Raw genomic sequence first — 127,811 nt, forward strand, 5'->3', positions numbered from 1 at the left:
CTGGTACATCTAACCCATTACCTCATAGCGGAGCGGTAAAGGAAGTAGGTTTTGATATCACAATTGCATCGCTATAGCAGCCGCTACCACCGCTATTTAGTACTACCTCCCTCTCATAATAACCTTATTTTTCATTTTTTCGTATCCAACGTTTGACCATTCGTCTTATTTGAAATTTTTTTGCGATTAATATTTTTATTGTTACTAGATGATAAAATATAAATAGTACTTTATACGTGACTAATTTTTTAAGTTTTGTACAAATTTTTCAAATAAGACGAATGGTCAAATATTGGATACGGAAAAACGAAAAATAAGATTATTATGGGACGGAGGTAGTACTTTGCATTATCATTTGCACCGATAAGTTTTCCTCTCTTATCCCTCTCCTCTCTCCCTGCCTCCAATCGAGGGGATGAAAAAAGTGTCATAGACTTTGAATTGTGATCTATTGGTTAGGGCTAGGTGACTACATGTTTTCTAATTTTAGTCACATGGTAAACAACAAATGTTCTAATATTAAGTTTAATTTAAGGCTCTAGATTTCAGGTGACTAAAAATATCAAAAACTTCAATCGATTTTCTTAACCCCTAGATGATAGTCTAATGGTTCTCACCACTCTGCATGGTACTTAAAACAAAGTCGTCAACAAATTATTCTAACCTAGAAAAATTTACAAAACTGCATTAAATAAACGTATAACTTGTAAAAAGTGTGAAATTACATGAAAAATATTATAAACTTCATATGACAACAAAATTTCAGTTAAACATGAACTTAAATCACAAGTATTATTGCTTGTTTTGAAATATACAGTTTTAAACAACTGAAACGATGATATTTGCTTTCTTCATTTCATATTATAAGGATAGTAAAAAAACTGGATTACAAGTTGACACGCTCTGGCCGTCAGTTTACTGATCGAACCACCGGTTTATTTATTTATTAATAATATATTTGATTTGTATTAATTTTAATATAATACAATTACAAATTAGTAAAAATTTGTATAAATAAACTAATATATCTATTACATTGTTACAACATAAAGATAATTATTATAATATAATAAATTAACGAAGTATCGTCGTAGGATTAATTAAAGAATTCGAATCAGGAAAACCGGTTGGTTCACCAAAAGCCGACCGATTCACCGGTTTTTGACCGGTTCAATTGCATGGAATGTCTATGAGTAGAACCGGGTCGCCACTTCGCTAGCGTCACCGGTTCTAGTTTTTTTTCGGTCTTACCATCGGTTCGGTCCGATTTTTTTTTACCGTATATGATTAGAGATGTATTTTCATATCTAGAATCATCAATAGATCAATGTATATCTATATCTAAATTTATTATCATGAGAGCTAAAACATATTATAGCGTGGAACAGAAGTAATAAAAAAATTTCAGACTTTTAACCTAAAATTTAAAATCCGAGTATATATCAACCGAAGCTAAAACCAGCGCAGCACATGTACATCACATACAAATATATGGACAGTCGCCCCCATCTTTTTCTTATTAAATTTGAATTTTCAACCTTAAATTTAGAATTGGTTTCAATTTTCTTTCACCAAAGTTTATTTTTCAACCTTGGCTTTTATATCGGTAACCATACATATATAAAATTTCTATTCATAAATTATTTTTTATTTCTAAATATACTATCATTTAACTGTTTTCATAAAACACCTAAGCAATCACCCCAGTGTTTCTCTCTCCTTCGCCTTTTTAAGCAGCCACACGTCGAGTCGTCTCCTCCACACAGCTCGATCACCAGTGGCCACTCTAAGCTACCTAGCTAGCAACCTGCACACGCACCAGTAGCCATCTCGCACGTTCGCTCGCCGTCGCCGGCCGCCATGATGAGCAGCAGGCTGAACACCGGCGCGATGGCGCCAGCGCCCGACGTCGTCGACTTCGGCTACAGCACGACTGCTCCCATGCTGCCCTACGTTGGCTTCGACGCCGCCGGCATGGGCGGCGGCGCCTTGGCCACCGAGCGGCCGCTGTTCCAGCACGGCCATGGTCTCTACGACGGTGGTCTCGACTTCTCCGCGGCGGCGTTCCCGTCGTCGTTCCAGGAAGCGGCTCTTGGCCTGTCGGGCTCGGCGCCCGCCGCCGGCAGCCTGCTGCAGTCCCTGGCGCCGCCGCTCGCCGCGCCGTCGTCTCTGCAGATGCCCATGATGATGACGCTCCCGGGGCTGCCGGCGGCGTCGCCCGACATGTACCCGTTCGGCGCCGGCGGTCTCGTGAAGCGGGAGGACGGCCCCGTGTTGGACGTCGGCGGCGGCGGGAGGATCGGCCTGAACCTCGGCCGCCGGACCTACTTCTCCCCGGCGGACGTCCTCGCCGTCGACCGTCTGCTCCTCCGGTCCCGCCTCGGCGGGATGGGCATGGGCGTGCTCGGCCTGGGCCTCGCCGCCGCGCACCACCACCACCAGCCGCCGCGGTGCCAGGCCGAGGGCTGCAAGGCCGACCTCTCCGCCGCCAAGCACTACCACCGCCGCCACAAGGTGTGCGACTACCACGCCAAGGCCGCCGCCGTCGTCGCCGGCGGCAAGCAGCAGCGCTTCTGCCAGCAGTGCAGCAGGTTAGCCAATCACTCTCGCTGCCATGTGGGACCCACCGTCCGCAGTGACGAAGTTGCATACAAGAAGGGGTTCCCCGAAACTCTCTTCGGAAAAATTTTTAACTAAAGTTTATGAATTTTCACCATATATTCATTTCTCTAATTTAAATTTAGATACCCGTGGCACCCCTCTATTTCGTTCTAGCTTCGCCCTACGTTTGCTAGCACTGCATCTACTGTTGAGATATGTTTGCTTGTCTTTTCCATTGTCTCGTTGCCAACCACGCATCTCAATCACTTTACATGCATAATATCCCAACTGTTTGTGTAGTGACAGTAGTGTGGTCATCATGCTCGACCAGCTGCTTCCCAGCTATATATAGCTTAAATATATATAATTCCATGATGATGATTTTTCCATGCATGAAAAATGCACGCTTAATTCTGATGAAATTCTGGCCCATGCAAGTATGCAACAAAAAATTTAAGAGGAGGAGGCTTTCTTTTTTTACTTCAGTTCTTGCTTTTTTTTCATTTTCTTCTCTCTGTGTGAGAGCCTTTTATCCAAGAGTTTAATCTGAGGTCAGAAGCAACTATCAGATGATGCATGTCAGATCATATCAGAGCAGTGGTCGTCAGGTCTACATGTATATATACACATGCTTTGCACTTTATTACTGTATCTATACCTAGCTGCATATACATACACGTACTGACCAGTGTAGCACATTCATCATTGCAACTCAACTGACGATCCATGGATGCATGGCCCTATATGTATGTGAGTATGTCCCAGTGTATAATACTGCACAAGTAGTATAGTACTGACAGATTGCACACCTAGGTAAATAATCTCTGTGCATGTGTACATTGGCATATATATGTATTACAGTAAACTAATTCACAGTATCCAGTGTGTTTATTAAATATTTTGGTATGAACTTTAGTGAACAAACTTAACTGTGTCTTGGAATGTTATGTATAGGTTTCATGTGCTTGCTGAGTTCGACGAGGCCAAGAGGAGCTGCCGGAAGAGGCTCACCGAGCACAACCGCCGCCGCCGGAAGCCCACCGCCGGCGGCGCGCAGTCCAGGGACTCGCCGCCGCCGCCGCCGCCTTCGAAGAAAGGAACGGACGCCGGCGTCGCTAGCTCCTACACCAGTGACCACAAGGGTACGTACACTCCATCTTGTGAGACGTTACTACTAATGCCTCCGTCCCATAATAACTTTATTTTTTGATTCATGTGCTTTAACATTAACTATTCGTTTTATTTAAAAAAATTATATAATAATTTTAAAAAATTAGTCATTAATAAAGTAGTATTCATATTTTACCATCAGTAAAAATAAAAACATTAATTACAAAAAATTCAAATAACACGAAGAGTCAAAATATTGTATCTAAAACTGGAAAATAAACTTAATATGAGACGGATATAGTACTAGAGATTAATTAAACTCAATTTATTAGTTGGTCCTCGAATGGTAGACCATTAGAGATGTTTCAAAATCTATGCATCAAATGCTATCTGAACGTTAGGCCGGTGTGAAAGCAAAATTCAGATATTGATGTTTTCAAATTTCAAATTAACCATCTACTCCCTCTGTTCCAAAAAGAACCAATTCTCCGGTTTCTGTGTCTAACGTTTGATCATCCGTCTTATTTAAAAAATCTTTAGAAAAATAGAAAAAATTAGTTACACGTAAAGTACTACTCATGATTTATCATCTAATAAAAACAAAAATATCAATCACAAAAAAATTTGAATAAGACGAAGAGTCAAAATTATAGGTAAAAAGTGAAAAATTGGTTTATTTTGGGGTGGAGGGAGTATGTACTTAACCATTCAAGGTAGATCAGAAGATAAAATTGCAAATTGAAGATAAACTGAGAGTTGTTTTTTTCCTCTTTAGCTAAAACAGTCAGTAATTCACCTGGGTTTATAAAAATAATGTAAAAGTACAATTAGCCATCTTTTACTCTTCACTATTTTTGACCCAAAAGCCTTGCTATATATCTAGGTCGTCGTTGTATTCTTTTTTTTTTTTTTGGGGGGGGGGGGAATATACATAATGTATATTCCACCAACTTGAGTGTATAGTGGAGCAGCATAGATACGATCTTTTGTGCAAGAACGTGGCAAATATACATAGTAGTATAAGACACATGACTTGACAGTTGACACGCCTAGCTAGCTAGATGCTACCACGATCGAGTGAGTGACGTACTGCTGCTAGCTAGCTGATGGATCATGCACGCACACTTGGCGCCAAATTATTCTACATGTGATCATCACATCGATCTGTTCTGACGACGACGACGACCTACTTGTCTATGGCGTACGTGCAGCAGCTGCCAGCACCACGACGGCCAGCGGCGTGAGCTGCCTGCAGGAGCTGGCGGACAACGGCCAGACGGTCATGGTGGCGGCGGTGGCGCCGCCGACGCTGTCGCTGGCCGCTCTGCCGCCGCAGGAGGAGGAGGAGGACGACGACGGCGCCGAGGACGGCGGCCTCGGCACCGTTCTGCTGATGCAGCATCACCACCAGCAGGAGCAGCAGCGGCAGCGGCGGCGGCAGCGAGTGCAAGATGCCGACGTCGACGGCGACGGCGACGACCACCACCTGATGACGATGAGCTCGCTGGCGCGGCACCACCAGCAGCATCGCCACAGCAGCGGCAGCAACAACGACGACAACATCCTGTCGTGCTCGTCGGCGTCGGACCAGCACAACAGCGCCGGCAACAACATGCATTTCTTCGAGGTCGACTTCATCTAGCAAGCTCCAGCTCAATTCGATCGTCGCCGAAACAAATTTACTTATTAGGGTACATATCTCCTTTGGAATGGACGGCCATTTTCGCGAAGGATTTCTTTTTTACAAGAATCAAATTAACCTAGCTATTCATGCGAAAATTAATCCCGTAAAATTCATGCGTTCCAAAGAAGCTCTAATCTGAATGACAATGTGCATCCGTATTTCAGATAAAGGGATCGATCGAATCTCAAATGAGAAATGAGAAAAGGGGATCGATCGAGTAGATAGATAGGCTGCTGGTGGTTTGACTGCATTATTATAAGACGATTGAGTTGAAAAGAAAGCAGCTAGGCTGCTGCTGTTGCTAGCTAGGTTCGTTGCATGCAATAGGCTGGCCAGTGAGTTCGTCTGTTCGTGTAGCTAAAGCAAGCAGCAGCTGGCCAGCTAGCCTTTTTTTTTTCTTTTGGGTTTTCTTTTCACTGTGTTAATTTGTACTTGCTTGCTGCTTGCCCTCTTTACCAAAGGGGAATAGTGTGCAGCTACCATGTGTTTTTTTTCTCTCCCCCTTTTTGGTAGCAATGTGTAAATTAGGTTGCTGTGTATGCTGCTGAGGACGAAACAGTACTACCTCTGTGTTAATTTGCGTCTGTTGACTTGTTGTAAGTGGTCTTAATTAGTTGTTAATTGTCGAATAATTAAGTTCATGATTAATTGTCTTGTCTCTTGAGTTATCCTTGATTATGGATGGGATCGATATATAGTGCCAAGCTATAGCTAGCTCAGCTCCCCTGATTTGTCACAACAATGTCTTGTCCAAAATTGAGGTGATCACTTGCAAGTGATTCTACTGTCTCTACATAATACTATTACAAATGAAAAGCTAGTGATAGTGGTAAATGTCCTGTTTCTCAGTTGTTACCATATACAAGTATACCACCAGGGCGGAGCCCCAGTAATCCCGGGGATCCCAGGCATCCGGTTTAGAAATTTTTCAGTTAGAGTAAATGTATTTTTACCATATATGCATCTCCCCCAATTCAATATCAAACATCCGTAGTAGTCTAAACTCAGCTCAAAACACTAAAAAGTAGGTAAGAGTTCTAACGCTGCCCTGTATACAACAGTTGGATATATATTCTATGCATAGATTTGTTTTACCAGCTAGCTAGCTTGAACTACTATATCTTATGTTCGACAATTAATTAGACCGTTAATTCGTTTATGTCTTGTGATAATATTATTTAGTCAATACAATTAGAAATCATATAAAATTTTCAAGGTTAGAAAATTTTGATATACTCCATCCAATCAATTGAAAAATGAAGAAAAATGAACTTTATGCGCCTTGAGCTTTCACTCTCTGCTTGCTTGAGTTGGGACTCGCAGGGCACGATCAATTTAAAATTTTGGAACTTGTAATGTTTCATTTCTCGTTTTCATCACTCCGCCTTTATTATTTTTTGGACCACTAATCTCTCGTCTGTCTTCCTTCCCATCCCATGTCACGCAAAAACCATCGCTTCAGAAAACCTAAAAAAAAAACTCAAGTGGTTTCTTTAAGAAACCGTTTCTTTTTTCTATAGACCTATGCAATACATCATCAGTTGTATGAACCGTTTTTTTTCTATGAGCATGTGTGCAGTACATCAATTGTATGGAACTGTTGTAAGAGTCGTATACTAATTAAGATTTATTATCGATCAAGTATCCAAGAAATGAAATACCTTCCGGGCATTAATACAACTCCAAGTTTCTAGCTAGGGTGAACTATCAGGGCATTAGATCTCATAATGAACGTTGGCCTCATCATCTAGCTAGGTAGCACTGAATAGAAAGGGTGAACATATCTTTCTCAATAACTAGGGTATCTCTTCGTATTGAAAGGGGTAGGACCAGCAGCTTGCACACACACAGTTACTGCTGTACTGCAGTAGGAGTAATTACTAAAGGATTTCAATTAGAAAGAAGAGAGGAAAGTACGATCAATCAAGCAGGGACCGGAACCAAGATCGCATCACATTGTTTATCTACATGCCGCCATCGATATATGCCTGCGTGTGTTTTAAATTTGTGGCAGAGATCAGTGAAATCCAACGCCTCCAAACAACATTAATTCAATACCTAGCTAGCTAGATAGATAGATAGATTTCGATCCATCAGCGAAATCTCCATTGGGCAGATAGTTCAGGGAGAAATCTTGATTGATATGTAGACAAAGGTGATGACCTCAGCATTAGATCTTTTATTCACTCAGGCCGCGTTCGTTTAGTTGTTAGTTATCCGACGCGGAAAACACAGTAATAAGTTAGTATGTGATTAATTAATTATTATATTATAAAAAATTAAAAATATATTAATATAATTTTTAAAGCAACTTTCCTATAGAAGTTTTCATAAAAAAATTAGTAGTTCGGGAAGCATGTACGTGAAAAACGAGTGAATCTAGATAAATATGAGGGAGTGCCGAATGTGGCCTCAATCGAAGATATGTACATGGAAACCATGCAAAATATTTTGGGGACCAATCTATAATTTGTACCAACACTGTTGTTGTAAAATTAACCTCATTTTGTACCAAATTAATGTACACTATAATGGCTTTGTCGTCAGGACTCAGGAGTTGTTAGAACAATTCAATTTCTTGTGTGCAGGCCAGAATCAGGAAGAAATCACGCAGCAGGCAGAAGCTGCCGATCGCCGTCTCTCTCCCCCATTTCATTCCTCTCTTCTCTTTTGCGTACTACAATTGATGGAGCCGGCAGGCTTTTCATTCCCGTTGATCCGGCCCGTCCCATGCATTCATGTGAATCGTTACCTAACGGATCAAGCATATATATATTCAGCGTACATTCTTAATTACAGAATTGGTAATTGTTAGGCAGAAAGAACCGATGCAAATTTTATAGTTTCGTGACGTTTAGATCTGTTCTTGGATTCGTGCAACGTTATATCATGACCTGTTTCTTATGCTACGATAAACTTCAGTAAAGCTCTGATAAATTACCGTTTCTAGGATAGGGGAGGGAGGAATGTGTGTGTGGGTTGGTGTGGTGGGGAGGGGGTGTGGATTCTCTAGGCAAGTGAGGATGGGGTCGGGGTAACATTAGCTCGGCGGTGGGCGGTGAAGACAGGGTTGCCACCACCAAAGCTGCAAGGATGGATGAGAATGGTAACCAGTGGGGGAAGCAGGGGAATCTCAAACGAGTGGTTATTAGGAGGTATCATTCAATGATGGTGAATCTAACGGCTCCTGCCGCTAGTGATGTAGGAGGATGGTAGTGCAGGGGAATCCTGTCAGATTTAGGAAAAAAGAGGCTAGAGAGGAGAGTGATGAGAGACGGAGAAGGGGTAGCATAGGACCCATGGGGTAGTCGTAACATGTTGCCAATGACAGGGGAGGCACATGCATAAGGAGTAGGCGCATATCAATATATGATACCGTCGATATATTGATGAGATAAGTGGAGAGGATATAGTGCTTGGTTTTATATTGGCATGTGGGCTAGATCTCAACCGTTGGATCTTAATGTGATGGTGGAATAATCAACTGATACGGGGAGGTATGTTCTTGCAAAAGTTAGACAAAAAAATTAGAATAATAGAATATGTATAGTAAAATAGCAGAATATTATTTTTTAATAAATAATAGAAACTATTGTTAGATTTGTTGTGGAAAACTTTTTTACTATATCTAGTATATTTTGAATAACTTTGGCAAATATATAGTTTTAGAAATTAATAACAAAGTATGCGTATCAATGTCTAAAAGTTGAATATAGCTAGGTTAGCATTTTAATCCAATTATGGACTTTAGGTTTTTTGCACGCATGTTTTTCAAGTATCAAATAGTATGTTTCATGAAAAATAATTCATATAAAAGTTTCTCATTTGACCTTTTGGAAACAAGATTTTCACTTTATGGTAGTGAATTCAGTCATTTATACCATCAAAGCTTATGACAAGAGTCAGGTAATCTTTTAATCACGGTTATCTCAAAACACGCCAATAGTGATCGATCCATCCAGCTGAGCGTAGGCCATATCAATGAGACTGCCAGCCATGAATTAATGTGAAGAAGCTACATACTAGGATATACCTAGCTTACTGTTGATCCATATTGGACTATAGTTTAGCTTAATCAGCTAGCTAAGGACTGTTTGGATCCAATGATTTTTTTAGTCCCTTGTTACGTCAAATGTTTTGACGTTAATTAGGAGTATTAAATATAGACTAATAACAAAACTAATTTCATAAATAAAGGTTATTTCACTAGACAATTTTTTAAGCCTAGTTAATTCATGATTAGCAAATGTTTACTGTAGCATCACATTCGCTAATCATGGACTAATTAGGCTCAATAGATTTGTCTCGCGAAATAGTCCAAAGTATGGGGTGGATTTTATTAATAGTCTATATTTAATACTTCTAATTGGTATCCAAACATTCGATGTGATAGTGGCTAAAAAAAGTCCTAGGAAATCTAAACATGGTCTAAAAGCCTTGCCTATATATGTTAGATCTGTACATGCTCTAGGTGAAGTTTGGAAAAAAAACATGTACTAGTAACAATATATATACGGTTTAATTATTTGGAAACACGTTAGCAAGGTGGTACGACATGTCCTGAATGCCGTTCTAAAAACTGAAAACGGTATGCCAATGGCATTTTCTCCCCTTAAAATTCTTACAAGGCCTCGTGTTTTAAGAATAATTTTACAGTACTTGAGTAGGTACTAATAGGTATCAAAATTTTAGTATCTTTTAATACCTTCTTAAGGACGGTAAAATTGCTCATGTTTCAATAGGAGGGGAGAAAGCAGTTCTGCCGCCTTTAATTTTATACGTTTTAGCATACACGATATTTCAAGTCAAATACGTTGGCTCTAATATAAATATATAATATATCATATTTTTCCATTCCCTCAATATTCTACTGTTTCACTTTCTTTAACTGGTGCACACTTGAGCTTTTGGTAATGCCATGATCCGGTCTAGTGTCTCTTTCTTTCTTTTAATTAATTACCTGAACACACTCTCTCCATGCACAATTCTTCTCCCAAACTTACAGCAAATTAACTTTGCATGCCTAACATTTAGGTTTTCCATCATCAGATTTGTCCAAGCATACATGTCTCAACTTTACCTATGCATCACAATATATATATATATATATATATATATATATATATATATATATATATATATATATATATATATAGAGCTTTCAATTGGGAGAGAGGGAGAAGTGGAGTGAATGTTGATCACTGTTTTTCCTCTGTTTGGGCATGAGAAAGGCTCTAGGAATTGTGCTAATGGTACTCCTCCATAGACTTGCGCATGGGTTGCAGGAGGGGCAAAAGCTGCTGTTGCAGCCATCACAATCAGAAATATTATAGTATGTTGAGTGCCATAGGACACCCCTCCATAAAGAGGGAAATTACTCAGGTAGAGGGCCTACGGCTATACCAGATCAGAACATTAGCACTTTATGCAAATTGGGCTTAGCTTAGTTGATATAGATGCTCATATTTATATCTAATTATTCTTTTAGTGATATACAAGTGGTAAATGACATATTCATCGATAACAAGATATTTATGATAACTTTATCAATCTCACACCAACCCAGTCTCTTATATGTATATTTAGAGACTGGATGTATGTGTATGTGCATTCAAATTAATGTGAGTGCATTTGCATATGAAAATATGCACTTATACAAAGATAAGAATATTAACAGTTTAGAGCAAATTGTCACCCTCCTTTAATGTTCTGATCTGGTATACAGTGCACATCCGACTCAGCTAGATCCAATGGTGAGAAATGATTTGATATCTCGAGGTACTTTTTATTGAACCGGAGCAAATCTCATGAAGGAAAGTTTAGTTATCTTTGTTTTTGGCTAGTGCTCTAAGTAGTTTTCCTGTTTTTAATCAAATTGTGATTTTATAATTCACATTCTTTCAACATCCAACATTTGCAATAATTGATTGTAACTTCTTTGAAACAACTACCAAAATAAACACCATTATTTTTAAGAAAGAAAACCAACTTATGTTTTGCAATCCTTGCTCAATACATATATCCTTAATGTCAGTGGGTGACACAGCTAATGAAGGATGCCCAAGTTCATGTACTCCTGCAAGAATTAATAGTGGGCATCTATTTATGTTTTCTTGTTTCACAACCCTGGAAACATACAATTAAACATGTACAATCAAATCACTCAAGTTTCACATGGTGGCCAGGGGACAAAATCTTTTCTCAAACAGTGTCTATGTCCATATAATTGCCTTGTCGTTGCAACTGCCCCGGGCGTGCAGCAAGCTGTGTTTTCGTACATCTCCTACTCACTTTTTCTTTAAGAATTCCCTGCTCCTAATTACGAGGACCTCTCTCCTATAATAATTTTTTTTCGATTTCTGTGTCCGTTTGACCATTTATTTTATTTGAAAAAATTATATAAAAAAACTTAAAAAATTAGTCAGGTATAAAGTACTATTTTACCATCTACTAACAATAAAAAAATTAATCATAAAAAAATTTAAATAAAACAAAAAGTCAAAATATTGTATTTAAAAACTAAAAATAAATTTAATATGAGACAGAGATAGTACTACTCCTTGCAATGAAAATGAATGTGAATAACATGACAACACCAGCTTCTGCTTCCCGTTGATGCATGGTGCTCTCAAGGGTCCACCTTCATGCTTAGAGGGAACTTTAGACAGATCTTAATACCATCTGTCAACTACTATAATGGTGATTATGTTTTCTTTCTTTTTAGGGACTAGCTAGTACAATTTGTTAGTTACTACTTACTAGTAATTACTATCCCTTGGGTCATGAAAATATGAAGTTTCTTTTACATCAACATGGTTTTCTAAGGTACAACTTTGGTGGCTATTTTCTATCACTGTATAATGATGACTAACTTGAGAGAACATTTAGTAATTTTTTTCACCTTTTCAGGATTATCTAAACTATGATTTTCTTTCATCCAAACTAAAACATTTATAAACAAATGCTAAAAAGTCTGAAAAGTATCCTTTGAGATGTCTTAAAAATGTTCTTGTTACTAGACACGGTTGTCATAGGTAGAGGCCAAGGAATCGAGGCCCATGGGCCCAACCGGGTGAACGGTACACGTGTGAACAGTGCACACGGTACTGTAGCAGTCGGTTAGTTGATAGGATAGGATTAAGAGATAAAGTTAGATTAGATCAAGTTAGTTGCTTAGGGATTAAGTCTGACCATCTATATAAGGATAGATTGTATCGCCATTCTAATCAAGCAATGAATTAGAGTTAATCTTTCTCAATCTAAGTCCCTCTCTTATCCCTAGCAGCCGTCGCCGCCTGGCTATCCTCGCGGCGGTGTTTACTACCCATGAACCCTAACCCATAACACGGTACAATCCATTGCACCAGTTATTATACATCTTTTAGCATTGTCGGAATAATACTTCTTCCATAGCAAAAAAGAATACAAGTATTCAAAAGACAAATTAGTAGGGAAGGGAAATGACCTAGATCGCTAGGTGGGGAGAATGCTAGGGGATTTTGGGGGTAAACTTAGGGAATAATTTGAACAGGTGATGGTTAGAGGGGAAAATAGTACTTCAGAATTATATTTCTTTTGGGACAAAATATGAGTGCTATAATTGTTTTTACTAATGGAGTATTACCTCCGTCGCAAAATAAATAAAAAAACTAGTACCGGATATATCATAGTATTAGGATATATCTAATTCAATGCTAGTTTTTTTTTCTATTTTGATATGGAGAGATTAGATCATATTATTCCCAAGAGGCAGCAGTAATGAAGCAAACTTCGAGTCTAAAATAAATGAGTAGATGGTGGGAAATGTTTTAAAGCCTCTACATGCCTACTAAAACCACCACCACCACACATATCCAAATCGAAACCTCAGAGCCTGAACTGAGCTGAACAAAGGCAGTTTGCATTCACCCTGCAGTGGCAACAGCACCATCACTGGGCCTGCTAGATGTGAGGGCCTCTGATGGGGCCGGGCTGAATTTATGCAGGAGTAGGAGTACAGGAGATGTGGGGTGCCGGCCTGCTGGGTTAGTTAACTAGCTAGGCAAAGCTTACACGAGGGCTGTTCAGCTTAGGCGCAGCAGGACGCCACAGGTATGAGTATGACTACCTGCCCGGTCCCTCTCCTCTCCCGAGTTTTTCTCATGCACCGGGGCAATTTCAGAAATGGAAATCTAAGCATCGGTCGATATATTTTGGGAGAGAAAATTGCATGAAATTTCTAACTTTGTGATTTGCTCCATGGTTCCTGCTCCAGTGTGTCTCTCAGCGGTTAGGTTTTAGGGTTTAGGGTCTCGGGAGGAGGAGAGAGGCCAAGGCCCGAGGGTTAGGGAAGATGGGAGGTGTTCCTCGACTTGGGGGTGGCAGCCTTGTGACGATGCGATTGTGGTGCCATCTAGATCATGGGAGACGAGGAAGATGGTGGTCGATATTGGCCATAGGGGAAGCTCGTCGTTGGATTGGATAGGAGGCGATGGGATGTAGTGCCGAATTCAACAACAAGAACCACCAGAATCAGAGGACGGCGACACAAGGGCACTCAAAGTGATGATGGATAGACACTCCAATTTAGAAAATATCCCATGTACATCATGACGGGGCAATGCGGTGACAGTAGTGCTGCCACAGTCATAGAAGACGAGGAGGGCAATGTATTGGATCTATAAGGAGGCAACATCAAATCTAGTATATCTTCAAGGGGTTTTCAAGGGTGAGAGGGTAGCTGGTGTGGCCGAAAATCGTTTGATCAAAGGGGAGATACTGTTGAGTGATGCATAGACACTTCAATTCAGAAAATATCCCAGGTATCTCGCAGAGAAGAAAACGTCCATATGAATCCTTACTTTTGCAACGTCTGAAGTGCCTGATATACTGTAGGGAACTCGTATTCCTTGTCAGCATCTCACTCCAAGCATATACACCTAGTATAGTTTCCTACTCCATTCTTGAAGACCAAAAAAAATGTATAGTTTCCTACTCCATTCTTGAAGACCAAAAAAAAAAGAGGTGTACATGGTGCTGCTGCTGGTGGAGGTAGATAAAAACTAACACCGGGTGTTTTGTCGTCAGACGACCTGGCCGTCCGTCCGTCCGTCCATAGGCCGGAAAGGCAAGATCAAGCTAGAAGAGCAAGCCGGCCACTTTTTCCATATAACTTGTTTAGTTTCCAAAAAAAAATTTTCAAAAACATCATATCGAATTTTTGGACATATAAATAAAGTATTAAATATAGATGAACCAAAAAACTAATTACACAGTTATGTAAGAAATCTTGAGATAAATCTTTTGAGCCTATTTAGTCCATGATTAGCCATAAATGCTACAGTAACCAACATGTGCTGATGACGGATTGATTAGGCTCAAAAGATTCGTCTCGCGGTTTCTAGGCTAGCCGTGAAATTCGTTTTTTCATTCGTGTCCAAAAACCCCTTCAGACATCCAGTCAAACATTTGACGTCACACTTCTCTTAAAATTTTCTCAATCTAAACACCACCTTTGCTTGCTGCGATCGATGAGACGACGCGACGCGATGGCGATTGCGATGCGCGGTGCCAGTGATCCGTTAAATCCAGAAGGAAGAAAGCACGCACGCACGCAATGCTAATGCCAGCGGGCACATGGTGGGGAGGAGCAAGAGACCCACTCTACCACTGTTGTTTCCCATGCTTCCAACTTGTTGGCTGCTGCTCCTAGTGGTAGGAGTGCGTGCGTGATTTGTGATCAGGACAGGTGCGTCAGTGCGTGCACGTTGCCACTTCTCCCAATTCCCCACATAGCTCCTCCTCTAGAGTTGGAGCTTGGATGAATGGAAGTAGGACTGTGCGGTGTGACTACTACACATTATTAAATCAAACTTACTATGACTTCTGGTCACCTATCAGAATTATTGAGTTGCATGTATAAACCAGTTCAACAGAAAAAAAAGATTAAACTAAAAAAGATTAAAAAAAAGACAATTCACTTTATATTTCAACACTCCTTCACACAAGGTCCCCTCAAGCCTTGAGTGTGGAATAGAAGTATACTGCAATTTTTATTAGCCAAGATTTAAACTTGAGACCTCTTACTCTAATATCATTAAGTTACATATATAACCATTTAGCTTTTAGGTTAAACTAATCAGTACATGCAACTCAATATTCCAAGAGAAACTAAGGGGGATTAGAGAAGGCACAACGGCAAGAATTTCCACGTGCTCTACATGCAGTATATATCTAGTGAATGGTGCCGCGCTAGGCTGGCCATATAAACAAAAGTTTCAGCTAGGAAGGAAGTGCTAAGGAACTGAAGGTAGATTCAGTATGGTAGTAGAATTGGTTAGTTGGTCTACTGAAGATTGCAATGAAATGATAAAAGGCATCGAGCGGTTTCTCCCTAGATACTACCAATTAGAAATTTACTGGTTTTAACTCGAACCTGTTGTGAGCCTTTTACAGTTGTTATCTTCAAGCGTTCTTCGTTTGTCTGCTGACCCTCCAGTACCTGGCAGTAAGTTTATGGCCTCAAGCTGGCCCTAACTTTATCTTTGGTTTGAACCAAGGACGGAACAGAGAATCCAGAAGCCGAGAGTTACCTCACCTCCGAGACTTCCTTGGCCTTCCAACCGGTTTCTTGGCCTGGACTGGGGCCAAGTCCGGGTCCCGCCCAACCGTTATTCGTTTGCCTTGATGAAATTGCTCACTCTTTGATCGAATTACATTCCCATTGTTTTGGCGACGATATACATAAGCAGGTGAATTTTTCCCAGTGCTCCTTTGCAGGCTGGCTCCTCCTGTGCAATTCCTAGAACTGTTTTCAAGCGGCAAGCCTATTGATGAACTGAATAGTTGAAAGGACATGATTACTTTTGTATGGCAATGATTTCTTTTACAAAGAAAGTATAAAATGTTAAGAGTAGTATATTCTTGTTCCCTGTGGACAGAAAGTTTACATTACTTGACAGAAGAAATACATTTCAGATTTTTCATAACTAGTAAAGCATTATAAGCTGATCACAGGTCATTAAAAAACAGGAGCATGTACAAACTTGAAAAAAAAATAGATACTAAGAGAAATAAATCCTTCCATATTGGTATAACGTCATAGTAAAATCAAAACAAACAACATGAACCAAAATAGCAGATATCACGAGTTCATAACAGGCAAACATTGGTCCATTAGAAGATATAGCCATGGAAAATACCTGGTTACGATCTCCTTGTCCTCTTGAAACATAAGTTTTGAGACAGAGCAAGTGTCATTGCAGATAGTGCCTGCTGCAGAAAAACTAATATCAGAAAATATAATGGTAGAAGCCTGAAAATCACACTCAGAATCAGAAACTTCAAACTAAACGGGGAAACATACTGCTGCGGTTTTTGCGGGAAAGGTCTACTATGTCAGGCTCAAGAGAAACAATATCATCCAAAGGTTTCACCTTAATAGGAAAGGTATCTATCAGATCCTGTGGCAAAATTTGGAGTTACTTTCAGTCACAGGGCACCACAGTTGAATTTGACAAATTCCAAAGAGACACCCAGTAAAGTCACAATATAGTGCAAGTACCTGATTAGAGTATGGATAGAGCATGGTAGCACAATGGTTGTCCCGGTCAGCTTCACAGGAGGTTGAAGCAAAGGTCTGTGAAGTTATAGTAGGAAGTTTATCATGGAAAGCCACTATATGATTATCAGTGTCATCATACGAAACAATGTTGGAAAACGTTAGGTTGTCAGTCCCAAGAAGGGGGATATCTTTGAACCACTTCTTGGTATCTTCTGGAATTCCCCTGAATGCATTAGGTTCCTTGGTGGTTGCCTCCTCAAATGAAGCTATATCTATCACAAATAAAGGGACAGAAGTAGTTGGTAACCAACGTATACTCCCACTAGCATAGGCTTTATGGTTTTGAAATCTAATTGAAGCAGTTCCAACATTTTTTTACCTGAACAATTCTTAAGCACACCATCCTGCTTATTTGAAATGTTCAAATCATTTAGCTTCGGTCTGACACTTCGGGAGTGAGACTCGTCAAGGGTATTATGCCCACTGCCAGAATGACTTCTTTTCAAAGCCTGCATTTATTCAACAACAATGCAAGTTAACCTCCCATAATTCAAACTGTACTGAGTTCTGATAACCCAGTTAGGCATTTTCTTGGTTGATTCAAACAGTCTTGCAATTCTGCAGTTTTTTTCTTCGTTATTTGTAGCTTTGTTTAGTCCTGCTATAATGAGCAGCGGATATTACACTTCAAAAGGAAAAGGAAGAATGTTTGCATCATTACAGAGTTGAACAAAAAATGTTGAATTCTAACAAATGAAATGAAATGTCTGCTCTGATATCGAACAAATATAGCCCACGAAAAACATTATGGCATGATGTTGACCACAAAAGAGACATCATTTGATCTAGAAAATGAATGGTTATTAAATGCTGCTAGAATGACTTGAAACATAGTAGTTGACCAGAATTATCGAATCCATGACATACTACAAACAGAATTTTGTAGCAATCGAAGGAAAATCAGCAAGAAAGTAGTAATTTGCAGAAGGACTAGTAAAATATGATCTATTTTTGCATTTTACAGCATTAGTAGTAGTAAAAAGAACTGGGGTGTAGTCTTACGGTATTGAAAAGGCAAAAGTTGCAATGTAGATATTCTTTAATCTTGAATTCCAACTTTCAAGACATTTAGCCTAAACTACATTACCACATGGCACTGAGAGTCAGAGACTCACATGCTGAAAATGTTCGACATTGTTGTCGAGCTGTTGGCTAACATTTGAGCAAGTGTTTGGACTAAATGAAGAGTATGCAATAGGATCTTGCTGTTGGCTGGCTTTCCAAGCAATTGGAAGGACGATAGAAGGTTCAACTATATCAGGGTCTGAATCCACAACCCGCTCTTGAATTATCTTTATTAGCATATCACATTCTGATCTGGCAAGTGAGTGAGGAATTGAAGTCAAACTTAGCAGTTAATATGTTTAGAAACCAACTCTTAAATAGTAAGCACAAGGACAAGCTTCCATGTCAAAGTCAAGTTTATTTTCCTAAATCATCTTAAGGAGGTAATAACAGAAAGACCATGCCCATGAAATTTGATCTGTAATGGTAGGTACACATACATTTAACCTATGAAAGTACTAAAAATTTAGTGAAAATGAACTTGTGTGATTAAACTAATACAAATCCAAACAGGGAAAAGAATTGGTTACCCATGTCGAGAACTAAAGTTAGAAGAATACAAATATATAAGATAAGGTGTACCTCGAGTAAGTTTCCTGCAAAAGCAGCTGCATTATAGCATCCTTGGGATATATCTCTGATATAAGTCCTAAGGATCCCTCACCACTGTCTTTTAGAATAAACTCCTTTCCACTCTAAAATCACGAAAAGAATCATCACTCTCCTCATCACTCCTAAACCCAGGGTTTACACTCCAATTTAAACTACAGAGATGATTTGTATGGTTACACCTACAAAGATGGAAATACCTGGTTGAACTGATGACACTCAGAAGAAAAGTGGCCAGGGTTACCATGGTCTGTTCATTTAAGAAGATATATATCAGGCAAAAAAAAAGAGAAAACTTTGAGGAGTTCCCACCATCAAGAAGTGTGAAGCACACTAATAACAACCAGCGCATAGAACAAACAGAGTACTGTGCTTAATCCAACCATCTGTTTCTACATTGGCAAGTTAGATTAAGTTTGTTTTTATTATACAAAGTGTTGCATCAAACGATCAGTGTAGGTGCGGGGTTCTTAGATAATGTAGGATGTATGTGTTTTTGGAAGTGCTACAGGACCCAAAAAAAAACTAATTCAATTCCAATGCTCCGTCAGCAGAGCTGAGAGATGAACTGAAACTTCAGGCAGCGGAGAGATTTTTCAAGCATTATAATGGGATTACGCTAACATCCTGACCCATTTTCTCTTTACATCATGCAATCACGCAGAAAGCACAAAGCTCGTGCGATACTGTGGCTCCGTCTGAACCAAAATTAACACCATTAATTCCTGAGCTAGGGGATTATTACGAGCAGATTCAACTAAGCACCAAATTTAACTCGAATATTTCGGGGGCTAACCAACACAACGGCGCCATCATCTCCAGCGGGCGGGATCAATGCAACACTCGATTATAGAACTCTCCGGGGGGGCAGGAGAAGGGAGAAAGGATCACGTACCGCCGAGGGTGCTGCACGGAGGCGGCGGGGACTGGGACGACGACGACGACTCCTGCGAGGAGGAAGCGGAGCCGGCGCTTGAGTCGGGGGAGTCCGGGCCGAGCACGGCGGCGAGGAGGCGGCCGGCGCCGGAGACGAGGCCGGAGAGCCACCCTCCGGGCCTATCCGGCGGCGGGGGGTCGTCTTCGTCGGCGGAGGCCATGGGGAGGTCGGAGAATTGGAGGGAATTCGAGCGATTGAGAGGAATTTTTTTTGGCTTTGGGAATAGGTGCGCTGCTGGTGCATATAAAATTGAGACGAATTTTTCGATCTGGATTTTTCACCACGGTGAAATTAGTTTCTTTTCTTTTTCTTTAATGGAAAATTACGAAGGCCAAGAGAGGTGAGAAATGATTGTGATGGATCAAGATCATAGATTAAGTAGAGAAATTAAATAGAAAATGCGAGAAATAAGATGTAACTGGGTAAGTAGATGAGGTATGTGAAGAATTGGTTATAATTTAAGACAGAGGGAGTAGAGAAGACCAGTGTCGTGGAAGACGCAATACGGGTATCGGACGGGTGACATATTGTCAAACGATTAGTCGGAATACGGATGATTAAACAGAATTATACGAATTTTCTATATTCACTCTAGTGTATATGTTTTTTTATGTTAATGGTTATAGTTGATGGATATTATGCAATTTTAACTAGTTGTAGTTGTACTTGTACTTTTCTATAATTATATTATGAAAATATCATTATTTGTTTAAAGAATACAGATAGCGATAGATAACGATGGATTAATACAATTAGCCTTGTCTATTAAAGCGAGTGCAGTTGTACTGCAAGGCTACAATAGTTTAATAAACATACATTAGATCGATTAGACTAAGTATGACTGATAATCGTGTTATTTGGCTGTTTTCGTATATACAGCCGATTTTCACAACACTGACTGATAATCGTGTTATTTGGCTGTTTTCGTATATACAGCCGACTTTCACAACACTGGAGAAGACAGGTTAACCTGCTATGGATTCTGACAGTTTTTTTTATCCATTAAGATAATATAGGTTTGAAAAGAAATGTTCTGTTCAATTTTTTTCACCTTATCTTTTCACTTCTATTTATATTTATAAGCTAAAATTTAAATTTTTAACACTAAATTTGAAGTTAATATTGAAATTTTTTCACCAAAGTTTATTTTTTATCATTAGCTTTTAAATCGCTAAAAATTCATATATAAAAAGATTTATTCATAAATTATTTTTCGTTTGCAAATACACTTGGTTTTTTTTTACCAAACAATCACCCCATTTGATCTTATCTGAGAGACAAACCAATAGAATCATATTTGGTACAAGGATCACGAGTTCAAATTCTATTTGATCTTATCTAAGGCCGAAGAACAACCCGTACAGAATCAGATCATGTTTTTTTATGTTAATGGTTATAGTTGATGGATATTATGCAATTTTAACTAGTTGTAGTTGTACTTGTACTTTTCTATAATTATATTATGAAAATATCATTATTTGTTTAAAGAATACAGATAGCGATAGATAACGATGGATTAATACAATTAGCCTTGTCTATTAAAGCGAGTGCAGTTGTACTGCAAGGCTACAATAGTTTAATAAACATACATTAGATCGATTAGACTAAGTATGACTGATAATCGTGTTATTTGGCTGTTTTCGTATATACAGCCGATTTTCACAACACTGACTGATAATCGTGTTATTTGGCTGTTTTCGTATATACAGCCGACTTTCACAACACTGGAGAAGACAGGTTAACCTGCTATGGATTCTGACAGTTTTTTTTATCCATTAAGATAATATAGGTTTGAAAAGAAATGTTCTGTTCAATTTTTTTCACCTTATCTTTTCACTTCTATTTATATTTATAAGCTAAAATTTAAATTTTTAACACTAAATTTGAAGTTAATATTGAAATTTTTTCACCAAAGTTTATTTTTTATCATTAGCTTTTAAATCGCTAAAAATTCATATATAAAAAGATTTATTCATAAATTATTTTTCGTTTGCAAATACACTTGGTTTTTTTTTACCAAACAATCACCCCATTTGATCTTATCTGAGAGACAAACCAATAGAATCATATTTGGTACAAGGATCACGAGTTCAAATTCTATTTGATCTTATCTAAGGCCGAAGAACAACCCGTACAGAATCAGATCATGTTTTTTTATGTTAATGGTTATAGTTGATGGATATTATGCAATTTTAACTAGTTGTAGTTGTACTTGTACTTTTCTATAATTATATTATGAAAATATCATTATTTGTTTAAAGAATACAGATAGCGATAGATAACGATGGATTAATACAATTAGCCTTGTCTATTAAAGCGAGTGCAGTTGTACTGCAAGGCTACAATAGTTTAATAAACATACATTAGATCGATTAGACTAAGTATGACTGATAATCGTGTTATTTGGCTGTTTTCGTATATACAGCCGATTTTCACAACACTGACTGATAATCGTGTTATTTGGCTGTTTTCGTATATACAGCCGACTTTCACAACACTGGAGAAGACAGGTTAACCTGCTATGGATTCTGACAGTTTTTTTTATCCATTAAGATAATATAGGTTTGAAAAGAAATGTTCTGTTCAATTTTTTTCACCTTATCTTTTCACTTCTATTTATATTTATAAGCTAAAATTTAAATTTTTAACACTAAATTTGAAGTTAATATTGAAATTTTTTCACCAAAGTTTATTTTTTATCATTAGCTTTTAAATCGCTAAAAATTCATATATAAAAAGATTTATTCATAAATTATTTTTCGTTTGCAAATACACTTGGTTTTTTTTTACCAAACAATCACCCCATTTGATCTTATCTGAGAGACAAACCAATAGAATCATATTTGGTACAAGGATCACGAGTTCAAATTCTATTTGATCTTATCTAAGGCCGAAGAACAACCCGTACAGAATCAGATCATGTTATTAGGTACTTCTACATCATGCATCCCGACAGGCAAATGAGATTTTCTTCCGAATATGCTCTCACATTCACAACAATGACACTGGCAGATGTGGATCAGTTTCAAAGCCTAATATTACCATAGCATGACCATACTTAAGATCCAGGTCAATAATTGAAATTGCATCAATTGTACATGATATTTAAATTGTTCATGTCATCAGCATATTACACCAATCGATCTGGGCATGGTTCAGGCTATCTTATTCTGCATCCTCTATCTCGGTATCCTCTGGAACACCTCTGAGATACAAAACGTTGTTGCATCTGTAGCTCAAACAAAACAAACAAGACCACGTTAGTTAGAGAGAAGAAGGTGCCATGTAAAACAATTTTACCAGCAAAAGATTTATTAAAAGTATTGTACAGTAACATTCTGATTAGCATATTTTTGCCCTTCGAAGTTAAATAAAGGAGCTACTGCTTATCATGGATTCATGTTTTTGTTTACATGTAACTTCTGCATAACCACACTACATTCATCTCTTCATATATGCAACCAACCAACAGGTCATCCTCAGGGCCATACGTAGAGTTACCTTATCAGTATCTCTCCCAGGTTTCCAGAGAATTGACCATCAATGTACTCCTCTGTATTAGCCAGCTGAAAGCAGTAGGGAAATTAGTAGATTAAGGCAAAAAATTATATGTCAATCCATATTAAAGGTAAACTGCAGATTCATGTAACAGTCCAGAAATAAGACACAAAACACAAAATAGTACCTGCAGATTCATATAAGAGTCCACAGAAACAAGATATCCTGAAAAGGCAAAAGATATACAGTCAGCATTATCGACGGCGAGGCAAAATCAGATAGCTAAATGACAACTAGTTGATTATTTAATACAATATTTCCATTGGAAATTCATTGTAAAGCAACCAATGAAAGTGCATGGCCTTGATACATGTCATGAGGTAGTCTATGAACAATTAAAAAAATTTAATGCAAAAACCACGTAAGATAATAAAATATATAAATGACTAAACATGACAGGTAAAAAGTATAGATTACCTTTGTATTCCATACCCCACTTAAGTTTGACGATGACAGGCTTCCCTGTCAGATTGTTCAAGAAAGGTTTCGGGTTAACTGGAACAGTCTGCATTAAGAAACAATTCATTAAGACTAGTGTAGAAAGATGTATTAAAAGAACGAAATAAAGAAATTTTATTTGCTAATAGCAAATTCAATGTGTAAACCGCATGGTGGTTTTCTATGCACAGCACAATATATTATTGCAAGGCGCCATATCAACCTAGGGCTCAATAAACAAGATACAACAATGTATTATCATATAAGCTGTACACGGAGTCACCACTTGGAGCTGGATATCTTGAGTAATCACCATGTAGAAAATCAGAAGAAAACAAATACTAGTCAAGTATATTATGCACTGTTCGAATCAAATCAAGCTTCTTTTGCATCTATCTACAGCAGGTCAGCAGCAGAAAAGTGCACTCAATGAGTGATGACTGTGTTTCACTTGAAGCTCTATTTAGCTATTCTCAAAAAGATGCTGATGTCTAGTCTGGTGCAGACCAGCAGCTACATGGGCCTAACTCAGTAACTGATTGCACCATCTAAAAAGAGATAGGCATAAGCCAAGCCAGGGCAGACCAGCTAGGTGTGAGGGGTGAGATTTAGAACACTGGCTCATTGTCTCTTTTCTTTTCCACTCAAAGTGAGCATGTGATACATTATTTTCCCAGTGCTCTTCCAAAGCTCCAATTTAAGTCAAAAATAGTTCGCTCAGACAACCCTATGTCAAGTTTTCAATATTTGTTGCAAGATTCAGCTCAAGAATGCCCTTTCTTTTCAGCCTATACTGATCTACCACCCAAATCAGGCACTAATCACAAACACACAGGTGCATAAGGTCTCCCTCGGTTTCATTAATAAAAGGTAATTCAACAATCCAAGGTTCAAACGTACACTCCTGTCACATAAAATAAACTTGGAATCAAGAGTTGAAATCTGCGAGCACACTCGAGGAAGAAGAAAGCAAAGACGGAAAGGGATTTGGTGTTGCAGAATTGGCAGCATTTTTATGCATTTCTCAGACTTAAATAGACGGTGCAGATTCTGCATGCGTCCCTATAGGGTCGTGTCATCCAACGACCAAAGGCGTTTCGCACCATGAGCTCTACAACTCCAGGATGGCGTGAACACCTACAACTCCAGCATGGTGTGAACATCTTCGATCGTGGGATGGCACGACCCTGTAGTGAGGCAGGCATAAAATGTACTGTCTATTTAAGTTCACCAAATGCAACCTAAAATGCATCAGAAAACATTACTGCCACACCAAATTCCTTTGGATCTATGCTTTCTTCTGCTTCACGTGTGATCATGGTTTTTGGGTCTTGACCTCCATTCATTGGGCTTTGCTCTGCAGGAGCCTGGCAAGAAGCTCTATAACTCTAAAATGAAATTGCAAACGGTCCCTTAAAATAGCGACCTCAATTCTTGTATTCTTTCCTCAATTCGACATGAAAGCTAAGCAGGGCTCAAACGAACACTCCTGCGCAGTAAGAGAAACCATAACTCGAACCGCATCGTCGAACAAAGCAGGCCTACAACCCAAAATTGGAGGATTCTTCTACATGTCATGGCTTCAATCTTCGCCTCATCACAATTCGCCACAAAAGAAAAAGCGTAGCAGGATACACCAAACCACACATCCCACCTATCCATCCTGGTGGAATTCGACCTAGAAGCCTCCCCGCCCTCCAAATCTACACCCACCCTACCCCCAAACCGAGCAAACGAAGCCAAGGCTACGCGACTATTATAAGAAGTTGGCACCAAATCACGCGACAAAAAACACCAGATCCTCTTCACGAGACAACCGATTCTGCGGAGTAATATCGAGAGAGAAAGAGATATAAGGGCAATACCGCCATTGGAGAGGGAAGGATCGCCGCCGCCGGTGCTGGTGCTGGTGCTGGTGCTGGTGCTGGTCGGGGACGCGTAGGGGAAGGCGACGAGGCGGCGCAGGGGCGCAGCTAGGGTTTTGGGGAGGGGATACCGCCGCCTGGGAAGACTAGTAAGCTGGGCTCGGTGGGCCTCGGCCCATTTGGCCGCAGAGCTACTTCCACTGCTTTTCTCTTTTTGAATATGGAGCAAATTTAAAATTTTCGGGAATAAAATAATTTGAAATTTCTCTGTTTACCACAATTTATATAACATATTTTCCTTATGCAATTAAATATAGTTTAAACAAAGCACAAAAAATCAGCATCTTGTTTTTAGAATAAATACAGTTATCTAGAAGAAGAGGGGAAATGTGATTATTATTATTATTATTATTATTATTATTATTATTATTATTATTATTATTATTATTTCAGTCAAAGTTGGACCTTAAGCAATGACTATATGACCCTGGGAAAATTCTTCTCTAAACCACTCTCAGTGAGCCCACATAGTTCAATAGATTGTTACAAAAGGCACTTTTCAATAATTTGTTTGGTTCTAACACTTCTTTTAAGTCAAGGTTGGTTGCCCTTGAAAAAAAAAGTGTCCATCATGTGTACACACGCATGTATATATAATAACCAATAGTTGTTGGTTGGCTGTAAGACGTCCTAACTCCTAATTAGTCAAGGTTGGTTGTCCTTGGGAAAAAAAAGTAAATACATAAATAGTTGCATAAGTATGTATAATTTTAACCATAATTGCATATATAATATATATAATTCACAAATTACAGAAATGTGACGTCTGGATATCATGCAACTCCATGAACTTTGCATATATAACCAAACGTCTTGCATCAATACGGGCTCATAATTAAAACCTAATTAAGGCCAATATATAGCCAGTAATTGCTGGTGACAGCTGACATTTTCTCCTGATTAATTGTTAAATTTCGTAATGTGGCCGTCGATGACCCAGTCTTTACATGGAAATAATTAACAAAACCGCGACTATGCAGCCATGTAGACGACGATTTGTAGATAGAGATGGGCGATGATTTCAGAGAACTGGTAGTGTTGAAGTGACATGGTAGCTAACATAGGTATGCTATTGTGTACTTCCTGAAAGCAATGTAGTGGTAATGTGATATACGTAGAGTTTTAAAATATTTCTGGATTTTTTTAATACAGTCTCAAAAATATACTCTTTTAAATTATTGTCATAAATGGAACTGTTTGCAGCAGTACCACACGTGATAAAATCCGTTGTGTTGGAAGGATTTTGGCCTAAATAGTTGCGCAGTAATATGTGGGTTATATTAATTTGTCGTACCACAGCGTGGCCAAATGGTTAAAAAGATTCAGAAAATAAAATTGCTGATGTGTACCAAGAATGTATTCGCTCCAAACCCATGTTTGATTTAGATTATTGATTGGACAATTATTATAGGGATAAATTTAATATTTTTTAAAATAAACTATAAACAGTATAGTGGAAGATTTTTTTTCCCTGAGAAAATATATTATTTGAAACATAGAGCAAATAATCCATTTCAAAAATCCAGTGAATAACCTAAAAGGCAGGACCTAAGGGTAGCAAGCGGTTATGTTTCATGTTTTTCTTTTATAGCTGTGCATAACATTTAATCATCAAGTCAACGAGTGGATAGGGAATTTGATACTCCACTTTTATTCTAACTTTTTTTTTTAAAAGAAAACATTCAAATTTGATTGGTGCATAGGCTTGCAAACACTAGTTTTTGTCTCGAGAAGGATACGTTGGTTGCTCGGTTTGCATATTGAGTTATTTCTTTCGAACATACGGATGTGCTGGCTCTTTGAATGCAAAGCTTATCCTTTCTTCTTCATTGCTCACATCACTCAATCTATTCACCGCCACCGCCTGCATGAGGTAGATGATAGCATGGTGCATGTTATGAAAGTAGAGAGAGCCAAGGAAGCGGGTGTCGTGGGCAAGATGCCATGGGGATGACGTGATTATGGAAAACTTCAACAATGTTCACTTTATGGTGAATTCCATGATCGGTGGTACTAAGGTGCTAGATTCTCAGGTTGCCATGTATGTCGAAGCAAAGGACGTCTCGCATGTGTTCGATCGCTACAGTCGAGCCCACTACCAACAAGGACCATAAGGTGTGGTAGCACACACACAAGAGATTATCCATCCTCTTGTTATGATCTTATGTGCTAAGATTATATGATAACTTCTAATGGTATAATACCACTGCGCGGTACTCTTATCCGATCCAGACTCTATGGATATGGATGGCAACATAGTCGTGCTACCATGGCAAGAGGCCAAGATAGGGGATAACGTTGTCAATCTCCGTATACAAACTGAGATGTTACCAACGCAAGAGGTTGACATCAGCAGCGAGTTTGCTACTATAGAGAAGACGACAATCAACTGCACCTGTTTACTCCCCAACATGAGAATCTTCATCTTTTACAAAAACAAAATACCTGATATTCAATTACAAAAGTAGACAGAGTACTATATGAATCAAGTATAGAATTCAAAACTTTGATTCAAAACAAGTAGGTTAAGCTTGATTCAAGAGTTGTTCATTATATATATCTAAGTACATAATGAATTCAGATATTAGCTTCATAAGTTAATGATTTTGCAAGAAATTTCAGAACTTGAGCTTATATTCAATCTTGGAATTCAGAACTACCAGTGTGTATTTACCATGCTCAACAATAATGAAACCAACATGATTAATAGCTCCTCCCTCTTCTTGTTCAATTCCATGGGCTCCTCTCCATCTAGGACTCCCGAGAAAAGGAACACAAATCAGTGGTATTCTAATCGACCGAAAGAAAAAAAAAAGTTATCTGCAATCGAGCAAAAAACCTTTATCTCTATCATCCCACACCAATGGTAGTCAAGATCATGTGTAGGAGCATCTCACTCCCTAATGGCGTTCCAATCGGTCGGTTGGTTTACGTCCAAATCGGGTGGCTCAAGGTTTGGATCAAACATACACGTATTTTCGATTTTGTTTATGCTTATAAGCTACTACCTCCGTCCTATAATAATCTCATTTTTTGTTTTCCGTATCCAACGTTTGACCATTCATCTTATTTGAAATTTTTTTGCGATTAATATTTTTATTGTTACTAAATGATAAAATATGAGGAGTACTTTATACGTGGCTAATTTTTTAAGTTTTTGTACAAATTTTTCAAATAAGACGAATGGTCAAACGTTGGATATGGAAAAACGAAAAATGGGGTTATTATGGGACGGAGGTAGTAAAGTTTATTTTTTTAATCTTTATTTTGGACCAGAATTTGAGTTCTTTTCATCATATTTTATTTTCTAGCATTGGTTTTTAGTCGCTAAAAACACATATATAAAAACTTTATTCGCAAATTATTATTTATTTATAAATATATTATTTGGTTTTTTTTTCTAAACAAGCCAATCAATCACCCCCAAAGTCTTATGCCATCGTGAATGACAGGTGGCGATTTTGCTCTTATTAGTATTGGGGTCCAAATATTATACGTTAATCAAATAGGATGGGAGGGTATATGTTAGGATCGTGCACATTTTAGTTGGCGTGGAGAACGAAAGATGCTCCTATACTCTCTGTTTCATAATATAAGGCTAACCACTTTTTTCTCATAATATAAGACGTACATCTAAGTATGCATTAACTAGCATATTTTTCATCATCAAAATATCCAACCACGTTACATGTATGTATACATGTATCTAGGTAATCTAAACGAGAATGTCGTTATAACTCTTTGTTGGTCTTTGGATCAGTGGTGGTTGCGCCAGGACGGAGGGAGTATCGATGAGGGACTGCATCAAAATCTCAATTTGTCAGTTGTTATTAGTTTGTTACTTCAATTTAAATATAATAATTAAGAAGGTCATAGGATACTCGAGCTTCTCTATGCCGGTATGCATGTGATCCATCTTGATAATTAATGTTGCATAAACAAAAACGAATAAATGCAATTAATGGTTCAGATCAATGAAAGTACTTAATCAGGCTTACATTTTTGTAATTAAAAAAACACGATCGGCATGATTCATCCCTTTATTATTAAGCTCCAACCATTTTATATGTACTTGTCAGTAGTGGAGGCTTACGAGTACGGATTGACATGAACCAGCAATGCAGCCGGTTGATCCATCAGAAACATATAAACACATGTGCGAATGAACTTCTTTTTTCTTGAAATGTTAAGCATTTACTCCCCAGCTAATCCTATGATTAAGTAGTAATGCAACTCCAACGTGTTAGGTCATTCCTTTTTCTTTTTGTTGGGAGTTTGGCGAGAGTGTTAGGTGATTCGTTCGTGCGAATGATACATGCAAATTACTTGCAGTGCGTGCATGTTTGTTTGTTTAATTTGCTCCAGGGACTCCAGGCTAGCCGAAGCCATTTCTGGCTTCTATACAGCAGTGTCTGTCAGGAAAGTAGAGCTGGAGAACCTAACCTGAGCATATAGAGGCCGTTTAGTTCCCAAAATTTTTTTTCTAAAAATATCGTATCGAATCTTTGAACATTTAAATAAAATATTATGTATAGATAAAACAAAAAACTAATTGTACGGTTAGAGGAGAAATCGTGAGACGAATCTTTTGAGCCTAATTAATCCATAATTAATTATAAGTGCTACAATAACCTATATACGCTAGGGACGGATTAATGAGGCTCAAAAGATTCTCTCGCAGTTTCTAGTCGAGCTGTGAAATTTGCTTTTTTTAATTTAAGTCTGAAAACCATTTCTGATATCTAGTCAAACATCCGACGTGACAGCCAAAAACCCATATGAGGTGTTTTTTTATCAGAATTTTAGATTTTCTGGATTATTTGATTGATTATGTGATCTACTGTAAACTTCTAAACTTCTAGATATAATTTTTTTTTGCACGGGCTGTGTTTATATTTTAAGACCTTGAAAAACATGCCAACCGATGTCGTCCAAAATTCAAAATCCATGACCAGAAAAGAAAAGGAACGGAACCGACCGTCTCATGTAGCAATACTGTTTACATGCAAAACTTTACTAGAGCATAGTATAATTGCACGAAAGCGTCAAGCTAATAGTTATAGAACACATAAGTGACTTGCTCATCACTCCCATCTTCTCTCACAAATTCTGTAGAACAGGTTCCAATCGGTGATTAGGTACTTCTGCTTCACAGTACTGAAGTACTAAACAAGTTATGTACATGGGTTGTGTTCTACTGTTGTCTTATCTTAGGGTTTTTTCTCGACTTCTACTCGCACATTTCCAGCGCTACTAAATAGGGTAACTTTCCGTAACATTTTACTGGTACTGGTAGTATTTAATACCAGTACGAAAAAATATTTTTTACTTTGTTAATTATTTGATTAGTAGTATTTTATAATTTTATTTTTTCAATAAAGATCACAACAAAAAAGGCGATATTACCTCTCAAATTTCTACTACACCTAATATTATCGGTAGTATAATTTAATCATAGCCGTCTGATAAAAATAGATCAACGGTATGGATTAAATTTTACTGCCAGTAAAATGCCCCAGAGTCGGCCCCTACTAAATATTATATTGTTTCCAAAAATAATCTATATAAAGGTTTATTGGCTCATATTTATGAAATAGATTTTCAATTAATTTTTATTATTTATAATATTGTCAAAAAAAAACAACACAGTCATGTTTCCATTTTGTTTTTTCCTTCCACGCAGAGGGTAGGTAAATATCGACGCTCTCGTAAGCCAACCCAAAATTTCTAAAGTTGCTTACATAGTATCGATGCGACCGACCGACCGAGTTGCGAGCTTCCAATGTGACGATGACGGCGACGGACCACCGTGTAGCGGCCGGCGTAGGTGCCCACCGGTGATCTCCACGTACGCCGGCCGGCGGCGGGCCCCGGCCAACAACCGCGGCGCGCACGCTCGGCCACGCATTTCCGCTTGGACCACGCCGGCGACGAGATCGACGAGGCGACCCAGCCGTCCAGCACCGAGGAGACACCGGCCGGCCGGCCGGCGCCCCATCCGTCCGGCGCCTTTCCGCCGGCGTGGGGTGGCCTGGCCGTGCCTTTTTCTGGCTTTTCTCGCCGTCGATCGGTGACCCACCCACCCGACGAGGCGAGGAGATGCGATTGCTGCCGGGGGCGTGCGGGCGTCACGGTGACGTCTGCCGGTAGGTTTGTTTTGTCGCCGGCCGGTCCGCAGTAGGTGAGGCCGGTTGGACGTCGGAGCCGGTCCGGTCTAGCTAGCCCGTCTTTCTTGTAGCGGCACTTTCCTTTTGACTCTCTTTCTCTCGTCTATCCTAGCTGATTTTTTTTTTCAATGGCAAACTCTTTTTAACCTATGGAGTGGATATTTACTCGTCTCTTATATATCATTTAAATAATTATAAAAAATAATAAATATAGATTAATAAATGATATATTAGTAGCCCAACATATAAGATCAATTTAATTTCCACATATAGTAAAAAAACAAATATAACTCTAAATGTGCGAGCATGTTTTGTTATAACTTATATATGTCAAACAAGTGTTTATATCATATAGTAATATATTTTGTTAATTTTAAAAAAATAATTTCTTAACTAACTGAATGATATGTAAAAAATGATGAAACATCTTGTGGAGGGATTAGAATACATTTGCATTTTGAAGCTTCTCCCTTGGAGGCTGCACTACGTAAGTTCAAGCAGATGTGGTGTGGTGAGCAGTGCTAAGCAGGCTGGAACTGTATTATATTTTTCGTTGGATGGTTATTGTTGTTTCTAGGTTATAACCAAAATCTATATTGGTAGTCATTTTTCTATATTTACAGAGTTTTAGTATTCCACGAGGGCTATTCACTATTCATATAAAACATTTCTTTAGCTTTGGTAACATTTGGTGTGACACATGTTAACTGCATATATAAATCATATGGATTCTGCATCATGAAAAACCATCGTTTTTCTAATAATAAGAGTCATTCGATTGTACATCAATTCTAACATATCAGTTCGTCACATGTAAACAATAAAACAACATATGATACATCATAGGAAAAAAAACTCTATCTAAAACTCGAGTATTGATTTCGACCCCACCCCTTTGACTTCGACAGAAGTTTTTATGTATAAACATAGCACATCGTACCTATAACTTCCATGCTAAAATAAATTATTTTTTTAGTTTTCAGGTAGAATATCCGTCTCTTTGTTTTATTTAAAAATTTTATAATTCATATTTTTATTGTTATTAGATGACAAGAAATTTAGGTGTGACTAATTTTTATAGTTTTTAAGTGTTTTTTAAATAACGGATATTCAAACACCAGACATAACAATCACGAAATGTTTTTTAGAACGGTGTAGTACAACCGTGCAAACGAAAATGAAAAGGATTACTCCCAAAAACGAGGATACTCCACACGAGAGAAGTCAGTGGCCGAGAACTCAACCACAACCGTGGCAAAAAAAAACCGAGAAAAAAAAAAGCAGGAAAAGGCAATGGTCACCAACCCCAACAAAGCAGGCGACCAATGCGATGGGGATTCCGTAAAATCCCTCTCCTCTCTACCCCCAAACACCATCCGGTAATGGGGTTGGTAAACGACGTTGACGTGGCACCCTTGCCGCAGTCAACGAACCCCTCTCACCAACCCAATGCTCCCCCTCCCTCTCCCGCTTACATGTGGGCCCCACAAGCCATGCTCCGCGGGCCCACCCACCAACTCCTCCCCCGGTCACCCGGTATTTAACCCCTCCACCTTCCGTTCCTCCCGTCTCCAGGAGAGATCATCGATCGCCGAGCAAGCGCAGCAGCTGCCGCCGTCGTCGTCTCCTCCTCCTCGTCGGCGGCGAGAGCGAGTGGTAGTGTCGTAGAAGTAGAGGTAGAGCTAGCTTGGAGGCCATGGGGTCGGTGCCGGAGGAGGTGGTGTTCCGGTCGAAGCTGCCGGACATCGAGATCGACGGCGAGCGGACGCTGCAGGAGTACTGCTTCGAGAAGATGGGGGAGGTCGGGTCGCGGCCGTGCCTGATCGACGGGCAGAGCGGGGAGTCGTACACGTACGCGGAGGTGGAGGCGCTGACGAGGCGGGCGGCAGCGGGGCTGCGGGGGATCGGGGTGGGTAAGGGGGACGTGGTGATGAACCTCCTCCGGAACTGCCCCGAGTTCGCGTTCTGCTTCCTCGGCGCGGCGAGGCTCGGGGCGGCGACGACGACGGCGAACCCGTTCTACACGCCGCACGAGATCCACCGCCAGGCGGAGGCCGCGGGCGCCAAGGTGATCGTCACCGAGGCCTGCGCCGTCGAGAAGGTGCGGGAGTTCGCCGCCGGGAAAGGCCTGCCCGTGGTCACCGTCGACGGCCCCGCCGAAGGCTGCGTGGAGTTCCGCGAGTTGATCGCCGCGGAGGACGAGCTCGAGGCCGACGCCGACGTCCACCCCGACGACGTCGTCGCCCTCCCCTACTCCTCCGGCACCACCGGCCTCCCCAAGGGCGTCATGCTCACCCACCGCAGCCTCATCACCAGCGTCGCGCAGCAGGTGCGTCTCCTCCTCCTCTGCTCTGCTTCCATTTCCGAGTCGGCGAGCTCTGCTCTGCTCTGCTCGCCAACCAAGCCGAGCGACCGGCCGTTCGCGGTGCCTGGCAGGTGGGCCCCACCACGGTCATCTCGTCTGCCGCCGGGGCCCACATGTCAGAGTATCTGAGGGATGTTCTGTTCCTCGCAGTCGCAGGAGTACAAATTTCTTCGATTATTCAGATTGTTTGAATTGGCGTTACGTATTTTGGGCTTGTTTAGTTCCTAATTTTTTTTCCAAAAACATCGTATCAAATTTTTGGATATCTAAATAAAATATTAAATATAGATGAACTAAAAAATTAATTACACAGTTACGGAAGAAATCTTGGAACGAATCTTTTGAGCCAAATTAATACATGATTAGCCATAAGTGCTACAGTAACCAACACGGTTTTCAAGCTAGCCATGAAATTCGCTTTTTCATTCATATCAAAAAACTCTTCAAATATCCAATCAAACATTTAACGTAATATTTCTTCTAAAAATTTTCTGAATCTAAACACCCCCTTGCCTGCGCGTGAAATTTTGTTCACTAGTGTGTCTGCAACCGCGAACCAACCAGTAATAATTAATTAATATATGCTCTGCGTGTGGGGCCCACCTTTAGGCATCCACCTAACTTGGGTGTCTGGTTCTGAACCCCCATGCGCCAAGATTCGTGCGTGGTGATCTACCATTTTTGGCGCCAACGCCCAAGCAATTTCAAACCAGGGCTGTGTGTTTGTTTACTGGTACTCCTGAATCATTGGTAGTAACTGATTTTTTTTTCTCTTTTTGTTCATGAAGGTGGACGGAGAGAACCCTAACCTATACTTCAGCAAGGACGACGTGCTGTTGTGCTTGCTCCCGCTGTTCCACATCTACTCGCTCAACTCCGTGCTCCTCGCTGGCTTGCGTGCCGGGTCGACGATTGTGATCATGCGCAAATTTGATCTGGGCACACTTGTTGACCTGGTGCGCACGCACAACATCACTATCGCCCCGTTCGTTCCCCCTATCGTGGTGGAGATCGCCAAGAGCCCCCGCGTCACCGCCGAGGACCTCGCCTCTATCCGCATGGTCATGTCCGGCGCCGCGCCCATGGGCAAGGACCTCCAGGATGCCTTCATGGCTAAGATCCCCAACGCCGTCCTTGGACAGGTTAGCAATACCACATTACTATTGCATATGAGTAAAATTGAATTCCCCTTCATATGTCACGATGTTACTTACATGTAAATATATTGTTTGTATTCTTTTTAGGGTTATGGTATGACCGAGGCCGGGCCGGTGTTGGCAATGTGCCTGGCGTTCGCCAAGGAGCCCTTCAAGGTGAAGTCCGGGTCGTGCGGCACGGTGGTGCGCAACGCGGAGCTGAAGATCGTCGACCCCGACACCGGCGCCTCCCTCGGCCGGAACCAGTCCGGCGAGATCTGCATCCGCGGGGAGCAGATCATGAAAGGTAAACCACTCACCTACCACTGCCCCCGTTTCGTCCGTTGATACAGCTAGCTGGCTGGCTAGGATGTCCACCCCCATCGATGCCGACGTGGCACAAAACGACAATGCCGTTCGGGCTACCGTTGTGCACGCCTCGCCCCCCTGCCACTGTAGGGTGGGCCCGGTGGTGGGTGGGGACCAGGCGGGTGAAACCACAGCGACGTGGAGAAAGTTGGTGCAGGTTTTTGGTTAATAGGCTGGATTGCTGGAAAACTAACCCGTTTGGTCCCCTGCGATTAGGCCAAGAACATCTTTGGCATGCGACGGCGATGACTCGTCGTGACTCGTGACTTGGATGGTCTAACAAGCCACAAATGTAGCAGCAGCTGCCGGTAGGGTCCCCAAACCAATGCTGACCCGTTCCACTTCCATTCCACCGTATGAATCTGAATTTTGGAGGAATGCATGACTTTTGAGGGATTTTTCACAGGAACTGAATTGTTCCACGTGAATTCCCTGTAAAATTCATGTGTTCCGAAGAAGCCGGGAGTGCTATGATTCTTATTTTATCTTCTGTGTTGCAACGTGGTTTGTGACTGATGTTGAGGTGGCCCGAGCTATCCGTACTGAAAACAGTTGAAGCGTAGCTGATTTGGTGGTTCGTTGGGGGAAGATTCTTAAAGAAAAAGATTGGGATTATGAGTGGTTTGGTCCAACTCCAAGCCCCATGGCTATGATTGCTTGAGCTGATGGAGGAATTCCCGTCCACTCCACGTCTTTTTCTCTCTTGTTTTCGTGGTTGCCAGCAGCCAGAAGCGAGCTCGCGTGGTTGTTGGCACGCAACCAGCTCGATCCATCCACTGATCGCTCCCCCTTCCTACCTCACTGGTTGCAGCGGCGCACGTTGCTAGCTAGTTGCCACTACCAAATCATATCATGCTCTCTCTCTCTCTCTCTCTCTCTGAGCACAGCTCATCATCATGGCCATGGCACGATCCCGGAATCCAAGTTGCGATGCTTCTTCTCCTCATGGAGGAGAGGGGGAAAAAGTGGGATAAAGTGCCTGTCACATGCATGATGAGAGAATTCAGAAAAAGTGCGGCTCCACTACATATCTGACTATCTGTGATGAGCAATGCGTTTTTAGATATGGCATTGTGGGAATTAGGAACTTGGGCAGGTCAAAGCTTTGGTGAGGTGAACATGCCATTGGCAATTTGGGCATGCGAGCGTGTATGTCTGGTTTTTTTTTTGGGTAGTGGCCCATGACATCAAGGAGCAATGGCCAGTGGCAGCCTATCCTGACCATATCTTATCTCTAGCTCTCACCATGCGGAGGTCATGTCCATTGTTCTCAACTTACTTTTATTAAGACTTGCTCTGAACTTGTTCTCTGAAGACTTGTTCTTTAGCCTCTTAGTCAAACCTATAATTACATACACATAAATTATGTCTACCTGATATTCAAGGGGTTGTTGCTATCATGCTACTAGGAGATCACCAGGACAGAGCTGGTACTGGTTAATTAATTAGAACCACATAGTATCTTTCTAAGACTTTCATTTCAAGTACCTATCTGAAGTTGTTAGGTTCTTGCCTACCTATCAACGGATCATTGGTAGGTATCTGCTTAGCGTACAAAGTGGAGATCACATCAGTTTCACTTGCCAGACATGCTTCAATTCTCCTGCATCTTTTCTGTTCATCAACCACTATTACAATGAAACCCAAACCGAACCAAACCAAACCAAACATACAAAGTTAGCTAGTCTTCAATTCCACACCATCATGATTCACGAGGAACAAGTGTCACCATCACATAATGCATGATTAGCATGGACATACAGCTACAAGGCATCCCAAGTACCAAATTGCATAAGGAGGTATCCAAGTAGTAGTTTAGTACTGCTGCGTCTCAGAAAGCATTGCATAGTTCATAGTTAGAACAGGCCAAACGAGTGGTCCATCAACCTAATTGCTATCACTGGCTTGGAAAATGTTTGGTGACCCATCATTTGAACAAGAAAAGTCACAGTTGGGTGACTGCTCCAATTGCCTCAAGTCCAGCCTAAAAATTAATCAAAGATAGATGGATATGTTGTCGCAGTTCAATCCTAACCATTTTCCATTAAGTCTGAAGAGTCCATCTGACCAAACCAAACTCCAGCTGGTAGGTATAAATCAAAGACTCTTCAGTTCATGGATACAATTGTGAAAATTTTTACCTTTTTTTCACTCTGGGACAATAGCTTGAAAAAAATTCGATGTGATGTCTAATGCACCAAACATCATAAGTGAACTGTCACTTCAATGGCGGCACCAAACAAAAATCGCCTGGAAAAAAAATGTTCAGTACCATGCCACGTGCATTTACTCATCTGAAAACCAATAGCTCTCCTCGACATGAACTGCACTTGATCAATGTTGGTTGTGCCGTGGAGTGCATCACGGCTGTTAGCTTAGCTCTACCATGTGCATGCAATGCAATGATACAAAGCTGGATCGAATCTTTCCTTTGGATTATTTGATCCGGCAGCACAGGATTTTGTCGCCACTGAAACCGTCTTCTCCTTCAGAGACTTCATGGAAATGATTCTTCCGTACTGACGAGCTGTGGGAATTTTTGCAGGGTATCTGAATGACCCGGAGGCAACCAAGAACACCATCGATCAGGACGGGTGGCTGCACACCGGTGACATCGGCTTCGTCGACGACGACGACGAGATCTTCATCGTGGACAGGCTCAAGGAGATCATCAAGTACAAGGGGTTCCAGGTGCCACCGGCCGAGCTGGAGGCGCTGCTCATCACTCACCCGGAGATCAAGGACGCCGCCGTCGTCTCGTAAGCCCACCTCCTCTTCTTCCTCCTCCACCATTCTCCGATGAAATCGCCATTGATTAGTTCGTAGAGATTGCAGAATTTTGTCACTGATTCAGTCCTGGCTAAACTTTGTTTCAGGATGAAGGATGATCTTGCCGGTGAAGTGCCGGTCGCCTTCATTGTCCGGACAGAAGGCTCAGAAATCACCGAGGATGAGATCAAGAAATTCGTTGCAAAAGAGGTACATGCCAATGACAGCGACAAAAATATTCTGATTTAAATTTTGTAAATAAAGAAGTAGAGATCAGTGCTAAAATTTCTTTGACGCTTAGGTGGTGTTCTACAAGAGGATCAACAAGGTGTTCTTCACCGACTCGATCCCCAAGAACCCTTCCGGCAAGATCCTCAGGAAGGACTTGAGAGCCAGGCTCGCCGCCGGCATCCCCGACGCCGCCACCGCCACCGCCGGCGACGCCGCTGCACCCAAGAGCAGCTAAAGAAGCCGCCGTTTTTCTCTATTTTCTCGATGAAAAAAAAATATGCAGAGATATGATATTGCTGTGCATGTAAAATGGCGACAGAAATGGAGCAGCAAGCACGCAGTGAATTTGATCCGGAAGTTTATAGTTTGTTTTCTTGGTTGGTTGATGCTGCAGCAGCTTGTACAATGTTCATAAAAACGGTATCAATATTATTATACATAGATGATGTATTGTTTTTTGACCATAAGAACAAGGCTGATTACAAATAATATACAGTGTATTAATTACACTCTGTTTCTCTACTTTGGAGATTTGAAATCAGATGCTTCATTTTCAATTTTTTTTCCGAGTTTCAGACAAAAAAAAGGGGTGACAATTGATTGCATCGGTCACTATGTCGGGATGAAATTATTTTTCAGGACATGCTTTTGAAAGAGGCTCAAATATTTGAGTATTCCAACCTCAAAATGGAGTGGGCCCACCCTATTCCAATTGAAGCCCAAGAGATAACTAGGCCCATGTAAGGCACAGTAAATGGGCCATTTTGAAGTGAATGCATCGTGGTCGTGGGCTAAGCATTTTGGAAACCAATTTCGGTTTTCAAGAACAAATACCTGCAAAATTCCATCTCATTTCATTTTTCATATATTTTCATAGACCTAAGATATACGACACAGTGATAGGTGGAGTAGGATTCGTTTATAGGCTTAGAGTTACACTTCGATTGCTAGCTAGTCCGAGGGGCTCAGGGGTTTGTTCCTTCATCTTTTTTTTTCATTTTTATTTCTTTGATTTATGACCTACAATTTAGAGAAATCAAAATTCATATGGGACTAGCTATAGAATTTTCGATAGAAATATCCCCCAAGTATTCAAAAATAACTAAATTACAATTATAGTATAATTACTTTATAAGTTCAGTGTAACACTACATCGCATACTTGCAACCTTGACATCCCAAGTTCTATCATATTCGATGTTCAGTTGATGTGGTAGCATGAATCTCAAAGCATATTCGACGTGCGAAAAATCAAAAAATTCCATCACCATATTTTCTAGCGGTGTTCTTTTTAGCATTTTCGATCCGTAATTTTTTTTTCGCTCACCCATCATTATCTGAAAACTTACATAGACTGCAATGTCAGACGACGTGGCTAAAAGCAGCCGTGCCTCGAGTCAAGTTGCAATGTTACATGCATAAAAACATGGCGGGCCGTCTAGCTAGTACTGCTGCGGCGGGCGGCCGCCGGCGAGTAGAGGCGGAAGAGGCGGCGGGCGGAGAAGGCGGAGAGGACGGCCATGCCGCCGGCGGCGAGGAGGCTGCAGAGCATGCCGGCGGCGGCCTGCTCGCAGAAGCGCGTGTAGATGTTGCAGAGCTTGCTCCACTGCACGGCGTCGACGCCGGCGAGGCCCACCATGCACGCCTGCAGCGCCGCCGCCGTGCTCGCGAACACCACGTACGCGCAACCCTGCATATATGCGTCAATGCGTGCATCGCGATCGGTCGAATTAAAACGAGAAAGAAACGAAGCAAATTAATGATTAATTATTCTAGTTAGTATTACTACTAATTAATTAAGTTGTTTCCTGCTATAGCTAGCAACCACATTGACCAAAATTAATGTTGCATTGCATCAAGATTAGATGCTCAGGGCATCCACAATGTTGCAAAAACAGGTAGTAAGCAATTAAAAAATCATTGCTACTTAGTACTCTCTCCGTCCCAAAATAAGACAAATTTTTTGACCATATGTGTCGAGCGTTTGAACAACCGTCTTATTTGAAAGTTTTACAAAAAATTGAAAAAAAATTAGTCACGCGTCTAAAAACAAAAATATTAATTATAAAGTTTTCTTAATAAGAAGAAGTGTCAAACTTTGTACGTAAAAGTGAAAGATTAGTTTATTTTGGGACGGAGGGAGTATCATACACTGTGAGAGTTGTAAGTTAGTACTACCCAGTTGTAGTGATACTACTCGCATCGAGCAAGAAAAATATAATTTCTATATAATGGTACTGACACAAGTGAGATGACTTGTTGTTTCTCACCGCATATAGCAAATAAACTACTCTTTCTTTTGAGTGGACCCGTCTTATTTCTCCTCCTCCCATAGCAACATTTGTGTGGTGCCGTTTAAAATCTAATGAGGTCTAGCCATGGGGCCCACTCTAATACCAAGTTGGGCATGATACAATGAGCATGCCCTTATTGTTTATCTGGTGAAAAAGTTTTCCACCATAAATTTCCTTAAAATTAATGGTCCAATGTACCTTGAAGTTCAAGCTCTTGTGGAGATGATTCCTGATGTTTCCAAAATATAAACACTTCTAATTTATCTAATATAAACTAAGGATATGTTAAAATATTTCCTTTTAGTCATCTCAAAAGTCAAGTTTTAAAATGATTAGACTAAGCATTTGATTTGTTGTTAAATCATATGAAAATGATTGAAATCATGTGAATCAGTGTAAAAACATTTATATTATGATATAAAATTTAAATTATATAAATATTTGTATTTTGAGATGGAGGGAGTATTTCAACTTTACATTTTTTTTTCCTTTTGTGCATCATTTATTCAATGAAAATGACACCCCCAGTGCCATTTCGTTAAAAAAAAAAGTACTTTGAAGAGATGTAGGTCTTTTCTTTTGGAGCTAGAGCTGAAGATTTATAAAAACATGGTAAGTATCTAGCCAGCGAGAATACAAAGAAACTCGGGCTATCTAGATATCCTAGATAGTTAATTTATAAATCCTACAACAATTACTCTGAGCCATCCAGAAGTTCTTGGAACATGTTACAAACTTAATTACAACTACTAGAAGCCTCTATCGATCGAGCAACAAGCTTCTTTTTTGCATTGAATCAATCAATTGATTAATTAATTAATCGATTACTAAGGATTTTGAGATCGGAAAGTGATGACGGAGACGACGGCAGGGAACTCTTTCAAACACTTGGTAGCCGTCCATCCGTATATTTATATGTCATCTAAATAACTATAAAAAATATAAAATTTTTTATACGAGTTATATCACTCTATAAATATATTAAGTTTTTATAAGTTGTAGGAAAAAATAAAAATAAACTGAAACTAGTATACGGCTATACGCACATTTATAATTATTTTTGTTATTTTTATTATCACATATAGGAATCAAATTTAACATTGTATGTTTATGTAGTGATATAACTTATATTAATTCGTGGTATGAAATATATTTTTTATATTTTAATAAACATGTAAGTAACGGTGGACGCGCTGGAAAAAACTGCGTCCGGGCGACGGCAGGTAGAGAGCGCTATCGCGAGGGAAAAATTCCAGCCGATATGATATGACGCTCATTAATGGAAACAGTTGGGAGCAAGCAGGCAAACTCGCCATGGTGTTCCTACTTTTCAGGAGATGCTGATCATGTTCCATGCATGCATGTGTTCATCGATCGATCGATCGAGCTAGGCATGAGCTGAGCTGAGCTCACCTTGTCGAGCAGGAAGGAGGTCCACGCCGCCGCCATGGCGCCGCCGCCGGAGCAGTACAGGCACCTGATCAGCTGCGCGAAGTGGTACCCCGCCGCCGCCGCCGCCGCCACGGTCAGCACCCTGCAGTGCACCGCCGCCGCCTTTATATATCGATCCGCCATGAATGAAAGAAACTGCTAGCTAGGGTAGGTAGGTTGAAGACGAAGCTACGGACGTACCAGAGGGCTTGGACGTCCTTGGCGACGGCCGTCTTGCGGACGAAGAGCACCGTCTCGGTCTCCTCGCTGAACCCGAGGAGCAGCGCCGCCGTCGCCGCCATCACCACGCACGCGCCGCGCAGGAGCCTCTCCGCCCTGACCGCCCCCGGCGCAGCCGCCGCCATGGCTATCTCGATCCCGCAGTGTTTCCTAGCTAGCTGTAGCTAGGATCGGAGAGCGAGCGACGTCGAGTGCTGGGTGCTGCTCGATCGGAGGTTGGTGGCGCTGGCCATGGCGCGCGTCGCCGGCTCCCCCTATATAGGCAACGGCGCAGGCCGGTCGCGCCGGCCGCATACGTGGCAAGATCTGGGCCGCTCGCGGGGAAGATGATGGCTGCGCTAGCGGATGCAGTTTTTTTTTTTTGACAACCCTCGTTTAACTCGTCGCTGGTACGTTATCTAAATAGGTATAAAATATATATCTTTTTATAATATAAATTAATATGATTGAAAAGAGTTTTCCCTGCGCTAGCTTGTTGCAGCTGTGGTTGTGGTGGGGCCGCATGCAAGTCAGCATTTCATTCATAAATATTTAGATATTGGTTTGCTACGTATATCTTGTAAGCTCCGGGAAAGGATCAAACTCATGTGGGTACGAACACAATACATATATGATCTATATTATGAGTTTATGAAACACACGCGACGAACCAGCCGAGTACTATTTTCTTCGTATTTTAATAAATAATATGGTGTATTACTATTATTTCGATTATTTGTTTTATTTTAGAATTTATTGTAAATATGTAAAAATATATGTTACAAATAAAATATATTTATTAATAAATTTGATTATAATAAAATAAATAATAATTATGCCAATGATCGAACATGTAATAAAATATCAATAGCATCACGTATTAAAATATAAAGGAAGTACATGCTTGTAAACCAAATAGCACTGTCATGCCATGAGCAATTAGCATGACAATATTCTTCTGTCACGCCAATCCTCGGTGCTGTAGCAAAATAACGATGGCGTAATCAAATAACGCTATCCCGCAGGCCATACCAAGTAGGATGGGATGATCATAAGGTTTAGATTTAAAAATACGTATGGAGCTAGTTTAGTTTTTAAATTAAAAAATTGAAAAGGTTTAAACAATAAAAAAATCATGACTAGCTAACGAACCCACACACAGAAGCCACCACGTGAACCAGCTACGCATGCAAGTACGTCAATATATTACTGGATCAATCTAAGCTAAAACACCGTAGAATCCTATACAACAAGATTAAGTATTTTATGGCTAAATTATGGCTTAAAAATAATGCGTTACTAGTTAATTATAGTGTGTGAGAGGACGATATGACGTGACATATTCAAATTCTATGGGATTATAAGTACTTCAATATCCTGAAGAACACGCAAAAGAATTTGAATGGTAATCAACCAAGAAACATGGAGTATTTTGGAATGGAATTAATTAATTTGGATATATGTTTGGTGGTGACTTGAGAATGTGAATGTGACCATGTTGAGCAAGGCAATGTAGCCATCTGGACTATGCACAATGACCAGCTGGGCAGCCTACCTCCCCATGCATTGCTGCAGCTTGGGAATTCAATGGTGATCACTCATAAAAGCTTCAACCTCCTGGAATGCGATGGGTTGCTGGCAGGTTCAACCACAATTAGCCATTTTGCAAAAAAAAAAAAAAAAAATTGGTATCACGTCGGATATTGAAAGAGGTTTTTGGACACGAATGAAAAATGAATTTCATAGTTCGTCTAGAAACCATGAGACGAATCTTTTAAACCTAATTAATCCACCATTAGCACATTGGTTATTGTAACACTTACGGCTATTTATGGACTAGGTAAGCATAAAAGATTCGTCTAATGATTTCTCTCTAACTATACAATTAGCTTTTTATCTATGTTTTTAGGAAGAAAATTAAGAACTAAACGGGCCTTAGTACGTCGTGATATGAAATTGAAAAGAGAAGTATAGCTGTTACTCGTTGGTTAGTTGAAAGGGAGGGGGGATTAATAATATTCTACTATTAATAACCACTCATAGCACTGTGCGGACTACAGTAGGTCAGTTCATTGATAACATTAGTATAATTGTTTTACATTTTTCAGCTCATGAATACAACAGTTTAACGTTTAAGTTGTACAGTAACAGTAAATGTTTTCAGACGCTTATCTCTGTTTCTTCTTTCCCTTTGGTAAGCAAAAAGTATCACCCTGATTTTCCGCTTTTGCTTATATTTATGTGTCAAAATTTAAATTTTTAGCCTTAAATTCGGAGTTGATTTTAAAGTTTTTTATCACGGTTTATTTTTTAAACTTGTTTTTTAATCGATAAGAACCATATATAAGAGTTTTACTTGTAAATTAGTTTTTATTTGTAAACATGTTGTTACAATCACCTGTGTACCCTACTGTTTACGATGTCCACTGATCCCTATGCATGACCTGTCAGGCTGCCATTTATTTCCGTCACCATTACTCATCGAGGTTGGAGTTTTGTTTATTGCGCTCAATAAATAGCGAATAGTTATAGCGGATTTAGTTACACTGTCTCGTTCCAAATTAAACTCAAATTAATTGAAATACAAGCACGATGTTTCACTTATACAACTAAATAAATAAGTTATACAATAGATTATATATTTGACTATCTATATCATATTTAATATATTACTTTTTATTTTTTATATTTGTTGCATGGAACCAATACATGAAATATTTCTTTAAAAAATGTTACATGCAGCTTGGGAGTACGTGTCTAAACAGTAGACCGAACGAAGAGATAACAACCAAATTTTCTTTAAGTTAATGATGGTTAATCTCGCGTGAATTAATTATTGCATATCTGTATTCTGATGGTAACGTTGTACCAGGAACTTTCCAACTCCAAGGATCCCAACTGCCCATCTTTTGCATGATGGCATAGTTTGTTTAGGCCTCACTAGCTACTTCCTCTAACCTGTACTCTTCTCCATCTAGTGTCTGGCTGACACAAAACAGCTGGGTTCAAAGGATTTTCCGAATTTTTTTCATGCATCAAATGATCCGTTGTATTCTCTCTATATTTTTTGTGCTTCCCTCACAACAGCGCGGAAGAATGAAGACGAGAGGCAGAGTAGGATGAGGCGGCACTGCAGCACGGAGTGGTGCGACAACATGACGGCTTCATGGGGGAGAGGAGCTGAGCTGCTGAGGTCTAAGGAGTGGGGATTGGGGAAAGGTTAGGGTTAGTGAATTAATAGGTTGATGGGTCGATTGGGAGGTTTTTTTGGGCTTTTGGAATTTTTCAAGTCAACTTGGGTTGGCCGATAGTTTTGTGAGTTTTTGAAAATTTTCTGAAAATCTGTAGTCTAACACGGAATTTCGACAAAACAATAAAAAAAATACATTACTATTTCCGAACAAATTTACTGTTTCTGTTACTATTTCCAAACAAATTTACTGTTTTCGTTACCAGTTAAAACAATCAGAAGAAACTGGATATAACCGCCGATACTGTTGGGATTTTCCACACTATTTTCAAACCTACCTAGAACGCATGAATTTTGTCAAAACCTATCTAGAACGCATGAATTTTGTCGGTTTCCATGTGTCTCACTATAATTTCAGCGAAATTCCTTTCAAAAAATAAAAAAGAAATCCTCCATCAAATATAAGACCTCGCTGTAAGAACCGATTACCAACAACCAGATCAGCATCGTAGCTGAGATATCCGTTTACATACACAAACGATCCGCGTTAATCCACATTGTTTTATTTATAATCTGCACAATCTATAACAAAAAGAAAAGTCAAAATAAAATGTTGCCACAAACATTTCGGATGTTTTTACAACAAAGCAGAACTACCCCGCTGTACATAATTGGATGGTTGTTTCAATGGTTATCAGGGCGGCGTAAGAGCCAAACACCTAGTTTTGGGATTGAGCATATAATGGTATCGACATTTCGACATTAATTAACATTATCTAAGGGTGGCAGGCACAAGCTTAACATGTTAATCATCCAGCTCAACAAGCTGCGCCCTTCTTTCGGCAGCTTTCTTCCTGACAAAAATCCCCCATCTCATGGCGGCCTTTATCTTAAGCCACCCAACAACAGCTTTGCCAGATGAACGGGTGCGCTCACCTTCGTACGGTAATGGAGATGGCATGTAGGATGGAAATCCAAAGGCGTCTTCCTGCAAACTGGTAGACGCTCCACCCATGCTGAAGACCCTGAGCAGCTGCTGCATGTCTTCGCTCTCAAGCATCTGGTGGCTTTTCATGCGAATATCTTCTGTGAAGTCATCAGCAAACTGACCGTTTTGGCTCCGAGTCCAATCATCGTATCCAACGTTCGCTGGCTGAATCGAATGACTTTGTGAAATTGCTTGTTGCAATTCGCCTAGTTCCAGACCCATGGCATCATTTCCGGTTTCTTGGTTATCAGACCCCATCAACATACTGGGGGGTAAAAATGAAAACGTGTCATCATATGGCACTGGGACATTGGCAGCTGCTTGATTGCCATCATAACCTATAGAATCAGTTCCACCTGAAACGAATGAAACTAACATAGAATTTAGAGACTCTTCTATAGTGACGAATCGTGCACCCTATAGTTCATCTTTTTATTTTAAATGTGTGAAACAACGATTCAGGATTTACACCATATTAATTACTATATTTGTAACTGTCAACTAAAATAACAAAGCAGTAACATATAAATGGTATCTAATAAGTCGTATGCTTCTAACCTGCTGGAGATGGTCCTGTCATGCCTGCTGATGAGATACGTTGCTCATATGAAGCAGGTTGACTCAGAGTAGGCTGTGTCTCAGCTTGTCCAGTGGGTGCAGCCTTTTTCTTTGGTTTAGAGTTTAAGAGAGCTTTACCATCATACTCAATGGCATACATCCAATTATCATAAGCCTTCTTAACCAATGCATCAGCAAAGAGCTGTAATGAATAGTATCATCCCAATCAGTCAATATGGTATTAAAACAAATAGCTTAAATTGCTCAAAAGTTCATGCCGAGAATAAATAAAGCATAGCTCTTAATTCTTAAACTTGCAAGTATAGTACTACATGCTTAGATTTTAAACAGAAGAATACAGCAAATATAAGGTTGAGTGTTACTTTGTTAAATACACTGGCTATTCTTTACTAAACGATTTAACAATGTCTTCTATACTGAATGTTTGGAGAGTTATACAGTGCACATATCCTAAAAGAATGGCAGTATTTCAGGGGCACTGTCTATTCGCTCAGGACTAAAGGAAGTTTACTGCCACAACCGATTGCCAGCCAGGAGGTCAGAAACTCAACATGGTCTATACTTTAGGATAAAAAACAGGTGACACGTCATGAGGAACCATGCAACTAACCCTAGTACTCGAGTCATCATGGCACCAGACACCTGATACACCTTATTTAGGTTCATAGCATGCGCTAGAATAAATATAAGGGGTGTTTGAAGTGACCTACACCAATGTACTAACATAACACCCTCCCTAACTTATTTCCAAAAAAATAACCCTTTAGGCTGATCGGCCATGCTGTATGCCACCAGTAATGGTTTGGCAAATGAGCATATCCCAACAGTTCTTACTTTTTGAAGACGAATGAAACCTTTCAAACACACACAGCAAAACAACACTGCCACTACGTTGATAGCCATGAGGGTTCACTTTCCAGGATACAATATGATAAAAGGAAAGCTATGCAGCCGAGCATTTTTAATTGCATTTGTGTTACATAAGTGCATCTTTAAGTGAATGGAGATACCATTCCAGTTTGATCTTATGAGAGACAACTTAAGGACAAAAGCATATACGCAAAGCAACACTTATTAGTCTTTGGGTATGAAGTGCAATATGTGATTTTACTAAAGAAGCATGCATGCATCACAGCATCACTACATGCACTATCGAAATCCCAATGATATCTCATGGCATTGCAAATGAATGTTTCAAAGCTTTATGGTTTCCTGATTTGTTTATGTGACCATGGTTCATTCATTTTGCTGTCCACATGCATTCAATGGTATGGTTAACTACTTGAAGAATTACCAGTCTAGAAGCCTTACAGCGTCGAACATATTAACTGCAACTAATGTATCTTATAACTATGCATATGAATGGAGCACGAAGGGCAGAATCACGCCATGACCATGTAGGGCACAATTGTCATTTTATTGGTGGCACGTGTAGTATTGGTTCTGTGGGTTCACACTTGGACATAGCCACGTACACAGGCTTGTTAAGAGAAGTTTCCATAAGAAAAATTTGGTGTCAATCCATCTTCCAAAAAAACAACAGCCAGCATAATCTATGGATTGCTATAACCAACCTTTTGGCTGTCATCAAGACTTTCAGATGAATAGAACTGCTCTCCAGAAATTAACCCACAGAATGCATAGATGTTGTTGAAAATAGCACCAACAGATCTATTCTCATCTGAATAAAATATGTAATATTTTCCACTTAAGACACAAGTCTTTGCATGTTCGACAAGTATATCCCACATCTTATTAGACATACCACTTCCAAGGATCTGGAACAGAATAGCACAAATGTTAGAACTCAAAATGAAAGAAAAAAAAAGGGGAAAATGCTAAATAGGAAATCATCTTACACTGCGCAACTTCTGTGGGTCTCGAACCACAAGCCTAAGGAAGTCTTCAACTGTTGAAATTCCAGCTTTGTTCAGTCTCTTGTGGAAAGACCCATCCTTCCCTATCTTTTCTAATCTCCAGACCTCATCTTTCAACGCAGGTGGATAGTGCTTCTTATACACTAATCAAATGAAATTCAAATAGTTAATAGAAATATCAACTATCAAGGAAGTATCATATCATGATTACTTCAGAGGACTTACATTCTCCTCTGTGGTCCTTAACCATGAAAGCTTCAGTTTTTGCCTCACGGATGCGAATACCCTCACAAAATCCTGAGGCAATCTTCAAACCAAGTCGGAACTTCCGACTCCTTATCCAGCTAGAGTTATCTGTGAATGTAAGCTCCCCTACAGTGCCAACACCTTCTTTTAGTGTGACTTGTACATCACCAGTTAAAAGAGGGCGCTTTCCCTCACGTTCTTTCACCACATGACTGTCAAACTCTTCTCCTGACCAACCCTCCTCATCTTCATTGTTGAAATCACCTTCTAGAACAACAATATCAAGTTTGGCGCATGACTCAGGTCCGGAAGATACAACACAACCAGTTCCAACATCAAGCAAAACAACATGAATTGCAGCTCCCTGCTCCCCTTCAACTTTTCCTCCAGTAAAGAGAGGCAGAGACAGCCTTGTCCTGAACTGGAGTTGCAGAGTTCTTCCATCAGGACCCTCAATTCGCTTTGGGGAAGACCTGAATTATTCCAAACAGCAGCAAAAAAAAATCGACATGAGTTCAACAAAAAGTTGTATGTTCACCGAGTTCATTTTAACAGATATAATATAGCCAAGAAAACCTAAAACAAGAAATAGGCTACTTTTGAAAAGAACTAGCATCAAGCGTCATGAACATGCACAGCTAAGAAAAGTTTATTTTGTGTCATATACAACTTGATGGTAGAGCTGCAGCAATATGTAGACCTCATTGATGTACTGCTGGATTATACTATATAAGGAAGTGCGCAAAACAATAAACTCATAGTCAACTAAGAGATATAGAACAGAGTACCTTCCAGTTATTGTTGCAGGACCCAGTCTGCCCAACGCTCGCTCCACTTCTTCACTAACCTAGCAAGTCATAATCAACAGTGAAGGAACATATAAATGTAGACAGTAGAATACTAGAATAAACATTTTGCAAAAATGAGACATGATAATCTAATTTCTGCTTAAAAGAGAATGGCTTTATTCTTACCACTCTACGAAGAATTGGTTCCAGCGATGAGCAAAGCCTCTGCAGACTATCCACCTTTAATGCTTCAACAATAACACTGCAGAGTTTAAAGAGGCAAAGCGGCAAACTATCATGAGAAAAGAACAAGACGCAATTCATCTCCTCACATGTTGAAGGAAGGTGCCAAGCTTATAGTAATGAATCCACAACGGAAACATGTTTGAAAAAAAAATATAATTAAAACTACAAGAAATAAGAAATTTGACCATTATCAAATGATGTCCTGAATTAAAAGAGAAACACTAGAAGTACTACATCCGTTTCACAATGTAAGACTTTCTAGCATTGTTTATACATTGATTAATAGATGAATCTAGGCATAGCTAAAAAGTCTCACAATATGAAATGGAGGGCGTATTCATTAAAACAATGGTAGTCAAATTCAGCAACTAACAGGCCATAAATCAGCATCAAAAGTTCAGTATATTTATGATCTTGTGCTAGCATTTGCAAACAGATCCATGATTACAAACAAACACAAATAAATCACAGATGCTGGTTGTTACTAATTCCACAAGTGTTCCTAAAGGATGCAGATAAATCAAAGATGCTGGGACACTAATCCCACAAGTGTTCCTACAGTATGCATGAAGACGAGCGCAATCGATGCTACATGTTTGCAGTGACCATGGATGGAAAAGAAAAGGAGATGCTTCACACCTGCAGTCAGCAGACCTCTGTACAAGCACATTAGCACAGCAAAGAAATAGTTTCTTTTGACTACGCACCATTAAGATCAGCTTCTTGGCTGAGCTTTTAAGTGGCACACAAAACGAGGCAAGTCATTAGTGCATTAATTGAGTCAACTATTACAAACTTGAAATTTTGGACTTATTTCAGTTTTGAGAAATTTCTATATATAAGGTATTTGCACAAAAAAACAATCCATTAACAGCTTGGAAAGCATGCTCACACAAACCGAGGTAGTAACTCACCCTAATAAGCTGAATCAAACAAGCCACCATTTGATTCAGGTAGTTGGCTTAGCCACTTCCTCGTTTTTCGTGAGCACGCTCCCCGAGTTGCTAACCACAATGTTTTTTGTAAACACTTTCTATATGAGCAACGCTATACGTACTACGTGCGTCGTACGAGCCGTCTACGACTGACGGTTGGCAGCGCGGACGGCGCTGCTTCCGTCCATGGCCGCGCGCGTGCTCCATCCGCGTCGTACGCGGATCGTACGACGCGCGTCGTACGTGAAGTATTTCCGTTTCTATATACTCCTTCCCAGAAAAAACGAATTTCTGGCTACGAATTTGGACCTAGCCTATGTCCAGATTCGTAGCCAGAAATTCATTAATTTTGGGACATAGGGAGTAAAACTTTGTTAAAAGTTTGCAATGGTTAATGCTTAATTAATCACGCACTAATGAGCTTCCTCATTTCGCATGCCACCAATAACGGTGATCTGAACAGTGAAGGGAGAAGTTATCTCTAAAAGGTAAAAATCCCAACCTTAAAACATTGTCATTTGTATCCACCTTAAAACATGAAGATATAGATTGGTCAATAGTGTCACTATTAGTAATACTGCCAAGTGCTTACCTAAGACAATAGTTAGTCACGGAAGAAAAAACATTCAACTAAACGGGCCACCCTACAAATTTACTACTAAGACTTCTAGTATTTCCTTGACATTTCACATACCACCTTTTCTGTAAAAAAAATGGCAGCTCATGTCTAGAGATGCTCAAATCAACTAACTACTGGAGAGTTAAGAGTGATCAACTGAACATGGATGAAAAAAGGGGAAATGTCTCACACCTGCAGACCTATGTACAAGCACATTAGCACAGAAAAGAAAGAGTTGCTTTTGACTAGGCACCATTCGAATCAGGTTATTGGCTGAGCTTTTAAGTGGCATGCAAAACGAGGCTGGCCATTAGCGCTTAATTGAGTAGTAACTATTACAAACTTGAAAAATGGATTTATTTGGTTAGAAGGTATTTGCAAAAAAGTACTCCAGTTAACAGCTCAGGAAACATGCTCACAACAACCGAGGTAGTAGCTCACCTGAAACATCTGAATCAAACGGATCATCTACTTCCTCGCTTTTGCAAGCTCACTTCCCCAAGGTGCTAGGCAATGCGTTTTTTGCAAATGCTTTAAGAGCATCCCCAACAGCTCATCTAAATTTGGTCATCCATATTTTTATTTGGATGATCATCTAAACTAGTTTCATTCTTTATATCTCTTTGTACTCCACTAGTCATCTATATATGACATCTTCTATATCTCTTTGGAGGATGGAGAGAGATCATCTAAATATGAAGGTTCTCTCTCCTAACATGGATGACATCTAAAAATAGATGATAGGATGGCCGTTCTGTTGGAGCACAATTTGTAGTCTTCATCCTCTATTTTCAAGATAGAGGATGGGATAGATGAGCTGTTGGGATGCTCTTATAGTATTTACTACTAGAGCTTAGTTTGCAATAGCTAACGCTCAACAAATCTTGCACTGATGACCTTCATCGTTTCGCGTGCCACCAATAAGCCCAGCCAGAACTTTGATCCAAACGGCAAAGCAAAGAAGGGAAAGCTTCTCTCTAAAAGGTGAAACCACAAACTTGAAACACTGTCATTTGTATCCACCTTAAAACATGAAGATGTAGATTGGTCAACAGTGTCACTAGTTGTAAGACTGCCGAGTACTGACCTAAGACAAAAATTAATCACAGAAGGTAAAACATTCAACCGATGGGTCAGCGTACAACTTACTAAGACTTCTAGCATTTCCTCTACAATTCACATACCACCTTTTCTATTAAAAAAATGGCAGGTATGTCTACAGATGCTCAAATTACACATCGCAACCAACTACTAGTTGTGAATTTGAGCAAACCATTGCCCAAGTATCGCTTGAACAGTAAAATCTGAGAAACCCTAACCCTACTATGGCTAGCAATAGCATCCGGATGCCTACATCCACACCTACCCAAACAAGCACATCTCGAGGTCAAAAACACAAAACGACAAATAAAACCAGCGAGAAACTCCTAACCTGGCAAGCGCCGGCGGCCGCGCCCGCTTGGCCTCAGGGCGGCCGTCCCCGGCCGCCGCGGCTTCTAGTCCGCGCTTCTCCTTCATCGTGGCGCCCAAATCTGCACCGAAATGGAGCGGAGCTCGCGTCAGATTTCCCCCCACCTCACCGGATTTCCGCGGTCCACTACCGCGATTCGGCACGCCGGAAGGGCCAATTGGGAGCGAGAGGGAGAGCGCGGGAGGGATTCGTCACCTCGCCTCGGCTGGGGACGCCGGATTCGGCGGCGGCGGCGGCGAAGGGATCGCGGGGCGGGGAGAGAGGCGGAGGCAGATTCTCTGCGAGGAGGAGATAGAGATACCGTACCAGCCACTAAAAAGTGTTGCGTTTTTTGCCAAATGACCCTTCATATTTGTCGATTTTCTTCTGCGGCCCCGGAAAATTTGTCGTTACACAAGCTATACTTTAGTTTGTTTTGGGTTTTTTTTTCGTCTTTGAACTAGACGAATTGGTTAAAATAAGTCATGTAAACGATCACTGGACTGTAGTTAATGGCTTTGTGGTGTTGGTGTGTAGGGGGTGATTGCTTAATTTGTTTATTGAAGAAACAAACAATATGTTTGTAAACAAAAAATAATTTATGAATAAACTTTTATATAGGTTTTCTTAATTAACGATTTAAAAGTTAATGCTAAAAAAAATAAGCTTTAGTAAAAAACCTTAAAATTAACTTTAAATTTAAGGTTAAAATTTTGAATTTTAGCTTATAAGTATAAGAAAAATAAAAAGATCATGTGATAGTATGTTCATGTCAACGTCATATCATACAAAGATATCATTTTTTTCGTCTTCTCTTTGGTATATAGGTGGATCAAAAATTGGAACTTATACGTACACCTCTACATCATATTGCTCCCCTCATTGGTTTAAAGCTTGAACATGGAAAACATCTTATTGTTATATCTTTAGTCGTAAGAGAATATATTTTATGCCTGGACCATTTCAGTACTTGTACAAAAGACCACATTTGAATGGAGTTCTTTTCTTATTTTTAATAGAAAAGGTAAAGTCACTTACTTAGAGTTTAATAATTACACGGAGAATCAATCCCCACCTCCCCTCCAACATTTAATTATACTAAGGTTCTTAAGCTCGTGTTCACTCACTTTGAACAATACTAAAATCCATGTGTCACATATTCAATTTCGGAACAAAATCATGTCGTATTGCTAACAAAATTTCTATCCAATGGCTTGCCATAAGTTACCTGAGCTTAAGCATACAAAGATTAGACACCAAATGTGTTCTTTCTTTTTAGCAATTAGCAGTAAGGATCATGTCTTTCACATTTCCACTAAAGAAATGGTATATTGTTAATTATACAGCTAGAAAAAGATTAATAGCAGCATTTCCACCGAATGCTTCAGTATGGCATTAAGTACGGCAATAGTACTAGCCATTTATGACCTAAAAGGAAGACGCCATCCCGTTTGTCTAAAACACCGAAAATCAACTGATACGTAGTACTAATACCCTTAAAATTCATCAAAACTAGTACTAGGGGTAAAAAATAACACATTTTTATCGCTTCTATTTTATATTTATAAGCCAAAATTTAAATTTTTATCTTAAATTTAGATTTAGTTTTAAGATTCTTTTTATCATAATTTATTTTTCTATCGTTGTTTTAACACGTACGTAGAATTTTTATTCACAATATTTTTATTTATAAATATACTGCTGGTAATCACCGCGGATACTCTAATGGATCAGATTTCCAAATAGTCCATCCTGGAGGTACCGAACAGCAAATCACCACTCGCACTGCAGAAAAGCCACCCGACCACGCGAGCCTGCGCACGCATCCCCCCACCCCGTGCTACCACACGCCACCGACACCGCGGGCCCACCCCACGTCCGGCCCCACCGCGCATAGGCACGCAGGGATGGGTGCAGCGCCGCGCGCACGTGCCCGTCAGCGAGAGGAGAGATGCCCCCCTGGTGGGCCCACGGCTACAGTGACGTCGCCGCCCGGGGTCGGGGGGGTGACGTGGCCTCTTTCGCTGACGTCGCCCGAGGAGGAGGACAACGCGACACGGCTCCCGCCGCAGTGGCGTGGTGGTGGGTCGGCGGCGATCGGCGTGATCTTTCTTTTTTTTTTTTGAGCTTTTTTTTGGCTTTTTTGCAGGGTTTGGGATAAGATAATGATTCACACCATGTGATTAGTACAGCTCGAGAGAGGGGAATAATCAAACTCCTGTGGCCCATTAGCCCAACTTGCACATTAAAATATTGTTTTGGTTTCAGCTTTGCTGTTTGCCTTCGTTGATCAACAGTTTTTTTTTTCTGCCAAGGAGTTTTAGTTATTTCAACAATGTATTGATGGATAAACAAATAGAGTATGTTTTACTTACACCAAACTATCATAAAACTATATATTTCAATCATGTATCATAGAACTATAGATTAGCTCCAAAATTATCACAAAATTACATATTTAACATGAGATATCACAAAAGTTACACATTTAATAACAAAATTATCCTGGAACAACATATTAGGGGTTTAAACTCTAAAATCGGTAGTTTTGAGACAACTTAAATATTAAATTTGTAGTTTTGTGATGCTAACCTTAGATCTGTAGCTTTTGAATAATTTTTGTGCTAGATATGTAGTTTGTAGTATAATTGCTTAGATGTACAATATTATGATAGTTTGATCAGTCAGTTTGTAGTTTTGTGAAATTTACTCAAAAATTGTTTTCTCTATTCCACGGTGCAAACATTTACGTGATTCGAATGTTATTCCATAATGTAAAAAAATAGTATTTACAATATTACTTATCTTATCAATCATTTTGTATAGGCCATGTTTGATTCGTAGGAAAAGCATTTGATTTTTGTAGGATTTGAATCCTGCAGGAAAATCTCCCATTTGGTCCTTTGAAACAGACGATTGAGACTTCAAATAATCCATTGAGATTCATATGGAATAACTAAACAGAACGGGATCTTGAGGAAAGTTTGCATGAGGTTTACTACGAAAACATATCTCTTTCTTGTGTTTCACATGTCAATCCAAAAGGAAATTCTTTTTTCCCTATGTTATTCATTTATCTATTTTAAGCTTGCATTTCTATTTCTATGAAAATACTGCAATTTCCCTAGCTACTCATGCGCTTTTCCAATATACATTTCAAGGAAATCCTAACTTTTTTCCCTATCTTACTCTACCTACTCTTTCCACCTAGGCGCCTACATTAATATCATGGGAATGATCGTTTGGATTTTTGGAGAAAGGTCAAACGACATATTTACAAATGAAAAATAATTTATTAATAAAAATTTTATATATGTGTTTTTATCAATTTAAAAGTCAACGCAAAGAAATAAACTTTGACAGAAAAATACCAAAATCACCTTAAATTTTGGCTTATAAGCATAAGCAGAAGTGAAAAGATGAGAGTATGCATTTGATTCTCTTTGTAAGTACCTTGTTTGCTCTGAAAATCATCAGAATGATTGAACTCGTGGGATTCGGTGCATAAATGTTAATGTTTATGTTGTGACATATATTCGAATAATAGAAAGGGTATGTAGCCTAGTGGTTATTTAAGGTATTAGTAGCAGCGGCTTTGTGTTTTTGTGGAAGAGTTAATGGGCGGCTTCGGTTTGCGCGCATGCGCTGTGGGATAGACGGAGTAGTATTAAACTGGAACGGTTGAGAGAGTAACAATTTCAGGCCTCTTGTATAGGAAGATGCATTTCGTAGGATGGACCACAGGAAAAGCATAGAAATTTGAGGAGAGATATAGACTCAAAGGATTTTTTCTATAAGGTTCAACCTCTTGCTAAATTTCGTAGGATTCATTCCTTTGATTCAAAGAGCTTCGTAGAAAAAATTTCTATAGAAATAAAATCCTCTAAAATTCCTATAATATTTATTTGAATCAAAGTAGCCCTTCGAAAATAGATAGGACAAACATCCCATCATATAATGACATAGACAATGGAGCCCCACCAAAGCACTGGTGGCATGCATCTGTATATGCCTTTCCCATATGGCCCACGTCACCTCATCCAACCGAACTGTGTTGCATGCATACTTTGCATACCATCCTGCACGGCGTATCATTCAACGGACTGGAATGCATGCGCTCTGTATCAAGTTGTTGCTTGCAATGCATTTTCTTGACACATATCCTTAGCCCACAGAGTTGGTGTCCGTACATCCTGTCTCCGTTTTGCGTCGTAAGACTTTCTAACTTTGTCTAAATTTATCGAATATATATAATTTATATATATATATATATCTATATTCATTGATATCCATATGAATCCACGTAAGACTAGAAAGTCTTATATTATAAAATAGAGGGACTATGCAATATATATTTTTGCTATAATACAAGATTCCTAGGTATCAAGATGATAGATTTAATACATACAGTTTTCATGCCCAAAACACTAGGCTATGAAAATATGTTTGAAGCTATCATACTTAATAAGCGGTGCAGTCGTATCCATCCAGCTACTTGCTAATACATGCAAATTCGAGTGGACTGTTTTGAAGATAAAAATATTTAAGAGTTCAGTACAATTGTGAAAGGACCAAAGTGCCATAGTCCCTTGTCACCGCTATAGGTACCCGGTATTTGCACCAATTACATAAAAATCTATAATAATTAATTTATATTATTATCTATTTATTAGTAATTTAATATATCTATAATAATTAATTATATTATTATCTATCTGTTAGTAATTTAATATGCTTATCCATCCACCCTCATTTATACAATTAAACAAAAAATTAGATCATCATATCTATCCAATCAAATATAAAACCGGACTAACATATTCGCTCTATCCCATGGCTTAGGGCATGTTTGGATTCTCTAAACTTTTTTTAGTCACTGTCATATCGAATATTTTAACACTAATTAGAAGTATTAAATATAGACTATTAATAAAATTCATTTCATACTTTAGACTATTTTACGAGACGAATCTATTGAGCCTAATTAAGTCATTAAATATAGACTATTAATAGAATGCTACAGTAAACATTTGCTAATCGTGGATTAATTAGGCTTAAAAATTTGTCTAATGAAATAATATTTATTTATACAATTAATTTTATAATCAATTTATCTTTAATACTTCTAATTAACGCTAAACATTCGTTATGACAGATGAGTACAGACAAATCCTAGCCCTTGGTCGACTCGGCCCGCGTTGGTTTGCCTGGGGTAAGTATCCCGTCGCTAGCAGCCTAGCATAACCCCAACAAGGCAACAATTTACCTGGCCGGTGGGCCCGGGCATACGGATCAGATCAAAACCAAAGCTAACGCTCCGCCGAGCGAAGCCCGAGACGCACACGTGGACACACACGCGCCTCCTCCCTGCTCCCGAGCACCGCCCGCTCCGCCGCCACCTCCGCCGACCATGCCCCCCGCCGGCGGCGGCGCGGTCTTCCTCGGCGTCGACGTCGGCACCGGCAGCGCGCGCGCAGGCCCGTCATCCTATACCCCCCCCCCCAACCCCCACGAACTGTTTCTGGACTTTCTGTGGTAGTGGTGATGTTTTGACCTTCCCGATTGGTTTAACCGTCGCTGTTGAGTGCGGAAATCGGAGCGGGGGATGAGTGCTAAGTGCGCGGTGATGAGTAAAATGGTGGTTTCGTGGGGGGAAAACGGTAGAAATCATGCGGGAATTTTGCTTTAGGGGATACGTGTTTAGAGGATTTGTTTTTTCTGCTCGAGGAATGTTGATGTGTTGATTGATTCAGGTCTCTTTGATGAGAAGGGCAAGCTGCTGGGGACGGCGAGCAGTCCTATACAGATATGGAAGGAGAAGGACTGCATTGAGGTTGAAAATTAATGCCATAGTCCATCCAATGTATTGCATGGTAGTGAGCTGTAGTGTGCTGCCTGCTACTACAGCCTGCTAAATTCTTAGGCTGTTTTTGTAACCAGCAATCGTCGACCGATATATGGCATGCCGTGTGCGCTGCGGTGAAAAATGCATGCTCTGTGGCAAATGCCGCACCTGAAAGCGTCATCGGGCTTGGCTTCGCCGCTACTTGCTCTCTTGGTTTGTACTTGTCTCCATGGTAGTAGCTGCTTGCATGAGGTGTTTAGGAGTTCACAGAATTGATCAAATAGGATGCTGCTTGCAGTTGCTGTTGATGCCGATGGCGCCCCTGTTTCTATTTCTTGGAGTGGTGATGCGAGGAGGAACATCATTGTTTGGATGGACCATAGGGCTGTAGACCAGGCTGAGAGGATCAATGCTCGCAATTCGCCAGTATTGCAATACTGTGGAGGCGGTGTCTCCCCAGAAATGCAAGCTCCAAAGGTAATTGGTGCCCTTTCATGGCTCATGCGTTTGATTCCCTTCAATTTTTATACTAATTTTAAGCTTCCTGTTTGACCCATTAGTAGAAATTGCTGATCATGCTCTTGTGCACCATTATGCCCATTGCCTGGTTGTGCTGTGTTGTCAATCGTCAGACTGCATATTGGAAAACTGAACAGTCCAATCAGGGAACAGGTGCAAGGACAAAAAACTGCTAGAGAAAACCAAACATTAAAATGCTAAAAACCTCCATGCGTGGTGGCAATTTAGCAAATGCATAGTTTCTATGTGGAACATATCAACCTTTGAGGTTTTGATGAAATGTGGTGTCACGCCCACTTCTCTTGCTGGCTTTAGTAAAGCTTCCTAGCGATCACACTGCTCACTTGTTTATGTAATTTAAGTCCAATAATTTTTGCTTCTGCACCAGATTTGCTCTATGAGAATGGAGATGCTAATTACATGGCGGCCATGGATACTGTTTTAGATTCAGTCACTTCTTTTATGATGGGATTAGTCATTAAATTTGCATATACTAATATACAATATACATAGTTTTGGTCTGTTCACAATTTTGTACTGAGAAATGGGGAGGCACTTAATGATGTGCATTATCTGATTGTACAGCTCTTATGGGTAAAGGAAAATCTGCAAGAGTCGTGGTCTATGGTATGTAGGTGGATGGACCTCAGTGACTGGCTAGCATATAGGTGAGCTCTGGCTATAGTTGTGCCTTTTCTTCATAAGAGAGATGTATTGACTGGTAGCATGTGCTGTTTTGATGATCCTTTTTTAGAGCGACTGGCGATGACACACGCAGCTTATGCACAACCGTTTGCAAATGGACATACCTTGGGCATGCACACATGGAACAGTGGAAGGAATCAGATTCACGTGATATGGAAGCATGTGGATGGGATGAAGTCTTTTGGGAAGAAATAGGCTTGGGAGACCTTGTTGAAGGCAATCGTGCAAAAATAGGTTGAGTACTTGCACTTTCTTCTTGTGGTGCTAAATCGGCATACCATGTAATGGCTTCAGATACAGACTAATTTTCTACACAAATAAAACAGGACGAAGTGTTGCATTTCCTGGCCATCCTCTGGGTTCTGGGTTGACAGCTGCTGCTGCCAAGGCAAGCAACTTAGTTTGCTCTTTATAAAAAATGTTTTTGTTCAAGTTGATCTATGTAAAATGCATTGTTTTACTATCTAGGCCACCGAGTGCTTTGTCTATTGCTTTTATGTCAGAAGAAATGTCTGGAGTTATTTGTCAGTATTTATCTTTAATGTTTGTTTCCTCCGATTCTCAGGAGTTAGGATTGCTTCCTGGGATTCCTGTTGGAACTTCACTAATTGATGCTCATGCTGGTGGTGTTGGAGTCATGGAAAGTGTTCCAGATGCAGAATCTAAAACTGGCAGTCAGTATTGGTTAATCTGTATCTCTAAAGAAATTACTTCTAGAACATTATATTCATGTTTTGTGAAACATTCCTGTTTCAGTGTCTAATGAATCTGATGAACAAGCTATATGCCACCGCATGGTCTTGGTTTGTGGGACATCTACATGCCATATGGCTGTCTCAAAGAGCAGACTATTTATCCCTGGTGTCTGGGGACCATTTTGGTCTGGTATAGTTCCCTTCTTGTATCACATATGTAATTTCACTCCATATAGTTCTTGCCAGGATCTCTGTTATTTTGTTTTGGCACTTGGTTATCTGCTAATGTCGGTGAGCATGGTTGTTAATTGCTATCATGATTCCATGTTCAGCAATGGTACCTGAATTTTGGCTCACGGAGGGTGGCCAAAGTGCAACTGGTGCTCTACTTGATTACATTGTTGAAAACCATGTTGCCGCTCCTCTTCTTGCTAATCATGCTGCTTCTCAAAGTAAGTATCATGCCTTTTCATGTTTACTGGAGCACACAATCATGTAGTTTTAGACTTTTAGTTATTATCACCTGTAAAAGCTGCATAATTTTCTACTCGAATTATATCAGGTAAATCCATATATGAGCTACTGAACAAGATATTACTTTCTATGGCAAATGAGCAAAATATGTCTTTTGTTTCTGCCCTGACTCAAGACACCCATGTCCTCCCAGATTTTCATGGAAATAGGTAAGAAATTCATATCACATTCAGTGAGTAAGAAATAATGCTTGCTATCTGGGTCGCTTTTTTGCAGTTGTGCTGTGTGACACACAAATATTTCAGACAAGGCCAGTCATAGTTTCTTTTTTTTTTTCTGTTCTGAGTCTCAACCAACTGTAATGGATGATGAAACTTTGCTCCTGGCATGTAGAACAATTTGCATTCAGGTGGTGAAAATCAGCTAATATTAACATTTATATGACTTAAACATGTTGTTACAAAAGTTGCTAGAAAGTGTATCTGTTGTTGTCACCCTGAATATGTGTACTTAGCCAATAATATGGCATTAGTACACGGACTGTGAAGCAGCAAGTAAATTCAGCCATTTCTAGGAAAAGTTAAAATGTTGTTCGAGAATTGTGGCATGCTGCATGTGTACTTTTTATGAGATGCATGCTGTTTGCTCTTTCTTTCCCCTCAAATTTTGACTGCAATTGGAATTGTGTGACGGATAGTTTTGCAAAATTCACCATGGTCTCTCCTTTTTTGCTTTACACCATAAGGCATTCTTCCAATCCAGTTGACTTGAAGCTCTGGTTCTAATGGTTAGGTCTCCTTTGGCTGATCCAAAATCTAAAGGAGTGATATGTGGCTTGACACTTGATACAAATGAGAAGCACTTAGCGCTTCTTTATCTAGCAACAATTCAGGGCATTGCTTATGGTACTCGTCATATTGTAGAGCATTGTAATGCTCATGGGCACAAGGTATTTGTTTGTTATGAAGAATTCTAAAATGAATTTGATTGGATGCCATATAGCTGAATGTGTAGAATATAATATATTTTCTGCATGTGCTACAGATCGACACTCTTCTAGCCTGCGGTGGACTTGCGAAAAACTCCTTGTATATCCAAGAACATGCAGATATCACCGGCAAGTTTTGTTATCATACAGTCATTTATCTCAATTTCCTTTCTTACCTAACATGTGAATTTGGATATATACTTAACAGGATGTCCAATAGTACTTCCCAGAGAGAATGAATCTGTGCTTTTAGGTGCTGCTGTTCTGGGTGCTGTTGCTGCAAAGAAGTTTCCTGGCGTTCGTGATGCAATGAAAGTACTGAATGCAGCAGGAAAGGTATTCCCAGTATTTATTGCTCTCAACCTTTTTAGTTAATGCGATTATCTTTTAAAAACCTAACATTTTCTACTGTTTACTTGAATACTGCTTTCACTATTTCACCTGTTGTTTTAAATTAGATATTCCTTTTGTAGGTTGTATATCCATCTTCAGATCCTAGGGTGAAGAAATACCATGATGCAAAGTATCAGATATTCCGATCCCTTTATGAGCAACAACTCTCCAATCGTGCAGCTATGGCACAGGCATTGCAGTAGGGGTCTATGGCCAGTGATTTTACCAATTTATTCTTGTTAAACCCCGAATTATGTCGCCATTTTCTTTTGAATTATTGACATCCCATATACTTAGTTCCATGTTACGTGATCAAAGCAATGATATGTATAAATAGTATAAAAGTTGGCAAGATTAAGACAATCCTTCAGGGTGAACTGTGATCTTGATAACAAAAATCTCAAGAATGAAAATTTAGAGGTTGTCATGGAAAAGGTTGGCAGGTTCCCTTTCTATGCACCAATTTTTGTTTGTCATACAGTGCAAAGTACAAATAACAGCATCACCAGCATTGACTGCATAAGGGCAAGAATGTTGACTTTGGTCCTGCACATATTTATCACCTTTTTCCAGGTCACCAGTTGCCCGTTAGACACTCTCATTTCTTCCTGACCTTCATGCGTTTGTGATATTACAGGTTCATTGATTGATCTACTCATAGAAGATAACTTGCTTAATCAAGTTCCATATCAGATGTGCTTGCAGAGTGCTGCTCACCATTGAGCAAGCTTGATAGGCTTCTGCAGAACTGCAAGTGGACATCATGCATTTCATTTCCATTCAGTAAACCGTGCATTCTACTAACTGATTTAAAACAGAAATATGACACTAACAAACCTCTTTATATGATCTCAGATCCCCAGTGGACTTGGAAACTTCGACGACACAGTGTGCTGGCGTTACCTTGATCACCTGCATTTCTCATCCTTTTAGGTAAGCTCAATCTCCAAGCAACAGATAAGGAGACGCTACACATAAGAGAGAGGCTTTTGGAAAAGATATCTCACCTCGGCTGAAACAGTAAGATCAAGATTGCTTCTTGCTAATAATTTGCTGTCCTGAAGCTCCACCTATGCCATAATGAGAATTGGACTAAAAATTTCACTTGGAGTTTGGAATTACATTCAAGAAACTGAAACCATATGTTGGTGAGATAAATTACCACAGAGCTGTTCATTCTCCTCACTGCCATGCTCACATCCTTGGCCGCAACCTTGATCTTGTCCAAGGTTTCCTGCACTGGATGTGGTGAGGCAAGCTTTATTTTCTGTGACACATCAGTTAATCGGTCAATTATTTCAGTTTACAGCTATGTATTGGTATAAGTAGCTTATGAAACTATATTCTACTAAAGCTTGGCGAACCTGCTCCTGGAAGAGTCCTGACAAGTCAAGTTCACTGCATGTCGCTATCAATTGGAAGGCATTAATGAACCGGTCAGGTTCCTCAGGTTCCCTTACCTAGATACAAGGGAAACCTTAGCAACTACCGACAGGAAAGTACTGGTTCAGAGTTAACGGATATATGCAATGGAGTAAGTTCCAAACCATATCAAATTACCTCGGTGTTGTGCCTGCTGTCACTGTCTATGCCGGCCTCTTCAATAACAACACAGTCATCATCACTCTCAATCCCTACTGATGGATTACAGTGATCTTGGAGCCACTTATTATCAAAAATATCGCTTATCTTTGCTCTCTGAACAACATTTAAGGTATGGTGCTATTAGCAAAATAATTTCTTTTGCAACCATTCAATGCTTACATAGAGCTACGTAAGTAGTCATTTATAATAGCTTACTGTTATAGGAGATGGGTCCAGTATCCTGATTATAATCTTCTTCTGAGGGACTGTGAGCCATTGTGGAAAAGCAAACTGAGCTCGAGATATCTTTTGAGAGAAATATTTTCAGTTAGAAAAATCTCAAATCAGTAACGCACAGCAGAGTAAAAGGTGGTATTGGATTCAGATGTTTACCCTCCTGTACAAGTTTGTTAAGTTGCAGTCTTGAAATGGTAGATGACCAGCGAGAAGTTCAAACAGGATCACACCACAAGACCAGACGTCTGCTGCTGCCCCATCATAACTCTTGTGCTGAACCACCTGTCAAACAATCTGAATCATATGTTGCCAATGCAAATGACTGGAACTTCTGCAACAAACTTGACCTACCTCAGGAGCTACATAGCATGGTGAGCCACAAGATGTGGATAGAAACTGTCCTGGCTGGGTCAAAGAAGTTGAAACACAAATTTTCAGGATTGAATATGAATCATTTGATGTACAAGTTAGGGCATATATTAAGTCAGTAGTGATGATTCTTTTACCTTTCTGAGCACACTCAGCCCAAAATCAGATACCTTCAGATCACCTTTATTATCTAGCAACAAGTTCTCAGGCTGTTGACACAGAAGAAAGTGCCATAAATCAGCAACATTAGCTTATGATGAAGGTTGATAATTGAACAGGGAATCTCTTGAGTTTTTTTTTAATACCTTGAGATCTCTGTGGTAGACATCTCTCCGATGGCAGTAGTCTACAGCATCAATCAGTTGGTAGAAATACTTCTTCGCTTCCATCTCATCCAATCTATTGAGGTAACTCTTGAACCCAGAAAAAAGACCAGGAATTGCAAGAAAAATGACTGACTGAATCAGACTAGAATCAAATGCTGGTTAGTCGATCAATCTTACTAGCTTGCCAGATAGCTGCCCTCCTGAGATGTACTCCATCACCAGGCATATCTTCGTCTTCGTCGCGATCACCTGCACAAGAACAAAAAGGAAAAGGTGCAATCCTCCTAAAATCCTGATGCTGATACGGGTAATTACCACCAACAACAGGAAGCCAAATCTGATCGTCACCTCGTATATCTTGACAATGTTGGGGTGGTTGAGGAGCTTCATGGCAGTGATCTCTCTTTTGACCTTCATCAATTCATTCAGACCATGCAAACCAAATGAAATGAATCAACCAACCAGCCCAGGAAATAGTAGACGAAGTACAAGTCCAGAGATCAACTGTTCATCGTCGATCAACTCATCACCTGGTACATGAGGTTGTTCCTGAGCACCATCCTCTTGTCGATGACCTTGACGGCGACGGTGGCGCCGGTGTCGCCGTCGACGGCCAGCCTGACCTTGGCGAACGTGCCGGCGCCGATCGTCCGGCCGACCCTGTACCTCCCGATGCTCTCCACAAACCCCATCTCTCTCTCTCTCTCTCTCTCTCCCAGCTATTGCTAAGCTAGCTTGATTGTCAAATCAACAGCACGAGGCAAACAAACTGATGCTGCTGCTGCTGCTGCATGGAATGGCCGTGATCTGCAGCACCAAAAGATGCAAATTGGGGTGGCCTTTCCGAGGCTTTGCGACGCGTGATCGATGAAGCCATGAGTTGCATTTTGGTGTCATTTTGGTAAGATGGAAAAGGGGATGGGTGGTTGGGTTGCGTTGGGGGTGGGTTTGGAGACGAAATACGCCCGTGAGTCCGTGATCCTAGGCAGTGACACTCTTCCCCTGTTGCTTCTGCTTATACTTGTATGCTTATATTTGTAAGTTAATTTTTATTTTTTAATCTTAAATTTAGAGCTGATTTTAAGATTTTTTATAGTAACTAATTTTTCAGCCTTAATATTAGATTGCTAAGTATAAGTGTGTGTCTATATATATATATTCATTTGCAAATATGTTGTTTTTTTATTTATAATGAAAAGCCGAAAGGATTGACCCCTAAGAGCAAGTATTATAGCAGGCTATAAGTTGGCTATATGCTTATGTGAAGGAGAGAGTGAATGAGAGAGAGTGTAAGTAGGTTGGTAGCTTGTAGTTAGCTTTGACAAAGCAACCAAAAAACTCTGTGAGAGTGACATATAAGTTCTGTATTAATGATGAAGAGTTAACTAATATATGGGTATGCTAAGAGAATGCTATAAAAAATTTTATAGCTAACTTGTTAGTTTGGCTATAATATTGACCTTGCTCTAACGTACTTATCGTACCTGCCGGTCGCATGGGATGGCGCGTGCGGGTCGTCTCGTCTGCCCTCGCGCCGCGGCCATGCAAACGGGACGGACAGCCAGCGTGCGTGGTCGATGAAGCCGGGCTGGGCCTCGGTTTCGCACGAAAGAAGCAGCCCAAAACGAAGGCCCCCTTTGTAGAGTTGCATCACCACACCCATCTAGAGCCTAGAGGCCTGTGGGCAGTAGAAGGAAGGAAGCGTCTGGAATGGTCGGCCGGAACTGAGAGTGAGGTGGCATCCACGGTACGCCAGGGTACAGCCGACCTTGCTGGAGTGTTTTATAGGAAATATTTACAATGTAAAATAATTTTTGAATAAAAGGTTTATGCACGTATTTTTCGTGATTTAAAAGTAAGAGATGAAAAATAAGTTTTGATGAAAAAATCCACAATACTAACTTTAAATGTAAATTAAAAATTTTAATTTTGACTACTAAATACTGCGAATAGACGAGGATCCAGATCCAGGGAATACTTTTCATCGTCTCTCCTACTCCATCTGATGATAAGATCAATAGGCTCTCATCGTTTTGTTTTTATAATTTGCAGCTAAAACTTTTATATACGTGTCCATAGCGATTTAAAAACAAAATATGTAAAATAAACCATGATGAAAAAATCATAAAATTAAGTTCTAAAATTTAAATTTTAGCTTATAAGCAGCTGTAACTGCGAAACGTTGGCCCATAATTCCCTTGATTTTGCATGCTTTCCTTGCGCCCAAACCAATCCTGGCCGTTTGACTCTCCCTATCGGACGCACGCGCGTGAAGCAAAGGCAAGCGTCGATTCACGAAGGAACGGAGAGCTATCTCGATCGATTCACGCAATCACGCCCATAACTTGTTCCACGCAGCTCGATGTACGTCTGTCATATCCAGCTATCCGGTCGGCGACTTGATGCCTCTTTAGAGCGAGTACAAGGTTTCAAAAATCGTTCCCTTATATTTAAGTTTGTACGAAGGACAAATGTAAGATTTACAGTGAGTTATAACATAACCTCTAAGGCTTTATATGTATATAAAAGGTGGATCATATATTACATTGATGATATAACGTATGTTTGTGTGTAGTTATTGTATAAGTTGACTTCGTATTAGCTCTTAGACCGTGTTCGTTGCCCCCCTCTAAGTTAACTTATCCTTCTCGTTTTCCACGTGTGCGCTTTCCGAACTGTTAAACAGTGTATTTTTTACAAAAAAATTCTATAGAAAAGTTGTTTTTAAAAATCATATTAATTTATTTTATATTTTTATTAATAATTAATAATTAATTAATCATGTACTAATCTATTACTACGTTTTACGTGCTGGGTAGTTAACTTACCCTCTCTTAAACGAACACGTCCTTAGTGACATGGAAAGTTTTTGAGCTAGTAGCTAGCTCTTCTATTGACCTTCCTCTTGCCTCCCACAAGATGGCTCATCAATCGTTCTCCACTCCGTTTTAAAATCTAACTATTTTGGAATTTCAATCTTATGCTATAAAAATATAATATATTTTGTCGTTACCATCTGTTCTATCAATTGCCTTTTGTTTATTTTTTGTCTATTTTATCCTATGATTATAAAAATACAATAGGTTTTACATTTTAACCTTAAATTCCGATAAACAACCTATATATACTTATAGTTTGAGACGGAGACAGTACATTCGTTGGGTGCAACCTTGTCTTACCATCAAGGCCGCGTTCGTATATGGGGTATTTAAGTTAACTTACCTAACACGGAAAATGTAGTAATAGATTAGTATATAATTTATTAATTATTAAAAAATATAAAATAGATTAATATGATTTTTTAAAACAACTTTCCTATAGAAAATTTTTGCAAAAAATACACCGTTTAGCAGTTCGGGAAACGTGCGCGTGGAAAACGAGAGGGTTAAGTTACCTTAGCCTTGTTGCCGAACGCGGCCAAGTAGGAGTACAACACGGAAAAGAAATTTCCGCATGTTATTTACTTCCTCTGTCCCAAAATAAACCAATTTTTCACTTTTTACCTTCAATTTTTGACTCTTTGTCTTATTTAAATTTTTTACGATTAATATTTTTGTTTTTATTAGATGATAAATCATGAATAGTACTTTACGTGTGACTAATTTTTTTTTCTAATTTTCTGAAAATTTTACAAATAAGACGGATGGTCAAACGTTGGACACGGAAACCGGACGATTCGTTTTTTTACCACTACAAGTACAAATTGCGCATAAACAATGCAATTAAAGCTACTCCTGTTACTCCAACCATTATAAAATAGTACTAATTCCATTTGAAAATATAAATATTTTTAGGTTACTTAGTCTAAGTAAGAAAATAAAAAATTATATATTTACTCATTTTGATGGTCAGTATTTAAAATTGGAATTAATTAAAATTTATTTCTAAGCATATGATTCTCTAAAATCATGGAAAGATTAAAATCATTCAAAAATATTTATATTGTGCTACAAATTTCGAATGGTAAAAAGCACATATTTTGAAACAAAAGGTGTATAATCCTTTCTATATTGTTTATTAAATATCAAGGTTAGATAAAAAAATATGTTTTTAGTCACTTCAACCTTTAATTTTGAGTTTTAAATAGTTTAGACCCTCTTTCTAAACTTCTAATTGGTCGAAGAATTATTGATGCGATGAGGATCATGATAATCAGCACAAAGATATTTATATTTTAACATAAAATGGAAATTTATAACCGTGCGATTATGATTTTACAAAGTTAGAAACATGTCACTGGTATCTCAATAACATATAGGGACCACACGAACCAACGGCATATGGGCCAGGATGGCATATCTACGATTTTGTAAAAAAATTGTAATAGTATATTTGTAACTTTTTATAAAATTAAACACAATATTCTAAGCACGAACTGAGTACTAACCTACCAGCAGTACGAGACATAAACAGTGCACGCAGGCACAGCAACACGCAGGCACGAACAAACAACGGTTTGGGCAGGCATGAGTGGCGCGAAATGACGGCATCCGGTTCGTCACCCCTCGGCGCGGCGGATTGCCTCGGCGGCGGGGCGCCCCACTTCCCTTCCCACTAGGCTCGCGTCGCGTCGCGTCGCGTCACTCTCATCTCTCTCCCCCTCGTCAACGCGCGGCGATCCGCGATCCGCCGGGCCGTGTCCACCGCCGTCAAATCGCCCCCAATTTGACACCCTGGAGCGGTATGTTTATAAATAAAATATATTTTATAGTTATATATATATCGATCCAAAAGTAAAAAGTTGAAAATAAAAAAGGAAAATAAATTATGATTAAAAAACAAAAAATAGCTTTAAATTTAAGGGTATAAGTTAACTTATCCGACACGAAAAACGTAGTAATAGATTAGTACATGATTAATTAATTCTTAATTATTAAAATATAAAATAGATTAATATGATTTTTTGAAACTACTTTCCTATAGAATTTTTTTTCAAAAAATATATTATTTAGCAGTTCGGAATGCGTGCGCGTGAAAAATAAGAAGGTTAGTTTAACTTAGAGAAGGCCGAAACTGAGAAGGACAGATGAGCTAGGCTGGAAGAGAGAACAGAGTGCATATATTGCTGCTTGTGGCCGTGTGCAAATAGAGTTTTTTTTTAATATTATTAAAAAAGTATCTTGAGCTATTATATTTTTTAATATAAAAGTTAAGACCTAAGTTATCATGCATTTTAACGTATTAGAATTTTACACTAAAAATTTTGGTATTTTCTGAGAAAAAACAGTGCAAAATAACATGTAAGGGCTTTTCAATCCAGTTGGTGTTGGAGACTTGGAGGGCTCGTTCAACTGCTACGGACCGGCAGCACGTCCGCAGTAGTACTCTCTCCATCCCAAATTGATCATCATATAAAAGCAGGCATAATAGCAGGCTATAAGCCAGCTACAAATATATTTTAAAGAGATAAGAGAGGAGAGAGAAGAGTAGTGAGTTACTAATTTGTAGCCAACTACAACACAGACTTCAAGACACAATATATGTATGACAAGTGAGACATAGTAGTATATGTTTTATAGATAGTTATTGTATAAATTGACCATTAGATTGACTATAGATGAATTAGAGCCACTAGTTAGCTGTATTATTGAACTTGCTCTAAGGCTTGGGTACAAAGACCAACAATCTATTTAATTAGCATTAAAAAAGCTAGAGTCACACATCCCAAGCTACATGCATACATGCAAAATTGAAATTAGCAAATCACACCAAAGCTGATTAGATAGTTGCATGTAAGTATTTAATGTGCATGTGAACCAAAGGGGTTTTTACACTACAATTAATGCAGAGTAGGTTCTCTTCTCTTATATGATGATCAATTTGAGATTTCTTTTTTCTCTTATATGATTATCAATTTGGGATATAAGATGATCAATTTGGGATTTTTTTTTCTCTTATATGATGATCAATTTAGGATGGAGAGAATACATACATGCGCGTCCAACGCTCCCATGCGACGTGTTTCTAGCACAAACCGCACACAAAGTCCAACTTTGAAACTTCTTTAAAACAAGGTACACACGGCATACAAGTCCTACTCAATTTAAACCCAAAAGCTGCGTGGAAAATATGGGTGCAATGGTCTCTTCAACATGTGTGGAATAGTACATGCTCGCAAACTACAAGAATTATCGTTGGCAAGGAAAAACCGCGGTGTGTTTAATAAATGATGATTGTATTGGGATGGAAGGTATGTGTGCGTAACACTTTGTTTGGTTTAGGTGACTAATCCATTAGTCTCTCTATTTTAGTCTTCTTTAGTCCCTAAAAACCTAAATATGAGGGATTAAATGAGACTAAAATTGTATTAGTATATTAGTCCCTTCTATAGGTACTTATTAGGACTAAAACTTCCTTTCATATCAACCCCTAAACAAAAATTTCTATATATGATATATTTTTAGTCTCTTTTAGTCCCTCTAACTAAACAGTAGGGACTAAAGATTTTAGTCCAGAGACTAATTTTTAGTGTTAGGACTAAAGAACCAAACATCACCTAAGATAGGAAAAAAATTTAAAAGGGTAACTTGAGAGTTGAGAAGTGATTTATGAGATAAAGTAGCACTGGAAATGCTTAAACGAAGTAATTCTAGTGTAAATTGCAGTTTGGACTCACTTTTATTATTAAAGTTTTATTTTGAGTCGTTATTAAACCAACCTGTTTATTTTGGACAGGGCAATTCTACAGTTATATAGTTAGGATTATCCAACGACCTTTTCACAAATTTTCAATTTTCTACTTTAAATTTGGTTCACGGTATTTTATTTTTTAATATTGGCTTTTAGATCGCTAATAATATGTATATAAAATATTTATTTATAAAACGTTGGTAATAAGTACCTAATTTTATAAAAAATATGGTACACCTTTATACGATAAAATTGCTTTCCAAATTTAATTCACTCGTAATTACATGGGAGTGGTAACGTCTACCGAGACGTGAGAAGAAAACTCCACCAAGATGGACATCGACTGGCAAGCGCGAATAATCACAAGTGGTAATGCTGAAGCCGACGAGATTGATGGAAGGTTGTTCTGGTCAGCGACACCCCATATTTTCTTCCTTATATTTATAATAAAATTTATTTTTTTAACTTTAAATTTAAAATTAAATTTAAGGTTTTTAAAGTATCGTTAAAAATACGTATATAAAACCTTTATTTAAAAATTATTTTCCTTTTATAAATATCCCGCTACAAACAATCATCGGTTTACTATGGAATAATTAACTTTTTATCACTTTTTGTGTTTGGTCATAATAGATTTATCGCTGGACCTCACATATCATACACATAAGGATCCACGTGTCACATACAAATCCATTATCGTTAATTTTTTTAAATGGCAAAAAATTAAATGTCCTGTTTATCAGTAGCGCTGATCTTTTTCTTTCATGACACTAGCTGCTGCTCTTCTACTTGACCAGGTCAAACCGCCCGCCCTTCCTCGGTTCCTCCCCCGTAAAGCTAATCTTTGTCTCTTGCAAAAACACTCGATTCTGCACCATGGAATTTAAATGCTTCGACGTCGATTGAAATCCTCCCCTCCCCCGGCCGTCGACTATCGTGATATCTCCATAGATCTTGCTCATCCACTAGTATTTTTGATTTGCGACTAGTCAGTAATCTTCACTAAGCAAAAGATAGTGGTATTACTTTTCACTCGTTGCTGTTTTTTTCAACTTTTTTTATAAATAATTTTGCATCTCAAAGTTGATTTGTCGTGTATGTAATATTGTCATGTGGGGTACGGAATACAGTGCAAACATATGCGTTAGTATGGGAGCACTAGTTTAAAGCTTGGATTATCATAAGCCAGGCTGCTTATGGCACACCTTTTGGATGTGATTACCGGCGCCTTTCGGTCTAATCATGGACGCTAATCAGAATCAGGAGATGATTTGCTTTTTTGTTAATTTTTATTATTTTTATCATCACAAGTCCCATATCCATGGAGGAGCAAGCGAGCGATGGATGGATGGCGTCTTGGTTTGGTTGGGTTGGCGCCCCCACTTGGTGGGCCCCACCGTTCGCATGGCCCAGAATAGACAGGCGGGCCCACCACCTCCACCCCCACGAGCTGGGTTTTTTTTCCCACAATTTTCGCTTGGCCCACGGAAGCCCACGTGTCCCGCGCCCCGCCACGTCACCGTCCTTCCCCCACCTAGTCACCTACCCATCCCATTCCTCTCCTTCCCAAACGGATGGTTTTGGAAAAAATAAACCCCGGCAAATTCAACCCACCTCGACCCGACCCGACCCGACCCGACGAAATTTTTTATTAAATAAAATTTTTTAACAAATAATTTTATTACTCAGTCGTGAGTAAATTTTTTTCTGAAACTGAATCTTTTGGTCACGTAAGTGTTGGTGACGTGGCAAAATAACGTTATCACGTAATCTGGTCAGCGTAGCATGATTTAACAGTTTTGCCACGTCATTGTCGATAGCAAGACAATGACTTTGACAAGCTGTTCTGCTATGCTAATGTTGGTGACGTAATCAAAAGGCTCATACGTTGTAAATATTTTCTTCGAAGTTTAGAAATAAATTTATTTGTTAAAAAGGTTTAAAAAAATAAAAGCTACGCGGGATCGAGGCGCTTCCCTTCCCGCGCTATAAAGCGACCACTGCTCTCGGCTCGCCGGCGCCGCGAGCTCCTCCTCGTCGTCGTGGAACGTGGTAGCTTCGCTTCGTGCCGTGGGTGACATCGCAGCGCGCGGGCGAGGTGCGTTGCTTGGTAATGGAGCTAGGGCTGGGGAGGTACTGGGGGGTTGGCGGGAGGCGGTGCGGCGCGTGCGCGGCGGCGCCGGCGGCGGTGCACTGCCGGACGTGTGGCGGCTGCGGCGGCGGAGGAGGAGGGTATCTGTGCGCCGGGTGCGACGCGGAGCATGCGAGGGCGGGGCACGAGAGGGTTTGGGTGTGCGAGGTGTGCGAGCTCGCGCCGGCCGCGGTGACCTGCAAGGCCGACGCGGCGGCGCTGTGCGCCTCCTGCGACTCCGACATCCACGACGCGAACCCGCTGGCCCGGCGCCACGAGCGCGTCCCCGTGCAGCCGATCGGATCCGCCGCCTCGCATGCCGACGCGGCGGACGCGCTGCTGTTCGGCGGGGAGAAGGACGCCGCCGTCGACCTTCCCGGCGCGGTCGGCGCCGCCAAGGAGACGACGAGGCTGGACTTCCTGTTCGGCGACTTCATGGACCCCTACCTCGGCGGCTCCCCCGAGCTCGCGCGCTTCCCTCACGCCGACAGCGTGGTGCCCAACCACAACGGATCGACCGGTGCCCCGGTGGAGCTGGGCTTCGCCGGCGGCTCCACCGCCGGCGCCAAACCGTCCTACAGCTCCTACACGGCGGCGGCGTCGCTCGGCAACAGCGTAAGCCCTTGCTTGCTCTTCCTCGCATCCCTACTCTTCGCGTGCATCTCAAATTCTAATCTTTCTTGCTTGGCTTCCCGATCGAACAGGGCTCGTCGTCGGAGGTTGGGCTGGTGCCGGACGCCATCTGCGGCGGCGGCGGCGGTGGCATCATCGAGTTCGACTTCGCGCAGTCCAAGGCGGCCTACCTGCCATACGCCTCCACACCCAGCCATAGTGTAAGCGCACGAACGCCATGGACGAACAAGCTACATCAATTTTTTGTGTCACCGATCCATGCACCTAACTCTGATTTCTTTTCTTCCCCCCTGTAATTAACTAGGTGTCGTCGATGGACGTCGGCGTGGCGCCGCCGGAGTTCAGCGGCGTCGACGGCGCCGCCGCCGGGAGGGCATACCCGGCGGCGGCGGGAGAGGACCGAGCGGCGCGGCTGATGCGCTACCGCGAGAAGCGCAAGAACCGCAGATTCGAGAAGACGATCCGCTACGCGTCGCGCAAGGCCTACGCCGAGACGCGGCCGCGCGTCAAGGGCCGCTTCGCCAAGCGCGCCGACGACGCCGACGCCGCCGCGCCGCCGCCGCCGCCCGTCATGCTCGACTTCGCCGGCTACGGCGTCGTGCCAACCTTCTAGGATATGGTCGTGTGCACGTGCTGTTCTTGCACGTTTTTTTTTCGCCGGCAAATCGATCGATCACGAATTCTAAGCTGGCGTTGCATACGAACGACGTACTACGTACTTCACCATGCACGCGTGTTTGCTAGGACAAGCCAAGCTCTAGGTGATCACAACTCACAAACCTTTAAATTTTTTTTGAGCTAGCCTGCACTGATCAAGGCCAAGCTAGTGTGTGTAATCGTGTTTGCTAGAACGGCTACTAGTTCATCGGATCTGTGTGTATGGTGTTTTGCAGCAACTGATGATGAAGACAAATATTTGGGCGAATTTATAGCATGCTTGGTTTTTTGAATCAAGATTACTCATACTTGAACTTGATTGTTTGATGGTTCATTTCTGTTCATACGGCCATGACATGCTTGACTTGCGTAGCACCAAAATCGTTGAATTGGCCAACGTCAAACATTTGTTTGTGGATAGAGAGTAATAGTTACCGTCCTATTATATCATGTGGCAACACATTATGCAAACTAAACTAGCAAAAGGCTCACATAAATACAAACAGCAATAACACTCACTAAATACAAATGGTTTGTAAGTAATTAAATGGCTTAATAATAAAATACGTGCAACCTTTTCCTTGAATTAAGAAGCACGTGCGTTTTAATGTAACTGAGAAAAATAAACCACCGAGATCCAGGTTCCAAGTTCTAATGACCTGGGCTTGCAGGTGCAGATGGTTTCAAATTCAAGAATTTCGTACAAAGCATCATGTAGTAGGAATGCAAACACAGTTCTTCAACCAAAAAAAAAACTAATGAAAATGAAACAAACAATTTTAAAAAAAATCACAGGACTTTTAAATGGAGCCCAATTCTGGAAGGAAAAGTATTGGGCCGCTTCGCAAATTCGGCCCAGAAATGGAGTAAACCTCTCACGGGACCTAATTGACAATATAGGGTAAAAACAAAGGACCTGTAACGTAAAATGCAACAAGAGGGAAGGCCTAAATGTAAAATTGAATCGCCGTGTTGCGTGCGTCCCCAGCCAAAGCCCTCCTCCACCACCGGCGCCGCCACGGCCGCCGTCGCCGTCGCCGGTGCCATGCTGCAGCTGCTCGCGCCACTCTGCCGTCAGCCTGGACGAAGCGAGGGCCGAGGAGATGCGGGGGCACGGGCTGGACCAGGAGGGGTTTACCCCGCTCAGGGTGGATTTGGCATAGGGATGGCGGGATTCAAGCCCCCGCTATCTCCGTTAAAGTTATTAAAGCCTCACAAATACCCCCTAAAATTTATAGTAAAGATCAAGAGTGTTGAAATTTTATCTAACTTGTTCAGACTCTCCTAGTATCTTTGGTTAGATCCGTCATTGACCGTGCTCATGGACATGGCGCTCACGTTAATTCCTCCTCCGGTCTCCACCTCCGCCTTCTCCCTCTCCGGCTCGGTAACACCATCATCAAGGTGCAGCGGTAGTGTTCATAACAAATTTACAGCATGTTTGTTTGGCAATTGATGAGAATGTATTAATCTATTCTAGAACGATACTGCATTATGTATATATTCATAGCCTTTGGAAGAAATAGCTGTGTATTTGGCATGATCAATGAGAATGATTCATTACGTTTGGAACATCATTTTAGAACTGACCAACGTTTTAACAACTAAAATGAAATTAGCATATTATTTGGTAATATGGGGGCCAATAATATACCTATGTACTGTTTCCATGTAGCCTGACGTGATATGCTTGAGTAGACTTTCACAAATATTCATTTTAGTTTGTTAAAAAAAACGATATTGACTATATGAGTAAAAAAATGCATCATCACAGAATATTTCCAGTACCTTTAGGACAAGTGCGTACTACTGACTACTACTGCCTCAGTCCCGAAATAAGGTTATTTTTTAGTTCTTAGATACAATATTTTGACTCTTCGTTTTATTTGAAAGTTTTTTTGTGATTAATATTTTTATTGTTACTAGATGATAAAATATAAATATATATAGTACTCTATACGTACTAAATTTTTTAAAGTTTTTATATAAAATTTTCAAACAAGACGAATGGTCAAAACATTGGATATAGAAATCAAAAAATGACTTTATTATAAGACGGAGGTAGTATAACTTAGGTACTTGTCTTTGATGTTTGATCACATCAGTTTTATGACTTCACGTCAATACCTGCGGCTATTTCCTTCCCATATCCTATAGGTCAACTGCAAGCTTTACTTTCAGGATTTTTTTTTTTGGAATGTTTAGCTTGGTTGAAATTTTGAAATGATTGTTTGTCATTGGAAATTACAGTTTGTGATGTCTATTCAGATGAGTTTCTTAAGCAATGATCATGCCATCTTATGAGTTAATTATATCAAGGACTAGTGTTATCATCAAGGACATACACATATTAGACTAAATGAGAAATTGCCCACACACTTCTTATTTATCTCCTGGTGGTGGCATACCTTCCTGACGACCATATACCGTTTTGTATTACCTCTGCTGAACTATGCACCATTATTGATTTGCAGTCTTCTGGAGAAGATGGTGATTGTGATGAAATTTGGAAGATACTCTGAATGGGCCAAAGTCATGGAGCTAAAGTCTGCTAAATGGACTAGAGGTACAATTTGGAGCTTCGGAGGCTCGGAGCTGGAAATCAAAAATAATTTATAGGTAAAACTTTTATATAAATGTTTATAGCGATTTATTTTTTAAAAAATAAACTATAATAAAAAACACAAAATCTACTTTAAATTAAGTCTTAAAATTTAAATTTGTGTTTATAAGCAAGTGCAAAAGTAGAAGGATGGGTGCATATGAGAGACTGAGACCAACAGAAATTTTCTTCTCTCTCGCTGCAGAAATTCAGAATGGAGTTTGGTTTTTTTTTTTTTTGCTATACGTTTTTCGACAGATTTTTCTTCTGAAAAACACTCAATCTTTTGGACCGTTCGATTCTGCTTCAGCCTTCAATTTATTTCGTCGCTTCGTTATTAGAAGCCCAGGTCGTGTCATTTATTTCCTGCTTTTGTGTGATCCCAGCGATTGTCTGGTTTTACTTTCATATTTGTTCTTTCTAGTTTCCACTGTCCCAAGGAAGTAATTGGCCGGCTTCCTCGATTGGATGACTACTGTGTGAGAGTGTTCATGACAAGAAAAAAGAACATTTTTAGATTGTATATTAGAGATCAAGGTTAAGAAATGGTTATAATGCACTTTAATAAATAAAAAATGAATTATGGATGGGGGTTGATTGGTAGGTGAGGATAAAATTGAAAATTTTTTGAATAAGAAGTGATTGATGAAATAAGTAGTACTGTGAATAGCAAATGTTTATATTTTGGTATAAGATTTAAAACCTAGAAATACTTATATTTTAGAGCGGATGGAGTGGGTTCATACAAATATTTATATAAAGTTACAACGCAATTTACATAAAGTTATCATGTAACCTTTCCAAATCTTTATGTAACTTTCTTATTATTTTTCTTAACAAATATTGTAATTTTTCAAATCCCCATATGATAGACATCCCATAAAAATGCTGAGGCCAAAAGCAAAATTCGACAAATAAATGCAAATTTTGATTGGCTCATTAAGGAATTGATGTGAGTTATATATTATAATTGTACGTGTAAGCTGCGGGCGTGCTAAGGGCTGGAACAACTCGGCAGCAACCTACTATAAAGGTTCAGAGGAAAAAGGAGAAGAAACTCAGAATTGGGATTCAGCAATGAACTGAAGCCAGGGTGTAAGTTAATTTATCCCTGGGGCAAAAAACATAGTAATAGAAACATAGTAATAGATTAGTACATGATTAATTAATTATTAATTATTGAAAAATATAAAATAGATTAATATGATTTTTTAACAACTTTTCTATAGAATTTTTTTGCAAAAATACACCGTTTAGCAAGTCGGGAAGCGTGCGCGTGAAAAACGGGGGATAAGTTAACTTAGAGGGGGCAACTTAACGTGGCCTCACTCTTCACAAGAGCTGATATTACTAGCAATAGTTTAAAGGCTTTAAAGTGATGCCAATAAGGTAAGAAATGGACAGCCTGAGCTGACCATATGGATGAAAAGAAACCACTGCATTTTCATTTGGAGATCACTGTTCCAAATCAACAGGATCAGTAGCATCTACACCTGCCGGAATCGGCTGCGTTCAGTGAACTCAAAGGTTCAGAGGAAGCAAAAGGGGTCAAGTTGATCATCGCATATTCTGCATTTCCTGTGTGGCTGCTTTTCCAGCTTCCAGTTTCGACCCATCACCCATGGTTTGGTAGGTGAAAGCCTGAAATTATGGAGTAAGCTGGAGAGGGGTATAAAAGTGCAGCAGCATCATATTCAGATAGCCAATGAGGAACAATAGCAGCGGCAGACGGTGAACACAGCAGGTACATGTTCTGTCCTCGCCCGTGGGTTCGGATCCTCTGCAGTGGCAGTCACTAAGGACACTCGTAGTACATAGAGCTTTATATGAGTGGTCTCAAATATCACGTAGACTAAATTTTGACCCTCAACACCTTCATGCAGAAAAGTGATATAAGATATCACTAAAACCGCTTCTCTCTTTCTCCTAAACATTATCACCGAACGACGCCATGTCTAGGCAAGGCTTGGGCAATGTGGAGCTCGAGCGGTGCTGCATGGAGCTTGGGCGGTATAGTTGGCAATAAGGCCCGAGGCCCGACGGCCTGGCCCAAGGCACGACGTCATGGCCCGGCCCAAACACGACATGGCCCGATTGGTGTTGGGCCCGACGATTGGGCCATGCCTATGTTGTATCCTCGGCACGCTGGGCTGGCTTGTCACAGCCCGGTTCAACTAAAAAAATATTTTAAGGACCTAAAATAGACTTAATTTATTCATATAAGGTCTAGCAAAAAGAAAAGTATGCAAAATAGATTTACTCTAACTATATATATGACAACCCAAAGAAGAGGGGAAAATAGGCTTATTTCAACGGCCCAGAGAAGTGAGGGATGAGATATAGACTTATTTATTGAAGAAGCACTGTGGGTCATCGTGCCTTCGGGCCGACCCGACACGGCCCGAGTAGGTATTGGGCCGTGCCTGGGCCGCCGGTGTTGCTCGTGGGCCAGCACGGCATAGCCCGATAGGTTTATCAGGCCGTGCCAACCTGACGCATTCTGACATGGGCCCGATCATGCCTTGGCCGTGCCGGGCGGCCCATTTGGCCAACTATATTAGGCCGTGCAACACGTATCTCGGGATTAAGGCGGGCAACGACAAGCATGGAGCTCGACAAGATAATCGGGTTCACCCTTCTCGGTTGCTGCACTCTCTCTCCCTTCTTGGTTATCAACCACCACTCTCTCTTCTCCAGTCATGTACAATGATGGGGCCTACGCCAAGGCACGAGGCAACAAAGGTATGACCTAATAGCACAAACCCCTGCCGTGCCCTAGCGCTATCCTTTGCCGAAACCACTACGTCTTGCAAATATGTAAGTAGCTTGATGAGGCTACTTGCCCTGCCCTCTCTCTTCTCCGCGGTAACCAACAGAGGACGCGGTGTGGTGAGACCACTCGCCACATCTCCGCAGCGTGAATGCTCTAGCATGTAGTCATGATCCCACATGTTAGCTGCTATCACTGCAGGAACAATACTACAACGAATCCCTAAAGATTTCTCGATCCGATATGCAGCAACAGTGTCCCCACTCCCCAAGCACCTGGGCTACAGTCCCCTACTGAATATATGCAGGCGCAAATGCAGCGGCAGCATAGGCGGCCATTGCCAACCTGCAACCAAAAGCCCCGATTCGATTTCGGTGGGCAGAGAGGCCGAAAGCAAATTCCAGAGATCAGGCATGGCACTATGGCGGGGGCATTGCATGATTTGATCATCCGATGGGGACTTGCACTGACCCAGTTCGTCATCAGTTGCGTCGCGAATTCGCAAGCTTTTCTTTTTCTCTCTCTCTCTCTTTTTTTTTTTGGGTTGATGACGATAATGTTGTTTCTTTTCTCCCGCCAAAAAGATGGCGCCTTTTTCTTTTACCATTTGTCTCCTTCTCTTTCGTGTGGCATCTTCAGGTTGGGCGGGTCTGAGCTTATCCCGGCGAGCGGCGGCGGCGACCGGCGTAGGGCACACCGGCGTCGGCTCGCGGCGGGTGGCCGGCAAGCTCATGGAGCTGGGGCCATGGCCTCCTCATGGATGCTATTCGCTCTTTGTCCCCAGCTTCAGTGTGCTGTCACTCTGTCAGCCCAGCTAATCTGCCCACTTTTTATATGATTGATTCGATCTGCTCCTAGTCCGGAATAGGTTTAATCTCTTGCAGATAAAGTGATAAACTTCCTTTAAAGTATTGTGGGAAATGTTTTATTTTTTTAAACACAGTTAGGATTCTGTTTAAACTTTGTTCTCCCTACAAACAGATTGATGAGAATTTTGGTTGAGTTAACTCTTCAGACTGAAGTCAATTTAGAATATCCGGCTTTATAAAGTTCTTTATACTTTATGAGTTAAATATATCAACCACAATATATACTTTATAGTTACTGTATGTTTGTATGTGTTTTTTTTTTCTTAGACAAGTGCAGCTTTGATTGGTTAAACTAGGTTGTTATATATTGGTTTTTAAAATTAAGCTAGAGTTGAAAAATAAACTTTGATGAAGAAAATTCTAAAATTATGTTTTAAAATTTGAATTTTAGTTGGAGCTGACAAGTCAATCAGCAGACGATGAGAATACAGAACTTAAAGGTTAAATATTTTGAATGGGTTCTATTTAGTGTCAAAGTTGGTTTTAACGGTAACCAGACCAGATTATGACGCCTATTTGTGCAACTAAAAAAACAAAAGAAGTTCAAAGCCACGCAATCACCCAAACAATTACATCTTGCATGCAGTATGCATATAAGCCCAAAGCACGCAAAAACCAAAAGGGGATAGATACCATGATTAATTCCATGTCAACGAACTAACTCAATTAAGCATAGAGAGAATCATTTGCATTTTTTTTCACTTTTGCAGTGTTCTAATAATTATATAAATCCATCAAGGAAAGGACATAATCGATGGGCCGACTTGATGGTGATAGCCCAACCAATTGGATCATCTGGCAGTGGACTCCAATCAGATACTCGAATTAATTCAACCGTGTCCATGTATCAAGCAATAGCTATTGATTTATTGAACAAAGTTTGTTTTTTCTGGTATAAGGATGAATCTTGCATCAAGCTTCCTAATCAGTAAAAAGAAAATCAGTTTAGGTAGATTTTTCCTTGGCTTTTTTGCGTGTGTGTTTCCCGAGCTGTTAAAAAGTACTTTTAAAAAAATATTTCTATATAAAAGTTCATCATCTTATATTTCTAAAATAGATTTTTAACTTTATCACAGTTAATTTCTTCGTTTATAGCATTAAATAGGTATCACAAAAGTCAGAAGATATTTCATCATCATCCTCATCTATCTAAAAGAACACAACATGTTTTTTGACGAGAAATCTTTCTCTGTAAAAGGAATCATCTCTAATACTTAAAAGTTGAGTCATCCGTTCTTCTTTCTATCCCAAGTCATGTAAAAAACATTACTTTAAAAACAAAAAAAACATGTGGTTTTTTAAAAGAAAATTTTTCTTTTCTCCATGGGCATACGTAGTTCATCATCAATTGTACGAATAATTTCTTTTCTCTAAAGACATGCCCAGTCTATCATTAATTATATGGACCTGTTGCAACGTAGGAGTATATTACTAGCCATGTTAAAATTCAGAGTTTAGTACCTTTAATTTCGGACATAAAAGTTGATAACATTTGTGCTTGTATCGAGATTATAAATAAAACGCTGATGTTGTTGTTTCACGTTGATAAAAAAATGTCAAGATTTTTAGGTGCGATCTGTTAATGGAACAAAATTCTTCCATTCTGTAATCATTTTTCTTTAGTAAAGGTTGCGTTTTGATCACAACCTAGTGAGCATCTGTATATTCTATGTATCTTGCAAACAACGTGCATCGAAAAAAAGGAGAAATTAAGGAGTGAAAGGAGGAACCGACTTGCATAGTTGATGCACTGTTCAATTTGTCATCGTCAACTGTGCCCAAACACATTTCGAATTGCAATAATTTCGTTTTTTTAGTTGGCTAAATCTCATGGTGCATCCAAAAGCTTTCAAACTTTTTTTATAAAAAGGATTGCTATTGCCTTTCTCCCAAAAATGATAGCTCACTGCCTTTTGAATAAAAGGACTGGAGACTATTGAAGTAGTAGGAGAGGTGAAGCAACACACTAGAGCATTATGACATTATCCTTTACTTTTAGAAACACTAAAGCCTTATCTGTCACATTAGATTCTACAACTTTTACATATTTGATTAATGTATAATTTTAACCAAAACACTTTGGTGCATGTATAATTTCAAATCAAAAACACTTTGGTGTAGTTTTCACCTTTAGACGTGATTGCTAAAAAGATTTACGCAGAAAACCGAAACTCTGTTGATGTAAGAAGGCGAATCTCGCCAATATCTCAATTATTGCAACAAAAGTGTACCATTGCTTTTTTTTTCTTCTGTCTAAATTTATCATGTGCTGAAGTTAAAACTATAAATATCACACAAAAGCAGTTCCTTTAAGAGTAACCCTCTGTAAGGTAAGAGTTTGAGAGTTCAGAGATTAATTACTCTCCCCAACAAGCAACATCAATAGTGAACGAGAAGGTATAATATTTTCTTTTGTTTTTTTTTGTGAAAAGGTTATATGATATGATTGAAAAGTTTAAAATATTCCCTCTTGCAGAGAGCGCCAAAGTGTTGTAGGAAAAAAAAATTGCATGAATCTTACAGGAAACAGTTTCTGTTTTGCCATCTATAAATTTTACAAAGCCTTTCCATTAAAAAAAAGAAGGCAACACTGGTCTTCCCCCAACATATGCGATCCATGTAATGCTCAGTCCACTTCAGATTAATTGAACATATGCACAAAGATGATTCCAGATAAGAACATGGTTTTGCTACCAGTTGCTAATAGCTTGCAATATCTTGCAACTGTATATTTTCCCCCATTGCCTTCTAGGCCAAACTTGGAGCAGAAAAGAAAACCAAATTTACCAACTCAATAAGAACAAACTCAAGAAAGAAAAAAGTTTGTTTCAGAAGTGATGCAAGATCCAGCTACCAATGCTGGAAAAAGGGTTTCAGTTATAACAGAACATGGAGAAGAAACATGTATCCCTTCACTGCTACTCCTCTGCTCCTGATTTGTCTGATCAGATCAACAGCAGATAAGCATGCATGATTCTTTTCAACTTGAGATCTAATCCCAGATTGTCCAAAAGCGAGTTTAGTGTTAGATATGCAACTAACCAGTGTCATGCAGTGCCAACTAAAGCTTCAAAAGAGAGCTGCTTTTGCAGCTGTTATACTTAACAACCATGCTTGCACTGAGAATATCAGGTTAGCAGGCCAATCAAGCAAACCAGGGTGCTTTTGGAATATGCTTACCGTCAGACCAGTGGCAAATCAGATGCAGATTATTTTCAGACCCTTGTAATCTAGGAAAAGAATTAACCGATTTATTAGTTGATTGGTAGCTTTCTAGCTAGCATGATAGGTTTATTTTGGTAATTAAGCTTCTGATATAGGATTTACAAATCTTGTCATATCATGACACACCTTGATCTTGCACTGTCCTAAGTACTAGCTAGCTACTACATATGTAGGATTAATTTCTTGACATAATCATGCATTGTGCCTAACAAATTGACCTTTGAAGAAATAACTTCTGTGAATCTGTCCACAAACAATTTATAATTTTATATCATCATTTAGACTTCAATTTAATTTACTTACCGCACTAATATCGTTTTCTCATTGCTGGCATTTTCTTCTCACGTTAGTACTTGTAGCTTCAATTACTTAGTTACTTAATTAGTCACTTTAGTAGTGACCTAACAAACTGGCCTCTGAATAAATAACTTGTCAACCACTCCATAAGCAGTTTATTTTCATAACATCTAGTGTTGTTTTATTCAGGATTGATGTCAAACTTTTAAGAAGTTGAACTATATAAATAATTTTTAAATATATTTGCATCAAAAATATACAGACCATATGTATAGACTAATTTTAAAATTGTTTCAATAAAATGATAATTTGCTGATATGTATATATAGTAATGAAAAATAGTGGTTAAAGTTATTTTTTAAGATATCTTGTCTTTATCCAAAACGATGAGTATTGATATATACTATCATCATTTAGGCTTCAATTTGCTTAGAGCAAGTTTAATAGTATATCCAACTACTAGCTCCAATTTATTTATAGTCAATCTAATAACTAATTCATAATCTATAGTCAATCTAATAGCTAATTCATATAATAGTTATCTATAAAACATTAATACATGGTCCCACATGTCATACAGACACAGTGTCTTGGAGCCCGTACTACAGCGACTACAAATTAGTAGTCCACTTCTCCTTTCTCTCCCCTCTTATCTTTGGCTTATAGCCTGCTATTGTTAGTGCAGTAATTAACATCTTTTTCTCATCGATTTGTCATTTTCGTGTCATGTTTGAACTTGTGGTAGCTTCACTTATTTCATGGACCTCTATAAATAGGGACCATGCCAAGTATACACATTGCCACATCTCTCTGTCTGAAGCAACAGAGAGAAGCTGTCAAGCTGACACTGGCATGCTGCAGCTATGAGGCCGGGAGCCGAGTACACCATGGTCCACGGCCCGGCGGCGTCGGCGGCGGGGCCGAGCTCGAGCGCCGTCGAGCCGGCGCCGCGGTCGCCGTGGCAGTCGCCGGTGCCGTACCTGTTCGGCGGGCTCGCGGCGATGCTGGGGCTCATAGCGCTGTCGCTCCTCGCGCTGGCGTGCTCCTACTGGAAGCTCGCCGGCAGCAGCTCGGACGGCGGCGGCGGCGGACGGGAGAGCCGGGACGACGGCGGGGAGAAGGGCTCGGCCGCCGGGGGCGCCGGGCAGGCCGGGCGGTGGCGGGACCACGTGGTGGTCATCATGGCCGGCGACGAGCGGCCGACGTTCCTCGCCACCCCGTCGTCGACGCGTGCCGCGGACGCCGCGGCGGTCGGCATGGCAGTCTGCTGCAGCTGCGGCGCCTCCGGCTCGTCGTCGACGGAGGCGAAGACGACGGCGGAGTGCGAGGCCAGCACGCGGCCAGCCGGCGACGGCGAGCCGCAGGCGCAGAGCCCAAGCGAGCAAAATAGCAGTAGTCACAGCGCTGTAATTACTAGCTCTAACTCAACGCAAAATTAAGGTCATAATTAATACCTCTGTTTCATATGTTGTGTATCCTAAATTCATATAGATATCAATGAATCTAGACATATATATATAAACAATATATAAACAATATACATTAGTTAATAGATAAATCTAAGCATAGCTAAAACGTCTTACGTTATAAAACGGAGGGAGTATCATAATTAAGATAATAGAACTGTTAATTACTCTCTTTTCTTTGAATATGATTATTTTTTTGCGCCTTCTTCATGTGTCATTTTTACTGCACCGAAAGTTAAATTAAGGGGCTGTAAATACACTGAGATGAGTAAATTAATTATTGTAGCGAGCTGTAGATTACTTCTGATGAATTACAACCTGCGTATTTAAATACATTTTATTATTGACTTTATTCGTTGTTTGATAAATAACTGTAACTACTATTTTCTATTAGTAATATAATAATAAATCTAACAAAATTACTCCCTCCACTTTTATTTATACGATGTTGGTAAAAAGAATAGAGGGAGTACAATGCTGTAAAAGTACTCGTAAAGAAAATATGTTTCTTTTCAAATTAAATATTTTAGGAATCGTTGATGGGCAAAGTTTTGGAAGTATAAATGAACAAAGTCAATATTTTTATATTTTCAAATACGGAGGGACTATAGTTCAATCTAGAAAATTGCTATTATAGCATCATCAAAATGTGCATTCGCTGGTATACCATTCTACAATGTGTATTCGCTAAAATACCACTCTCAAACAAATCAAGCTTGATAAAATATCATTTGTCCTCTTTGCTGCAAATTAAAAATGTTTAAACCACATTTCAATAACTACGCGGACCAAAATACCCTTGTATAAAATAATTGAGCTAGCTATCATTGTTTTTTTCTATTAGAAATGATTGATTTTTTTGCATCGTGTTGTAGACTAGTTTTTTTTCACCGTGTTGTAGCCTAGTTGAATAAGCTATGCATTTTGTTCAGGTTAATGAGATGTTATTTTTGTTGACGGTAAATTATGTAAAGTATTTAAATGCTATGATTGGTTTCTTTAATAATTCTATAGCGTGTCTGTTAATTTTTTTGCAACATTTTATAACGAATATATAACGAATATTTTAAATCATGTTCTAATGGAGATAAGTATCTAATATAGATAACTAGTACTTAAGTTTAAATCAGACCGACGTTACAATTCAATCGTTTCAGCTAGGGGTATTTTAGTCGTTATAAAAATATGGATTAAACTTTTTTTATTTGTACCAAAAGGGATAAATGTTATTTTGACAAGCTTAGCTTGTTTGAGAGTGGTGTTTTAACGAATGCAAATTATAGAATGGTATACCAGCGAATGCACACTTTGATGCTGCTATAATAGCAATTTTCTCAGTTCAATGCGCACAAATACATGTACAGTACGTTAAAAATAAGTAGTACGAAACAAGCATACAAACGCTGGAGCAGATTACGGGCTCCTTTGGAACACATGGCGGTTGTTTGGTTTTTTTAGGCATACTTACGTATGAAAATAATTTATGAATAAAATTTATATATAAATATATATTCTGAGTGACCTAAAAGCCAAGGCTAAAAAATAAACTTCCGTAAAAAAACCCTTCTAAAATTAACTCTAAATTTGAGGTTAAAAATTTGAATTTTGACTTAGGCATGCACTATGCAAGCTATTCGATGGAGTGGTTCCAGTTAAAAAAGCAAGTGTCACGTAGGATGAACTGATCTCACAGTGAAGCACTGCTTAACGTAGGTCCCATAAAAACTTACTTTATTTTTTTATCTCTCACCTCTCAGCTCTCTTCACTCTCACTCTCACCTCTCATTCTCTCTCCTTCTCATCGATGACGAGTGGTCGGCGGCGGGGTGCTCGGCGTGTGCGGCCGGCAGAATCCTCCCGGCGGAGCTTAGTCCCGGCAACGGTGTCCTCCTGGCAGAGTGCTCAGCGCGTGCGGCCGGCGGCATCCTCCCGGTGAGTGCTCAGTGCGCGTAGCCGGTAGCGTCTTCCCGGCAGAGCTTGGTCCTGGTGGCGGCATCCTCCAGGTGTAGCTTGCGGCGGCGGCGCTCTCTCCTCGGATTTGGAGTCCCGGCGGTGGCGCTCTCTCCTCGGCAGCAGCGGCAAGTTCTCGGCGCTCTCCCAACGTGTCTGTTCTGCTCTCCCTCGCCGGTTCTACCTCTCGTTGGCAAAAGAACTATGGTACTGACGAGGCGAGCGTGCCCTGCAGAGGTGACGAGAAGCTCTGCAGGGACACGGGTTGAGTTGAGCTGGAGGGAATCTTTGATGTTTTTATCTGAAACCATACGATACCTTGCCGCACTGTGCATGCCGTTATAAGCATTAGCAGAAATGAAAAGATGATGGTGAGAAATTTTACATGTCTCCCCATAAAGCAGTTCAATCTGCAAAAATTTCTGCAAATTTCTTCCAACCAAATAGGCCTTTGTCATGGACAAAAAAGGCATGCAATGCAATGCAAGAACATTATAATCCGGAGGGCCAGAGCCGGCAAGAAGCATCATCATGGGCGTGCAGACTTGCTGAAGGGACGCCCGTTTTGCATGGAAAGTGTGTCTGACCCTGACCTCGGACAGGTTCATGTTCTTTGCCCATGAGCTGTCAGCTGCCCTACAATGTTTCTTGTCTGCATGGACCGATTTCGGCTAGGTTGTTTTGTGAAGAGATAACCAAAACTATCCCTAGTTAATTTTGTTTAGAATGAATAGCTTTTGACATACTTTGGCATATCAACTACTAAAGCAAGGAATAATATGATTAGCTGATATCGAGCACTCTCATCTTTGGGTTTTTTGCTTATGGTTATAAGCGAAAATATAAATTTTTAACCTTAAATTTATGATTGATTTTAGAGTTTTTTTTATCGCAGTTTATTTTATTGGTCTTGGCTTCTAGATCGAACACATATATAAAATATTATTTATAAATTATTTTTTATAACTATATCGTTCGATGTTTTTGCTTTTAAAAGCAAAAGGACGAGGACCAAGTACTCCTATGTGGAAATGATGATCCCACGTGAAAGAAGGACACATGGTCAGATTCTCTCCCTTAACTGCAAGTGTAGTTGACTGTTGCACCTGAAATGTTGAGAATTCTTGAATTCCTGAGCAAACCGACAACTCGGACTAGATGCTTAATTCCTTTTTCCATGCCCTATCCAACTTGTAGTACATGTCTACAAGATAATATTCTCCAGACGCTTTTGACTTGTACAGTAAATTATAAGTAACACTTTGATTGATGCCTGAGATGATAGTCTTACCTTACCGATTTCTGTTTTAGAGCTTATTCGTTTTTTTTAAAAAAAATATTACGTCCGTTCTATAATAACTTTATTTTTTTGTTTTTCCATGCCTAACGTTTAACCATTTGTTTTATTTGAAAAATTCGTACAAAAACTTAAAAAAATAGTTACGCATAAAGTACTATTTGCGTTTTATCATCCAGTAAGAATAAAAATATTAATCGCAAATATATTCCAAATAAGACGAAGAGTCAAAACATTATACCAAAAAACTGAAAAATGGTCTTATTTCGGGACGAAGGTAGTAGTTAGGTTCCCTTGAAACAAAAAAATCATAGGAATTATAGAGGATTTGTTTTCTGTAGGAAATCAAATGAATCACTTTGAATCAAATGATTGATCCATACCAATTCCAATTCCTTTGACATTTATATGGAATGAGCTACTCTAGAGGGATTTTGGAGGAAAATAAGCAATGAGGCCTTACCTGTTGGCAATTGTATGTTTAGTTCACTGCCTCACTAAATTTTAGAATTGTCAAATTTAAATTTTAGATTTTTCAAATTTTAAAGAAGATTGAAAACGGCAACAAAAAATGAACAAACCGTTGCATCACGCAGCGAGGTTGGCCGTTGGCCCTTCCCTGCGCTGCCTTCCCAGTCGCCGCAAATTTGGGTGGGCCTATTGGGCCGAGCCTTTCATACTAGACGAGGCCCATCTATGATAGGCCCACGACGAAGCGGCAGGGATCACGGCCCATGGATGTGGCTGGCCCACGAGGCCCATCTGGTAGAAGAATGCGGAATCGCTCGTACATAACTAGAGAGAGAAGGAGACGCACGCAAGGCAACGCGCAAAAAAAAAAAAAAGGCGATCTCCATTCTCTCCACCCGCGAAGGCGAAGCCTCGTGAGATCTCCGGCCGCCGCCGCCGCCGCCGCCATGGACGCCGTTGACTCGGTAGTCGACCCGCTCCGCGAGTTCGCCAAGGACAGCGTCCGCCTCGTCAAGCGCTGCCACAAGCCCGACCGCAAGGGTGAGTAGAAGCGAGGGCGCAGATCCCGATCCCGATCCGCTGCTGGCCTGTGAGGCTCGCGTCGCGCTCGCGCTCGCGCTCGCGCCGGATCTCATGTTGGTTGTGGGTCGTCTTGCAGAGTTCACCAAGGTGGCCGCGCGGACGGCGATCGGGTTCGTCGTCATGGGCTTCGTCGGCTTCTTCGTCAAGCTCATCTTCATCCCCATCAACAACATCATCGTCGGATCCGGCTGATTTCAGCCGCAAGGTATATTTTGTCCCTTGATCGTCTGCCTCGATCATGTTGCTTTGTGTCGATCGACGTGGATGTGATTTGTTCTACAATTTGGTAGGGGTTTAGTACTAGCAGCTCGCTTATATCGAATTCTGCACCTATGAGGCACTGTTCAATACACTGGCCCAGTATGTACCCTGTATTTGTAATCCTTGGGGGTTGGCTTGGAATTTGAATACTCGACTCATCATGTTTTGGTTGACATGGTAATTGACACCAATCGCTGTGAGATCACCTTGGCCTCACCCAATTGGCCTGAAGTACTCTGTCATGAAGTTTTTGTAGGTGTAGTTTTAGCTTGGTTGCAGGTCAATCATAGTTCAGTGGATACTGTGATGCCAAATCTTACTAGTTATGCCGAAGCCTACTCTCCTAGAGAACATTTTCATCTAAATGTGCGGAGGTGCCTGCTCTCTTAGAGGACATTTTCATCTGAATTTTGCTTTAGTAATATATATGCGTGTTATCCTTTTGCTGCGTAGTGAAGTCCAGTCCAAGTTTAGTACCCTTGTTACATAACTTGGACAAGGTATTTCTTCTATTCTAAATTTACTCTCCTGCACTTTCAAGTGCAAGTGCACTGTAGGTGGCTAGGTGCCATTGGCTTCATGGCTGTATTTTTTCACATGTTATCATTCTGGCAGGAAGTGCCATACTTCCAAACTCCAAGAAGTGGTCCAGCCTGCTTAAGCAAGTTTTAGTTTTATCATGTTTTATATCTACTTCTACAACTTAGCTCAAGGCTCATATTAATTAGCACTTTCAGTAATTTCAGATGTATTGTATTAGGGGACTGTTTTACCTTTGTGTCTTGGCAAAGACTAGTGGGCTACCATGATTTAGCCTTGTTTTGAGTAGTTTCTATGCATGTGCAAGTGTAAACATACATATAAAGGCAAGGTCTGTCTGTATTACCATGTGCTGATGCACTAATTCATACTTGGATTAATGTGGTCATACAACAACCATCTGCTAGATTTGTAAAGACTGTTGAGAGCTGCTTAGAGTATTTTTCACTATATGATTCTGGTGAGGTTTGGTCCAGGAAAAGAAAGTGATAGCTGATTTGTCAAATATTTGTGTTTGTTTAAGCTTTAACTCAGGAGTTTTTGTTTAAGCTTTAACTCAGGAGTTTTAGTGGTGTAATGACTAAAATAAACATTGCCTATCTGTTTATCAGCTTGAAAATCATTCAGATCAATCAAAAACCTTGATTCCTAGTTTTGAACCCCGAAGCCCAAGGTTTTGGATCCTTCTACCTTATTGTTGCTCATTAGTCATACTGTAACAAGCAAAAAACAGATATCATGGCTGCCAGGCTGGTCGCCTCGCCTTGTGGTAGCAAGCTGGGTATGATAGTTTTGCATGATCAAGTGTTATTGTGTTGTCCACTGCACATTGTCTCATCATCACTCTCCTGCAGCCACTGACCTGATCTGGCTTTAGTTTTTCCATCATGCTTCTTGATGAATATCTTCTGTTCTAATGACAGTGTGATCAGTTCTAAAGGTTTCTTTTGTTGCTTATCGTGCAGACAAGAAGCCACAGGAGTTGAGGGTGGTGTCAAACATCGCAGAGGCGGCTCCACTTCTCCCTTCCTGATGATATCACAAAACTGTTTCTGTAGGACTTTGTTGTTGAGTACAATTCCCATTTCTTCCGTTTGAAAGATAGAGACTTTTGCTACCTGGAACGTTTTGTACCTGATACCGAGTAAACTTTATGAAGCAGAGAGTAACAAAGTTAGATCACTTATCGGTTGCATTGTCCATTTGTCGTGCCCTGGTGCGCGATGGTGTATCGTGCCTCGTTTTTCCATTGGAAAGGCCATAAGGTTATCTCCTTTTCTAGCTGCATGCAGGTTGGTTCTTATAATCCTAAATATTTGTTACCTACCATTCGTCTCAAAAGGAGCCAATTTCAAGTTATGAACCTAGAATGTATATGTCCTTTTCATAGCCAAAAAATTAATTCCCTTTTAGACAAAGGTGTACTGTTCTGAACTTCTGATGCTCACACTGTCACACAGATCTGTGGTTAAACGCAACTACATTGTACGGAGAGAAGTCGCTCTGATTTACCAAGAAAAATCTAATTTGTTGTCACTTTTAGAACCGATTCATCACTCTATAGAGTGAAGCGAAAGGGATTGAACTCCGCCCAGTAGAGGGCGAGCGGTGGTTGTTTGGGTATATTTGTAAATAAAAAATACTTTATAATAAAACTTTATGTATATATTCTTAGCAATTTAAAAATCAATTTTGAAAAATAAACTTGAGTATAAAAATTTTAAAATAAACTCTAAATTTAAGGTGTAATTATGGATATAAACATAAACAGAAACGAGAAGACAAAGGCAGGAGTTTAAAAAAACCCTGATTGACCATCACACATTCACGTGTGCAGAGAGGGCATAAAAAGCGAAAATGTAATGAGCGTCTCATGATCTTTCGTCAATACATTATACGGAGTACATATAATCTTACCACAACCCATGCGATGATGATAATCATCGTACTTAAAAAAAAAGAAAAACAAATCCATGCTGATGATGAATTCAGATTATCATCACCGTACTAGTTGAAAAGGGCGAAAAGAGAAGTCGAAGTCAACAAGGGAACAATTCATCTGTAATAGCAAGTGTTACAACACTGGAAGACAAGACAAGGCGCCAGCGCAGCGGGGAGCTAGCGCTTGCTGGAGATGCTGAAGGAGGTGACCTTCATGGGCGTGGCGACCACCAGCGGCGCCTCCGGCGTGTCGCTGACGGCGTACTTCTCGTGCATGAAGCGGCTGGCGACGATGGACTCGTCCTTGGGGATCACCTTGTAGCAGTAGCAGCTCTTGAGCCCCTCCTGCCACTGGTAGCACTCATGGTGGCTGTTCTTCACCTGGAGGAAGTTCCACACCACGCTGTACTTCCCCACCGTCGCCACCAGATGCCTCTCCTGCTTCCCGTTCTCCGTCACCTAACACAAAAGACCACCACATTCGCAAACATGAATTTGATTGATTTACAGGATGTTCCATGACTTCCATCAGCATGAACAATCGAGTTTAGTGACAAACATTCCAGAACAGCTCCTACTTAGATGTCATGGTGTCAACAACTCAACATAAAACATTACCACATTTCTTTTGGAGAAATATGAAAGGGATAGCATAACTTAGGTGGAAACTTAAAAACTATTGCTCAGAAGTCCTAGAAAAATCGAACAATAACCTCAAAATTCATGAACAAACTTAACTGTTTGTTAGTTTCATACCTAGCAGTAGCAGACGACGTTGAGTTTCGTCTTCAACTTGTCTATTAGTTGTCTAATATCATCTTAGCTATACACGAGATTATCATGAATTTTTAAAAGGACATTCATACTGGTTTTACATAGTTTCCCATATATTTACCTACACAACAAAATATGTGCTGAGTCAAAATAAAATGTGAAACCTACGCACTAAGTAGTTAACTCAAAACAAAGCTTTAGGCATGTAGCAACCTACATTTAGAAAAGCAAAGTATACCATGTTGTCAAACCTCTGCTGGTAAAGGTTGATACCAACAGCTTAAAGTGAGTTGTAACTTTTTAACAATATGCATCGCCAGAACATAGCATTACATTATATCCTTTTCATGATGTACTCCATGTAACCGAAATTCCAAGAGGGACTTGGTCAAAGAGAATACAGAATAAAGTGACATGTGTGTTGCTAAGCAAATCCAATAGATCAGTCACTATAATGTCAAAGTTGCAATGCCATGTACAATAGCCCAATCACAGCAAGCATGATCAATTTTAATGAGCATAAGCTATAATACAGAACAAGCAAACAGCTGAACAACTTTAAATGATTGTGGATTTAGACGTCATAAATTCGTGGTTCCAGAATAAGCAAGATAAAACAAAAGATTACCAGTTTTAAGCATGCGAACTGGTCTTGGCCAATGAACTACATTACTAAAAGGTAAATTGAAATGAAGAGGTAGGCTATACTCACCCATGAGAACCTTCCTTCACGGAACTTATTATTTGCTCCAGCAAGATGAGCATCGAGTGGGTTTAACTTGAGCAACCTGGGCGCTGCAATTCTGTTGCCCATCCTCCCGCCAAAGCCAGTCTTCTCCTTTCCGTCCTTATCAATGAAAATGGTGCATATAAGAATCAAATATGTATCTGTTGTCCCTAGTATCCACTTTCCATCATACGTCACATCCACATGAGTAATTGGCGAACCCAGCCCTGGGAAGGCTGTCTTTGCCATTCTCATAGAACTCTTCGAGTACAGGCGGATTTTCCCATCCAGTGAACCAACCACAATTGACCCATCTCCTGTTGACGCAAAGCACTGAAAGTTTGTGCCCCTAGAGAACTGATGTCCCTGAGTCCATTGCAATACCGGCGACTCCGCTGCACTGGCCAAGTTCTGAACAATCCCATGACGATCCCGCATATCCCAGCGACACAACCTGTTGTCATCAAGCCCCAAGAAGGTAGACTCTGATGGGTCCATTTGCGCCCCTTTGGAATCATTTGTGATATCCCTCATGTTAATATCAGCACCGTCTTTTCCAAATTTCCATTCAGAGACCACCTTCCCGGTCTCAATGTCGAGCTGATGGACACCCTTGGCATGAGGCTTGCCATCCGTTGCGGGGCTCATCAGAAGCATGTTTGTCTCAGCGCGCATAAGAAGCGCCTTCTTGGGTGTCGAAAAGTTGGTGCTCCCACCAGAGAACTTCACTGACATCCCCTTGCCATGTATACCATGCTCGAAATTCCTCACCACCTGGATGCCCGAATCGCTGACTAAGAAGCTGTTATCGAGTGCGCCAAGCGCAAGGCTCTGTATTCCCCCGCCTTCCTCCACTGGCTCCTCATACTCCCTCAAATCCTCCATGAGCGGTTTCAGCAATGGGCTGCGCGACGGCATCGGGCTGCGGCTTGGGCTTGGTGCAAATCCATCGGTGGCGTCCTCCCAGATGGACTCGTCCCCGTCCTCCGGGCGCGCCCACGCCGCGAAATCCTTCCCGAACACCTTGGCGCGGCCCTCGTCGGTGGCCGCAACGCCGTAGCTGTTCTCGAAGAGGCAGCTCTGGTACTTGGCATAGAAGTTTGGGTAGCCGTCGGCGTGGAGGAACTTGATCGCCCAGACGCCGTCGGCGACGAAATCAACCCGGCGCTGCTCCGGGAATGTCTTGAGCTGCAGCTCCGGCCCGACCCTGGCCCGGATCTTCGAGCCCACCACGAGGTACCACGGGCAGGTGGGCGGCGCGTCGTCGTCGGCATCGCCGTCGCCGTCCCCCGCGCGGGCGAGGGAGGCGGCGGCGAGGCGGTCGGAGATGATCCACCGCGCGGAAGGGGAGGAGCCGCCGATGTGGAGGTAGAGCTTGACGGCGTTGAGCGCGGCGGGGGCAGCAGTGCCGGGGCTAGGGCCGGGGGAGATGGGCTCGGCGTACTTGAGGTGGAGGCTGCGGAGGTAGCGGTCGATCGCGTCGATGGAGGCCGGCGTCGCCGCCGCGGCGCTGGGCTTGGCGGAGGACGGCGGCGGCGTGGCGAAGTCAGAGGAGGCGTCGGAGGCGTGGGAGACGGAGTCGTCGTCCTCGGAGTCGGAGAGGTCGAGGTCCTCCCGGCTGTGCGAGCCCCCCATGGCGGCGGCGGTTAGGGTTTCGGCGGGGAGGGAGGGGAGCGTGCGGGAATTTGAAATTTTGGGAGCGGAGCGGAAGGAGAACGGAGGTGGAGATCTGGGAATAATAAACGTTGGGGCTCTGACGCCCAAACGGCACGCATGACGTACTCTCTCTCTCTCTCTCTCTCTGAATTTTTTCATGTTTTTTTTTTCAAATTGTGCTGGCATTGCACAATTTGCACTTGATCACATCACACGCAAAGATTTGCCTTGTTCGAATGTACCGGCGTATGGCCGTGTGTTATAGCGGAATTTTATTAAAAAATATTATTAAAGTATAGTTAATAAAAATGGTTTGATATTTAGATTTTAGTTATTTATTCTTTAAAAATAGAAAGAAGTTTGTGGTGTCGTAGGCGACAAATTCACCACGCTACTCTTTTTTTATAAGACTATAGAAACTATTCTCAGTTTTCTCTTTGTTTTTGTTCGTATACTTCATGAACCACTGCATAATATATTTTTTATAAAAAGTTTATACGCATAAGTTCATCCTATTACCTTTTTGGAATAGATTTGTAACTCTATAGTAGTTGATTATATCACTTATAATATTAAATAACTCATAAAAAATCAGATATATCATTTATCTTTGGCGGTAAAGGAACACAACATTGGTCATTTGAATCAAAAATTTAACTCAAAGCTTGTCGCTTCTTAAGAAATTGCTAATAATTGTTATAGAGTTACTGACGAGGCAACCCCGACATCTATTTGGCATGCCACATCAATGACACGTGAGATTCCCGAGCAGGGCTCGTAACGGTTTGGGACCAGAAAGACACTTTAGTAATACCTCCGTCTCAAAATAAGTTTATTTTCAGTTATTTTCTGTGATTAATATTTTTATTGTTATTAGATGATAGAACATGAATGTTATTTTATACGTGACTATTTTTTTAAATTTTATATAATTTTTTTAAATAAGTTGAATGGTCAAACTTTGAACATAAAAATTAAAAAATGAAATTATCATGGGACAGAGACAGTAAGTTATATGACCTATATGTATATCATAAGAGTAAAAAACACAGATGATACATGTGACCAAGATCAACCATGTACTTTACTCTTCTTTGAGTTTTTCACAATATTTAAGAAATTTTACTCCCCTCATTCCACGTTATATTGATCAAGCGATGAATCTGGAGAGGACTAAAACGCCTTTCAATATGGAATGGACAGATTACAAGTTTTTTTTTCGTATTTTTTTGTTTTTAAGTTTCAACACGTTACTGTTAACACGTAGTAACCATGTATTACGGTGTGAAGTTCAAACATTTGAACTCAAAAATTAAAATACGGATATATCATGGTAAGGTGAAGTGGTGAACCCTACTTAAGACTGCTTATAGCACTATTTGTGCATGAAGTTATTCTCAGATTAGTTATTATTATTCATGTTTTGAAAGTAATCCTGGCATACCGGATACTTTAATGTCAAAATGATAGGAAAAAAAAGGGGAATCAGTAATTTACAATACAATAACATGAATTCCAACCACACTGGCATTTCCCAATTCCTTTCCGACAAGATGGAGAAGGATGCAATGCTACTACTAGTATTAGTTAAGATAACCAAGACAATGGAAGCAAATAAGCAATCATCAATCATAGGCTCATAGCATCATCTATTAGCTGTTTCATAAAACACACTTGTCGCATCAGTGATCAGTGTAGCACTGTTACAAATATACTCCTACAATGATATTTATAGGTTGTCACTAAACAATAAACAGTGTTTATGCTCCAAAAAATTAAACAGTATTTGCGACGTAGTACCTGAAATGCCATTTATGATTTCTCCGCAATCAAGTACACACCTGATTCGTCAAGATCATGGAGCACATATTGCTTCGCCTGGGAGCTGCTCCTATTTCATAACACATTAGTATTTATGGTAAAATATTGCTATGAGATTAGCTATAAAAAGACCAGGATTAAGCACGTTATGCCATATGAGAGGATACATCCTTGGAATCTTCATCCTAGAAAAATATTGCAGACAGGATGATATCTTAAGTACTGAAATTCTGAAACAGTCTTCTGGAAAGGGGCACCGGTGTTATAAGTTATGACGCTGCTCAAATGCTCAATGTATACAGGTTAGAAGGTCACATGACAACAATAAATTGTGCCCATACTAGTAGCAGGACCAGATGCATAAATGGCATATTCAGATCAAACAAAACCAAACATCAATTTTCAGTGGTCGTCGAATGCAATTTATGTGGAAACAGAAAACAGAAACAGCCTATATCAGATTGGGAAAAAAGGAAATGCTATATTTGCGGAAGAAATTATCCTTATTTCAAAGAACCTTACACAGGGATGAGGTTACACTACTTATACTGAGCAGGTACCTTGGGAGGATAAGGGAGGAGATTTCTCTGTTTATATCTTGTGTGCCTCTCTGTAATCTGTTTAAATATGCTAGAGATGAAATATAGAATTTCAGCTATCGTAAAAAATCTGTGGATAAGCTGAACTATGCATCAAATTTGTTTCCAAAATCAAAAGAAAACCTCAAACGTACTTAACACCTACCAGAAGGATGAGGAGAAAAGTAATGCAGATAAGGGACTGGATCAATCAGGCTACCTGGTTTTTGGAGTAAAAGCAGAAGCTTCCAACAACTCATTCATCTCCAAATCTTGGCATCAGGGTGCTACTATTTGTTTAATAAAAGCAGTACATCCAAGACCATTTCTAAATTAGCTTAGCAGAAGTTTCCTACACTTCATTGACCTCTAGTTCCTGAATTATGACATCTGCATGGTATTACTGTAAGACAGAAGAATCACACAGAAGATTGTTCCTTTTGTGAGCTAGTACTATTAAAATATTAATCAATCAATACTTTATCTCGAAATCCCCACATTTGCACACACCAATGCTTCAAGTATGAGTATGATAATTCACAAGTTGCACTGCAAGAAACATGAGAGGCATAAACTACACAATACTACTAACTGTAAGAAAAACTACATAGTTAACACTGCAAGATTTTGTGAAAGGGGAACGTTTATGCATGCTTTCGTTATTTCTTTGGTTACAACAGCAGAAAGATCCATGCAAAATGCACAGCTAAAACTAGTACAATACACATCATGATGCAAGGCATTTTGCCAAACACCTAACGGGAACCAAACCTTACGGAGTCGCATGCCTCGACAGGCGTTGCGTCGCCACCACGGCGGCTGCGCGAAGGTAGCGCCTTTGCTGCAAACTCACGGCAAGGATCGCGTCATCAGCCCACAGATACGGATACGGCGGCGCGGCAGACGGGGCAGGCGGCCGTCCTGGCGAGCCACCGGTCAACGCAGGCGGCGTGGAACGAGTGGCCGCACGCGGGCAGAGCGCGCCACCGCTCGCCCGCGCACGCCACGTCGAGGCAGACGGCGCAGAGCTGAGACGACGAGGAGGAGGAAACGGCGAAGCAGGGCAGGAGGCGGAGGTCCGCGGGGGAGAGCCCGGTGCGGGAGGCGTACGGCGGAGGCGACGAAGGCGAGGTCTCCGGGACGCGGTACCGGCTGCCCCCGCGGTGCTGGTTCCGGAATGCCCGCGCCGCGACGACGAGGTGGAGCAGCAGGATGGCGGCTGCCGCGGCGAAGAGGAGGAACACCGCGAGCGCGGCGGCCATCACCGCGGCCTGCACGCCGAGCGACAGGAGCCGCGCGCCGGCGCCGGCGCAATCGGGCCGCGGCCGCCGCCTTGTCCCACTCCCCGTATCCTTCCCGTCCCTCCGCGCGCTCTCCTGGTCGGCGGCCGCGGCCGCGGACTCGCCGGCGGCGGGCGGCGCCATCGATCTCACGCGCGCGATGCCGTGTTTGGGTCGAGGGGAGATTTTTTTTTCTGCCCGCGGTTTGATGGACGGTTTTTCTGTGTGCTGCTGTGTGCAAATGTTTCGCATTTCTCACGTACACGGCCCTACTTATATTAGGCCCCTTTAGTTACAATTTTTTTCCTAAAACATCACGTAAATCTTTCGACATTTAAATATAGCATTAAATATAGATATAAAAAAAGTTAAGAAAAAATCGTAAGACGAATCTTTTAAGTCTAATTAGTCTATGATTAGTCGTAGGTGCTACAGTAACCCATGTGCTAATGATAGATTAATTACGCTCAAAAGATTCGTCTCGTGGTTTTCAGGTATGCTATAAAATTCGTTTTTTCATTTGTGCCCAAAAACTCCTTTCAACATCCAATCAAACGTCCGACGTGACACCCAAAATTTTTTTTTCGTGAACTAAACATGGCCTTAGTCTTAGATATCCCCTGCATAACTTTATTTAAGACATAAACATTTCTATATTGTTTAGAAAAGACTAAATTTAAAAAAAATTATAACGTGTATTTTAATAAATAAGAAATGTATAGGGGTGAAAGGATAGTTGGCGATAAAATGAGATGGACTTTTGAGAAGTGATTTACAGAACGATCTATACTAGGGCAATAAATACTTAGGGATAATTGTTTGGTTTTCTTAAGTAAAGAGTCAAACGATATATTTCAAATAAAAATACTTTGTCAATAAAATCTTTATATATGTATAAAAGAAAAGGCTAAAAAATAAATTTTAAAAAAATCTTAAAATCAACTGTAAATTTAATGTTAAAAATATAAATTTTATCTTATAATTATGTATAAGTATAAGTGAAAAGATAGGGTGTTACCTTCGAAACGGATGGATCAGGCTGAAGAGTGTATTGATAAGATTTTACCAAACCGCTATCAACCCCTAAGCCAATGATCATCAGTTTGTGGTTTTCACAAAAATTGTTGACTTTCCCTGAACTTTTGTCGAAATTTTTATATTCATTTCTTTTCAAACTTGACTGAAAAAACAAACTGTTTGTGTTAGCCAGATCGGTTTTGTAAATCCTATTAATCCCATAAATTTAATCTAATATCGACAAAAAAATACTTTGACTAATGTAGGAGGCAGCTATGAATTATAATTTCTTGTTTTATGATAAGCTTTATGCTAAACATATCTAATATTATACCTTAAATTTGCGAGTATTATTTAGCATAGTTTTATCACAATACCCAACCCAGCTCAGCTCAGGTCAGCCGAGGAAAGGAAGAAGAAGCTTCAGCAATATAGGGATCGTTTGCTCTTGTAATTTACTTATCTCTCTATATTATCTAATCATGAAAATGTATTTTTAAGGAGAACTTTTATTTGGAAAATTCGGTAGTAACGATGAACTATAGTTGGAAGTCGTTGTAACAAATTTATAGTTTTGTTGGTGATTTTGAAAGTGACGGTGGAGAGAATGGATTGAGGCATCTAAGTTTATTAGTAAAATAGCAATATATTCATGTGGTACTCTCTCCACTGTCGTAATTTCAATTATCTATACGAGTCGTCCTCCTTCCCACCTAACCATAGTACCCATAGTACGCACGTGAAAAGAAAAAAAGGAAAAACAACAAAACAAAGCACTCACCTAAAATTAAAGAAAAGAAAGAAAGAAAACAAATATGCATGCAACTACCCACATCTCTTATTTAAAAAAAAGGAAAACGAAAAATAAATAATAATAGAACGCACTCACGCACGTCGGCACGCACATGTAAACCGAGAAAAAGAAACAAAAAAAAAAAAAAACAAAAACGGCCGCACCTGTCCACCGAGAAAAAAAATCACGAACCAGATATCTTCATTTGGATGTAACTAGTTTTAGATAAAGGTATAGTAAAACTTTTAAACTTTGACTACTAATAATTTTTAAAATATTTAGTTTAAAAATACTAGGACAAGACATATATATGGATTATATAAAGTATTTTAATAAAAATAAACATTTATTTTTTTATATTTTAATAGAACATCATAATCAAAAATAGAGTAGAGGACCGTTTTGTTGACAATTTGCTCATTTTCAGGCATATTTTGATCCAGAAATATATCATGACGAGTGAGATTGTGTGATTCTAAAGCAGTGGTAAACATAACTATGCTAGCAAACAAAATAGCATCGAGAAATACGTTTAACACTAGAGTAGGCAAACATACTTATAGAAAACACTCTAAAGAAGCGTTGGTGTTGTCGCCATTTAATCCAGTGTTGCTGCCGCTACCGCTCCATCCACCGTCATTTTTGTTTTCTTCATTGCCGCCTCTAGTGGTCGACACGTCGATATAGAGAAAGTAGAGAGTTGTCACATGACAACAGTCACGTGAACTACTTACCAACAATTGATTTTCCGTCTAAGGGTACTCAAGCGAGTGGAATTTTAGAGGTCTGCTCATTCCAAGTACTTGTGCACATAAGTATTAAAACCAGGAACAACAGATAGCAGCACATGACCAAAAACTTGGTGTGGATGTAAGAGTGAATTGTGTTCTGTCTTGCGTGTATGTGAGATCAATTCTATTTTCCTTTAAAAGTAGAAAAGGATGATGAAGATGAATGATCACACGGAAGATAAAGCGGAACAGAGTAACCAATTAGCCTGCAGCAGCCATCAATTATCATACACTCCACCATTAACCAATAGTTATTATTAAGGGAGTTATTATTCCAACACCATTATGTTTTTACTTAATAACCCATAAATAAATGAGATATGAATACACATAGCTCGTAGCATTATGAATCTTCGAATTTATTTGATTTCAATGGATCAATTACTCACATGTGTCGTGTTCAGATCGTTAGTTTCATCCCGTGAACGATTACTATCCTTGCAACATATCTTTTTGCTTGTAAGATAAAATTTGGACTTTTAAAGTAGATTTAGGTTTATTTTATCGTTATTTATTTTTCAACCTAGGCTTTTAGATCGCTAACAACATGTATTAAATTTTGTTTGCGAAATTTTTTTGCATACAAATATGTCGTTTGTCTTTTTTTTTCTAAATAAGCCAAACAATCAAGCCTAAAATTTTGAGAGAGAGGTTTTTATCTACGCTCAGCATGAGGCTAGCGTGAAACGCGTGATAGCAAAAGAAAATATTAACGTATAAACCTCACATATAATGGTGATGGCTGCATAAGATACTGGTGTCAGACATTTGTAGTCGGTCCGTCGGTAGCATTTATACTTGTACAATAATTAATTAATTAAGGTCCAGAAAAGTGATATGCTAAAAAAATGCAACAAATTAATGAGGTGTTTGCATTGGTTTCGTTTCTTTCCTCCGGAAACAAATGATTGTTTTCATCAAAAATTTTGACCTAAAAAAATGGCTAAGACCGTGTTCTCTTGGCTAGCTAACAAAATAGATTCCCTTGTTTTTCACATGTATACTTTCTAAACTATTAAACGATATCTTTAATATATATATATATATGAAAAAATATCTTTTAAAAATCATATCAATCCGCTTTTTAAACTTTTTTAATCAAAAGTTAATTAATTATATATTAATTTATTGCTATATTTTTCACACCGTTTAATTAATCAACCAAAGCACATGGACTACTTTGAAACAAGGAAATAATTAAATTAGAGTAAATAAGAGCCTACACAATTATTGCATCCGTTGAAGAGCAATGTTAAAGCGTGTTTTTATCACTAAGGGTAGGTAAATAGAGGCATGGATGTCATTTTATTTGAGTCCTGATCTACTAAAATTGATCAAACTAGTTAGGATATTTATTTTGGAACTAAGGAGTACTAAAATAATAGCACAACTAAGAACATGAACCATGTGTTATCCCCTTGACTAAAAAAAATGAAATGCTACTCTATCCAAAGAATAAACCGTATGTGTACACTACAGTATAGTAGCCCTGGATAAGGGACAAAAAATGTAATATTTGACATTTTAAAAAGAGACAAAATATAATATCAAGGCTTGCTTGATTTGACTGGATGTGTCGAGGTAGACCAGCAAACTATTGGCAGGCCCTTCTTCTTGGCCCAAGCCCATAAGCTCATCAGCCCAGTCTCCTCAGAGAGAGAACCAGCTGCTCGATCTCTTAGACCGTCGGATCTGCCAACCCAACGAATCTGATCCATTTATCTCATTGGAGGCCAAAACCAAACCAGAATAAAACGGATTGAACCGACGTGTCAGCGATCGTAATAGCACTAACATAATAACAAGGATCCAAGTTCGAAGAAAAAATGGTGGTTGATCTGACAGTGACCTATGAGCAACACTCGTCGGGATCATGGTTGCACCCAGAGGCAGATCTACATGGTGGTCTTAGGACCATCTAAAAGAATCTTAGCTTAAACACACACATATAGATGGTATCATTTATTATCATTACATAATGCACTTTAATCAATTTTATATTTATATTGTATATTGTATACTATATCTGTAACAATTAAGAAAACATATAAGTTGAACCACCTATAATAAAATTACTATATACATCGCTGGTTGCACGAACTGCAGGTAGGAGCTAGACGAAGACAATGAAGTGGCTGATCATAAGAGCAGGTACAATAACCGGCTATAAGCCAGCTATAAACATATTTTAAGGAGGTAAGAAAGGAGAGATATGAAAGGAGAGCAGTGAGCTACAAATTTGTAGCTAGCTGTACATGGACTTCAAGACATAAGGTAGTATATGTTTTATAGCTAGCTATTGTATTAATTGGCTATTAGATTAACTATAGATGAATTAGAGCCAGTAGTTGGCTATACTATTGAGCTTGCTCTAAATCTAGTGGTTGCAAGTCCCCAGATCGCCATAGCTTGGAGAACCCTAGCGAGCTTGAAATGCATGTGTGCAATGGGATGGGGCCAGTTGTAGCTAGGCAGGCAGCAGACAAACCATCCATGTTTCAGGGGAGACAAACAAACACGCCAGATTCCTCAATCCTCACTGCTTGGTGTGCTCCTACATCTAGTTTCAGGGCACAAGCTTAAGATTACGAGAAATAAATAGTGACAAGTATTATCAGAATATAGAAAAGATGATTTTTTTTCAGACTGAATTTTAGTTTATTTTATGAGTGTTATTTGGGGAGGTTTTGATTTCTGAATAATAAGTGAGAAGCTGTAACTGTCATAAGCATCCCAAACATGCCCTAAGACCATGTTCTTCAGACAGTAAGTTTTGAGAAGTAGTTAGGCCGCGTTCGTTTTGTGACTGATTCTCTCGTTTTTCACGCGCACGCTTTTCAAACTGCTAAACGATGTATTTTTTATTAAAACTTTCTTCAAAAAGCGTTTTTTAAACAATCATATTAATTATTTTTTAATTTCTCTATAGCTAATAATTAATTAACGATCTGTCAATCCATTGCTACATTTTTCAGCCGGTTACTGATCCCATACAAAGAACAAGGCCTTGGTGTGTAGCCAATTCGTGAGACTTTAGGTGGAAAGGGGGGTTTGCTCATTCTCTTTAGGTCTGTAGTTACCGATTCTTGTATAAGCCATGTAAGAATTTAAATCATTTTGAAGAGGTAGAGATTTTGTGAGAAATATACTGTTAGTTATTTCTCTGCTAGAGTTACCCAAAAAAAGCCTCTCCAAAATATACTGTTGTTGCTACTTCCTGCATATATGGCACAGTTACATGTCGTTTTAGAGTTTCATCTCGCAATCATGTTGTCTCGGAACTCATCTCGCACAATCTAATTAAGCACCAATTCCTGACGGCCGGCCGCATGCTCCGGACAGACACGACCAATATGTTCAGAGTCGTTTGATGATGCTGTTCATGCATGATCACTGCATGTATCCAGCGATCTCATTAAACCGTTTTGTTGCGATTCGCTTGTCTCGGTCTCAACTCTCATGTGATCGACATCACCACCACAGATATCTCCAGTACCCCGTATTAAACCGACCTCACATCACAAATATTCCCTCTGTTTTACGGTATAAGATTTTCTGATCTTGTCTAGATTTATACGTGTGCTTATAAAACTAGACATATATACGAAATATATACATAGATATATCGATGAATCTAGACTAATATATCACCTCACATGGGTGCATCTGCATGCTCCATTATGCCTGCAACTGCAAATGCAAATCAGACCCCCAAATGCAGATGCTGCACATCAATCTGCAGCAGTGGCAATTGCTACATGATGAGATCTATACATGCAGATAAAGATCAAGAAAGAGAGATTCAGAGACCTTCTGCATGAACTGGGAGGCAATTAGTTCAGAGATATTCAGAGAGAGAGAGATGATCACAGACAGACAGGCAGATCGACCTGATCGAATACCTGATCATCATCATCATCATCGAAATGGTGCAAGTCCAAGGATCATATCAATCAAGTTCTTATCGAGTACAGCTACTTGCATTGCACGATCGATCAAGTGATCTCGAGGAGGTGATTGTTGCATGGGGAAGAAAGGGGTCATGTGCTTGCTCCGAGTTTGGAGAGGAACCCCATGTGGCCTTCATGTGAGCTAGGTAGGTCACACCCTCCTCTCTCTTTCTTTCTCAAAGCATTTGCATGTACACTACTACTGGCTAGAACACACAAAAAAAGCTGTAGTATCTTAGCTAAGCCAAGCTGGTCATGAATTCAAGAACGGTAGGCAAGAGTTGGTTTTCTTGTAGTGATATCAATTTCTCATGCTATATATTGCAACTTAGGTATTTGGAGCACTATCTTTTCGCTTATGCTTATATAATTATAAGCCAAAATTTAAAATTTGAATATCAAATTTAGAGTTAGTTTTAGGTTTTTTCTCATAGTTTATTTTTCAGTGTTTGCTTTTATATCGTCAAAAACACATATATAAAAGTTTTATTTATAAAATATTTTTTGTTTGCAAATACGATGTAACGAGGGCCTTTGTTGTTCAGATGTAGAGGATTTAATATATATGGCCAATTCGACCGTCGGAGAAATTGAACTAAAATCCTGGCTCGTCGTTTGAGAGTTTTCACAAATTGCTGCGCAGAAAAATCCTCACTGCAAAACCATCACGCTGCGAAGAAATTAATTCAAGTTCATTTTAACCAGAAGTTAAACCAAACCTTTTACCGTAAATTCTAATACCTCTCAGTACACCAGAAGCTCCGGTAGATACTATATTTTGCACTAAAAAAACTCCGGTGGATCCTCAAATACCATGACAAAAACTCTCTTATTAATTACTATCTGTTTTCTTTCTTTTTACACATTTGATTTTTGGGTCTATGTTTGGTCATTAGTCTTATTCAAAAATTTATCATAATTATTAATTATTTTATCATGATTTTATTTAATACTAAAGACTCTTTAAACCTGACTTATAAATTTGCGTATTTATAAAGTATTTAAATAAGTCGATCAATCGAGCGCAGATAAAAAAAATTAAATGCGTAAAAAAAGGCCCAAAAAGAGTACAACAATATATCATGTACTCCTACATGCATGCGTTAATCCAAGACAATGGAAGTTTTTTGATATATATATATATATATATATATATATATATATATATATATATATATATATATATATATATATATATATATATGCCTGCACACAGCAAGCAAGTCTACAAGAGTAGAGCCGCATGTGAAGCAAAGACAGCCAGCCAGCAGAGACACACACAACACAAGATGCATGCCAACACACCTCCGTTCGCTTCATAACTCCACAAGGTTGCCAACTCGGGGGGCGACGCTACATGTGCCGCCATGTGATGTGCACCTTCCCCTCCCTTTGCTTGCTTCCCCCTATTCTCCTCTCCTCTTAACCTTAATTGTTATTAGCTGCTGCTTAATTAACTGGGCCCCCTCCTCTCCTCTCCTCTCCTATCTGGATATATCATAAACATATACAACTCAATGTTAACTACTACCTCTGTCTCCGTAATAATTTTACTTTTCAGTTTTTAAATATAATGTTTTGACTCTTCGTCTTATTTAATTTTTTTATAATTAATATTTTTATTATTACTATATGATAAAACATGAATAATATTGTATTTATGAATAATTTTTTTAAAAAAATTTTACATTTTTTCAAATAAGAGGAATGGTTTAACGTTGGATACAGAAATTGAAAAATATAGTTATTATGTGACGGAGGTATTGAAAAATATCGTTATTATGTGACGGAGGTAGTATTAATGAAGTACATGGATTTGTGCACACTTGTACTTGTCATTGTACGTACTTCGATCATGTGCACACATAACTTGCATGCACTGGAAAAAATGGAAAAAAAACATGTCTTGTATCCTCCAAGCATCAACTACATATGTTTAGCAAAACTAATTAATTATCAACTACCATGCATGGCATGCCTAGCTAGCTGGTTGCACCGTGCAAATATCAGAATTTTGGCCAGTTCGTTGTTTTAATTAGACTGAAATTAATTAAAATTAACTAATTAATTAATGGGGTGCTCAAATATTCAACCGTACCACAATGTTAGCATGTGGCATGAACAGAAAAGGGAGAGAGAGAAAAAAAAGTGAAGTAATTAGAGGACCACAAAAATGGTGGCAATGCATGCTAGCTAGCTCACACCACATGGCACCATCGTCTCTCCCTCTCCCTCTCCATCTCCATGGACGATGGTATATATAAGCAGCCATGGCGTCCATCGCTGCTGTGCTGCCTCTGCCAACCTACCTAGCCCTCCCCGATTCTCCTCTCTCGATCCCCAGCGGAGCCATGAGAGCTCCTGGTGGCAGTGGCACCGCCATGGACTTCAAGAAAAGCTTCCTCAAGAACCTCCTCTCGAGCCTCCAATCCTGCAGCTCCAGCAAGGCGGCTGCCATGACCCTGCAGGAGAGGAAGCACGCCGTCAAGTCATCCGCCGACATCGCCATGGCCGCCGCCGCCCGCGGCGGCACCGCCGGATCGGGAACACGGCGGTGGCCACATGCCCTCTTGGCGTCGTCGTCGTCTAGCTCATGCAAGATGCAAGGGAAGGTGACGAGGTGCAAGAGCATCGTGAGGAGGTGCTGCCACAAGAGGAGGAGAGGTGGTGGCAGCAGCAGCGGTGGCACAAGCTTCTTTGCAAGGACGGCATTGGGTGGCGGCAGCGAGGCGGCGAGGAGGCTGGTGAGGAAGAGGACCATGGTGCTGAGGAGGATGGTGCCCGGCGGCGAGCTCCTGGACGAGACCTCGCTGCTCCGTGAGGCCATGGATTATGTCGCTCATCTGCACGCCCAGGTCGACGTGCTGCGCCGCGTCTCGAGAGCAGTGCAGAGATCCAATGCATCTTCAGGTTTGTTCATTTCCTGAATTTCTTTTTGGACTTTGGAATTGAGTTGTTTGTGTGATTTAATTGTTCTTGTTGTTCATCATGCAGTGGGGTTTGCACAGTTCAAAGAAGGGACGGTTCAGATCTCAGGTGAAACGGACCATCCATGCTAGTAGAATGTCATTCTGAAAAGAGGAGCAAAAATGTCTTGAAGATATCGGAGAAATATCCAAGAAGATGATCAGATTTATGTCCCTGGTCAGTTTGATCAGCAAATGCAGAACTGGTGCCTCGCGAAGTACGGATTTGGTGGAGAACAGATTAAGATCTTGTAATGTCGAGAGATGATGTTGTAAAATCATTCTCTTCTGATATGTTTGACGTGCAGAGCTTTTGCGCGTTCGCAGAAAGTAATGTTCAAAGATGAATGAGAGGAAACTTGTAAGGTGGTGGTACTTGTAGCAGCCACTTTTGTACCTGAAGTAAAGTGAAATTAATTTATTACAGTGCAGAGGTAGATGGTACTGAAATCAGTGTCTTTTGATCTTTTCAGTATCCTTGTTCACCTGAAAATCTGAAACTGTGCTGCTAAACTAATCTTCAGTCTATACTTTTGAAAAACTAGCCAGTTTCAGACGTTAATTCAAGTCCATATATGAACCCTGAAACTGTATTTCTCTAAGCCATGTTTCTGTAATTCTGTTATGGTTGCTTGCCTGAACAACCTGCCATTATCACGCCAACCACATTTCGCAACGATCAAGGAAACGGATGCAGTTAATCAGATTTGTTGTTGCAGGATTTTAGCAACTGCAATGTGTTAAACTGAGCACTTCTTTGGATCACAGGAATTTTACAAGATTTTTATAGGAAACAGTTAAATTCCTCTATTTTTCCAATGAAATTCCTTCAAACCGAGAGTTCAAACACCAGATGCAGTGGAGAATGTGAAATTCAGAATCAAGCATCATGTAGATGGTGGATCTTGCTGTCCAATCCATGCAGCCATGCCTGACTGCCTGTATCTTGTCCCTTGCTACCTCTGTCAGTGGTAGGCAGATATGGGCATTTGTCTGTGACAGAAGAAGATGCCAAAGGATTTTGAGGCTAACCCTGAACTGCTGCAGCTCTGCAGGTCTCCTTGCTACAGTGAGGCTCACATGGAAGCTGCCATGAGTGTTCTTGGCATGTCTGGCAAGGTTCAGGTTTCAGCAATCAGTAGCTACTTGTTGAGCTGAACTGGATTTGGGCTGGGGTGTTTAGCATCAGCAGGAGCAGCCTAGCAAACATGAAAAATGTTAATCCTGGCCCATTCTAGTATGGGCTTTCCATTGCTGACCGTGTCTGAACTCTGTTGTGGCAACAACTCTGAAGTCTGAAGCTATTGTTGCTTTTGAGTTGCATGCATTCAAGTTAATTGTTTAAATTAGCGACAAAAATTGATAATTTACTATACTTCAACTGTTATCGATCTATCACTGGCAATTCTTTTTAGGTCTTGTTTAGTGTGCAGCAGTTTCTCTGATTCGTGTGAAAATTGTACTTCCTCCGTTTCACAATCTACGGTGCTTTGATTTTGTCCTAATTTTTATATAAAAGAGCATAGACATTTCAATATCAGATAAATGAATATGTTATAAGTTACATTTAATTGTGATTTGTGAATTTAGTGAAATTAATTTGGTGCTATAGATGTTACTACGCTTTTCTATAAATTTGATCAAACTTAAGAATTTGTCTTAGAAAATTAAAACACATTGCATTCCAAAAAGGAGGAAGTACTGTTATCGCATTTCAAAGAAGACCTCAAATTACGCTCAATTAGAGCATCCACAACAGATCATCTAAATTTGGTCAATCATTTCTTTGTTTGGATGATCATCTAAAATAATTTCATCATTTATATCTCTTTGTACTCTAGCAAATCATCCATATATGATATTCTCTATATTTTTTTAGAGAATGGAGATAGAACATCCAAATATAAAGTTTATCTCTCTAAATATGGATGACATCTAAAAATAGAAGATGGGATGGATGTTCTGTTGGAGCTCAATCTTTACATTTCATCCTCTATTCTATTCTTAGGATAAAAGATGGGAGAGATGAACTCTTGCTGATACTCTTACAATTAAATATGGCCATTTACAATTGGGGATTTTTTGCCATCATTTGTGCCAGAAGAGGTGACCAATTTCAAACCAATATACCACAGGGACTGTAATTAAATTTGTTAATTAATTTAATCCCGAGACAAAATGTTTTTTTTTTCCTTTCGTACATCTGATTACCACGCGGTACACCAAATCCCACAGCACGAGATCGAAAAAGCCGAGCGCTTTCGATCGTCAGCTTCCGCCGCCGGCCGGAGAATCGAGCGAGGACGGTCACGCCGGCGTGAGGCCGTGCTTGAGCGCCGCCTTCCACACGACGTCGATCCGGTCGACGTCGATGGCGCCCACCTCGTGGTGCCCCCACCCTTCCAGGAAGTGCACCACGCCGCCGGCGTGGCACGCGTGCACCACCCCGCGCTCCATCGTGTACTGCACCGGCGGGCGCGCAGTTCCCCGGCGGCGGCCATCGCCGGCGGTTTCATGTCAGCGAAACATGGCGAAGAAGTAGAAGAAAGAAAGAGAAGAAATGGGAGGTTGGTGTGTCTCGTACCTCGCAGTAGCCGAGGCCCTGCACGTCCTTGGGGAGCCGCATGGCGGCGAGCTTGCCGTAGGTGCAGTCCCGCCGGAACCCGATGATCGGCGGCACCACGAACTGGTGGAAGTGCGTCCCCGCCGGCGCCCACCTCTGCTCCCTCGGCGACAGCCACTTCCCCACCAGCCACGTCTGCAACAAAACATATTTTCCCGCTTAATTAGGCTTTCGGTCCAACTGGTCGGCGCATAAAACTCAATATAAACTTAAGCATTTTCTTTTTAATTGATCGGTGCATAAAACTCGATATAAACTTAAGCCATTTTTTAATTGATTGGTGCATAAAACTCAATAAAAACTTAAGCCTATTCTTTTTAACCGATCAGTGCATAAAACTCGATAAAAACTTAAACCATTTTTTAATTGATCGGTGCATGAAACTTGATAAAAACTTAAGTTTTTTTTGTTGAACTGGTCAGTGCATGAAACTTGATATAAGAAAACTGAGTCTCTTCGTTTCGAAGGATTTTTATAGGAAAATCAGAGGAATTGAACTGTTTTCTCTGAAATTCCTGTGAAACGAAGAGGCTCTGAATGTTTTCGATGAATTGTTTGTCACGTAAAACTCAATGAAGAAAAATAATAATGTGTAGAATCATGTCACAAGCAAGGCATCGAGATGCCAATTTGCAAATTCACCTTGCAGTTTTGTGCAGGCTGGTACTTGGTGACCTGCACGAGATACTGCTGGAACTCGGCCGGTGCTTCCCTCTGAATCTTCAGAAACCTCTCCGACGACAGTGTCAGCATCTAAAACCATAAACCAAAGAGAAATTAGTCCCCAAGCTTGCAATCAAATCAATTAACCCATTGTCCAGATTACTGTCAAAACTGAATTTGAATTGTGGATTGATTGATTGAGTAGAGATATATAGGCACCAGGACTCTGATCTTCTTCCTGCAGAGGTAGAGGGCGATGGCTCTGCCGAGCTTGGAGGTGGCGCCGGTGAGGAAGACGTCCTTGACGTTGCTGGGGATCTCGTTGAGGATCACGGCGGCGGTCAGGGTGTTGCCGTGCACGATCCTCACCCTCAGCTCCGGGTGCTTGTTCACGAACAGTGTTCCACCTCCGTTCAGAGCCTCGTTCTGACAAACCAAACCCCCCCAAAAAAAAGTATATCTTCAGATAGTTTCAGTCAAGATCAGACCATTGTTTTCCTGATCAATATTGTTAAGATTGCTATCACCATAGATTGTTTACAGGGCTGGTTCATGCCTCATTTCAAGGGAGAAAGTCAGTTTCAGAATGAATTTGGACGAACATAATACTGAACTTTTAAACTGTCTGAAAACAAGGCAGGTTCTTGAGCAAAATGAGCTAGCTAGCACTGCAGATGTCTCGACCTCTCTATCCATCTCGATCATGTCACTCCAAATTGGCATTTGCTTTATCTTTTCGTCGCCGTTGCATGGCTGAATCAGTTAAGGCTTTCACATGCCTCTCATAAATGATGCCATTGCTTTGTTATGCTGTATAACAAATACTGCCTAACTGTATGGGCGACACATGACCAGCAAAGAGGCTGGCATGCATGAAGCATATCACATACAACCTTTTTTTTTCCTTTGTTCTTTTTGAAAATGACAGAGAAAAAGTTGTAGAAAAGAAGAGGAAGAACAGAACAACAGTACTGAATCATCTGCAGTGACACTGTAGCAATAATTAATGGACTAGCTTATACTACTTATTGTACATCTAATACTGCCCAACTATATGCATAAAAACAGCACATTATGAGCAAGAAAGAGGCATGCGTCATTTTCATTGCAAGAAAATGATAAAAGCAAAAGAGAACACATAAAACAAACAATAAGAGACAAGACATATTCATAGCTAAAAAATATTTATATTTTAGAATTTATATTTTGGAACGGAACTAGTGTCTGACCTTGTTGAGAGCGGCGAGGCTGAGCACCTTGACGCCCATTCTGTCTGCACGCAGGATCGCCAGCTCGATCTGCTCGTTGATGCCCTTCTTCGCCGCCGGTATGAAGTACTGTTCATCGTACACACATTGGCGACAATACCAGAAAAAAAAACAACTTAAAATTCGGAAGTTCAGACAGCCTTCAGTCTAACAGGTCCACACAACACAACCACTATTTGGTACAACCCTAGTGTACTACCTAGTGCTTGTGAGATAGAGGTGCAATTGAATATGGTAGTACTATGCTACAACACCTCTACGTCCAAATTAATTGGTGGACAAGTATTAAATTGATGGACAACCTAGGATTCATCCACAATCCATTGATCCTGGTCTCCCTCTCGTTCCAACCAGACGGACATAATCTTACCAAAATATCGTCTCACTAATATATATATTTTCTACGCAAGTTCAGATTAATCTGTATAGCGGCGAAAAAAGTCTCGTAACGTGGAACGGAGAGGAGAGGAAGACCTGGAATCCGTAGCGGGGGACGGTCCACATCTGGTGGAGGTGGCCGCGGAGGCGGTAGAAGCTGACGAGGAAGGTCTTGGAGCAGCACCACATGAGGAGCATGAAGGCGAAGGCGACCGGCCAGAAGGGGAGGAGGACGAAGTGGTTGGCGAACGGCGTCGAGCTGCACGACCGGAGCACGAACGGCACGTGCATCGACGCCATGATGTCCACCACGTGCGCCAGGAACACGAACTCCGGCGCCTCCTCGTTCTTGCCTACGTACACAAATATCATTTTTTTTTCTCACTTCCTTCAGTTTTTTTTTTGAACTGATCACTTCGTTCAGTTCTTCCTATAATCTTTGCTTTCATTAAATTCTTCGAGATTCTAGGACATTTCTACTATTTGGTTTTACAAGGTGGTTCTCAATGGCTTTTTTTAAGGAGAAATGCGAAATAACATATTTATAAATGAAAATAAATTTATAAATAAAACTTTTATATATATGTTCTTAGATTATCTAAATCGTAAAATTAAACATGATGAAATAAATCTCAAGATCAGCTCTAAATTTAGAGCATTTTCCCATCCTTAAGCAGGTACCATAAGCTATTACTGTTTTCTATGTAAAATTGGTACATAGAAAATAGTAGTATCTCCTGTTAACTTCTCAAAGATGATAAAATTGTTTCTAAAATTAAGATTAAAAATTTATTTTGGCTTATAAGATCAATTAGAAGAAAAAGATGAAAGTGAAGAGTATAACTCTTGCTTGTAAGAAAAAACATAACTAAATGTTAGGATTGCAAGACCCTACCTAAGTAGACCTCCTTTTGTAACTCCCAAGACTTGTGGTTGAGGGTGCCCCCAAGGAGATCAAAGAGGGGCATGAAGAGGCAGAAGTTGGAGTCCTTCTCCCTGTGGTGCAGGCTCAGGTACCTGCACAGAATTAAATTCATACTAGGCATTAGCACATTCAATCACCTTAATTACTTGTATCACCTCTTCGTACAGCACCAACTAATTCGACTTTCTTTGCATAACAACCAGTTAGTTACATGTACAGCTAACAACCAAGACAGTGACTAAGGGACAGATACCATAATCATATCATCAAGCAGAGAACAGCAGTGATCATACCATGAACTAGCATCTTGAGTTCATCAATTTATTTTTTTTCAATTATTTTGTTAATTATGCAAAAAAAAACAAATTAATCCCTTTTCCACAATATAAAAATTTGTAGATTCATTAGCAAATACAAAATATTACATTAAAATATTTATATTTAGTCACTTCAAAAATCAAATCATCTTTTGAATCTTAGATGTGTATTTATTCCCTTTCCCAACATTTGGTTGGCTTAGCGATTATTGATGCGACAATAGCGCGTAAATACTTATATTATGCTATACATTTTAAATCCTAAAAAATATTTATATTTTGTAACAAAACATAGTCATGCAATACTAAGCAAGAAAAAAAAACAATTAGAGAGTATTTATTTTGTAGTACTCACGAAGGGGTGTAGAGGAGGTATCTGAGAGGAGGAAACGCCTGGAAGAGCCTGGGCGATATCACCTCCACGTTGCTGTACCCCATTGACCGCAAATAGTCAAACAGGAGGGCGTGTCCATAGACCAGGCCCACGGACCCTGCCCCCATCAGGAACGCCCCTGCAAGTGGGGCCCCCATCACCACGGTCAGCAGCAGGCTCTCCAGTGGCGTCCCAAATGCAGCTGCAAGTGACCAACACCATCACAAATTACAGGCATGAATTCGATTAGCCGATAAATTGTACTAGAAATTAATAAAGCATCCCAACATAAATTGAAGGATAAGATATTTATATCTGTATTATTTTAGAACACTAATAGAAAAACACAAAATCAATTGTGAATTCAAAATTAAGCAGTAAAGTTTTTTTTTTCTACGGCTAACGAGCTAGCAAATAGGCAACAAGAGCAAAACATGGATAGATGAGTTCAGTTCCAACTATATTTTTGCTCGGCATATTTACAAATCAGAAATAATTTTATAAATAAAATTTTTAGTTATGAGTTTTTTACGATTTAAATTGAAGGTCAAAAATAAACTACAATTGATAACTCTAAACTGAAATCTAAAATTAAATTAAGGTTAAAATCAAATTAAAGGAGCTTGGGAGAGTTTCTGCAAGGTGGCGAAAACAAAAACAGAAAACATAACTAAGGGAACAGAAACTTAAAAACACGATTTTCAAAGACAAACACGAGTTTGAAAGACGAAATTGGTGCACCAAACAGGTCATAAATAGAAATAAATACGCTTTCTTTTCTCATAAATAGAAACAACTTTTTTTCTCGGCTTACCTGTCAGGGGCGTGGTGACGGGGGAGCGGTGGTGCTCGGCGTGGTAGCGGCTGAAGAGTGGGGCCCACCGGTGGAGGGCGCGGTGGGCCCAGTAAAAGAGTGGCTCGGAGACGAACACATGCAGCAGCAGCGCGATGGCCCACCCGCGCGGGTCCCACCCTCGCTGCAGCTGCTGCTCCAGCCGGAGCCCCGCGAGCGTCTGCGTCGGCGTCCGCATCTGCGCCACCGCCGTGGCCCCGATCAGCGTCTGCAGCAGCACCAAGTTATCCCTGCAAGATTAATCATGCAAATATAGATGAGCCAAAAATTATGTGGTTTAGGCAAGTCTTAGTGCCGATTTCAATGAAAATGTCATACATACTAAATAATAACTCGACATATTAAATGAGATAGTTTCATAAGATGAGAGATATTTCATCTTTATAAAACTTATCTGACTCGATTACCTAGCTATGTCATAAAACTATTTATTGAGACTGACTTTATTATCACTTTTAGTTTGCTTTTACCGCGTCTCGTTTACTGTTCTTGTGTTCTTGGGAATGATCGAGAAGAGACTGGAGAGCAAGGGTCGTCTTTTCGCTGGTTGATAAAAAAAGCTACATAATTTATTTATAAATAAAAATAATTTAAAAATATACTGTCCATGAAAAATATTAAAATAACTTTAAATTTGAAATTATAAACTTTGAGCATAAGAAAAAAAAATATGGTGTAATTAACGATGACGTGTGAACTTTGAAGGGATCGATCGGATCAGACAGTGCGAAATGGTACGGGCGCTCTGAGGGCTCGGTGACCGCAAGCTAGTTCGCTTGGATGCAAAGCCGCTGCAGCTTGATTGACATGGCCGGGAGTTGTTGTTGCATTGCATTGCATGGCGGCGGCGGCGGCGGCCGGCGGCGATGCGAGAGATCGAGACGGCGACGTACGTACGTACCAGTCCCACTCGGCGTCGACCTGGCGGAAGTCGACGGAGTCCGGGACGACGCGGCGGCGGCGGGTGAAGAAGAGCATGTTGCCGTAGGAGAACCAGAACTGGTAGGTGAGCCCCCGGGCGGCGAACAGCAGCAGCAGGTGCAGCCACCACGACCCTACCGGCGCCGCCCCCTGCTCCCTCCACTCCTCCGCCACCTTCCACACCACCGGCCCGTACAGCACATACTGCATCCACCCATCCACCACGCGTTAGCTAGCTTCTCCTTCATAGCTAGCCATGGAAGCTCATGTAGTCGATCCAAGCAACAACAACAACAACAAGAAGACGACGAAGAAGAAACGATTCATTAGCCATGCCTTGTAGGAGCCGAGGCTTGCCCATGGCCACGACGAGAGAGGTGGAGCAGCCATGGCGCTAGCTTGCTTGCTCCGGCCTCCTCTTCTCTCTCGCTCTAGCTGCAGCCTCCTCCTCCTCCTGCTGTGCTCTCCAGCTATGAGCTTTGGATGCCATCACGCTGCCTCCTCTACTTATAACAGGATCACGAGAGAAGGAGAGTGTAAGACGACGCGCGAAGACGACGACGACGAAGGTGATGCACCATAGGAACGTAGCTAGGGCCCACCAAAGTACAGTAATTAGGGTATGTTTGGGAGATAATGGTTAGCTAGTAGCTAGCTTGACATAATGGCATATATATTGACAAGCTAATGATTCTACATATCCGCCGAAAACTACGACCAGATACATGTATGTCGCTAAATAGACCGAACGGTTGTATAAGAAAATTGAGCAACTGCATTTTACTGGTAGTATTATACTATCAATAGAAAAAGAATATTTTTATACTTTATTAATTACTTGATTAGCAGTATTTTATAACTTTGTTTTTTAAATAAAGATCATAACAAAAAAGCCGATATTACCCTTTCAAATTTCTACTACATATAATATTATTGGTAGTATAATTTAATTATAGCCGTTCGATAAAATAGACCGACAGTATAAAAATGGTACTACCAGTAAAATGCATCGGAATCGGCTCCAAGAAAATTAAGTGTGATGATTTGATATACGAATAGTGGTAAACGTGCTGTGTCTTCTGTCCTGATACCATTTTAGAAGATAGAAATATAAATAGTTTACATCTTAGAGTGTCTAATTAATGATGGATGCAATGTAACTATCAATCCAGCTAGGAATAATACTTCTTCCAGTTTAAAATTTTCTATTGTTTTGGAAAATGACACGAAATCAAAAAATAATTTTGATTATCGTTTTTTGTTACAATATATTCAAAAAATAAAAGTTTTCTTTCATTACATTACTTCTTGAAGACAAATATAGTATCTCAAACTAAACATAGTAGAACTTTAATTAGCTTTATAATCTTGGCCCAAAACAAATAATCCAAACCAGAGAGGGTACTGTACTGTAACTGACCCTGTCTACTACTTTAAATTGAGCACAACATGGGAACAACCAAATTAAGTCTTTGCATTTGCATGCGTTTAGACGATAGTTACGGGTATTTACTCGCATTAATACTTTTTCTTTTTCTTTATCAGGACCAGCTCTGGGAACGGTATATATGCCATACATTTCAAGTTTCCAACTGCAAACTGTCCATTGCACAACAGTACGCAGTGATCGGTGCATGCCAAGCCAATACCAATACCAATGCACACACACCACACACACATCACCAGCTAGAGAGATTTTGACACCAGCAGCTGCCTGCCAGACAAAGCTAGTAAATGCACATGAATCAGTATGCTCCTCTCCTATATATTCTTGGCCACACAGGCCATGTTCTTTTCAACTTAACCGAGAATGGTCATGTTTAATACTACCTCCGTCGCTAAATGTTCGACGTCGTTGATTTTTTTATATATGTTTGACTATTTATCTTATAAAAAATTTGTCAAATATGTAAAGCTATATATATGCATAAAAATATATTTAACAATACACGAAATGATATAAAAATAATTAATAATTATATTTTTTTAATAAGATGAACGGTCAAATGTGTATAAAAAGTTAATGGCGTCAAACGTTTAGGGATAGAGGGAGTAATTTATATAGACCGGGTGTATTCAAACTATACAGAAACCGAAGTGGTGTTATAGTGATTTCGTTATCTTGATACAATTGTTTGGGATCAGTAAAACTAGCACGTTGTGTGTTTGTTGGAATGGATTTTAATAAAGAAAAATAACATTAACATGTTATTATGACTGTTTTCTGCATATATCATTTTTAGTAGTTGTATATATTTTTCATTGACACGTATGTTCGTTGGTCCTACAATTTTTTCTCCATAAAAAGTAGAGTATTAGTAAGGGATAGTTGACAAGTGGGTCACATAATCGATTTTCCTTTCAAAATATAGGTGGTTGGTGGTAGTGTGGGTGATAGATTCACCGCTCATCATTAAGCATCCCAACAGTTTTTCTATTCCATCCTCTATCCTAAGAATAGAGGAAGAAGCGTGAAAGTAGAGCTCCAACAGAATATCTAGCACATCCTTTATTTTTAGATGTCATCTATATCAGGAGAGAGAAACTCTATATTTAGATGTTCTCTCTCCATTCTCCAAAGAGATATGTAGGATGTCATATATGGATAATCTGCTGAAGTACAAAGAGATATGAAAAATAAAATTGTTTTAGATAATCATCCAAATAAAGAAATGGATAACTAAATTTAGATGAGTTGTTGTGGATGCTCTTACTATTGTTTTTTATAAGAGTACAGACACCATCAAATTGATAATACACACTCTCTTCGTTTTAAATATAAATATTCATAGGATTTTAATATCGTACGATAATAAGTATCTCTGGCGCTATTTCTAGTATTAGTCTCATTAATGAATTTTCATTCAAAACTATTAATGAATTTTCATTCAAAACTTTTTCTTATTCCATCCATATCTACTCTCATAATTTCATCCATGTCACGGTGAACGGTGCAATATTATATTCACACCTTAATGTACGAAATAACATAAAAACAGTTATATTTCACCACGAAAGGGGAGTGTCATACACCATCACGGGCCATTCAACCTCCACAGTGCCACACATGCACACCATAGCAAAGCCTGAATGCGTGGTGGTGCATGGATCTATCCAATCATGCAGCCATGATCGATCAATCAATCCGATCCTGATCCTGATCCAATCCAAGAGACTGCATGCCAGAATTCAGGATTCATGCAGCAGCAGAATTCAGGATTCCTGCACGCGGCAGCGACAGCCACGCGTCACAGCCTTAATTGAATGCCCTCGTTGACGAGCTATAGTAGTTCCAATTAATGGACGGCGTGGATCTATGCCTGCCCCTTCTTGGACGTATGCTATGCATGCATGGTTGAAGTAGTTTACAGGATTGCTTGGTCTTTTTAATTTTTATAACATATTTATAAATTTAGCGATCTAAAAATTATGGTTAAAAAATAAGCTTCGATGAAAGAACTCTAAAATAACTTTAAATTTAAGGTTAAACAGAAGTGGAAATATGGTGCACAGGTTTGCACTATTTCTATTTTGGAAAAGACGACAGATAAAATATTTTTAATTTTTTATAATTATTTAATAACATAATTAATAAAATTATCTTCTATAAGATTAAAAAAATCTATTTCGTGAATATGAAACAATACAATTGTATAAGTAATATATACATATATATAGTTTAGAAAATGTGCACTCAGAAGTAAGGATGAGAAAAATCTGGTAGTGAAGGCAGCAAGGGTAGGACTAGAGAAGAGGATGGCTTTCGTTTGGTGGGTGCCTGTTGGGCGCCGGTGGGTCGAGAATTGATTGCAAAGGGGAGTAGAGTAGTCGTACTACTCATCAATGGGTAGACGGCACGACGAAAGTGTAGTCGTGCCATTGCTGCGCAAGTACATGCAGGGGCATTCATTCAATGAAGTGTGATAGATATATTGACGCCATATGTTTTGTGTCATGTGTACTACTGCTCTGCGTGCAGTGCAGTTGGCCCCGATCGATGAGCCCCCCTGCCGCCGGCCGGACCATTCACGGGGCCGCCCGCCTGCCTGCTCCCTCCCTGCATGCCGCTTCACACACTTTGATTTCGTGTGGCTAGCTACGATGCCACATGTATCTTTGTGTCAAGTCAATTACACCGTGTTCTTTTATTATTGATTTGTGGATACTATTAAATATATGATTTTTAAAATCGCAAATCAGTGTATTCTGTGGAAAGAATTAGCATGTGTAAAGGTTTCTCATAACATACAGTTCTTTTCAGTTTGATTTGTGTGGCCAGGATGCCACATCTTTGTGACAAAGCTGGCAGTAGCTATAGATATGAGAGTAGCAGTATCTTTGTGTGTGCAGGAGGAGGAGTGTTTATTTTTCTAACGCAAAATAACCGAAACGATGTATTTACGAACGAAAAATATGTAATAAATTATATATATATATATATATATATTCGTAGCGTCTAAATCTAAATTCAAATTCGTTTTAAATGTAAGATTAAAATTTAAATATTAGCGACAGTACCCGAAGAAAATGGAGTAGCACGTATGAGCGACAACGCGTGAAAGGAGGAGAGTCAACGTGTGTGGGTGAGGACTGGACCGTTGCGCACCATTGTCTCGCAATGAATGGCACTAGGGTACGTAGGTACAGCGCATTTGCACGTGTCGATCGAACGACGTCGGCGAGCAGCCGCAGCTTGCTAGCTAGCCTGGGTCATCTCGGCCGGGTAGCTAGCTAGCTAGCTAGGTTGGTCGTCGGTCGCCGTCGCCGACGCCGACGCCGTCGTCCGGCCGGCCGGCCAGCTGCTCGGCGCCGTGAGCCGGCCGCGGCCGCGTGACATCATGACGCGCGCTGCCTGCCCATGCTGCATGTCGTTGACCCCTCGATCGATCGATATTCCCTCCCGACATGGCCGATCGATCAGCTAGCTAGACTCCAACGCCGGCGGCGTCTCCGGCCGGCCGGCCGGCCGGCCAGCGAGATCTCGATCGAGCGATCTCCTGTACGTCCTGTGGGGATGATCGATATGATGTGATCGATCCTAGCTTGCAGGTTGTGTGAGGGGACGAACGAATATTGCTGCACCGACATTCTGACAGAGGATACGCACCATATGATCAAGTTCAATAGTATAGGCAACTACTAGCTCCAATTTCTATATAGCTAATCTAATAGATATCTCATACAATAGTTATCTACAAAACATCAATGCATTTCCACATGTCATACACACATTTTGTCTTACAGCCCGTGTGCAACTGGCTATAAATTAGTAGCCCACCTATCTCCTCTCTCCCATCTTATCTCTTTAAAATATAATTATAACTGGCTTATATACCTGCGGCTCTAATGGATTTGGTTACATAATGTATACTACCGTGTAGTTTCTTCTGTTTTTAAAATATATTTATGATATTTAAATATTTATATTGAAATCTAAGTATTTCTAGCAGTATTGATTGTTCACACTTATCCCGTTAATTATTTCTCGTTGATTTTTTTCTATTTTATTCCAACCCATCCTATCATTTCTATCTGTTATTTATTATTAGATTTTTCTCTCAGTTTTACTTGTTGCTAAGTAATTTAGTACAAATATTTATCTTTTAAAACTGAGGTAGTATGTTACACGATGGATTTTAACTGGTAATTTCCATTCTCATGCAATGGTGTTATTACATGCTGACAGGTAGAGTAGCGTTTGCTTTGAGGGCTTGTCTGCAAACAAGATGCATTCATTCTTGGACCACACGCGTACGTGTCCTTTCGATCTGCACACGAAACGTATATACGTGTACGACGTGCACGCGTGTAGTCCCTAGCTAGTTCATCACTTCATCTTTAATTACCTAGCTAGTTAGTTACCTAGCTTAGAGCAAGGCTAATAAATTAGCCAATAAGTTGCCTAAGACTTTTTTTAGCTTTCTTATAGCCCACTTATATAATAGATAGCTCTTTATCTTTAATGCAGGACCCATATATCTGTCTCACATGCTATCTTGGTTCTTGTGTCTGAGCTGGCTATAATCTTATAGTCAACTTCTTCTCTCTCCTCCCTTCTCTCTTCCACATCAGCATTTAGCTGGCTTATAGCCTACTATTATACTTGCTCTTAGCGGTGAGTAAAACCAGTGACACCCAAATTAATTACCGTGAGGGGTTGGTGAGTGAGTCAACGTAGTACAGATGAGCTTTACTAATTGTGTTCTGCTTAGCAATCGTCAGCTATATCAGATTGAGTTTGTAAACTAAACTAAATCGCTTTAATATTTTATATTTAACCAAAAATATAAATGAAACGCTTCACCCATATATTATTTACATAACTATACATATACATCTAGATTCATATGATTCACGAAATAAAAATCGTCGCAACTAAAAAAAATCTCACATCTAAAGATAACAAATGCTCCGCTCCGTTTCAGAATAAGACCCCGTTTAGTTCCAAAAATTTTTCTCCCCAAAACATCACATCGAATCTTTGAACATTTAAATAGAGCATTAAATATAGTAAAAACGAAAAACTAATTGCACAGTTACATGAGAAATAGTGAGACGAATCTTTTGAACCTAATTAGTCTATGATTAGCTATAAGTGCTACAGTAACCCACATACGCTAATGACAGATTAATTAGGCTCAAAAGATTCATCTCGCAGTTTCTAGGCGAGTCGTGAAATTCGTTTTTTCATTCATGTCTAAAACCCTTTCTGACATCTGATCAAATGTTCGATATAACTAGCAAAAATTTTTTCTTTGCTATCTAAATGCAGCCTAAGAACTAACTCACCGTGCGAGAAGCCGATAATAGAGGCATATATTTCCGTAGGGAAACACGAACATGAACACAGTGATCAGCGGCAGTACGCACGGCGTACTCTGCTGGGGAGATTAATTAGTTAATCACTTGAAGAGGTGGAAAGAAAAAAAGCAGGTTACTGTAGCGAATTTAGAGGCAGAGTTAGGTGGTGTTTAGACTGAGAAAATTTTTAGGAGAAGTGTCACGTCAAATGTTTAACTGGATGTCGAAAGGGGTTTTCGGACATAAATGAAAAAACGAATTTCACGGCTAGCTTAGAAACCACGAGACGAATCTTTTGAGCCTAATTAATCTGTCATTAGCACATGCTGGTTACTGTAGCACTTATAGCTAATCATAGACTAATTGGGCTTAAGATATTCGTCTCAAGATTTCTTTCATAACTGTGTAATTAGTTTTTTGGTTCATCTATGTTTAATGCTTTATTCAGATGTCCAAAAATTCGATGTGATGTTTTTGTTTAAAAATTTTGAAAACTAAACAAGACCTTAGATTTATTGGTGGGGCGTGCCGGGCCGTACGGCCGTACGTACGTTGCAGCGCTGTACTGATCGGCGTGAAGAGATTTCGCCGTCCGGGCGGTTTGCTTGTCGGTCGGCGCTGGGCCCGGCCTGTTCGGATTTTGGGCCCAGTCGAGGGTGGGTGGTCATGATCTCTCTCGGTCTCTCCCATTTGTGTGATGTGAGGCCCATTTAGGTCGTGTTATACTTCTAAACCATTAAACAAAGTTTTAATTAAAAATTAAAAAGTAAGAGATCTTTGTTTTAAATTTTGTAATATTTAATTCTAATATTTATATTAGTATATAGCTATTATAAAAGTTTATTGTAAATTCTATCATTTATAGTATTATATTATATAGCTATTATAGAAGTTAAATATTTTTTCATCCGTTCGTTGGTGGTAGGCAGGTCGATGTGGTCCGTCCACGTGTCCAGCAACGACCGGCAGCAAGGCCCAGTACTAGCATGGCCTATGGCGTTGTTGTTGTTGCCCAAGGCCGCGAGATCCAACGGCAGGCAAATTAATTAACAAAAGAAATGAAATAACGGTTTTGATGTATTTTTGTCGGCAGAAAATACCGAGGATACAACTTTGGATTGTTAGATGTGCTTTTTTTGAAATGCGGTGGGGAAAAATAACTTCTCGCATGGGTGGAGCCCCACCAATTCTTCAGCACGCCGATGACACCTTGCTACTACTAAAAGGCACTGCCCAGCAAGCAATTGCAGTAAAACAACTACTGAACTCCTTTGCAGTTTTCTCAGGATTGAAAATCAATTACCACAAAAACACCTTAGTACCAATCCATATGAACTCAACAGAAGCACAAGTGGCAGCACAAGTCCTATAATGTCCACTAAGTGAACTGCCATGTAACTACTTAGGACTACCACTGACCACAACCAAAATTTTCTACAACATGCTAATGCCAGTCATTGCAAAAATCGACAAGATGTTAGCCGGCTGGTTACCACTATCATCAAGAGGAAGAATAACAATGATAAACTCAATCATCTCAGCTGTACCGACATATTACATGTCATGTTGTTTATGGCCAGACAAATCAATTGACAAACTCAGAAGAGCTTTCTTATGGAAAGGTGAGAAAACAATCAAAGGAGGGCAATGCCTAGTCGCCTGGAAAACGGTTCTGTTATCTAAACAACAAGGAGGTTTAAGTATCAAAGATTTGAAGGCACGCAATATAGCACTGCTAATGAAAACTGTAAATAGGATCTTAACAGAAAGTGATCGATCACTAGGAAAGTGGTTCAAAGCCAAATACATGCAGAACAGTATACCAATGCAAGTGAAAAATACTGACACTCCTATTTGGAAATTGATGGATGCCAACATCCAAAGGCTAATCCCAGTCACAACAACCATATTGGGGAGAGGAAGCACAATACTATTCTGGAAAGATAACTGGACCAATAATAGACTCATGCACACCTTCCCTACTCTATTTTCATATGCAGTTGACAAAGATTGCACAGTTCTCTCACAATTTCAGAACCAGGCTTGGACCATCCAATTGCACCCAAACCTATCTACCCAAGCACAAACAGAGTTACAGGAACTATAACTCATCATCAATAACTACTATCCTGATGATTCAACTCCAGATTAAAGACAATTGCTACATCCCACCACACAGATAATAACTTCAAGTCTATACTATATGATAACCTACCATGGATCACTCTGGCACCCATCGAGATACATTTGGATTACTGTCATACCGAACACCTGCAAAGTCTTCCTTTGGCTAGCCTTCAAAGACAGATTAAACACAAACGCAAATAGGACAAAAAAGAAATGGAACGATAACCCGCACTGCGAGAACTCTGCCCGGCACTAGAAACAGCAGATCATATCATTCTCAGGTGCAAAGCAGCAACAGAACTATGGGCAACTCTACAACTATCAG

General features: G+C 40.1%; 14 protein-coding genes across 32 annotated transcripts; 6 read left to right on the plus strand and 8 right to left on the minus strand.

The window, feature by feature from the left end:
• The first annotated feature begins 1,835 nt into the window (after positions 1 to 1,835).
• On the plus strand, positions 1,836 to 5,951 carry LOC121053606 (squamosa promoter-binding-like protein 5). Its single transcript, XM_040521217.1, has 3 exons — positions 1,836 to 2,591; positions 3,556 to 3,743; positions 4,923 to 5,951. The coding sequence occupies exons 1-3, from the start codon at positions 1,861 to 1,863 to the stop codon at positions 5,351 to 5,353; spliced, it is 1,350 nt and encodes a 449-aa protein (XP_040377151.1). The 5' UTR covers positions 1,836 to 1,860; the 3' UTR covers positions 5,354 to 5,951.
• A 1,912-nt stretch (positions 5,952 to 7,863) lies between these two features.
• On the minus strand, positions 7,864 to 19,856 carry LOC102700499. Of its 14 annotated transcripts, none has more exons than XR_001549490.2 (11): positions 19,567 to 19,833; positions 18,872 to 18,921; positions 18,645 to 18,757; positions 18,113 to 18,314; positions 17,317 to 17,446; positions 16,938 to 17,209; positions 16,740 to 16,836; positions 16,576 to 16,648; positions 15,972 to 16,211; positions 15,810 to 15,900; positions 7,864 to 8,147 (listed from the first exon to the last, which is right to left on the minus strand). XR_001549490.2 is itself a non-coding variant. In XM_015832912.2 (11 exons), exons 1-10 carry the CDS (start codon positions 19,766 to 19,768, stop codon positions 15,839 to 15,841), a joined length of 1,416 nt encoding a protein of 471 aa, XP_015688398.1. In that variant the 5' UTR covers positions 19,769 to 19,833; the 3' UTR covers positions 11,377 to 11,471; positions 15,810 to 15,838. The 14 variants fall into 14 exon arrangements, 12 of the variants coding, with proteins under 12 accessions (XP_015688398.1, XP_015688399.1, XP_015688401.1 ...); XM_015832912.2 differs by lacking the exon at positions 7,864 to 8,147 and adding an exon at positions 11,377 to 11,471 and having other exon boundaries at positions 15,810 to 15,875; XR_001549491.2 differs by lacking the exon at positions 7,864 to 8,147 and adding an exon at positions 11,454 to 11,471 and having other exon boundaries at positions 15,810 to 15,875; positions 15,967 to 16,211.
• Positions 19,857 to 22,448: 2,592 nt separating this feature from the next.
• Positions 22,449 to 25,575, minus strand: LOC102709142 (probable small nuclear ribonucleoprotein F). The gene is made up of 5 exons (XM_006646897.3): positions 25,470 to 25,575; positions 23,584 to 23,671; positions 23,294 to 23,331; positions 23,110 to 23,174; positions 22,449 to 22,837 (listed from the first exon to the last, which is right to left on the minus strand). The coding sequence occupies exons 1-5, from the start codon at positions 25,473 to 25,475 to the stop codon at positions 22,774 to 22,776; spliced, it is 261 nt and encodes an 86-aa protein (XP_006646960.1). The 5' UTR covers positions 25,476 to 25,575; the 3' UTR covers positions 22,449 to 22,773.
• Positions 25,576 to 33,274: 7,699 nt separating this feature from the next.
• On the plus strand, positions 33,275 to 39,073 carry LOC102709430 (probable 4-coumarate--CoA ligase 3). Its single transcript, XM_006646898.3, has 6 exons — positions 33,275 to 34,025; positions 34,850 to 35,203; positions 35,306 to 35,504; positions 38,112 to 38,325; positions 38,443 to 38,545; positions 38,637 to 39,073. The coding sequence occupies exons 1-6, from the start codon at positions 33,393 to 33,395 to the stop codon at positions 38,799 to 38,801; spliced, it is 1,668 nt and encodes a 555-aa protein (XP_006646961.1). The 5' UTR covers positions 33,275 to 33,392; the 3' UTR covers positions 38,802 to 39,073.
• A 764-nt stretch (positions 39,074 to 39,837) lies between these two features.
• On the minus strand, positions 39,838 to 42,857 carry LOC102700777 (CASP-like protein 2C2). Its single transcript, XM_006648306.3, has 3 exons — positions 42,492 to 42,857; positions 42,273 to 42,393; positions 39,838 to 40,255 (listed from the first exon to the last, which is right to left on the minus strand). The coding sequence occupies exons 1-3, from the start codon at positions 42,653 to 42,655 to the stop codon at positions 40,004 to 40,006; spliced, it is 537 nt and encodes a 178-aa protein (XP_006648369.2). The 5' UTR covers positions 42,656 to 42,857; the 3' UTR covers positions 39,838 to 40,003.
• A 3,372-nt stretch (positions 42,858 to 46,229) lies between these two features.
• On the minus strand, positions 46,230 to 53,730 carry LOC102709708 (calmodulin-binding protein 60 B-like). Its single transcript, XM_006646899.2, has 9 exons — positions 53,644 to 53,730; positions 53,410 to 53,509; positions 50,364 to 50,439; positions 50,178 to 50,236; positions 49,369 to 49,862; positions 49,126 to 49,286; positions 48,841 to 49,044; positions 47,246 to 47,447; positions 46,230 to 47,043 (listed from the first exon to the last, which is right to left on the minus strand). Exons 2-9 carry the CDS (start codon positions 53,493 to 53,495, stop codon positions 46,505 to 46,507), a joined length of 1,821 nt encoding a protein of 606 aa, XP_006646962.1. The 5' UTR covers positions 53,496 to 53,509; positions 53,644 to 53,730; the 3' UTR covers positions 46,230 to 46,504.
• Positions 53,731 to 58,751: 5,021 nt separating this feature from the next.
• Positions 58,752 to 63,509, plus strand: LOC102701058 (FGGY carbohydrate kinase domain-containing protein). Of its 2 annotated transcripts, none has more exons than XM_040520304.1 (15): positions 58,752 to 58,904; positions 59,181 to 59,260; positions 59,368 to 59,485; positions 59,571 to 59,749; positions 60,377 to 60,459; positions 60,546 to 60,730; positions 60,823 to 60,884; positions 61,062 to 61,170; positions 61,253 to 61,381; positions 61,524 to 61,643; positions 61,754 to 61,874; positions 62,458 to 62,614; positions 62,710 to 62,782; positions 62,862 to 62,989; positions 63,127 to 63,509. In XM_040520304.1, the coding sequence occupies exons 1-15, from the start codon at positions 58,838 to 58,840 to the stop codon at positions 63,247 to 63,249; spliced, it is 1,734 nt and encodes a 577-aa protein (XP_040376238.1). In that variant the 5' UTR covers positions 58,752 to 58,837; the 3' UTR covers positions 63,250 to 63,509. The 2 variants fall into 2 exon arrangements, with proteins under 2 accessions (XP_040376238.1, XP_015689306.1); XM_015833820.2 differs by lacking the exon at positions 58,752 to 58,904 and adding an exon at positions 58,935 to 59,087.
• Positions 63,472 to 66,534, minus strand: LOC102709989 (CBL-interacting serine/threonine-protein kinase 21). Of its 2 annotated transcripts, none has more exons than XM_006646900.3 (14): positions 66,093 to 66,533; positions 65,911 to 65,973; positions 65,740 to 65,811; positions 65,542 to 65,649; positions 65,374 to 65,445; positions 65,219 to 65,272; positions 65,024 to 65,149; positions 64,847 to 64,936; positions 64,607 to 64,744; positions 64,411 to 64,506; positions 64,209 to 64,313; positions 64,054 to 64,116; positions 63,884 to 63,958; positions 63,472 to 63,794 (listed from the first exon to the last, which is right to left on the minus strand). In XM_006646900.3, the coding sequence occupies exons 1-14, from the start codon at positions 66,252 to 66,254 to the stop codon at positions 63,720 to 63,722; spliced, it is 1,299 nt and encodes a 432-aa protein (XP_006646963.1). In that variant the 5' UTR covers positions 66,255 to 66,533; the 3' UTR covers positions 63,472 to 63,719. The 2 variants fall into 2 exon arrangements, with proteins under 2 accessions (XP_006646963.1, XP_040376239.1); XM_040520305.1 differs by having other exon boundaries at positions 63,601 to 63,794; positions 64,209 to 64,280; positions 66,093 to 66,534.
• Positions 66,535 to 74,223: 7,689 nt separating this feature from the next.
• Positions 74,224 to 75,974, plus strand: LOC102701333 (zinc finger protein CONSTANS-LIKE 3-like). Its single transcript, XM_006648308.3, has 3 exons — positions 74,224 to 74,938; positions 75,028 to 75,156; positions 75,261 to 75,974. Exons 1-3 carry the CDS (start codon positions 74,306 to 74,308, stop codon positions 75,567 to 75,569), a joined length of 1,071 nt encoding a protein of 356 aa, XP_006648371.2. The 5' UTR covers positions 74,224 to 74,305; the 3' UTR covers positions 75,570 to 75,974.
• A 10,216-nt stretch (positions 75,975 to 86,190) lies between these two features.
• Positions 86,191 to 86,877, plus strand: LOC121053639 (protein GLUTAMINE DUMPER 4-like). The gene has a single exon (XM_040521367.1). It carries the CDS (start codon positions 86,240 to 86,242, stop codon positions 86,813 to 86,815), a length of 576 nt encoding a protein of 191 aa, XP_040377301.1. The 5' UTR covers positions 86,191 to 86,239; the 3' UTR covers positions 86,816 to 86,877.
• Positions 86,878 to 93,753: 6,876 nt separating this feature from the next.
• On the minus strand, positions 93,754 to 97,186 carry LOC102710270 (protein CYPRO4-like). Its single transcript, XM_015833524.2, has 2 exons — positions 95,371 to 97,186; positions 93,754 to 94,343 (listed from the first exon to the last, which is right to left on the minus strand). Exons 1-2 carry the CDS (start codon positions 97,018 to 97,020, stop codon positions 94,062 to 94,064), a joined length of 1,932 nt encoding a protein of 643 aa, XP_015689010.2. The 5' UTR covers positions 97,021 to 97,186; the 3' UTR covers positions 93,754 to 94,061.
• Positions 97,187 to 98,533: 1,347 nt separating this feature from the next.
• LOC107303582 (RING-H2 finger protein ATL56-like) lies at positions 98,534 to 100,946 on the minus strand. 4 transcript variants are annotated; one of them, XM_040520319.1, is made up of 4 exons: positions 99,661 to 100,946; positions 99,423 to 99,492; positions 98,842 to 98,926; positions 98,534 to 98,758 (listed from the first exon to the last, which is right to left on the minus strand). In XM_040520319.1, exon 1 carries the CDS (start codon positions 100,862 to 100,864, stop codon positions 100,310 to 100,312), a length of 555 nt encoding a protein of 184 aa, XP_040376253.1. In that variant the 5' UTR covers positions 100,865 to 100,946; the 3' UTR covers positions 98,534 to 98,758; positions 98,842 to 98,926; positions 99,423 to 99,492; positions 99,661 to 100,309. The 4 variants fall into 4 exon arrangements, with proteins under 4 accessions (XP_040376253.1, XP_040376251.1, XP_040376252.1 ...); XM_040520317.1 differs by having other exon boundaries at positions 98,842 to 99,492; XM_040520318.1 differs by having other exon boundaries at positions 99,423 to 100,946.
• An 8,548-nt stretch (positions 100,947 to 109,494) lies between these two features.
• On the plus strand, positions 109,495 to 110,687 carry LOC102701613 (transcription factor IBH1-like 1). Its single transcript, XM_040521172.1, has 2 exons — positions 109,495 to 110,181; positions 110,266 to 110,687. The coding sequence occupies exons 1-2, from the start codon at positions 109,542 to 109,544 to the stop codon at positions 110,328 to 110,330; spliced, it is 705 nt and encodes a 234-aa protein (XP_040377106.1). The 5' UTR covers positions 109,495 to 109,541; the 3' UTR covers positions 110,331 to 110,687.
• Positions 110,688 to 112,197: 1,510 nt separating this feature from the next.
• Positions 112,198 to 119,053, minus strand: LOC102710557 (very-long-chain aldehyde decarbonylase GL1-2). Its single transcript, XM_015834162.2, has 11 exons — positions 118,895 to 119,053; positions 118,539 to 118,762; positions 117,599 to 117,867; positions 116,767 to 116,986; positions 116,065 to 116,186; positions 115,266 to 115,522; positions 114,753 to 114,860; positions 113,743 to 113,949; positions 113,503 to 113,613; positions 112,822 to 112,995; positions 112,198 to 112,700 (listed from the first exon to the last, which is right to left on the minus strand). The coding sequence occupies exons 1-11, from the start codon at positions 118,946 to 118,948 to the stop codon at positions 112,545 to 112,547; spliced, it is 1,902 nt and encodes a 633-aa protein (XP_015689648.2). The 5' UTR covers positions 118,949 to 119,053; the 3' UTR covers positions 112,198 to 112,544.
• Positions 119,054 to 127,811: the final 8,758 nt, after the last annotated feature.

Source organism: Oryza brachyantha, chromosome 2, assembly GCF_000231095.2.
Source record: "Oryza brachyantha chromosome 2, ObraRS2, whole genome shotgun sequence".
Lineage (NCBI taxonomy): Eukaryota > Viridiplantae > Streptophyta > Magnoliopsida > Poales > Poaceae > Oryza > Oryza brachyantha.

Coding starts and splice junctions, on each gene's coding strand:
- LOC102701333 (XM_006648308.3), top strand. CDS start 74,306: ATGGAGCTAGGGCTGGGGAGGTACTGGGGGGTTGGCGGGAGGCGGTGC. Junction 74,939..75,027: donor CGGCGTCGCTCGGCAACAGC/GTAAGCCCTTGC, acceptor CCGATCGAACAG/GGCTCGTCGTCGGAGGTTGG. Junction 75,157..75,260: donor CCTCCACACCCAGCCATAGT/GTAAGCGCACGA, acceptor GTAATTAACTAG/GTGTCGTCGATGGACGTCGG.
- LOC102709708 (XM_006646899.2), bottom strand. CDS start 53,495: ATGAAGGAGAAGCGCGGACTAGAAGCCGCGGCGGCCGGGGACGGCCGC. Junction 50,237..50,363: donor AACCAATTCTTCGTAGAGTG/GTAAGAATAAAG, acceptor ATGACTTGCTAG/GTTAGTGAAGAAGTGGAGCG. Junction 47,448..48,840: donor GTCTTGATGACAGCCAAAAG/GTTGGTTATAGC, acceptor TATTCATTACAG/CTCTTTGCTGATGCATTGGT.
- LOC102709430 (XM_006646898.3), top strand. CDS start 33,393: ATGGGGTCGGTGCCGGAGGAGGTGGTGTTCCGGTCGAAGCTGCCGGAC. Junction 34,026..34,849: donor TCACCAGCGTCGCGCAGCAG/GTGCGTCTCCTC, acceptor TTGTTCATGAAG/GTGGACGGAGAGAACCCTAA. Junction 35,505..38,111: donor CGGGGAGCAGATCATGAAAG/GTAAACCACTCA, acceptor GAATTTTTGCAG/GGTATCTGAATGACCCGGAG.
- LOC121053606 (XM_040521217.1), top strand. CDS start 1,861: ATGATGAGCAGCAGGCTGAACACCGGCGCGATGGCGCCAGCGCCCGAC. Junction 2,592..3,555: donor TTCTGCCAGCAGTGCAGCAG/GTTAGCCAATCA, acceptor TGTTATGTATAG/GTTTCATGTGCTTGCTGAGT. Junction 3,744..4,922: donor CTACACCAGTGACCACAAGG/GTACGTACACTC, acceptor GCGTACGTGCAG/CAGCTGCCAGCACCACGACG.
- LOC102710557 (XM_015834162.2), bottom strand. CDS start 118,948: ATGGCTGCTCCACCTCTCTCGTCGTGGCCATGGGCAAGCCTCGGCTCC. Junction 116,987..117,598: donor CGTCACCACGCCCCTGACAG/GTAAGCCGAGAA, acceptor GGTCACTTGCAG/CTGCATTTGGGACGCCACTG. Junction 113,950..114,752: donor GCCTCGCCGCTCTCAACAAG/GTCAGACACTAG, acceptor TTGGTTTGTCAG/AACGAGGCTCTGAACGGAGG.
- LOC102701058 (XM_040520304.1), top strand. CDS start 58,838: ATGCCCCCCGCCGGCGGCGGCGCGGTCTTCCTCGGCGTCGACGTCGGC. Junction 59,261..59,367: donor AGGAGAAGGACTGCATTGAG/GTTGAAAATTAA, acceptor TTTTGTAACCAG/CAATCGTCGACCGATATATG. Junction 62,990..63,126: donor TACTGAATGCAGCAGGAAAG/GTATTCCCAGTA, acceptor TTCCTTTTGTAG/GTTGTATATCCATCTTCAGA.
- LOC102709142 (XM_006646897.3), bottom strand. Junction 23,175..23,293: donor ACTCTTATATGAATCTGCAG/GTACTATTTTGT, acceptor TACTGCTTTCAG/CTGGCTAATACAGAGGAGTA. Junction 22,838..23,109: donor CTGGGAGAGATACTGATAAG/GTAACTCTACGT, acceptor TTTGAGCTACAG/ATGCAACAACGTTTTGTATC.
- LOC102709989 (XM_006646900.3), bottom strand. CDS start 66,254: ATGGGGTTTGTGGAGAGCATCGGGAGGTACAGGGTCGGCCGGACGATC. Junction 65,446..65,541: donor TCTACCACAGAGATCTCAAG/GTATTAAAAAAA, acceptor CTGTGTCAACAG/CCTGAGAACTTGTTGCTAGA. Junction 64,745..64,846: donor TGGACCCATCTCCTATAACA/GTAAGCTATTAT, acceptor AATGTTGTTCAG/AGAGCAAAGATAAGCGATAT.
- LOC107303582 (XM_040520319.1), bottom strand. CDS start 100,864: ATGGCGCCGCCCGCCGCCGGCGAGTCCGCGGCCGCGGCCGCCGACCAG.
- LOC102710270 (XM_015833524.2), bottom strand. CDS start 97,020: ATGGGGGGCTCGCACAGCCGGGAGGACCTCGACCTCTCCGACTCCGAG. Junction 94,344..95,370: donor GTGAAGGAAGGTTCTCATGG/GTGAGTATAGCC, acceptor CTTTTGTGTTAG/GTGACGGAGAACGGGAAGCA.
- LOC102700777 (XM_006648306.3), bottom strand. CDS start 42,655: ATGGCGGCGGCTGCGCCGGGGGCGGTCAGGGCGGAGAGGCTCCTGCGC. Junction 42,394..42,491: donor AAGGACGTCCAAGCCCTCTG/GTACGTCCGTAG, acceptor GGTGCACTGCAG/GGTGCTGACCGTGGCGGCGG. Junction 40,256..42,272: donor CCTCCTTCCTGCTCGACAAG/GTGAGCTCAGCT, acceptor GCATATATGCAG/GGTTGCGCGTACGTGGTGTT.
- LOC102700499 (XM_015832912.2), bottom strand. CDS start 19,768: ATGGCCTCCGCCGACGAAGACGACCCCCCGCCGCCGGATAGGCCCGGA. Junction 18,922..19,566: donor TCCGTGCAGCACCCTCGGCG/GTACGTGATCCT, acceptor TTAAATGAACAG/ACCATGGTAACCCTGGCCAC. Junction 17,447..18,112: donor ATGTCGAACATTTTCAGCAT/GTGAGTCTCTGA, acceptor GAATAAATGCAG/GCTTTGAAAAGAAGTCATTC.
- LOC102701613 (XM_040521172.1), top strand. CDS start 109,542: ATGGCGTCCATCGCTGCTGTGCTGCCTCTGCCAACCTACCTAGCCCTC. Junction 110,182..110,265: donor GAGATCCAATGCATCTTCAG/GTTTGTTCATTT, acceptor TTCATCATGCAG/TGGGGTTTGCACAGTTCAAA.
- LOC121053639 (XM_040521367.1), top strand. CDS start 86,240: ATGAGGCCGGGAGCCGAGTACACCATGGTCCACGGCCCGGCGGCGTCG.